The 144,179-nt window shown below is 40.4% G+C and overlaps 9 protein-coding genes and 1 long non-coding RNA gene across 16 annotated transcripts in view; 3 read left to right on the top strand and 7 right to left on the bottom strand.

The window, feature by feature from the left end:
• Window positions 1-3,434: 3,434 nt before the first annotated feature.
• On the top strand, window positions 3,435-43,904 carry LOC124112186 (pyridoxal kinase-like). Of its 3 annotated transcripts, none has more exons than XM_046472191.2 (10): window positions 3,435-3,563; window positions 20,154-20,208; window positions 25,506-25,610; window positions 27,891-27,974; window positions 29,212-29,246; window positions 30,242-30,327; window positions 33,503-33,651; window positions 35,177-35,295; window positions 37,295-37,361; window positions 38,869-43,904. In XM_046472191.2, the coding sequence occupies exons 1-10, from the start codon at window positions 3,462-3,464 to the stop codon at window positions 38,982-38,984; spliced, it is 918 nt and encodes a 305-aa protein (XP_046328147.2). In that variant the 5' UTR covers window positions 3,435-3,461; the 3' UTR covers window positions 38,985-43,904. The 3 variants fall into 3 exon arrangements, with proteins under 3 accessions (XP_046328147.2, XP_046328156.1, XP_046328139.1); XM_046472200.2 differs by lacking the exon at window positions 3,435-3,563 and adding an exon at window positions 14,231-14,359; XM_046472183.2 differs by lacking the exon at window positions 3,435-3,563 and adding an exon at window positions 14,335-14,464.
• Window positions 6,457-14,397, bottom strand: LOC125372961. The gene is made up of 3 exons (XR_007218294.1): window positions 14,264-14,397; window positions 9,882-9,948; window positions 6,457-6,744 (listed from the first exon to the last, which is right to left on the bottom strand). It is a non-coding gene; the product is annotated as an uncharacterized LOC125372961 (long non-coding RNA).
• On the bottom strand, window positions 43,436-53,613 carry LOC124112177 (the record flags this gene model as incomplete). Its single annotated transcript, XM_048384230.1, has 5 exons — window positions 43,436-44,702; window positions 45,904-46,088; window positions 48,427-48,669; window positions 52,404-52,464; window positions 53,491-53,613. Coding segments are annotated over 5 exons (660 nt in total), but the record flags the coding sequence as incomplete, so codon positions are not given.
• A 1,695-nt stretch (window positions 53,614-55,308) lies between these two features.
• LOC124112168 (translation elongation factor 2-like) lies at window positions 55,309-68,865 on the top strand. Its single transcript, XM_046472161.2, has 13 exons — window positions 55,309-55,461; window positions 57,729-57,943; window positions 58,461-58,648; window positions 59,474-59,682; window positions 60,507-60,740; window positions 61,029-61,281; window positions 62,148-62,349; window positions 62,998-63,136; window positions 63,895-64,119; window positions 64,928-65,071; window positions 65,880-66,272; window positions 66,841-66,973; window positions 67,824-68,865. Exons 1-13 carry the CDS (start codon window positions 55,459-55,461, stop codon window positions 68,015-68,017), a joined length of 2,532 nt encoding a protein of 843 aa, XP_046328117.1. The 5' UTR covers window positions 55,309-55,458; the 3' UTR covers window positions 68,018-68,865.
• Window positions 68,866-73,849: 4,984 nt separating this feature from the next.
• On the top strand, window positions 73,850-83,959 carry LOC124112142 (dynein light chain Tctex-type 1). Its single transcript, XM_046472124.2, has 5 exons — window positions 73,850-74,006; window positions 74,275-74,316; window positions 76,169-76,292; window positions 81,161-81,238; window positions 83,402-83,959. The coding sequence occupies exons 1-5, from the start codon at window positions 73,980-73,982 to the stop codon at window positions 83,470-83,472; spliced, it is 342 nt and encodes a 113-aa protein (XP_046328080.1). The 5' UTR covers window positions 73,850-73,979; the 3' UTR covers window positions 83,473-83,959.
• A 7,661-nt stretch (window positions 83,960-91,620) lies between these two features.
• Window positions 91,621-121,861, bottom strand: LOC124112131. Of its 3 annotated transcripts, none has more exons than XM_046472113.2 (6): window positions 121,746-121,861; window positions 110,739-110,936; window positions 106,273-106,362; window positions 105,111-105,143; window positions 95,116-99,624; window positions 91,621-94,911 (listed from the first exon to the last, which is right to left on the bottom strand). In XM_046472113.2, the coding sequence occupies exons 2-6, from the start codon at window positions 110,893-110,895 to the stop codon at window positions 92,849-92,851; spliced, it is 6,852 nt and encodes a 2,283-aa protein (XP_046328069.2). In that variant the 5' UTR covers window positions 110,896-110,936; window positions 121,746-121,861; the 3' UTR covers window positions 91,621-92,848. The 3 variants fall into 3 exon arrangements, with proteins under 3 accessions (XP_046328069.2, XP_048239895.1, XP_048239896.1); XM_048383938.1 differs by having other exon boundaries at window positions 91,621-94,894; window positions 95,099-99,624; XM_048383939.1 differs by lacking the exon at window positions 106,273-106,362.
• A 2,153-nt stretch (window positions 121,862-124,014) lies between these two features.
• Window positions 124,015-126,287, bottom strand: LOC124112617 (putative nuclease HARBI1). The gene is made up of 4 exons (XM_046472759.2): window positions 125,545-126,287; window positions 124,988-125,110; window positions 124,636-124,770; window positions 124,015-124,376 (listed from the first exon to the last, which is right to left on the bottom strand). The coding sequence occupies exons 1-4, from the start codon at window positions 125,970-125,972 to the stop codon at window positions 124,175-124,177; spliced, it is 888 nt and encodes a 295-aa protein (XP_046328715.2). The 5' UTR covers window positions 125,973-126,287; the 3' UTR covers window positions 124,015-124,174.
• A 14,036-nt stretch (window positions 126,288-140,323) lies between these two features.
• LOC125373233 (histidine-rich glycoprotein-like) lies at window positions 140,324-141,975 on the bottom strand. Its single transcript, XM_048384231.1, has 3 exons — window positions 141,644-141,975; window positions 141,184-141,516; window positions 140,324-141,056 (listed from the first exon to the last, which is right to left on the bottom strand). The coding sequence occupies exons 1-3, from the start codon at window positions 141,973-141,975 to the stop codon at window positions 140,324-140,326; spliced, it is 1,398 nt and encodes a 465-aa protein (XP_048240188.1).
• A 101-nt stretch (window positions 141,976-142,076) lies between these two features.
• LOC125373234 lies at window positions 142,077-142,397 on the bottom strand. The gene has a single exon (XM_048384232.1). The coding sequence runs from the start codon at window positions 142,395-142,397 to the stop codon at window positions 142,077-142,079; it is 321 nt and encodes a 106-aa protein (XP_048240189.1).
• Window positions 142,398-142,821: 424 nt separating this feature from the next.
• The window catches only part of LOC124112111, a 15,753-nt gene continuing 14,395 nt past the window's right edge, over window positions 142,822-144,179 (bottom strand). For all 3 annotated transcript variants that reach the window (XM_048383621.1, XM_048383622.1, XM_048383620.1), the window contains one exon: window positions 142,822-144,179. This exon is cut by the window's right edge and continues 7,839 nt beyond it. In XM_048383621.1, the coding sequence (XP_048239578.1) occupies window positions 142,825-144,179 (1,355 nt within the window). In that variant the 3' untranslated portion in view covers window positions 142,822-142,824.

Below are 144,179 nucleotides of genomic sequence, written 5' to 3' on the forward strand. Positions count from 1 at the left end.
ATTGATAACACCATCACGCTGTAAAGGATATGATTCGTGTTCGTGGCAATCATCAGATCCTGTAATTAAACTATAAATATTATTACCAGTGAAAAAACATTAGGGTATTAACATATATATGAAAGTTTCTATTTCTATATGCTTGATGCTAATTCTAATTGATTTTTATGTATGCTTAGTTAAGTGTATGTTACATCTGGACCAATACAACCTCAAACTTCCATAACGAACCAGTGTCTCTTATTCGTTCAAATAATGAAAACACCAAACGCTGTGCTTAAGAGGTGAGGTGAAATGGGGTTTAACGTTGTGTTTAAGACTTTTGCGCTTATAGTGCAATATGCACGCAGGTGTGTGTGTGTCTGTCTGTCTGTGTGTGGCTTATTGGACTAGTTCAGACTAACAATTTTATGGTGTTAGCCCACTGAGAGACACGTATATCCCACTCAGACACATTATGCCGACGCCGAGCCCCTTAATGCCGAGCACTAGGCAGGGTAAGAACAAGTACCATCTTTTATGGCAAAATAATGTAAGTTAAACAACTTAGAGGCAAAATAGTGTAAGTTAAACAACTTAGAGGCAAAATAGTGTAAGTTAAACAACTTAGAGGCAAAATAATGTAAGTTAAACAACTTAGAGGCAAAATAGTGTAAGTTAAACAACTTAGAGGCAAAATAATGTAAGTTAAACAACTTAGAGGCAAAATAGTGTAAGTTAAACAACTTAGAGGCAAAATAATGTAAGTTAAACAACTTAGAGGCAAAATAATGTAAGTTAAACAACTTAGAGGCAAAATAATGTAAGTTAAACAACTTAGAGGCAAAATAGTGTAAGTTAAACAACTTAGAGGCAAAATAATGTAAGTTAAACAACTTAGAGGCAAAATAGTGTAAGTTAAACAACTTAGAGGCAAAATAATGTAAGTTAAACAACTTAGAGGCAAAATAATGTAAGTTAAACAACTTAGAGGCAAAATAATGTAAGTTAAACAACTTAGAGGCAAAATAATAACAGATGGTTATTTATGGAGTAAATATCACTTCTTGTCGCTTGTCTCATGAAAATGTTTCGTTATAAACTGTAAATTTCTCATTAACTCGTCAATCGAGACTGTTCGTTTCGCAAAGTGCCATTTTTGTTATTTGACCAGCATGTATTCTTTCGCTTCCAACAGCAGTCTCCTAGTTTTCAGATTATGTTTTGGTTATAGTTGATTTTGTATATTATCATATCTTAATGTATGATAAAGAATGTTTGTGTCCCTAAATATTTGTTGATACTTCTGCTTATATTGTTTAAGATTTTGCAAACATGAAACTAGTTTTTAAGTCGCAAACACAGGGTGTGGTGAACCGTCTCTGCGTGTTAGGTAGGGAGAATTAACGTTTCAAGGTTTTACATTTTTAACCTACACAAAAAGTATATAATAAATAGGATATCCGATATGTCTCGTGAAATATCATGTTTCTCTCATCTCCTGAAAATATATCCTTTCCCCCTGTCACTCGATGAGAGACACATGATATTTCACTTGACACATGAAATATCCTCTATTTATTTATTTTTTCGAGAGAAAAAATCCGTAAACCATGCAACATTTAAATAAAAGGCCTAACCGACTTCAAGACGAACCTGGTATTTCACACGACAGTTCACACGATTGAGCCCGTACACATGGTGACTTACATATTTGATATATTTTGATTTATCATCCAAAACTGGCTCCCACCATCTTCCCGAGGCAAGAGAGTTAACTGACTTTAAAAGTCCAGTTTCGGCAAGAGAGTTAACTGACTTTAAAAGTCCAGTTTCGGCAAGAGAGTTAACTGATTTTAAAAGTCCAGTTCCACCCTTGCCGAACTAGGCTGGAATTCCTGGGCTCGATCGTAGCGCCACCAGTGGCTATTACCGGGTAGGTCCCTTCTAAGCCTCTCCTATGGACCAATCCGATTCCATCACTTGCATTTGTTTCAAACAAAATGGCGGCGCCCAGTCAAGACGACCTGATCGATCATCAAGATCTATATTGTGATGAAACGGGTCTTACATCGTGAAGTGCATCAAATCACGTGAGCATCTTGATTCAAAACATGAAAGGTTTGGAAAATATCTAGCTGTACACAAAGAGTTGGCGGTGCAATTGCTTTGCAAATCCTGCAATCGACCGAAATCTGCACGCCAGTTTACGAACCGGATTTCGATTTCGTTGCGCGAATTTGATTGGACTAGGCATAGACTCGTTAGTCCAGCTAAAATGTAACTCCAGAATATCAGCCTAGTTCGGCAAGGGTGGAAACTGGACTTTTATAGTCAGTTAACTCCCTTGCCTCGGGAAGATGGGCTCCCACAGGAGTGAGATCAAGCGATATCTCAGTGGAAGAACCAGTGGACATAATGAAAATAGTTGTCACGTGTGCTTTCTCAGCTGAGAGAGTGAGTGAGAGTGAGTTTGGTTTTACGCCGCTTTTAGCAATATTCCAGCAATATCACTGCGGGGAACACCAGAAATGGGCTTCACACATTGAACCCATGTCGGGATTCGAACCCGGGTCTTCAGCGTGACGAGCGAACGCTTTAACCACTAGGCTACCCGACCGCCCCCTTTCTCAGCTGACCTTTGATACTTCACACCTATATTATAACTGAAACAAACCAAGTGGTCAGTTGAGAAACGAGCACGGGTTATAATATCCCGAAACGCTATATATATTTTAAAATATTGAAACACATGACATCGAAAAAATTTCTTTGTACAGCTGCAGATATATGGGATATCGTTCCTTTATGTGGATATTCACGGATACATTCCTTGAACAAGGTGGCTGCCTAAAATTGTAACTTTGGTAGGTTGTTATTATGAAATTTGCATTTTGTTTTCATTCTTTTTCTGTAGCATTTAACATTCATACGCAATGGCGCCCGTGCGGAGTGCGACAACATTTCCAACGAACAAACCAGCCGTTTTCGTGTCTTGGGACATCTTGCAAAACTATTTCACAAATTAGTATTGTGACCTGTTTGCAAACTTTATGGTACTGTATTTAAAACGTAGGTCATAACTGATCAAAACAAAATCACCACTGAACGTATATATTATATCTGAGGCAATATACCGACTCAACATTGAAAATAAGCGAGGTGAGAATACCTTGAAAATCTCCTCGGTACTCAAAGGGCTTTGAGTAGCCCTAAAAGCCCCGCCGAGGTTGCCTCACCTTTTCGGAAATGCCCTTTTCGACCAAACACTAAATGGCCTGGCGGGCCCGTGCGCCAAATACGCATATGTCGGAAAGCGCACGTTAAATTCCCAATTAAACTAATATAAGTAAGTGAGCAGAGGGCTTTGCGCCTACCACTGCGCACCACAAACATGAACGCAGTCTAAGCAGGAGCCTCGTTGAACCGGAAGTAAACACTACCATGTGTTCAGAGGTCAGTAACATAAGCACGAAAGCAACATGTCGAGTAGGACGGATACAGACGATCGCCGAGTTCTATCAATTCAAAGTACGGTGGTTTACGGTTATGTCGGCAACAAGAGTGCGACCTTTCCTCTCCAGGTAACATAAATGAATCGGAAAAGCTTTCCTGATAGATTTAAAAACGACGGGAGCACGTGATGCTCTAGCAGTCGCGACTGACATGAAGCTATGTGCTGTGCAGGGCCTCATGGTTAAGAGGGGCGTGGCCGAAGTGTGTGTTCTGAGCAACGTTGATCTGAAAATTGATAATTCAATATTACACATGCTGTATTTATTTTATGACTAAATTGTGTTTCATGTTCAACTATTACACACCTTTTGGATAAAAATTCCAAGTTATGCTCGTTATATATACCCATTGTGGACAAAAGGATTAACGTAGGTTATGTCTAAAAGTGCGAGTACATGTATTAATTTGCTATGACATCTTGTTTATTATGATGATGATTTGATAAATTATCAAGCAGTTTTTACAACCTAGATCTCCGATTAATGTGCTAACTACAAATCTACCTGAATGTGTCCCCCAGAAGACGTCAGTATAACACCTGAAGAAATGTGATATTGTCAGCCGCATGCGTGTCTGAATTTAATACATTATTTTCCATGTGGACCTGTAGTCTGTATTGACAGCTATACAGTTAACATTACATCCAAAGAATATAATGGTAACTCATCAAGACGAGTTCTTCGATAAATTTACATTATCAAAATTATGCAGTATAATTTCCCAATTATTGTGAAGCCCGGTACTTGGTGTTTGTACCTACATGGATTCCAGGTTAGAAAGGTTCCCACAGCTTCCCGAGGCAAGTCCAGTTTCCACCCTTGCCGAACTAGCCTGGAATTATTGAGTTATGTTTGGCTGGAGTAATGAGTCTATGCATAGATCCATCAAAATCGGTTTGTAAACTGCCATGCAGATTTCAGTCGATTGCAGGATTTGCAAACGATGTGTACCACCAGCTCGGCTTCAACAAATAATTTTCCAAATATTTTGTTGTTTTTAACCAAGGTGCTCACATGATTTGACAAACTAATGAATTACAAAATAGATTTTGATTATAAATCAGGTCATCTTGACTGGGCTCTGCTATTTATTTGAAGCAAATGCAAGTGATATGAGAGATGGAATCTGAATGGTCAACATGAGGGACATAGAGTGGACATAACTTGTAATAGCCACTGGTAGCACTACAATTGAGCCCAGAAATTCCGGCCTAGTTCAGAAAGGGCGGAAACTGGACCTTTGTAGGTATAGTTGACTCCTTTGCCATGGGAAGAAAAGGTCCCCAGTACCCCATTCTGCGGTGAACCATAACTAATTTCCCCTCAGACCTTAATACAAATCCATTTATCTTCTTTAATATGTTTAATCACTTGCATTCAGAAATATCAAGGCATTAAGTAATGCAAATACATGTGCATCAAGTCTAATATTTGTAATGGTTATATGTGAACGCCATTCAACTGTCGTAGCGACTGATTTACGACACCCATTGTCTGAAGAACATTTAATTGCAAAGGCTCATTACCCTGGAGCCATGACATCTATATGCCTTGAAACACTTAATTGCTGTTATTTATAAGATGCTAATCCTAATTGTTAATCTCCATTTTTGTGTACATCGACTGTCTGTCACCCTGCTGATGAATTACTGTTTACATTTATATTTATTACTTACTAAATGTCAGGTGACCCTGGCTATATATAAGCCTTGGTCCAGAGAGAAGGAGAAAAGAAAGGTCTTACCCTTAGCCTAGCTGGGGTAAGGCTGGGTGCTCCGGGGCACCTAGACAACAACCACTACCACTATGTGCTGACCTGGCACATAGTGTTTTTTGTATGTATATATCAACATGTATAAAGTAAAACAGTATATACCGCAAGCCATCGTCTCCAAGTTGTCACTTCCTACCGAGAACCATACGTCGGCCCCTTGCATATATGAGTATGCAAATTATTCATTAATCAACGTCCGACCGACACACGTTGTTACAACACTGAGTAAAACAGCATGTCTAATTAGTCACAGGTCTAAAGATCGGAGATTGACAGCATCTTTGATATAATTTGCTAAGTTCTTAAGGAGGGGAAAATCAGATGGAGACATCCTAACCTGTTGTTAACTTTTTATGTCCCTACTATGTATACTTAACAGTGGCTTACTAATGGAATTGGTCAGTTGTTCAAATCTGTTCAAAAAAAATCTTTATTCAGTTCCCAGATCTGTGAAAGTAGCCAAGTGATATTCATAATGTCAGTGTCATTATAATCTGGGCCCGGTTGTTCAGAACCCGGTTAACTCTTAACCAGCCGTTAAGTCAGTGTTAAATCTCCGTTAAATTTAACCAAATGGTTATGTTGTTTCCCAAAGCATGGTTATCTTTAACGACTGGTTAAACACCCGTTAAAGTTAACACACCTCCCGACCCCCGTTAAATACTTAACACCTTGGTTATCTTTGAAACAAAATGGCTTTCATGGTTAGGCCTAGCGCAGCTTTCATGGTTCCAGAGGTTAATGCGAGGCAACAGAAGCGATTCCGAGCTGTAAATTTTGCATTAATGAACTACACAGACAGTGAACTTCGTGATAGGTACAGATTTGGGCGGGAATCTATCAACTACATCGCCAATATACTGAGGGAAGATTTGGAGTGCCCTACACAACGTAGCCATGCTCTAAACGTCGATCAACAACTGATGATAGCTTTCCATTTTTATGCAAGTGGTAGTTTCCTTCAAGTGATTGGTGATACGATGGGGGTGGACAAAAGTAGAGATCATATTGCCAATACCTTCTTCTCCAGCTAATAAACTACAAACAGAGGACACAAGAATTAAATATAGTGATAATGAAACTGCAGGTTTATTACATCATAGAAAGTAACAGTTGAGATGGACTGAAATTGTCAATATCATCACGTTGCAGTATTTGCTCAAGGAGTTGAATTTGTAGCTAGCTTAAGTTTCTTTTTTTCCATTTCCTGTTTTTCTAGCTCTCCTGATAGAACTCTTTCCTGTAATTGATAGACTCTTTCTGAAGAACTGAGTTTTGTACTTTCTTTTCTGTACTTGAGTTGCCTGGCTGGATGTCCGTCATCAAGTCTTGGTGCTGCTTCACTGTGCTCAGTTTCTTGAGATTCTCTGACTTCAGGACTTTGTGATGTTGGGGTTGAGGTAGTAGCTGCTGGAGTAGGATCTGTGGCACCAGTTGGCAGCCCAGGATCAGCCACTGATGAACGTTCAGCACAACCTGGAGGAATAAACAATTATCAATATAAATATTTATGGTTTTGTCTGTGTTTCTATTGGGGATTACGGCTTAAGAATACATGTACTTACATACGGATCTACTCTTGTTTTAATCATTTATGATTCAGAGAAAGACAATATACTATGAATGTTATTGGCTTTTAATGTATTGACTAACATCAACCGAATATTCACTTCATTGCAAATTCAGGAGACCGAAATTATCTTGACTGTGTCTTTATGGCTCTGACTATTCATTTCGTCTTAATGTGTGTAACTGAATTATTCATTTTATTATATTTTCATTAAATTCATTTTACTACCACTTCAGATTAATCTACCTTACTGACCTTGACCTCTACATATGGAGGAGCGGAAACGTGCTCATAAATGATGATCTTTGCTCACAGATGAATTTGTGAAATATAAACGTGACCAAGTCAGGTTTGTCATAAGTTCTTGGAATAGCATTACTTTACGTATCCACTGTAACAGCAGATATCCCGCTCTTGCTAAAACAACAGGCTTTGGACTCGATGTTGACACTACAGAAGAGAAATTGCGTCACATTCCGTCGCCTGATGGAGGTTCACGAAATAGTGTTCAACAATCTTATATTCGTTTCTACGGTTTACAGCATCGTGGACTGGGTTGATATAATAATAATACTCGTGAATCTCATGTGAATAGTAAAAGTTCATACAATGTTGGCTGCATTGTTCAGATATTGTAGAGATGGGAGGCAAACACATTCTTTCGAAAAAGTTCAAGGTCATGTCTAAATATAGAAAAGGGATATTCCGTGTCAACATAAACAGACGACTTTCGAACGTATGAAAATGAGTAGGCGGCTTAGTAAAATTCCATAGATATACACTTATTTCAGCACAGATTGACAGCTTTTATAAAATATGTTACTATGAAAGCATCATAGCCATCCAAATAGCAGACTTCTTCTTATTGGTAACTTCACTGCTCAGTTTTTCATGAAGTACTTGTGAATTACTCTCCACCATTGACTGGATGAGATTTTCTTCATCTACAGAAAAATTCCTGTTTCTTTTCTTTCTTATTTACCTTGGAGTTTCCTCAGTCATAGACGCTGTTTCGGCCATTATTCGATACGACACAGTGACGGAAGTATTAACTCTTGGAATTCTGGGATAATATTTAACCTAATCGGTGCTTTAACCAAGATGTTAAAATTTAACCGAGTGGTTAGCTAACCTAATGGTTATCTATTGATCCTGCAACAGTATTTTAACTGCTTGTTAACTAACGTGTGGTTAAATATTTAACGGTTGGTTAGGAGTTAACCTGACATTAAAATAACCGGGTTCTGAACAACCGGGCCCAGATCTTTTACTCAAATACAATACCTCTCTGCTTGAAGAACTGTGACACCTCCACCATTTGTGTCCACAGGTAAACATGTCGGGTGAACTTTCGTATCAGCCAATCAGCATCGTGGGTTATAATTTCTGGGTATGAGTGGGAATGAACATCCAGACCAACATATGTGACTTCTGTATCTTGTGAGTTCCAGGGTAGAATAGGTCCCCAGTACCCCATGTTTGTATCTATGTGGGTTCCAGGGTAGAATAGATCCCCAGTTCTCCATGTTTGTACCCATGTGGGTTCCAGGGTAGAATAGGTCCCCACAACTCCATGTTTGTACCTATGTGGGTTCCAGGGTAGAATAGATCCCCAGTACTCATGTTTGTACCAATGAGGATTCAGAGGAAGAATAGGTCCCAAGTCCTCCATGTTTGTACCTATGTGGTTTCCAGGGTAGAAAGATCCCCAGTTCTCCATGTTTGTACCTATGTGGGTTCCAGGGTAGAATAGATCCCCAGTTCTCCATGTTTGTACCTATGTGGGTACCAGGGTAGAATAGATCCCCAGTACCCCATGTTTGTACCTATGTGGATTCCAGGGTAAAATAGGTCCCCACTACTCCATGTTTGTACCTATGTGGGTTCCAGGGTAGAATAGATCCCCAGTTCTCCATGTTTGTACCTATGTGGATTCAGAGGTAGAATAGGTCCCCAGTACCCTATGTTTGTACCTATGTGGATTCAATGGTAGAATAGATCCCCAGTCCTCCATGTTTGTACCTATGTGGGTTCCAGGGTAGAATAGATCCTCAGTACCCCATGTTTGTACCTATGTGGGTTCCAGGGTAGAATAGATCCCCAGTACCCTATGTTTGTACCTATGTGGGTTCCAGGGTAGAATAGATCCCCAGTCCTCCATGTTTGTACCTATGTGGGTTCCAGGGTAGAATAGATCCCCAGTTCTCCATGTTTGTACCTATGTGGATTCAGAGGTAGAATAGGTCCCCAGTACCCTATGTTTGTACCTATGTGGATTCAATGGTAGAATAGATCCCCAGTCCTCCATGTTTGTACCTATGTGGGTTCCAGGGTAGAATAGATCCTCAGTACCCCATGTTTGTACCTATGTGGGTTCCAGGGTAGAATAGATCCCCAGTACCCTATGTTTGTACCTATGTGGGTTCCAGGGTAGAATAGATCCCCAGTCCTCCATGTTTGTACCTATGTGGGTTCCAGGGCAGAATAGGTCCCCAGTACTCCATGTTTGTACCTATGTGGGTTCCAGGGTAGAATAGATCCCCAGTACTCATGTTTGTACCTATGTGGGTTCCAGGGTAGAATAGATCCCCAGTACCCTATGTTTGTACCTATGTGGGTTCCAGGGCAGAATAGGTCCCCAGTACTCCATGTTTGTACCTATGTGGGTTCCAGGGTAGAATAGATCCCCAGTACTCATGTTTGTACCTATGTGGGTTCCAGGGCAGAATATGTCCCCAGTACTCCATGTTTGTACCTATGTGGGTTCAGTGGTGAAAGTGTAGATCTTTAGTTTATTTTTGTGATGCAAATGACAGCCATTTGCATTCAGAAAGCATTTTAACTATTTGCATAGAGTTCATTATTACCTGCCTGTCCTAATGGCTGAACCACCATATTTTCTCTAGTTCTCACCCAGTATTTTGAAGTGCAGTATTTTGGAAAACTTGTTTTTGGTATTATATGCAGTCAAAAACTACATCGCATCACCTCAGGTGAACACACGGGAGATAACAAAATCGATCAATGAAAAGTGTATAGTTACTCGAATGGCAGCATGGATGTGGGTCCACAGATAGTAGCATTCATCACCACTCACCCCTTTCTGTTACCTGCAAGAAGAATCATCCCCCTATCGATGAATGTCATGTGCGAAATTACGACAAACCAATCAGCACATGCGTGTACTTCGGTCCAAAAATCCCTCAGGAATATTTTTTTATTTTACATATGACTTGCATTTGAAAATACAATGTATACCCTAGATACAGTTGAATGTGTTCAATCATACTGTATAAGACTGTAAGTTCCGATGTGTTTTCAATAGCATCTGGAATACATTCAACATATGGAGGAAATATATACATGAATCATCAGACAATCACTGACAATTCTTTCAGCTTTGCCCATTTGCGAGTAGACGGAACCCATTTGCTAATATGGCAACGAGAGGGGCACGAGTCGCTATTTGGGCTTGTCCCGGCATATGTTTCAGATATGCTACTTTCTTAACATCCATGATTATATCTGAACATGTCTACAATGATACGCAATAGTTAATGGCAGAAAGAATATGTATGTGCTTCCTTAAATTCATACAGCAATTGTCATGATAGTAGTATGCTAAAATGAAAATAGTTGAACAATAACTACGAAAATTGAATTCTATGTCAAGCTACATGAATTAATTGACAGTTAGCATGACAATTTGGTTGTGAATTAACAATTAAACCAGGTATTAAAAACAAATATTGTTTCAATGGTTTCAAATATTTGTACAATATCAGTGATTTATCTAGATTTCAATCTAACAAAGTTAAAAAAATATGATTATATTTACACTATAACCGTAGTTATAACCGTAGTTCCTTATAAGCTTATATACAGCATATGGCCAGGACTAAAAATTGATTTCATTGTATCCATCAGTTCGTTATTAGCGTGGTCGTTATAAACATAGTTTTAATACTGTATCTACATGATCAACGGAATGTCATAAAAATAGATAAAAACCTTATACCATTACTGGTCCTGTTATGACTTAAATATTTGTCACCTCTTCAAAGCAATAACATTAAGGGAATATTATGAGAAATATTATTTCATGGGAAATTTTGTTTCCAATTTGGGAATGAATACTGACATCTGTTGCAGTTTTAGTGCCGAATATTATCCTATAAGAAACTCTAGATACATCCCTGCTGTCGACAGAGGATTCTAGCACAGCATGCATTGAACATGTTGAATTGTGGAGAAGTTTGGATAATGAAATCCACAATTTACAGGTCCTGTCAGGTATTGTTATAAAACAAGGCTTCAAATCAATCAGCTTGGACCACAACAGTGTTCATCTATGTATTCATGGGCAGTGGGGTGGCCTAGTGGTTAATGCGTTCACTCATCATGCTGAAGTCCCTGGTTCGATTCCTCATATAGGTACAATGTGTGAAGCCCATTTGTGGTGTCCTCTGCTGTGATATTTATGGAACATTGCATATTCCTTATTTTGATAGGGCAATCAAGTTCACCCCAATGAAAATCCAGGTTAGAATTGGTCTACATGCTTATTGTAAGAGGGGCGGTCGGGTAGCCTAGTGGTTAAAGTGTTCGCTCGTCATGCTGAAGACCCGGGTTCGATTCCCGACATGGGTACAATGTGTGAAGCCCATTTCTGGTGTCCCCCCGCCGTGATATTGCTGGAATATTGCTAAAAGCGGCGTAAAACCATACTCACTCACTCACTTATTTTAAGAGGTGACTAACAGGATTGGGTGGTCAGGCTCGCTGACTTGTAGGGCTGGGACGAGTCCAAAGTTACTACCCGGGTACCCACACCCCTATTACCCGACCCTACCCGGGTACCCGCTGTTGGTGTCAAGAGATAGGTACAAAATGTCCGATTGGGAATACTTTGACAGTAGCCCTGGCAGAATGTATTTAGAGACACGTTTTCAACGATGTGGTCATGCACACACTGAAGTTGACTGAAGTTTTAGCTTTGTTCAAACATACATAAGTCATGAAGAAATGTGAACATTAGAGACTTAAACTTGTCGTGTAACCATGTAGTTATATAGTGAATTTTTGTCATGAATCAATATTTCACGTGACTAACCACGGGTCCTACTCAGTACCCACCCGAGTTACCCGCCCCAGACCTACTGACTTGGTTGGAATTATGCTCATGATGTCATGCACTTTATTGTCGATGTTTACAGATCACCACAGTGATTGACTAAAGCTGAGATTCCGCAATATTCTGCCATCGTTGTTATAGAGCTTTGCATCATGTGACTGGAGTGTGCAACATTGTTGATCCCTGATTCTTATTCCATTTAAAACAATTATCTAACATGTTTAAAGCTTTTGAATTATTATTTTGTCCCTTAAATTGTGAGAAAAAACATCAACAAAACAATCACAGGTAAAGTTTCAAATGCAGGCAAATTTCGCGTTTGAAATGACAACAAAAACTAAAACTAAATGGATAAAAACCTACCACTCTTTCTCCATCCTAATATAAAAATTTCATTAACAATGCAGTTTGGCATGATTACCAGCGCAGCTTACTTACTATGGTGCTTGAGCACCTTGAGTAGAAAACTGAAAACATTTGAAAAATATTAGTCAACGCCCAGTCAATGGAACCCATGCTTTGCAAATCCTGCAGTCACCGAAATCTGCATTTTGAAATCATGAAAACGCTCAAATGATGCCCGAATATTTAACATGCTATTCAGACATGCAAAATATGAATCCTACAATAAAACAAGATGTGAAATAAATAATTCTCACTTTTAAACAATCTTGTATTTTGATGACATGAAGTTGACACTTGATATGTCTGAATGCAAGGGATTAACATTTGTAAGGAAAAGACAGGAGTTTGTGTTAAGTTTTGAGGGGAAAATGGTTGTGTTTTTACTGCAGACTTTTGGTCATCTTACAGAGCTCCAGATAAGCTTTTGGTGTTGTGGGTATTTTACCCATGCATTTTAAAATCATTGGGTATCAGTTATTCTATCTGGGTATTCAAATTTCTGTTACCCACTAGTTTTTACACATGTGGGTATTTAAAGTTAAATATTTAAAGACACTATTCATCTAGTCCCTCCAAACTGGTGTCATGTTGGTTCGAGAGCTTTATAGGACTCACAAATACCATGATACTTCCACAAGAAAGTGCAAATGATCATGATGTAACTGTCATCGTGGAGTTTGGCAAGGTTGACGGAATGCCCATTTATAATTTCAAAATAAGTTGCTGATTTGCTAATCGAATACGCAGGGTTACTTCACAATATGTTGACGATACGCACAAGTTTTATTTTTGTAGCGAATCTGTAATGTTTGTTGCGTATTTGATACGCTTGGATTTTATTTTACTGCATATTTCTGCATTTTTTATCATGTTTATGTGTATTTTACACAGATACGCAGCTTATCTTGAGCTCTGATCTTATCAAAGAAGTTGTCTGTTGATGTTTGTTGACTGGCAGAGAAGCAAAACTAAAGATGTGGCACTAGAAATTTGAACATATTCTCTGACATTACTGACAAATATCATGTTTATTCTGCTGTTTACATTAAATTTCTCCATAAACAGTGATTGGACATTTCGGTACAACAGCTCACTCTGCCTGCAATGTTCTGCCACTCATGTTGAAAACAGCTTGTTCTCTATCAACATTTGAATGACGACTCAAAACTTGTCTTGATGAGCAGCAAGACATTTGCCTAATGTGGCCTAATTTGAATAAAAATGATTAAGACAGGTTGTGTAAAATCTCTCCTCAGTGTGTAGACCTACACCATTAGTTGATCCAATGTAGAAACATTGTCCCATGTAAATGTTCCGTGACTTCTACGTGACCATGCAATAGTAATTACCCAGCTCCTATGTTCATGAATAACTTGCCTTGCATAAGCCCATCATGTTAGCAACTAACATATACAGTATTTGACGTAATAAGCGCCCCGCTCTAATAAGCGCCCACGGCGATATTTGCTAATATATTGGCAAGTGAACAATCCCAATTAGCATCCCTTCCGATTGATCAAAGTACACAAGACTTATTTATTCGTGTATAATACACACTCGTGTGTTATATGCACCCTTAATTATGGGCAATTAAATTCTGGAAAAATATATCTGTCGTACATGAACATTTCAGGCTGTCAGCACAAACCACGAAACTTATCTTTCAACTCTTGTTTTTTCCACCAAAATAATATTCTAATAATAGCCCCCAATTTCTAATTTTGAGAGCGCCCTGGCCGCTTATTACGTCAAATACGGTATAAATCATGAACTATTGTTCTACATAGAGTAATATTTCTAGTATCAAAACCTATCGTTACGAACATTATAAATTTGTTTGGTTGTGACGAGCAATAACGAGGAAACAGATGGAACTACGTTAGTACAGGTTGAGGTATAACGTGCAGTTTGAGGCAGGCAGGTTTGTGAGATGGGGACGATGACAGATGTCGCTGTACTGTTGAGGAGGTCGAGGTATGCAGGTTGGTGAGATGGGGACGATGAAGGCAGGTAGCTTGGTACTGTCCTTGCAGCCATCGTTTGTATGGGGTTCTTCAGGAAGCAGTGTCACTACATTCCTGTTGCAGGTGTGTAGGCAGTGAGTTGTGTCCCCGGTATGTGGGGTGTTGTGAAGCGTGCATGCAGCACCCCGGCCATTGTGTGTTGGGTTCACCTGAGTGTATCAGCTTGCTCCATTTGTGCTGAGGCGGATCTGGCGACCATACTGTTCCTGACTCAATTCATGTACTTAATCAGTTCAACAAGTGTTTTAATTTTCCTTCTGGTGTATTATGTTTCTTTTATCCCATTTCACATTTCTCCTCCACTTGTGTCACATTACTTCTCCAGGTGTGTCACATTACTCTTCATATTGTGTCACATTACTCTTCCATTTGTGTTACATTTCTCCTCCACTTGTGTCACATTTCTCCTCCACTTGTGTCACATTACTTCAGTTGTCACATTACTCTTCCACTTGTGTTACATTTCTCCTCCAGTTGTGTCACATTTCTCCTCCACTTGTGTCACATTTCTCCTCCACTTGTGTCACATTACTTCTCCACTTGTGTCACATTTCTCCTCCACTTGTGTCACATTACTTCTCCACTTGTGTCACATTACTTCTCCACTTGTGTCACATTTCTCCTCCACTTGTATCACATTTCTTCTCGACTTGTGTCACATTTCTCCTCCACTTGTGTCACATTACTTCTCCACTTGTGTCACATTTCTCCTCCATTTGTGTCACATTTCTCCTCCACTTGTGTCACATTTCTCCTCCACTTGTGTCACATTACTTTTCCACTTGTGTCACATATCTCCTCCACTTGTCTCACATTACTTCAGTTGTGTCACATTACTTCTCCACTTGTGTCACATTTCTCCTCCACTTGTGTCACATTACTTTTCCACTTGTGTCACATTTCACCTCCCTTTGTGTCACATTACTTCTCCACTTGTGTCACATTTCTCCTCCACTTGTGTCACATTACTTCTCTGCTTGTGTCACATTTCTCCTCCACTTGTGTCACATTACTTCTCCACTTGTGTCAAATTTCTCCTCCACTTGTGTCACATTACTTCTCTACTTGTGTCACATTTCTCCTCCACTTGTGTCACATTACTTCTCCACTTGTGTCACATTTCTCCTCCACTTGTGTCACATTACTTCTCCACTTGTGTCACATTTCTCCTCCACATGTGTCACATATCTCCTCCACTTGTATCACATTACTTCAGTTGTGTCACATTACTTCTCCACTTGTGTCACATATCTCCTCCACTTGTATCACATTACTTCAGTTGTGTCACATTACTCTTCCTATTGTGTCACATTACTCTTCCTATGGTGTTACATTACTCACATTACATTATGACCGCCGTCATATAGCTGGAATATTGCTGAGTGTGGCGTTGAACAACAAACCAACCAACCTTGCTTTTAACCATTTGTTATTCTCTTGAATAAATTGTAAATATTAATTGTAAATTTCTCATTTTACTCGTCAATCGTGACTGTTTGGTTTGCAAGGCACCATTTTTGTTGCTTGACCAGCATGTATTCTTTCCCTTCCAACAGCTGTCTCGTAGATTTCAAGAATTTATTGTTTGATTTTGTATATAATTATATGCAAATGTATGATAAAGAATTTCTGTGACCCTAAATATTCTTTGTTGCTTTTGTTTATATTTGTTAAGATTTTGCAAACACGGAATTGTGGCTATGCCACTCGTGAAAATACCTCTTTTCCCCCGTCACTCGATTAGAGAAACATGATATTTGACTTGACACATGAAATATCCTCTACTTATACCTTCCTGGTCTTTCTGGATCATAAATATCATAGATTAGGAATACAAATTGTATTCTGCAAGCCTTTGGTGAGCATAGTACATATTTTTTATTCCTAATACATTGAATATTATATTCTAACCGCCAAAAGAAATGACGTGAACCATAGAAACATATAGAGAAGTATGTAAATTAAGAAGAGATGTTTCCAATTTATACCAATTATTGACAAAAATAACAATCAGTCAAAAGTGTTACCACGGAGTGTCTTTATTCATATCACGGTATGCTGCACGTGATTTCTAAACTGTACACGCTAATCCTGCACGAGACAAATGGTGCATCTTGAGTCATGGATCTATGACATCACTTGTGATGAGTTAATGTGTGTCAGTTTACACAACATACCAGTATGTTCATTTGTAATATATATAATATCTTTTGAATATGATTAGTTAATATGTATGGAATTCACGTTTCTTTTGGCAATGAGTCTATTTATGATAGAACCCTGCATGAATACAATGTTTATGTTAACCTGAGTGTATCGGCTTGCTCCGTTTGTGCTGAGGCAGATCTGGCGACCATACTGTTCCTGACTCAATTTTTGCTTCATGTACTTAATCGCTACAACAAGTGTTTTAATTTTCCTTCTGGTGTATAATGTTTCTTTTATCCCATTACACATTTCTCCTCCACTTGTGTCACATATCTCCTCCACTTGTGTCACATTACTTCTCCAGGTGTGTCACATTACTCTTCCTATTGTGTCACATTACTCTTCCATTTGTGTTACATTTCTCCTCCAGTTGTGTCACATTACTCCTCCTATTGTGTCACATTACTCCTCCACTTGTGTCACATATCTCCTCCACTTGTATAACATTACTTCAGTTGTCACATTACTCTTCCACTTGTGTTACATTTCTCCTCCACTTGTGTCACATTTCTCCTCCACTTGTGTCACATTTCTCCTCCACTTGTGTCACATTTCTCCCCACTTGTGTCACATTTCTCCTCCACTTGTGTCACATTACTTTTCCACTTGTGTCACATATCTCCTCCACTTGTCTCACATTACTTCAGTTGTGTCACATTACTTCTCCACTTGTGTCACATTTCTCCTCCACTTGTGTCACATTACTTTTCCACTTGTGTCACATTTCACCTCCCTTTGTGTCACATTACTTCTCCACTTGTGTCACATTTCTCCTCCACTTGTGTCACATTACTTCTCTGCTTGTGTCACATTTCTCCTCCACTTGTGTCACATTACTTCTCCACTTGTGTCAAATTTCTCCTCCACTTGTGTCACATTACTTCTCTACTTGTGTCACATTTCTCCTCCACTTGTGTCACATTACTTCTCCACTTGTGTCACATTTCTCCTCCACTTGTGTCACATTACTTCTCCACTTGTGTCACATTTCTCCTCCACTTGTGTCACATTACTTCTCTGCTTGTGTCACATTTCTCCTCCACTTGTGTCACATTACTTCTCCACTTGTGTCAAATTTCTCCTCCACTTGTGTCACATTACTTCTCTACTTGTGTCACATTTCTCCTCCACTTGTGTCACATTACTTCTCCACTTGTGTCACATTTCTCCTCCACTTGTGTCACATTACTTCTCCACTTGTGTCACATTTCTCCTCCACATGTGTCACATATCTCCTCCACTTGTATCACATTACTTCAGTTGTGTCACATTACTTCTCCACTTGTGTCACATATCTCCTCCACTTGTATCACATTACTTCAGTTGTGTCACATTACTCTTCCTATTGTGTCACATTACTCTTCCTATGGTGTTACATTACTCACATTACATTATGACCGCCGTCATATAGCTGGAATATTGCTGAGTGTGGCGTTGAACAACAAACCAACCAACCTTGCTTTTAACCATTTGTTATTCTCTTGAATAAATTGTAAATATTAATTGTAAATTTCTCATTTTACTCGTCAATCGTGACTGTTTGGTTTGCAAGGCACCATTTTTGTTGCTTGACCAGCATGTATTCTTTCCCTTCCAACAGCTGTCTCGTAGATTTCAAGAATTTATTGTTTGATTTTGTATATAATTATATGCAAATGTATGATAAAGAATTTCTGTGACCCTAAATATTCTTTGTTGCTTTTGTTTATATTTGTTAAGATTTTGCAAACACGGAATTGTGGCTATGCCACTCGTGAAAATACCTCTTTTCCCCCGTCACTCGATTAGAGAAACATGATATTTGACTTGACACATGAAATATCCTCTACTTATACCTTCCTGGTCTTTCTGGATCATAAATATCATAGATTAGGAATACAAATTGTATTTTGCAAGCCTTTGGTGAGCATAGTACATATTTTTTATTCCTAATACATTGAATATTATATTCTAACCGCCAAAAGAAATGACGTGAACCATAGAAACATATAGAGAAGTATGTAAATTAAGAAGAGATGTTTCCAATTTATACCAATTATTGACAAAAATAACAATCAGTCAAAAGTGTTACCACGGAGTGTCTTTATTCATATCACGGTATGCTGCACGTGATTTCTAAACTGTACACGCTAATCCTGCACGAGACAAATGGTGCATCTTGAGTCATGGATCTATGACATCACTTGTGATGAGTTAATGTGTGTCAGTTTACACAACATACCAGTATGTTCATTTGTAATATATATAATATCTTTTGAATATGATTAGTTAATATGTATGGAATTCACGTTTCTTTTGGCAATGAGTCTATTTATGATAGAACCCTGCATGAATACAATGTTTATGTTAACCTGAGTGTATCGGCTTGCTCCGTTTGTGCTGAGGCAGATCTGGCGACCATACTGTTCCTGACTCAATTTTTGCTTCATGTACTTAATCGCTACAACAAGTGTTTTAATTTTCCTTCTGGTGTATAATGTTTCTTTTATCCCATTACACATTTCTCCTCCACTTGTGTCACATATCTCCTCCACTTGTGTCACATTACTTCTCCAGGTGTGTCACATTACTCTTCCTATTGTGTCACATTACTCTTCCATTTGTGTTACATTTCTCCTCCAGTTGTGTCACATTACTCCTCCTATTGTGTCACATTACTCCTCCACTTGTGTCACATATCTCCTCCACTTGTATAACATTACTTCAGTTGTCACATTACTCTTCCACTTGTGTCACATTTCTCCTCCACTTGTGTCACATTTCTCCTCCACTTGTGTCACATTTCTCCTCCACTTGTGTCACATTTCTCCCCACTTGTGTCACATTTCTCCTCCACTTGTGTCACATTACTTCTCCAGATGTGTCACATTACTCTTCCTATTGTGTCACATTACTCCTCCACTTGTGTCACATTACTTCTCCAGATGTGTCACATTACTCTTCCTATTGTGTCACATTACTCCTCCACTTGTGTGTCACATTACTCCTCAAATTGTGTCACATTACTCCTCCACTTGTGTCACATCTCTCCTTCATTTGTGTCACATTGCTCCTTCACTTGTGTCACACTACTCCTCCACTTTTGTCACATTTCTCCTCCTATTTTGCCATACAAAAAGAAGTTTAAAGACGTTACATGTTGTTACCCTGTCTGGTGCTCGGCCTTAAGGGGCTAAAACAAGGACAGGTTGGTTCGGCATCAGTATACTGTGTCTTAAACGAGTATTCATGTTAAGACTAGTACAAGCAGACACACACACACACACACACAGAGATACACACACACATAAACATGCACACACCACCAACACACAGAGACAGACACACACACACACAGAGAGATACACACACACATAAACATGCACACACCACCAACACACAGAGACAGACACACACACACACACACAGATACACACACACATAAACATGCACACACCACCAACACACAGAGACAGACAGACTCACACACAGACAACAGATGCACACACAGGTTGTGTTTACTTCAGTGTCATTTTCATCAAGTCTGTCTTTGTTTCTGTTACAGGTACATGGATTTGACGTCAGCACAATCAACTCGGTTCAGTTTTCTAATCACACAGGTAACAAGAAGGTATGCTCTGTCTGTGTCAAACCGGGTGTTGGTTGGTAGCCACCATGTTCTTGATGCACAGAGATAAAGGGGATGGCACCCAAGCACATGAAGCATGATTTAGGCCAGTTTTTATCTCTTTTAAGTAATATTTTGAACTAAGTCAAAGTTTTATCATGCACCAAAGGACTTCTGGGTTTTAATCATTACGGTACTTATATCCAACAGTTCGAAGAACAGTACCAATATTTTGTCTTTACTCTTAATGTCAACTGGCAGAATAGCAACAGGTGGAAAACTAGGTGCTTTGCAGCATGAAAAAGACATTATCAATTCATACTAGCTAACTTTTGTGTCAATTGTAGCTTTATTAGGCTTGATAGCATTCTTAGACTAACGACCCAGACTGTATTATTTCAATAACAGTACATTTGTTCATGCAGCTAACTACCATCAACTTTTCAGTTGTTTTGTTAAATATCTCAGAATATATTCATCACACCAATGATATACATTGATAGAAATCCTAAACGAGCCCAATGATCTGCTACCTTCCAACTTTCGGTTTGGCATGGACAGTGCTTAGCCCTGTGGAAAGACACGGGGACAGATAACCTATTTCCTACCAAAGTTTCAGATCATCTGCAAAGTTTTTATTGTGCAAGATCGATCTGCAAATCGAAAGGTCTAATTTTGAAAGATTTTGTATTATGACAGAATGACGATTCCATGGTAACTCTTATCCGCTGACACATGTTGTTGAACAAGTGCTTCATTTAAGGATTAATTGTGGATATTTTTTGGTTCATTCCGCGTAGGAGATTCTTACAATAGTTTGCACCTCCGTTTTTCGATTCATACCTCAATGAACAGAAGAAATTCCACAGTCAATCCTTATATAATTAAATTCAACAACGAAAACATGTGTTATCTACAATAGTTTACCCAAAATAGCCATATATATCAAAGTAGACAAAAATGTCGAGATTGATAAACATTCCAGGTGTGGGAATACATACTGTGCATGATATGAATCAGGTGGTTGTTTAATTTATGCACATAACTTGACACACCTACAAAGTCGGTAGCCAATCAACAGAGAGTAGCATCAAAACAAAGTTCATAGGACCTGTCAATCAAGGCAAGCGGCGAGAAGACCTGCAACAGTCAGACGGTAACAAACAGGAACAATATGTCCGGGAGAAGGCGGCTGTTTCAAATGACATGATCAGTTACCACCAGATTCAAACATTAAATCCCTGAGAACGGGAAGACACAGTTGGAGAAATGAAACCCGAAGACATGAAATTTGTGGAACCGAGGCGAGCAGGAAAAAACAGGCAAGGGACCCTTCACAGTTGCTGTTTCATTTCTTCTCGGCCTTCAGTCTCAAAGAGTGGTTTGGACAATGAATATGCATGAATTTCGTTAAATGCCCTGTGCATGACGATATACGTTAGCTGGAAGGGAATTCCCTCAACTGTAGTATTGGGATTCCCTGATTTTCCTTAGTAATAAAAGAAGTCCGCTTTGGTGGGCGTTGCCTAATTGTTTACATTCTTTGGGAAATTAATCCAATAACACATGACCAATTCAGCTAATCGGAATACAGGAGTTAAAATGAACGCAATTTAACAATTTAATTATTTTGATGTGAAAAGTACCAATTTAGAATGTTCAGCCCTTTTTATGCAATATTATATCCAAACTCATATTTGCAACTTACGAATGGGGCACGCCAGAAACCTATGATTGTGGTTTCGAATCCCGGTTCGCCCCGATTATGTTTCTAGGTTTGTCAGCACCATACCCGTGCTCGTGGGTTTCACCGAAGTGGTAAACATCTGAGACCTGCATCACTTCGGGCTTTCCTCCCACATTAAGCTGACACGCCGCGATATAACTGGAATACTGTTAAAGGCGGCGTTAAACCCAACTCACTCACTCACTCAACTTACGAATGTGTCTAAAACTGCACAATCTCATTAAAATCAGATCTTAGTTCTCGCTACCAAGATCCGAGGACATCCCATTACGGGTCACGTCAGACCCACCTTGTGTGAACTTTGACCGACCAATGGAATGACCAATCAGAAGGCAGCTTTCTCATGCTTTATGGCACTAATTTCAAATTGGCGACTTCGCTTCGAAACATATTTTGACAAATTCTCGATTACAAAATTGAAACCTGAACAAAAAAACATTCTGGAATGGCTATTAGATGGCCTTGATTGTAAGGATTCAGTTGTTAAACCCGTAACTATCGTTAGGTTTACCCCATGTTAAAGTTTTCAAGGTTGCATGATTAGAAATCACATTCCGACTGTCATTTTAATAATCTGGTAAGCAACGCTGTGATTAGTCGAATGAAAGGTCCTTCTGACGTGACCCCTAATGGGATGTCTTCAGATTTTTGTTTAGCGGTAGCGAAAACTAAGGTCTGATTTTAATAAGATTGAAAACTGCAAAGTTTATGAAAGTAATAAATTATATTAAGATCCTGGTCATTTATTACAGAGGTTTTTGATTTGTGCCGAAAATTATAACCTTCCCTTATGCTTGTCATACCACAGATGATCCTCCCGATGTCCTTGTACATGTTTTCATGACCCTCCCTGAAAAGACCAAATGCAAGCGCTTATATTTTATTAAACTGTCCCATTTTCTCGTGACTCTCCCCAAATATTAGTAATATTTTATTTGACACTCCCTTGGAGACTGTCATAGTTTGGGGGTGACACTCCCCTGAAGCCCTCTGACTCATCCCACCCTATGCTAAATCGCCGATCCCTGAGTCAAGCAGAACAGCATGATAAATAGATATTACTGTATTCGACGTAATAAGCGCCCATGGCGATATTTGCTAATATATTGGCAAGTGAACAATCCCAATTGGCACCCCTTCCGATTGATCAATGTACACAAGACTTATTTTTTCGCCTATAATACCCACTCGTGTGCTATATGCACCCTTAATTTTGGGCAATTAAATCCTGGAAAAATATATCTGTCATACATAAACATTTCAGGCTGTCAGCATAAACCACGAAATTTATCTTTTAACTCTGTTTTTTTTTCACCTAAGTAATATTCTAATAAGAGCCCCCTATTTCTAATTTTGAGAGAGCCCTGGGCGCTTATTACTTCGAATATGGTATCGTATATTTCAGTGTGAAAGAGTTTTCCAAGTTGAGAAAAGTGACATTTTCATTGCAGTGAACATAACACTTGATATTTCAATGCAGTGAACATAACACTTTGACGGAACTTTTGTCGTTACAAGGCTTACCTTGCTTTTAACCATTTGTTATTCTCTTGAATAAATTGTAAATATTAATTGTAAATTTCTCATTTTACTTTTCAATTGTGACTGTTTTGTTTGCAAAGCACCATTTTTGTTGCTTGACCAGCATGTATTCTTTCACTTCCATGAGCTGTCTCGTAGATTTCAAGAGATTTTTTTTACTTTGTATATAATCATTTGCAAACGTCTGATAAAGAATTTCTGTGACCCTAAATATTTTTTGTTACTTTTGATATATTTTTTAAGATTTTGCAAACACAGAACTGTGGCTATGCCACTCGTGAAAATACCTCTATTCCCCCGAATCATTCTCGATGAGAGAAACATGATATTGGACTTGACACATGAAACATCCTCTACTTGATACATTCCTGGTCTTTCTGTATCATATATATCATAGATTAGGAATACAAATTGTATTCTGCAAGCCTTTAGTTAGCATAGTACATATTTTTTATTCCTAATACATTGAATATTATATTCTTACCACCAAAAGAAACAACGTGAACCATAGAAACATATAGAGAAGTATGTACATTAAGAAGAGATGTTTCCAATGTGTACCAATTATTGACAAAAATAACAATCAGTCAAGTGTTACCACGGAGTGTCTTTATTCATATCACGGTATGCTGCACGTGATTTCTAAACTGTACACGCTAATCCTGCACGAGACAAATGGTGCATCTTGAGTCATGGATCTATACTATAAGGGTAACGCTATTTTTCAGGGCATTATCATTTGCAGAAGCCCAAGGTCTTCCATTAACTGCCCGACGAAGGAGGGCAGTTGAAAAGACTGAGGGCTTCTGCAAATGATAATGCCCTGAAAAATAGCGTTACTGTTATTATAGCTAAAATGGATGGAATTTGTTATCAAATTAATAGAAACAACAATGTCGATTTTGAGACATTTACTACAAGCAACACCAATGTCACTGACCCACTTTTACAAATATGGAAACGTCATAGAACAAACCAGATGACGTGACTATTGAATGTTACATCACCTATCCCTATCCTATGACGTCACCTAACAACAGGCGTGATAATGGCCCGTCGTCAAGTAATATGAGGGCATTATCAAGTTACAGTGGCCCCCTCATTTCTGATAACATGCGGGCGTTTTTATGATAATTCTATCCATTTTAGCTATGAATACCAGTATGTTCATTTGTAATATATATAATATCTTTTGAATATGATTAGTTAATATTTATGGAATTCACGTTTCTCTTGGCAATGAGTATATTTATGATAGAACCCAGCATGAATACAATGTTTATGTTAACCACACAATATATCATAGTTCAAAATGACTTCCTGTCAGCTATTTTAGTCTATGTCAACACATTGAGTAACGCCTTTCTTAGCATGTTGGGAATGTTAGTCAATAGTTTTTAGTGATAAAGAAGACATTGCAGCGATGTGTGGAGCTTGAAAGTTATCCCTTCTGGGCCACCTAATTATCGGATCATGGGGCACGGGTGGCCCAGTAGTCTAAGGCGCCCCGATTCGCTGTGCAGTGTTGCGTCCCTTGGGCAAGCCAGAAATCTATGATTGTGGGTTCGAATCCCGGTTCGCCCCAGTTATGTTTCTAGGTTTGTCAGCACCATACCCGTGCTCGTGTGTTTCACCGAAGTGGTTAATGTCTGCATCACTTCAGGCTTTCCTCCCACATTAAGCTGACACGCCATGATATAACTGGAATACTGTTAAAAGCAGGGTTTAACCCCACTCACTCACTCACTGATTATTGGATCATGATCGTAAGTTTATCGGATTTGTTTATCCTACCGATAACACTAGCGATTTTATGATCATCATATGATGTTTCAGTAGTGTTTGAACCTATGTTAAAATTTCTAGTGTCATACTTCAGGTGCTGTTTCTGTGCAAATCAACAAGATGAGTATATATAGATATTATATAACTTGTATAGGTTTGCCTACAAGGATAGACATGTCCGCCATGTTAATTTCTCCACATCACTTTCTTTTCAGGGTATGGAAAGTTCAAAGGTCAAGTGTTAGATGATCAAGACGTCACCGATCTCTATGAGGGTCTAAAGCTCAACAATTTAGTACAATTTTCACATATTTTAACAGGTAACCACAAGTCATATTTCTGTCACTTCAGTTGTTGTGTATGGTATTTAAAATGAGATTGCTGAAAAGAAATGGAAAACATGAGTGTTGGTCACTAACTTCGTGACCCGCCATCCCTGTTATCATGATTATGAATATGATTATGACACGCGACATTGTTTCTTTGATGTGAAACCATAAATAACTCCAGATTTGCTTCCAAGGCATGGCGACCCGTGAAGATCTGGGAGAGAATAGGTATTCAGCAACCCATGATTGCCGTATGCTTGTCGTTAGAGGCGACAAAAGGGATTGGGTGGTCAGGCCTGCTGACTTGGTTGATGCATGTCATTGCATCCTAATTGCTTCTATTGATGCTCATGATGTCATTCACTGGATTGTCTGGTCCAGACTCAATTATTTACAGACCGCCATCATATAGCTGGACTATTGCTGCGTTAAACAACAAACAAACAATAATTTGTTTTGGTCACAACGTCTCACCTATTCTGGCGGATTCAACTGAGCATGCGCCAGTAAGTAGCAGAACTACGGAGAGAGCGAAGATTTGCATCTGAAAACAATGTATGACGTCATTGAGTTAAAGGGAGACTACTCTACACTGCATGCGCTGTAGACTAGTCCTCTGCCTCTGTTGCGCACGCTACACAAACTGTCATTCGTCACCACTCGCCCCTTTCCGTAACCTGCAAGAAGACTCGTCCCCCTATCGATGAATGTTATGTGCGAAAGTACGACAAACCAATAAGAATGCGCGCATGATTTCAAGTTCTTTGTCAAAGAATCCCTCAGAGTCATATAGCTGGAATATTGCAGAGTGCAGCGTTAAACATCAATCCAAGGGGTGGAGCTTTTGTTTCCTTATGTAAGAGGCGGAGTTACCCCAAACAGATCAGGTTATGGCATTAACAGTCTCTTGATACGGCAACTCATTAGGCCAGCTAGGCATCTGGTTATGTAGTTTCATTCACTCACAAAACCATTCTTGATTGCATTTCAAGATCCATTACACACAAACCACAACTGCAGCATCTTTGTTTAAAAAAAATGAATTTGAAGGCTGAACATTTGGTCAGAAACGTTGACATTTGTATCTTGTCTAATGGATTGATGGTAACAGGAAATGGACAGAATAAAGAAAAGTGTTAATTGAATTGCAATTGTATCACAAGATATTTCAAGGGGCAGTTTAATAGGTGTTGACGAGACTATTGTTTGCGCTTTGATCATGCTTATGGATGGGTTTGGCTCACTACAAATTCACATTATTATTAATATTATTATTAAGAATTTCTTATTTTGTTTTAAGCAAAAAGATCATGAACAGGAAGTTGAGGTTTGAAATAAGTATAGTCGCAGTCAATCTCATTAAAATCAGATCTTAGTTCTCACTATTGCTAAACAAAGATCTGAGGACATCTCAGTTTGGGGCACGTCAAAACGACCTTTCATCCGACCAATCAGAGCGTCACTTACCAGATCATGAAAGTGACAGAGGGAATGTGTTTTCTAATCATGCAACCTCGAAAACATTAACACAGGGTATTCCAAACAACAGTTACGGCCCGTACGACTGATTCTATCAAAATTATCGTCTATCTCTCGCTTCCGTGGGATAAACATTTGAACGGAGGGGGCGATGCACCGAACGTGGGAACCACTGCCATACAATCTTAACCATATATTAGACATTCCGGAATGTTCGTTTGTTCAGTTTACAAAATTTTAATCGAGAACTGTGTTAACATATTTATCAAGAGTAGTCAGAAATGGAAGTCACCAGGTTAAAACGTGGGCCATAATGCTAGAGAAAGCTGCTTTCTAATTGGCTGATGTCATCTTCTTGTTAATCATTTCAGTGGTCGGTCAAAGTTCGCGAAAGGTCGTTCTGACATGACCCATAATGGTATGTCCTCAGATCTTTGTTTCGCGGCAACGAGAACCTAGATCTGATTTTAATGAGATTGAGTTGCAGTTGGTTGGTTGGTTTGTTGTTTAACGCCGCACTCAGCAATATTCCAGCTATATGACGGCGGTCTGTAAATACTTGACAGACAATCCAGTGATTGACATCGTGAGCATCGATCCACGCAATTGGGATCGATGACATGCTTCAACGAAGTCAGCAAGCCTGACCACCGGATCTCGTTAGTCGCCTCTTACTACAAGCATAGTTACCTTTTAGCATGGGTTGATCTTTTCTACCCCGGATCTGAGTTGCAGTTGAATACATTTCATTTGACACATACTAACAGATCTCCCTCCAATCTTTCATTTCAGGGTACATAGGTTCAAAGTCATTCCTAGAAAAAGTTAAAGAAATAATTCAAGAACTGAGAAGTCATAATCCTAGCCTGATATATGGTGAGTTTATTCGAGCTGTAACAAGCCTATTGTCAAATACGCAAAATGAACATGTGTTACGACACATACCGTAAATCATGAAATTAATACGAGCATGAAATATGTGTGAAAAATGTGAGTGCCCGTGTCCTGCATAAATTAAGTGACCCTTTTTAACTGGACATATTAGAGTTATATGTCATGTGAGGTTCATTGCAAATAGGCGGAAACAGTGACATGCATACAAGACCCATAGTAAACAGTGTAACTGAGTGCTATATTTAGACAATGCTTCTCACCAAGTTCTGTATCAAGTGTGGTAAACTGGCTCCATCGGTGACCCATTCATATGTGCGTTATTTGTAAGGCTAAAAAAAATAACAGTCTTGGTTCTCAGGCACTGCCCACATCATCATAAAGTTCATTGCACGTTTCTTTTTTGTTTCCATTTTCATTTGGTCTTTTTTGCATTGTGTTTAAGTATTAGGATTTTTCTATATTTTTTGAAAATGGAAATAAAAACAAACCATGCGGCAGACTTTATGATGTTGTAGGTGGTGCCTGAGAACCAAGACTTTATTTTTTTAGCCTAATTTCCAGCTTTTGATTTCATGAAAATGGGATCACATGTCAAGCAGTTGAAATTTGTGAGGACAGCAAATAATATTATTCAATTGAATTTCTCTCACCCCATACTATGTCATGTAATTTTTAAGGAAGATCAGTTTGCGGTCATAGGGAAGGCTACTCAAATTAATTTCATGACATATTTTAGGCCAGGTGACGATGCTGGCATTAATTGGGTGATGCATTAATTTCATAATTTAAAGTATTGACCCTGTCCCTATGGCTGTTGTTTTTAAGCACTGTATAAGAATGACTTGTGCAACTCATATTTCATTTTTGCTCTGCATTCTGACTTTTGAACAAACCCTACCATTCCTGGGGTGTCAGATTCCAGGAGAATTTGGTCATGGTCTTCATACAGACTCGGCCCTTTCTTCCCTGACTTTGGGACACAGGGTGTGTGGTGAAAAGAGGTCATGTGGTACATTAGAATCACATGTTACATTTGTAACCTAATGAAAAAATAACATGATTTTAATGAGATTGAGTTGCCAGTGTTTTCATTTAGAACACAGCCGTTGTCCTTCAGAGGCACCCAGGAGGAAAACTAAACTGTATACAAATATAGACAATGACTGCTACATGGAAATGTGTGCTTGTGACTGAAAGCCAAGCCTGTTGTTTGTTTCAGTGTGCGATCCTGTTATGGGGGACAATGGAAAAATGGTAAGACTGTTAACTGTTAAGATACTCTACTAACTGAGGTGGAAGAATCATTTTGGATGATGAGTAGAATCTCACCATTTTGTCTTTGATAGAAAATATATCAACACTTGTCAATAAAAGTTTAAAACTCCATGGTATATCTCAGGGTTTTAAACTTTTATCGACTTGTGTTGATATATTTGCCATCAAAAGACACCGTGATGACATTTTCTAGTCAGGTGTCTTGACTCTTTGATTCTCACCTGTTATGATCCTTTCTTTATCAGCACTGTCATTCGCATAAAATGTGACCCACCAGGAGAAAGGGACCTTATTGGTTCAAGGATACATTTGTGCTGTTACGTTTGACGTCAGCTTACTTCAGTAAAAATCGAGCAAACCATGCGTGCCGTAAAAGGCGACTATGCTTGTCATAAAAGGCGTCTAATGGGATCGGGGTGGTCAGGCTCGCTGACTTGGTTGATGCACGGTCATCGATCCCAATTGCGTTGATCGATGCTCATGATGTCAATCACTGGATTGTCTTGTCCAGACTCCATTATTTATACTCCGCCGTCATATAGCTGGAATATTGCTGAGTGCAAGAAACCAACCAATCAGTAAAAATCGCCATGTGTGCATAAAAATAAAAACATTATTTCAAAACGTTTCAGCATACATGTCTACTTTCAATAAATCAGACATTATGTCTTCAAACTGCAGTTATTACATAAACAGTTATAAGTCGGAAAATGAATCAAAATATTTGAAGCCGTGTATTTCTGTAATAAATATGAATTGAAGTTTGTGAATTGTATTCTTGTGTTCCTAAGATACTGTAGTTATAAATTATGATGAAAAGTGACATTTATGATGTATGACCGTATTTAGACATACATATATGGCTGTGTGGTAATGTGACATTTCAGATACAATGTTTCACTGGACAATGGTTGTCAAGAATTGGTTACTATGGTTACGTCAATGCGTAACTCACTCGTTCTCTCTGCTTGCAGTATGTTCCAGAAAACCTTCTGGAGGTCTACAGGGAGTCCATCGTTCCTTTAGCAGACATTGTAACACCCAACCAGTTTGAACTAGAGTGAGTACACATACACTGTATAACAGTATTGATAAACTACCATATTCAACGTAATAAGCACCCATGGTGCTCTCAAAATTAGAAATAGGGGGCTCTTATTAGAATATAATTTTTGTGAGAGAAAAACCAGAGTTAAAGACCGTAAATGTCTTGGTTTATGCTGACAGTCTGAAATGATAAAAAAAAATCGTATTTTACACGACAGATACATTTTCCAGAATTTAATTGCCCATAATTAAGGGTGCATATAACACATCAGTGCATATTATACATGAATAAATAAGTCATTTACACATCAATCGGAAGGGGTGCTAATTGGGATTGTTCACTAGCCAATATATCATCTAATATCGCCATGGGCGCTTGTTACATCGAATACAGTATTTGACATATCCTTGTTTAGACAGCTTATTGTTTTATCTCCTTCATCTCATGAAATACATAGCCTGGATCCATACACTTTGTCTGTCTCCCAGACCCGAGAGAATAAATTAAAAATGGAGTCCAACTCAAGTCTTGAATGATTTGGCAAGTCTATTTTGCCTCAGCTCTAAATTAAGGATTGTTCTGGGCTCCATTTGGATTTATTTTGTTTATTTTGTAGATATATTTTTAAATAAGATAACTTTATTTCTTGGACTAAATGTCTCAATGTCTACCATACACCACCAAAGCTGCGCTGCGGAAGTGTCCACATGATATCCATCTCCGATATCACTGACCTAGCACAGGATTTCAGTTGCTGCTCTATCTCATTAAAATCATATCTAAGTTCTTGCTATGGCTAAACAAAGATCTGAGGACATCCCATTATGGGTCACGTCAGAATGACCTTTCATCCAACCAATCAGAGCGTCGCTTACCAGATCATGAAAGTGACAGTTGGAATGTGTTTTCTAATCATGCAGCCTCGAAACATTTTACAGAGGGTATTCAGAACGTTAGTTACGGGTTTTATGATTATCTCCATACAATCTAGACCATCTGTAAGCCATTCCGGAATGTACTTTTTATCAGTTTTAATTTTTTTAACCAAGATTATGTCAAAATATGTTTTGAAGTGTAGTCGCCAGTGTCATAAAGCTCGAGAAAGCTGCCTTCTGATTGGCTAATGTCGATTTTTTTGTCAGACATTTCACTGATCAGTCAAAGTGCACGAGAGGTCGTTCTGACGTGACCCGTAATGGGATGTCCTCAGATCTTTGATTAGCGGTAGCGAGAACTAAGATCTGATTTTAATGAGATTGGTTGCTGCTGAGCTTGAACTCATCATCCAATCAAAATGACTCTTCTTAATGAGGGTTCGGCATAGGCCTATGTAAAAAATAGTGGCCTCATTCAAGCAAACTTTTCATATATTCCAAATAAAAGATTTTACTTCGAATCAAAATGAGCTTCTAGCTGGAAAAGATGTTTGTTGTCTTTTGTATTAAGACAGCGTGAAGGAAGCCCTTATGCTACTGGGTTCCCAGTTCCCAGTTGTATTTGAGATGGTACATTACACAAGTCGAATACTTGTGATAGCGCTACTTCCCCTGTACCCCATAGGGATTCAGGATTAGAATAGGTCCCAGAATCTTTGCTGGGCATTACAATCGACCAAGTGGATAGGGTGGTCAGGCTCGGTGACTTGGTTGACAACGTGTCATCAAACCCTGATGGCCTGGATTGTTGCTCACAATATCGATCACTGGATTGTCTGTTCCAGACTTGATTATTTACAGTCATATAGCATGAATATTGTTGAGTGCAGCATCTAACAACGAACACAACTTCCCCTTCACAGAGTTCATGGAGCCAGTACAGTGAAATTTGATTGTATGACTATTTTCGTGTTGTGTCATTCTAACAGGACTAAAACCAAAACTTTGATGGAAAATGGGTCCAGGGTATTTATCATATTTGGATTGATGATTATCATGATTAAACGTCATTCTTCGACTATTTTACCTGAAGAAAACGTACAAATTTAGTGATAACTTCTTTTTGGTTTTGCATAGAGCGAAGCTTCGGTGCAGATTCTTACACTGTTATCAAGCTAGAGTGAGGGTGCAACAATCGACATCGAAACATCGCTTATATACAATAAACCAGAATTTGTTATCCATAAAGATGTATGTTTTCTTACTTAGTCCCCGACTTATCATGCTTATAGAATGCCAATCAAACAGCTAATTTACCCTAATGGTAGTAATCAGTATCCATCGTACGACAGTATTGCTACATTTTTAGACTACTTAGCTGTGACATGTAAACACTCTGATTATCAAGAGTGAGCATTCCTGAAAATGTTTAGATTTTCAACCTTCACCGAATACTGTAAATCGTGAAATTAATGCGTCTCCCAAAGAATGCAACCGCTGGCCCCCAGCCAAAAATGTGACTCAATATGAATGCAACACCCCTCCTGCTCTCTTACTTACTTAAATTAGGAATTTAATGCGCGCAATTTCGTGTATTTCGCGCACGGGCCCGCCAGGCCATTTGGTGTTTGGTTGAAAAGGGCATGTCCGAAAAGGTGAGGCAACCTAGGTGGGGCTTTTAGGGTTGCTTACTTAATTTGGAGAACAAATTTGGAATTTTGAAATCTGCCATGCATGTCTCTCAAGCATCAGTGGATTTATTTCTAAAGAAAATGTCCTCTGTCAGGGATACAGGAGAATCCTCACCTTATCCAACCTTACATTAATCCAATCACACTCCAAATAGCAGCGCTTATTACATGATTAGCGCTGAGTAGAGTACTTCAGCTAAAACAATACATGTGCGCTGGCTCGTGTCGGCCTTTGATGCAGTCGCTAAGAACAAAGACACCGTGTTGCGTGGGTAACGTCTATCTGGACTTGCAGGTGTGATCAGTGATGACGTAAGTGAGTAGAACTCTTGTCTTGACCCCAGCAGTGACAATTCACAGGATGTAATTAGTGTTTGAATGACATTGTTTATATACTTGTTACAGGTGCTGCTCGATAAACAGTGATGTGGAATACATAGTTGTTTGTTTTCAGCGTATGTCTAAGTTGGTATTTCTGCTATCAAAAATGTCCTTTTGTTGATATAAATGCGATGTTTAATAATGCGAGCAAAGACCACTCGCATTTTTTGCATTTAATTCACACTCACATTTATTTCAAGATTTACTGTATCATAAACACACTTTTTCCCACTATTTCAGACTTTTAACAAGGTCTAAAGTAACCAATGAGACGGAGGCTCTAGCAGCGATGGAGATGCTGCACAACAAGGGGGTGAAGACCGTCGTCCTGAGCAGCAGCAGCCTCGGCCGCGACGGGGTGCTCATCTGTCTTGCCAGTTCAAACAGAGGTGAATTTGTCCATGATCCGCTATTCTTGTTTCAAATAGTCAAGTGAAATGTCACTTTTTGCCACCAAACACCACATCGCACATTCAGCCATTTTAAGTAGATGAAGCAAGTTGTTAAGACAGTAGCACTTGCATTTACACGAGGAAACGTGTGTCGTTGATCATGTGATAAATTCAGTGAGTAATGTCACTATTGTTATGTATAAATGGGAAAATTATTATTATATTTGCACAGTCATTAATTATAAATTAAGGAATGAATGAATAAACAACATAACAATATTAATATTTCGTTTTTAATGATTTTATTACAAGGTACACACGGTTATTATCTATCGTGAAGACGTCCGATTTTCGATCACAAATCACTTAATTTCGTTAATCCGACATACTCGTTAATCCGACACAATCATGTGCAACCAACGATGTCGGATTAACGAGACTTGACTGTATATGATATAATCATGTTTGACACACTGTCCAATATAAATATGGAAATACATAATTCAATATGGCCACATCTTCACGTTCAACAAGGAGGTTAATTTTTTTTATTGTAAGACTTGTTTGATCATCTTGGCAGATTATTCGCAACTGAATATTAAGTGGAATTCATCTTCTTCCAAAACATTGCACTATACACAATATTCTTGTATATCAATCAGCAAAGCTTTTTTTTTCTGTGCTACTCTTTATATTTTTACCTACCAGGTATATATTAAGGCTGACACAGCAACAAGTTGATTTCCTATCTAAAACCTGAGCCAAAATTATTCTTTAAAGTTACTTAGTATTTAGGTTTGGGTTTCATGTTGTCTGATCAACTCCGCGGCCTTGTGGTAGAGCATCTGCCGAGAGAAAGGAAGGTTGGGGTTTGATAACCATATGCGTCATTCCAAAAGACGCTAAAAGATAGTACTTCTTGTTACCTTGCCTGGTGCTTGGCATTAAGGGGACAAGGACTGGTCAGCTCTAAGTCAGTATATTGTGTCTGAATGGTTGTTCATGTTAAACTGCATCATTGTATCTCAGTGGGCTAACACTTTGAAAACAGCATTAGTCCAGACTTGTTCACAGGTGTACAAACAGCCAGACACGCACACAGACACGTGCACCAACACACACACATACACGTGCCTGGACATCGCTATATAAGTGCAGTAATCTTGGCATGCGACGTTAAAACCCATTTCACCTCACCAACCTGAGGGGTAGTATAGGTCTTCAGCAACCCATGCTTGCCATAAAAGGCGAATATGCTTGTCGTAGGAGGCGACTAACGGGATCAGGTGGCCCCGCTCGCTGACATGGTTGATGCATGTCATCGCATCCCAATTGCGTTGATCGATGCCCATGATGGTCCAGACTCAATTGTTTACAGACCGCCGTCATATAGCTGGAATATTGCTGAGTGCGGCGTAAAACAACTAACAAACAAACAAATCTTATGGCCTGAAGTAAGAATATATGGTACGTGTTTCCATCAAGCAGTCCTTTACGTAATGCTGTGGTGTTCCCCCAACAGATGGAGTTAAGGAATGCTACCGTATAGAAATCCCACTGTTACCAGCCATCTTTGTTGGGACCGGTGACCTGTTTGCTGCATCACTCATGGTTTGGATGCAGAAGGACAACAGTCTCAAGGTAGGCGATGACAAGTAGGGATGACTAACTTGTGTAGATCGAACACTAGTATCAAGTATTAGAGAAGAGTGACACATGTCACCAGCCAAGGTCTCAAGGTCTCAGTGATCAACCTGAACCCCCTTTCGTTTCCTAGGGGCCACCTCTGTGGTCTAGTGGTAGAGTGTCCGCCTGGAGACAGAAGGTCCGGTGTTCGATCCCCGGCGGGCATCATACCAAAAGACATTAAAAGATGGTACTTGTTGTTACCCTGTTTGTCACTCGGCATAAAGAGGCTAAAACAAGGACTGGTCGGCTCGGAGTCAGTATACGTTTGACAATAGTTACTCATTTAAAATTACTGCCCTTCACAAAATCTGTTTTTCCAGCAAAGTCGTAACATTCATGCTTTTGTTAAATTGAAGCAAATCAAAATCTTCAGCGAGCCTTCATGAAATACACGTTGCATTGGCCTAGGTGACTGTTTTGCTGATTTTTTTTTGTCCCCACGCCCATTACCGTTAGCAGACAAAGCTTCGGCAGTGACCGATGTTTTAGCATTGATAGTCCAATATAAGTCGGATATAAGCTGGATTCAATACATTGCTAGTAGACCTACTTTGTGTACCTCATGTCACAATGATATGGTGAAATAGCAAAGCCTATTCAACCATATAGAGTAGTGTTACACTCATGGTTTGTGCTTTGCCATTGGTCATATTTTTAGCCAATCAGCAAATTCTATACAGAATACAAAAAACTGTGTTCTATGTCAGGTTATGATCACACATGTACAATGTTAATATTGAGAGATTTCAAAAAAGAATTCTAGTTGATATTGTATGCGAAAAGAATCATGTTTTGATTCCACACGGAAAGTTTTGAGAAGCATAGTCAAAATGTATTTCAGATTTTAATGACATAGAAGAACTGAATGGAATAATTGGCTTTCCATTGAATAATAAAGGATCCACAGTGTGACTTAAATATGTATACTAACTCGCCATCACAAAATTTCAATCGCATATGCCACAAATTCAGTCACTGATATGAGGGCTGTTGTCATTCACTTTAATGTAGAGTTATCTCCCTTCTTATTTACAAAATGTGGAATGCAATATGGAATGTGATTTAGGTCAATTTCCCAGACATGACATCAGGACCCCCCATGAATTATTACTTAAGAGTTCCCAGGACTCACAAGTAGATAGACCCAGGAAACTCCTTTAGACCTGGCACAGGTGTGCGTGTACAGGCAACAATCTAATGACAGCCATGCAGCAGGTGGTGGTGGTTCAGACTTGTTATACAGCATTTAGCATTCCATGTACCTGGACATGTTTTGTAATGAGGTACCTTCCAAGGTTAATTTTTCAAGGGTACCAAATAAGACTTTGTAAATCACTGATGGACCATACACAGTGGTTACTGAATTAGGCAGAGCTCCAGATAAGCTGCGTAGCTGCGTAAAATACGCATCAGAATGCAGAAATACGCAGTAAAATAAAATCCAAGCATATCAAATATGCAACGAACATTACAAATACGCTACAAAAATAAAACTGGTGCGTATCATCAAAATATTGTGAAGTAACCCTGCGTATTCGATTAGCAAATCAGCAACTTATTTTGAAATTATAAATGGGCTTTCCGTCAACCTTGCCAAACTCCACGATGACATTTACATCATGATCATTTGCCATCACACTTTCTTGTGGAAGTATCGTGGTATTTTTGAGTCCTATAAAGCTCTCGAACCCACACGACACCAGTTTGCAGGGACAAGATGAATAGTGTTTTTAAATATTTAACTTAAATACCCACATGTGTAAAAACTAGTGGGTAACAGAAATTTGAATACCCAGATAGAATTACTGATACCCAATGATTTTAAAATGCATGGGTAAAATACCCACATCACCAAAAGCTTATCTGGAGCTCTGTAAGGAATACCACTTGTTCTACATTAAAATGCCTACCTGATTGTTTGAGGAGTGTATGTGAATTGGATTTATTCCAGGTTGCTTTCGAGAAGACGATATCTACCGTCCAGGCTGTGATAAGGAGGACGCTAGACTATGCCAGAAGTAGGTACCACAGGCTACCCTAGACAGTGCCCAAAGTAGGTTCTATAGATCAGTGACACTAGGCTTTGCCTAAAGTAGGTTCTATAGATCAGTGACACTAGGTTTTGCCTAAAGTAGGTTCTGTAGATCAGTGACACTAGGCTTTGCCTAAAGTAGGTTCTATAGATCAGTGACACTAGACTTTGCCTAAAGTAGGTTCTATAGATCAGTGACACTAGACTTTGCCTAAAGTAGGTTCTATAGATCAGTGACACTAGGCTTTGCCTAAAGTAGGTTCTATAGATCAGTGACACTAGGCTTTGCCTAAAGTAGGTTCTATAGATCAGTGACACTAGACTTTGCCTAAAGTAGGTTCTATAGATCAGTGACACTAGGCTTTGCCTAAAGTAGGTTCTATAGATCAGTGACACTAGACTTTGCCTAAAGTAGGTTCTATAGATCAGTGACACTAGACTTTGCCTAAAGTAGGTTCTATAGATCAGTGACACTAGGCTTTGCCTAAAGTAGGTTCTATAGATCAGTGACACTAGGCTTTGCCTAAAGTAGGTTCTATAGATCAGTGACACTAGACTTTGCCTAAAGTAGGTTCTATAGATCAGTGACACTAGGCTTTGCTTAAAGTAGGTTCTATAGATCAGTGACACTAGGCTTTGCCTAAAGTAGGTTCTATAGATCAGTGACACTAGGCTTTGCCTAAAGTAGGTTCTATAGATCAGTGACACTAGGCTTTGCCTAAAGTAGGTTCTATAGATCAGTGACACTAGGCTTTGCCTAAAGTAGGTTCTATAGATCAGTGACACTAGGCTTTGCCTAAAGTAGGTTCTATAGATCAGTGACACTAGGCTTTGCCTAAAGTAGGTTCTGTAGATCAGTGACACTAGGCTTTGCCTAAAGTAGGTTCTGTAGATCAGTGACACTAGGCTTTGCCCAAAGTAGGTTCTGTAGATCAGTGACACTAGGCTTTGCCTAAAGTAGGTTCTGTAGATCAGTGACACTAGACTTTGCCTAAAGTAGGTTCTGTAGATCAGTGACACTAGGCTTTGCCTAAAGTAGGTTCTATAGATCAGTGACACTAGGCTTTGCCTAAAGTAGGTTCTGTAGATCAGTGACACTAGGCTTTGCCTAAAGTAGGTTCTATAGATCAGTGACACTAGGCTTTGCCCTAAGTAGGTTCTGTAGATCAGTGACACTAGGCTTTGTACGTACCTTTGGTCATACTGATACTAGCCCTATCCCAGATGTACAAGATGCTTTGCCCATTGTAACTTATGGTTAAAGTAGATGTGTTACTCTCATATTGGAAACAAAACTTTGTACAGAATTGGAACATATCAACTTGTAATTACTCTTTTCATCTCTTCCAAAATAAAGGAAGACTCGGCTGTTATAGAGAAGATAACACTGGCTGTATGCCTTCAAAAATACTTCAGTGGTTCCCTCAGTAGTGATGTGTAAAACATCAGTAAATATGATTGCAAAATCTAAGTTTGACCTTTTTTTCTTCCAGAGGTAGCTGGCGAGCATGTGAAGCCAACGCCTGCCCAGATGGAGCTGAGGCTAGTGCAGAGCAAAGATGATCTGGAAAATCCAAAGATACTGTACACCGCAGAACTGTTCTCTTGATGATGACCACCTGATAGGAGGGCCAAACGCCCAACAGTGGCACGTCCTACTGTGCTATCACTGTTGTGTATATTCTTCACATAGAAAAAGAAACGTTTGCAAGCTGTTATTTATGTGAGAATGTGAATAATGTTTTTTAGATAAGCAGACTATTTAAACAAGTACAGTCGAACGTCGTTTTCTCGAACCCAGTTATCTTGAACGTCCGGATATCTTTTAACTATTCTCTGGTACCGAACGCCTTGCTATATGATATTCATGCCTCATTATCTCGAATTTGCAGATATCTCGAAGTTACAACACAGTCCCCCTAGGTTGAAGATAACAGGCTTCGAGATAACGGGGTTCGACTGTATTTCAAATTTAGCAAAATTAGTTTTCCACATAAGAATGAAATGTTCAAATTTGTGTGTATTTCAAGTGATAGATATATATATATATATAGACCAGAGTATTATAGATATATATGGCCAGACCAATGTTCTTTTGTCTTATAGGTTTTCTTGGCAATTTTGCCACGCTTCAAATGGATATAGTGTGTTGGCCTTGATTGACTTGATCTTAGAAAATACTAACAATTTAGAGTAGACAAAATTAGTTACTTGTTTTATGGGAAATGTTTTTTGAAATGTCTAGAATGACAGCTGTAAGGAAATACCTCATTCAGCACCAGATCTCATTATAAACAGATCAGCTATAACAGCCCAGTATGGATAGTAAAGTTGTATATGCTTCAACATGCTTCAACATGCTTCAACATACTGTTCACATCCACAATTATCCAGTTTATGAATACCCTAGGCCCATTAGCTACCATAGACTTGTTTCAAGTCTGAATGGAACAAAGCTAATTATATCCAGCCAGTCACATTACTCTAATGAGCAGGTGAAATTCTGGATTAAGCATGTTATGTGGAGACGCCACTTCCCAAACAAAGATGTTGCAAATGGGTGTCTGGTATTTACCATAATAGAAGTGGTATTTATCATGATAGAATGAAAAACTATACACTGGATAATGAAGCATGACTGTCCAAGAGACTGTGAAGTATTGCCGATGTGTTCAACAAAGACATTAATCCTGAGTACATAGTATAAGCAGGAAGGGGTTGATTAGTGTGTAAAATGTGCAACTTCATGCATTCAGATTGTTAGCAGCTTGAGTCAATGCATAAGATGTTTAACAAAATACATTCCATCTGAAATTCATTGAAGCTTCAGACTTTTCTCATACATATACAAGAGAAGGCACATGTCATGTTACTGAACATTTGGGGACCCTCACCTCCGGAGGATATACTCCACAAAGCAATTGTGGCGCGATGATTGCCCCAAGCCATATTGAGGCATGTGATCACCTTAGCGCTAAGATCGCTTTGTACAACAGCATTCTGTTCCATAAGAGCAATCTTAGTACTACAAAGGTTGTAAGTCAGTGTTAGATTATGAGAGTTATGATCTTCATAGCAATATTGTAACTTTCATGGCCCTGTTCCATAAGAGCAATCTTAGTACTACAAATGTTGTAAATCTGTGTTAGATTATGAGAGTTATGATCTTCGTAGCACTTTGGTAACTTTCATGGCCCAGTTCCATAAGAGCAATCTTAGTACGACAAAGGTTGTAAGTCAGTGTTAGATTTTGAGAGTTGTGATCTTCATAGCACTATTGTAACTTTCATGGCCCTGTTCCATAAGAGCAATCTTAGTACGACATTTGTAAGTGTATTTCCCTGTGGAACAAGACCCAGTTGACACAAATTAAGTGTGATACTGCTGTGGGATTCCAGGTCAGAAAAGATCAAACTAGGAGACATATTTGACAGCATGTCCCAGGACCCCGACTTGTGACATTGTTCATAATATCAATCACTTGCTTGTTTCGACCAGACTCAAATTTTTACAGGTCACTGTTGTAAAGCTGGAAGATTGGAGTGTGTGATGTGAACCGACATACAAATAAGAGATGTATGATAGCCGGAGTATGCCTGAAAACTTGCTTTTAAATACAGCGAATATAGTCAGATTTATGGTGATTGTGTTTTTTATAGACATACTGTGAAATTGTTGACTCAAAGCCCTAGGATCTATTAGAGCAGGTTAAGGAACCAGCTTTAATCATTTCAGGGAGAGGCCTGGGATATTTGTGAGAGACAGGACATTTTTTGTATCACTGCTTCAAAATAAGCATAACAATTTTGTGGAAGGAGAAGCTGCAGTATTTTGTTCTTTTCACGACACAATAGCTTCAGCATATCCAGGATGTCCAGTGGTCAGTGTTGTTTGTTCTTGTAAAATACGAGAACAAATGTCTTTTCCAGTTTTTCCTTGATTAAATATATTCTTAAAAACAGACAGGCCACCCACCCCAAGAATATCAAGTGGTTGGTCCCTCATCCCTAGTAGGAGATGAGGGGTGTACCAATATATGACCCTAGTGTTTACGAGGGACCATTGTATCCTGGATCATCCAGGGGCACATCACTATTTCCATCTATTTTATCACTAACAGCAATTCTCTCGCTTGCTGTAAGAGGCGGCTATCCTTGTCATAAAAGGCAACTAATGGGATCGGGTGGTCAGGTTCACTGACTTGGTTGATACAGGTCAATGTGTCCCAATTGCGTGGATTGATGCTCAGGATCAATCACTGGATTGTATGGTCAAGACTCAATTATTTACAGACCGCTGTAATAAAGCTGTAATATTGTTGAGTGCAGCGTGAAACAACAAACAAACACAAGGAGTAATGTGCAACTCACTTTGATAAATTTGTTAAACAATGTTGGATATTTTACAGGCACTGTTAAACAATGTTGGATATTTACAGGCACTGTTAAACAATGTTGGATATTTACAGGCACTGTTAAACAATGTTGGATGTTTACAGGCACTGTTAAACAATGTTGTATATTTACAGGTACTGTTAAACAATGTTGGATATTTACAGGGAAATCTTTGCTTGCAAATGTTATATAATCTAGATATTATTATTGTGATATTATTTCCAGTTACAAGCTATGCAGAGCTCATTATTCCTTAGCAATAACTGTGTGACCTGGTGTTGGTGTTAGAGTGGGAGACTTCCATTGAAGTAGAATGTGTGTATTCTCTTTCATTGACTTATTATCAAATAGTAAGCTATACATTGTAATTGTTTGTTAGCCCGTGGCAAGTAAAATGCCTAATGGGCAGTCCAATTTAGAAGACTTCAAACCCAAAATTATTTTTTAAAATCCTCCTTGTGTAACAAAGGTTTGTTTTCTTTCAATCGTGAAATGCTCGCATATTATTTGGGATTCATATTACACTTAATATGTGGAGTACTTGTAACAACAAAAAACAAACAGAAGTGAATCAGCTATAAAAGGGTTAAAACATTTCTTGCATCTAATTACTAATGTTGATGCAGTGAGTTAGGACTATAGGTGTTATGCCAAATAAATTATGACATTTTCATCCAAATTTTCAGAAATGCTAGAAGGGAAGCATTTACTATAATGGTTTGTAATTTCTTTAAAAAACTGTTTACTGTCAATGGATGCGATTCATGAATGCCTGAATGTTTAGTGCACAACACATACATTGTATGAACTATAATAAAGGCAGGCACAAGTGTAGCAATTGTCTTAAGCTGAGTGAGTGAGTGAGTTGGGTTTATCGCCACTTTTAACAGTATTCCAGTCATATCACGGCGTGTCAGCTTAAAGTGATGCAGGTCTTAGACTTTTACCACTTCAGTGAAACCCACGAGCACGGGTATGGTGCTGACAAACCTAGAAACATAATCAGGGCGACCAGGTATTTGAACCCACAATCATAGGTTTCTGGCGTGTCCAAGGGACACAACTCTGCGTCCCGAATGGCGGCGCCTAAGACGACTGGGCCACTGTGCCCCCATCTTCAGCTGAAGGTACTTGGATAACCGATTGTGAGGCAGGGTGTTTGGTTGGTTGGGATGAACATCCAATAATTTGTTACCGTCTCATGTTTAGTTATTTTCATGTGGTCTGTACAAGCATAATGTTGAACTTATTGGTGCTCCTTGTAATCCCACCATATGCTTACGTGTGATGTTATTTATACAGAGTTTAATATACAGAGTTTCAAAGAGTGTTTGACATTTTGTATACTGGTCCTTGTGAAACAAAACAGCCTAGAGAGTATGTGAGTTGGGTGTATGGCCTTTTGGAACAGAATTTCAGTTGTATAATGGCATAACTGGGGACGAAAGTCATAATTAACACAGGTCAAGTTTGTCACTTTGAGGAAACCCACAGCTGTGGTGCTGAAAGACCAAACTGACATTTAACCCATGACCACAGATTGAAATACAAGCAGATCCTGATTGGCTAAGGGACACAACTCTGCACAGTAAGATGAGCACCTGGGACCACTGGGCCATCAGTGGATCACCAAATAAAATGAGTGAAAATAATTTTTGTACCACAATTTTCAAATCCTAATGAATGTATGAAACAGGGTAGCACTGGTGGCCCAAGACACAGTTTGTATAGAGTTACCCCCCTTAGCTGCCAGGATCTGCTGCATTGTTGACATTGACAAGGGAAACATCAAGGACATACTTTTCATTAAGACAATTGTGATAGGACTGAAATATTTTTCAAGCTGCATTATACACAGATGTTTACAGTACAAATCTAGTCGTTGAAACATGTTGCCAACAAAATACTGTCATCACATACTAGTGGTGGTCATTTTGTCGTGTCAGGGTTTTCATCTACCACAATACACAATCATCAAGTACTTTCACTGACTGTGTCCTGACAGTCTTTAGCAATGTTCAAAATATGTGTAGTTAGGTACTATGGTTTTTTGTGTGTTTTTGTTGAATAACAACTTGATTCTGAATTATACATCAGTTATACTAGAGACATATTGAATAAAAACATAAAACATCTGGTTATTTTCATGTTTAATATTGATGAAAAAAATAGTTTGTGTGTACTCGTTTTAATCACTCAACCAAATTGGGCAGTGGGGTAGCCCAGTGGTTTAAGCGTTCGCTCGTCACACCAAAGGCCCGGATTCAATTCCCCACATAAGTACAATGTGTGAAGCCCACTTCTGGTATCTCCCGCCATGATAGTACTTGAATATTGCTAAAAGCGGCGTAAAACCAAACTCACTCACTCACTCACTAACTCTGTGGAATAATGTGTGAGCAGACATCTACACTCTGTCCAACTTTGAGCTGTTCTACCCTCGCTTCTTCACTCACTCACTCACTCGGTGACCGGTGACTCTGTCACTTTGAGCTGTTCTCCAATATGAATCCAGTGCCATGATATAACTCAAATACTGCTCAAAGCAGTGTTGAAAACAACTTATCCATTCACTCCTATCTGGCAAGTCTCAGACTTGAGCCCCATCTTCTGACACAGTGAGGGGCGGTCGGGTAGCCCAGTGGTTAAAGCGTTTGCTCGTCACGCCAAAGACCCGGGTTCGATTCCCGACATGGGTACAATGTGTGAAGCCCATTTCTGGTGTTCCCCGCCGTGATATTGCTGGAATATTGCTAATGGCGGCTTAAAACCATACTCACTCACTCACTCACTCTGGCACAGTGACTGGGTGGATCAGGCTCAACATCACACCGTATCCTGATGGGGACTTTGGTTCAAGGTAGCAAGGATATTTCTCATGGACTCTAGAGGTCCACTGTCATCCGCTGCATGATTTCATTGTCAGGAATCAACTGAAAAAACATCCTTAGCATTGAATTAAAGACATTTGAAAAAAGGATAATGTATAATCATAATAGTCAAGATCAAGCTTTTATATTACGGTGAACAAGACAACATAAGGGACTGGTCATTTATTAGGGGGAGGGGATTGGTCATTTATTAGGGGGAGGGCATTGGTCAATTCGTTACTGATAAGTAACTGATTAGGGACATTAGGTTTGCATGGCTACAGGGAAACTTAACCTTTTAAAATAAGTGTTACATTGGACAAGGGTCACTGTGACTTGCAAACCATGATATTTCCACAAATGTACCACAATAGTTGTGCAGCCTTTAAAAAATAAAAGCACTGGTTCTCAGGCAATGTTTTTTTTAAATATAGTGCGGGCGGGCAGTGTCTTTTTTTGTCTTTTTTTTCAAACTAGTATGTAACCAATAAACAGTTGCGTAATCAATAAACAATTGTGTACAATTGACCTGGAGAGGGCCTCCCTACATAAATGTATTCCTTGATAAGTAAACTACTGGAACACAGTATTTGACTACCGTTGGACTTGGAATATTTAAAGATTGGTGGGTTGTTTTTTTTTAAATAAATAAAATAAAAACGAAACATGCGGCCAACTTTATGATGATGCTTGCGGTGCCTGAGAACCAAGGCTATTATTCTTTTTAGCCTAATACTAACTATTCATAATAAGGAGAGTTCTCAACTCAGTCGACAATTTACACATCATGGCACAAGGGACACAACTCTGCTCAGCCTGTGTTGCACCTTAGACCTCTGGGCTACTTGTGTCAATATGGATCACTGAAATCTACGTCCTTGATCAAGTCTCAATTACACATACGTTGCATAACTTCTTCCCATCAGTATACATGCCATTCACTTGCTGAAAGGTACAGAACTGGTCACAAGGAGAAACCCGTGAAGATTCCGGGGTAGAATAGGTCTTCAGCAACCCATGCTTGCCGTAAAAGGCGACTATGCTTGTCGTAAGAGGTGACTAACGGGATCGGGTGGTCAGGCTCGCTGACTTGTTGATGCATGTCATCGTATCCCAATTGCGTGGATCGATGCTCATGATGTCAATCACTGGATTGTTTGGTCAAGAATCAATTCTTTACAAACCGCTGTCATATTGCTGCATTTTGTTGAGTGTAATGTTCAACAAACAAACAAACAAACACAAGGAGTAATGTGCAACTCACTTTGACAAATTCTTCCTTTGTTATCTCTCCTTCATTCACAAGGTCAGGGTGCCTTAGTGCCCGGAATGTGAGGTCAAGGATGACGTCGTCAGTGACAGTAGATCCCAGCAGTGTCTTGTAGATGCGGAACATTTCGTCATGAGTGAACACATTCGTCTTGTAAACATCGAACATGTCGAACAGATCTGAAGTCACACAAACACATGTGTTTCATTCTAGGGAACTGAACCCCAGAAAACTGACACCTAGGACCCTGTGGACTCAAAGCGATAGCAGCTCTAAGGTGATCGAAACTTCCATACTTTAACATAGACTTACGACAGTGGTAGCGCTTCAAACGCTTTGTGGAACAGGCAGCCTGTGATTTTTGCCACTGGAAAACTGTTGCCCTACAAACATTTCCAACACACCCCTTATATTACAACATAGTGCATACACCTGATACCCATCAGTACATTGTTTCTGCTTTACCGTATTCACCATATTAAGCCCCCCCACCCCTCCCCAATGAGCACCCCCTGATCAACATCTGGATGAATCTTTAAGTATTCTTTAAAAATGCCCCATACATAGTAGCCATTGCTTGTGTCAACTGGGACATTGTTTGTTTGATTACCTCACACCTAAATACCCAGCACAAGTTAATTTGATTTTGTGGCCATTTTGTCAAGTTCAAATTTCGAAAATGCGTTTTCAAAGTGTTTCAGTATATTTGAGGATACTCTGTTCCTGGAAACATGGATACCAGCTTCTACCACATCCACCTTATTCACTAAATTTGTCCCCAACTGGCCACCTACCGTTATTTGATGTTGAAAACCATTGTGTGGTCAGAGTATTAATAGGACTTAGAACTGGTTGTTGCTGTGGAAGGCCATCTTCCCAAGGCAAGGGAGGTAACTGACTATAAAAGTCCAGTTTCCACCCTTGCCGAACTAGGCTGGTATTATGGAGTTACATTTTGGCTGGACTAATGAGCCTATACATAGTCCAATCAAAATCGTGCAATGAAATCGAAATCCAGTTAGTTAACTGTCATGCAGATTTCGGTCGATTGCAGTATTTGCAAAGCATGTGCACCGCCAACTCGTTGTCAAGAGATATTTTCCAAGTCTTTTCATGTTTTTAATCAAGGTGCTCGCATGATATGATGCACTTTGCGGTGTAAGACCAGTTTTATCACAATATAGATCTTGATCATTGATCAGATGGTCTTGTCTGGGCACCGCCATTTTGTTTTAAACAAATGCAAGTGATATGAGAGGTGGAATCTGATGGGTCCATAGAAGAGGCTAAAGGGACATAACTCGTAATAGCCACTGGTGGCGCTACAATCGAGCCCAGGAATTCCAGCCAAGTTCAGCAAGGGTGGAAACTGAACTTTTAAAGTCAGTTAACTCCCTTACCTTGGGAAGATGGTGTAAGGCTGGTTGATAGACCATGATTTGACCTTCTACGAACAAGGGATAACTGAACTGGGCCCCGTTTCACAAAGCAATCGTAGCGCTAAGACGACCATACCTTCCATACTTTAGCAAAAGACTTACGACATTCGACATTCGTAGCACTTTGTGGAATGGGGCTCTGGAGAACAGATGAATTGTGTATTGAACTGCAAGGTTGGTTGGTATGTTTGTTGTTTAACTCCGCACTCAGCAATATTCCAGCTATATGACGGTGGTCTGTAAATAATCAAGTCTGGACCAGACAATCCAGTGATTGACATCACGAACATCGATTTACGCAATTGTGATCGATGACATGCATCAACCAAGTCAGCGAGCCTGACCACCCAATCCCGTTAGTCGCCTCTTACGACAAGCATAATCGCCTTTAACGGCAAGCATGGGTTGCTGAAGACCTATTCTACCCCGGTTCTTCACGGGTTTTGAACTGCAAGGGGATTATGTTAAAAAATAACTACGGCCCACAATATTTAGTTCAGTGTCTCCCAGACACAAAACGTTTCGATACGTCCTCGTACTTACAACACAAAGATATATCACATTACTTAATACCGTATTCGATGTAATAAGCGCCTCGCTCTAATAAGCGTCAAGATTTGCTAATATATTGGCTAGTGAACAATCCCAATTAGCACCCCTTCCTACCCCTATTCGCATATAATACGCACAGCTTCCTAGCCCTATTCGCGTATAATACGCACTCGTGTGTTATATGCACCCTTCATCATTGGCAATTAAATTCTGGAAAAATAGATCTGTCGTACATAAACATTTCAGGCTGTCAGTATAAACCACGATATTTATCTTTCAACTCTGGTTTTTTCACCAAAATAATATTCTAATAAGAGCCCCCATTTCTAATTTTGAGAGCGCCCTGGGTGCTTATTACGTCGAATACGTTATATGCTTATGAAAAACGAAAATCAGTTGTAATGAACTAACATAGTTCTTATGTGTTTGTATTTATTTATTTTATCCATGTGTTGTATCATCTGCTTGCTGTGAGTGTATGGCTTTGTATATGGATATTCTCATACAACAACAATTGTAATCTTACACTCTTTCTTTTTCTGTGGAGGTGTCTTTGAGCTGAGGACGGCACAAATCAGCAGGAACTGTTTGGGGAAGATTTTCTTTGAGCTGGAGTCCTGGTAGCTTGCGATCACCTTAGGGACAAACTTGTTCCCACAAAACTCAGGAATAGTGACACATACATCGAATGTGATCCCACGAACACCTCTCTCCGATGGGTCATAGTCGGCGTAACGCTTCAACAGACGCTCGAGATCTCGCTGTTTGACTGAAACAGTTGTATTTTCTCTAAATGGCTCTGTCGAAGTTGTGATATTAAAGGGCAAGTTCACACGGAAATGAACCTAATTTACTTGTACTTTTTCCACAATAAAAGTGTTAACCTAGAAGTGTCATAGACAAAAATATAAAAATATCACAATTAATTAACATATGTTTTGCATTAAAACGATTTATATTTTTCACATTTACCAAGTGTTCTATTTCCATAACAAAAACACCATGGCTTATGCCCCTTGCAATATGACGTCATTGGTGCCAATTGATAAACATTATGACGTCATCATGCTTTGTTAGAGCCGCTTCACGTGGTGTAGGTACAGGTGTGTGATTCTAGCGTCTCAGATGCCAGCCAGCATAGTGTTATGCTGAGTCACCACTGCGCCGGAGTGTGTCGTAGGCCATGTTGTTTTACCGAAAACTTGTACTTGATATCTTTTGCGTTCAGAATAGACAGGGACCAAGTTGAATTGGCACCAATTACGTCATAATCTAAGGGGGATAACTCAGGCCTGTTTAGCTCGAAAAACGAAGGCCTCATAACGGCATATCATTTTCACACTATTGTGAGCTTCCTACTTTCACTGTGAAAAAAATGAGTGTATATTTTCAAACACAGATACTAACTAATTCTAAAATTGCGTTTTGTTTAGAAAAAGAAAGAAAGTGATTTTTGCGTGTACACTTCCCCTTTAACTAAGGCAGTGGTGACATGGATTTCAACTTCTGTGCTTGATTTGATTTCATAAAAGCACGTACCAAAATGTCCCATTGAAATAATAAAAAGTTGAAATCCTCAAGTCAATCTGAATTCATGACATCTCTTGCAGTTGGGCCTCTAAGCAGTAAGATGACAAGCTGTAGGGTCATTTTACCTTTTAAAATAAGAATTACATAAGTTGGTTGGTTGGTTGGTTTGTTGCTTAACGCCGCACTCAGCAATATTCCAGCTATATGACGGCGGTCTGTTAAATAATCGAGACCAGACAATCCAGTGATTGATATCATGAGCATAGATCAACGCAATTGGGATCGATGGCATGCATCAACCAAGTCAGCGAGCCTGACCACCCGATCCTGTTAGTCGCCTTTTACGACAAGCATAGTCACCTTTTATGGCAAGCATGGGTTGCTAAAGACCTATTCTACCCAAAAATTTTCACGGGGTGGAGTTACATAGGTAAGACAATGGTTGTCATGAATACCAAGATACAACATCTACTTGGTATAAAGCTTAGCTTGTTTTCTCTTTATCTATTCAAAAAATAGAGCTGAAAGTGTTTAAGTTCATGGGGTTCAAAATTTGACATTTATAGATAAAGAGTTTGGCCAGGAGCAATAATAAATAAAAACATATCATCAGTACGTTTTTGTTCAGACGGGACAAGTTAAGCTGAATATCAAATTCATATTGACAGGATCCTAAAAATAGTTATGAGGTTCTGATCATGGCTGTAAGGCCTTGATTCTCCCACAATTATGTCCCTTGGTTTGCAGGGTTTTACCTTGACTTACAAAACAAATAATTTTAAGAGCCCTTGCAGACAATATGAGGGTCCTGTAAAGAAGGAAAATGGTGTCTGTACTGTGCATTAGATAATTACTTTAGAGCCTGGAATGAATCAGTCATCATGGGGACAGTGATCATGTGGTCATGTGGACAGTGATCATGGGGACAGTGATCATGGGGACAGTGATCATGGGGACAGTGGTCATGGGGACAGTGGTCATGGGGACAGTGATCATGTGGTCATGGGGACAGTGGTCATGGGGACAGTGATCATGTGGTCAGGTGGACAGTGATCATGTGGTCATGGGGACAGTGATCATGGGGACAGTGATCATGTGGTCATGTGGACAGTGATCATGTGGACAGTGATCATGGGGACAGTGATCATGGGGACAGTGGTCATGGGGACAGTGGTCATGGGGACAGTGGTCATGGGGACAGTGATCATGTGGTCAGGTGGACAGTGGTCATGTGGTCAGGTGGACAGTGGTCATGTGGACAGTGGTCATGTGGACAGTGATCATGTGGACAGTGATCATGTGGTCATGTGGACAGTGGTCATGGGGACAGTGATCATGGGGACAGTGATCATGTGGTCATGTGGACAGTGATCATGTGGACAGTGAACATGTGGACAGTGGTCATGTGGACAGTGATCATGTGGACAGTGATCATGTGGACAGTGATCATGTGGTCATGTGGACAGTGGTCATGTGGACAGTGATCATGTGGTCATGTGGACAGTGATCATGTGGACAGTGATCATGTGGTCATGTGGACAGTGATCATGTGGACAGTGAACATGTGGACAGTGGTCATGTGGACAGTGATCATGGGGACAGTGATCATGGGGACAGTGATCATGGGGACAGTGATCATGTGGTCATGTGGACAGTGGTCATGTGGACAGTGATCATGTGGTCATGTGGACAGTGATCATGTGGACAGTGATCATGGGGACAGTGATCATGGGGACAGTGATCATGTGGTCATGTGGACAGTGATCATGTGGACAGTGGTCATGGGGACAGTGATCATGGGGACAGTGATCATGTGGTCATGTGGACAGTGATCATGTGGACAGTGAACATGTGGACAGTGGTCATGTGGACAGTGATCATGTGGACAGTGATCATGTGGTCATGTGGACAGTGGTCATGTGGACAGTGGTCATGTGGACAGTGAACATGTGGACAGTGATCATGGGGACAGTGATCATGTGGTCATGTGGACAGTGATCATGTGGACAGTGAACATGTGGACAGTGATCATGGGGACAGTGATCATGGGGACAGTGGTCATGTGGACAGTGATCATGTGGTCATGTGGACAGTGATCATGGGGACAGTGGTCATGTGGACAGTGATCATGTGGACAGTGATCATGGGGACAGTGATCATGTGGTCATGTGGACAGTGATCATGTGGACAGTGATCATGTGGACAGTGATCATGTGGTCATGTGGACAGTGGTCATGTGGACAGTGGTCATGTGGACAGTGGTCATGTGGACAGTGATCATGTGGTCATGTGGACAGTGATCATGTGGACAGTGATCATGTGGTCATGTGGACAGTGGTCATGTGGACAGTGATCATGTGGTCATGTGGACAGTGGTCATGTGGACAGTGATCATGTGATCATGTGGACAGTGGTCATGTGGACAGTGATCATGTGGTCATGTGGACAGTGGTCATGTGGACAGTGGTCATGTGGACAGTGATCATGTGGTCATGTGGACAGTGGTCATGTGGACAGTGATCATGTGGACAGTGATCATGTGGACAGTGGTCATGTGGACAGTGGTCATGTGGACAGTGGTCATATGGACAGTGGTCATGTGGGGAATGACATGATCAGGGACTGAACCACCCACCATCCACTCTCAGGCGAGATGGTAATGTGGCTGTAACCTTCTAGCGCCTTACAGGCAGCTTTGGGTTGTATACTCTCCAGGGAGCTGAGAATGAAAATCGAGTGCTCACTATTCCATTGACCGGGGTAATAATGTAGCGCTTTCAGCATGAACTGCTACATGGAGGCTAGCTCATTATGAGAGGACATAATTATCATTACACTACCACTAAAGTAGTGAATGATTTACGAACTGCATCGTTTTTGGCTTTCAAGCTGACATGCCAAAATATGAATGAAATACTGCCCAAAGTGGCATAAAAACTATCTCACTCACTCACACACTCACCAAAAACTTACATGGAGTTATCTGTGCCAGTTCTCGTTGTTGGGCCTCTGTCAATGCCGAACTGGCGTTCCCCTGCAACAGATAAACACTAGATCAGTCTTTCAACGCATGTTGATGAAACTATCTTAGTGCTAACATAGATGTAACCATTTTTGTTGTTGTTGCTAACCCACTCAGCAATATTCCAGCCATATGTAAAGAATCTAGTTTGGACCTGACAATCCAGTGATTGATATTCTAAGCAACGATCCACTTCTTCAGCGTAACGAAGGCACGCAATCAACCAAGTCACTGATCCTGAGTCATACGTGACCATCTAATCCATATGGCCAGCATAGGTTGCCAGGTACCAATTCTAAGAAGATCCAGGGTAGGTCTTCAGCAGCCCATGCTTGCTGTAAATGGCGACTATTCTTGTCATAAGAGGCAACTAACGGGATCAGGTGGTCAGGCACGCTGACTTGGTTGATACATGTCATCGTATCTCAAGTGCGTGGAACGATGCTCATGATGTCAATCACTGGATTGTCTGGTCCAGACTCGATTATTTACAGACAATGGTCATATAGCTGGAATATTGCTGAGTGCGGAGTAAAACAACAAACAAACAAACAAAAAACAATTCTAAGGCAGAGTGCCAATTTGGGGCTGTCTTAACCTTTATTCGCATGGGTTGAAATGTATCGATATACATAGTGATTATATACTTTCTGTAAGCTGTTGACCCACGACAAGTGTTAGGGATAATTCAAACAGTTTGTATACAGGTCACGTGGTGCCACGTGGTCCTGTGCACAGTGCAGAGGTCACAAATCAGGCGAAGTTAAGCAACTAGATGAGAATTAAACAGTCACTAAACCTGGCAGTGTCATTAATAAAACATGACGTCACTATCTCTAAGATTAGAGACGATAGGTCCAAGCAGTGGGACTAAAAACTGATAAGTCATTATTATCCTGCATATTTCTTTCAGCTTGTAAGATTTAAAAAAATAAAATTATGAATCATTCATTGAATGTTGTCAAACAAATGAAAAGGGTCCATGAACCAACGATTCGGCAAGTGTCAGTTATATTAAATATAATCATACATAATTACATAGAAATATGTGTAAAGCTCCAACCATAATTTCAACCGAAGTCCCTTTATTCCAACTTTCGTAGGTTGTTTACTTGTTGTCAAGTCTCCATTTTTACGCCAGGGGGTGTAACTCCAACTTCGTCATTCTGTAAACTAGGTTCGTGTCTACTAAATCTTAAAATGCGCAAAGAAGCGGGCGCATTTCAGTAACGATACCAGTTAACCTGCCCGTTCGATTTCATCTGGTTATGTTGGTGATACGCGCATTTAGATATACGCTACACTCATCAAAATCTCCATAGCATTGCGTGAAAGCCCCACCATCCTCTCAATAAAGTAGGCGCGGGCAACGAAATATCGCTGCGTGGAGCTTAAAGCCATAGACAGACAGTAGACCAGTCAAACCGCGATTTCGCAACACCATGCAATCTATAGTCTGTTTCAGAGTTTATTTTTCTCAACAGATTCTCTTTGTGCTGTTTATTTATCTATTATCCCATCTGTCACGATTTTGAATATTAACGATACTGCGCAAACCTAAAGGCAAATGCACTACAACATTGTACACTAGTTTTAAACATAGTCTGCATTAATGAATTATTGTCACTGCAATTTGAAGTTTGGTAATCATATTGTTTGTCTATTATTAAACATTTTCAAGAAATAAATGGCTTGCTACAATAAAAAAAAATAGGTGTTATGTGTGTCAAGGTGAAACAGTGGCAATAATGAGAATATGACAAATATGTAAACATAGTCTTTTCACTGATATGTACCAACAATGACAGCTTGTGGTGTTGGATTGTCAGGAGAAAGTTCACCATCATCAAATTTAAATTCTCAAATATAAATATGTCCTCTCTAACCAGTGTGCACTATTCTTTCCAATTGTTGACTTCTCGAAATAGGTTGTATACGTTGTTTGATATATAAGGCAAGCCATATCTTTAAATGGTATTTAAAGGCTGCACTATCAGGAAGACATGATTGACCTATAGATTTAACATTTCTTAAAAATGCGACGATTCACATGTGCTTGTGTACCTTCACCAAAAGCGTTTTAATGGGTAGCAAAACAAGATCCCACGTGCATGGTAGTTGATTGTAACTATGCACCATCCACTCGTTAAGCAATAAATATAGAAGTTGAAATCCACCAAACAGTCCTGCTGCAACTAATTACTAGTATTAATTCATCTGGGTTAATTGACATATAATTAGTTACATTGAACTGCGTCCACTCAAGTTTTCTAAGTACCATGATGAAAATAATGATAATGATAATGATAATGATGATGATGATGATGATGTGGACGACGATGATGATAACATCAAACTTGGCCTTCGGTCTCGTCTGCGAGTTTGTTATTATTATAGATGCATTGTCCTGTGATTTATGTCATCGTGTCCGAAATGCGTGGATCGATGCTCATGACATCAATCACTGGATTGTCTGGTCCAGACTCGATTATTTACAGACCTTCGTAATGTAACTGGAATATTTCTCAGTGCGGCGTTAAACAACAAACAAACAAACTGTCAGTTATATTTCAACGCAGCTTGAAACTGTCCAGTGGCTTCTACAACAAACGACCTCCGTTGCTAATTAATAGCAGCTACGCTTGAATTGTTTGATAGGCATTACTTAAAAGCTGACGGATGACAAGGCAGACTGGTGATGCCGAGATACACTCGCCTCAGCACGGCTTGCCTATACTGCGTTTCAGAAAATGTTCCAGTTGCTTCCACAACAAACTACATACGTTGCTATTTATAGCCACTACGCTTGTCGGCAGACGGGTGATTGTGAAATACACTCGCCTGGAAAAGCAAATTTCGCAATCCGCTTGCCAGGCGGTATATAAGGCTTGAGCCTTCCCCGGGCCGTCATTAGAGATGTGATCTTTAACAGACAGGCGCACCGCGCTCGAGATTAATTCTTACAGATTTCCGCAGGCACTCCGGGACGAGAAAAAGACCATCAACATGGTAAGTTATATTTTTGTACAGCTATTTAGAATATTTTGTATTAATGTGCAGCTAATGATTTATGTTTTTTTTCTATTTATTGATTTTCTCTCGAAAAAAATTATATGTGTGTTTTCGCTTCGATATGAAGTATACTGTATATGGGTCCAGGAATCTTTCATAATGGACCTATCTCTGAGAAAAAACAACTAAATACTGTTACTTGCTTTACTTTTTTTCTCACCTTTTTGGAGGTGAAGTATTACATTTTAATGGAGAACTTATGTAGAGGTATCACATAGCTGGAATACTAATACCCCGTTCAGGGGCGGTCGGGTAGCCTAGTGGTTAAAGCGTTCGCTCGTCACGCCGAAGACCCGGGTTCGATTCCCGACATGGGCACAATGTGTGGAGCCCATTTCTGGTGTCCCCCGCCGTGATATTGCTGGAATATTGCTAAAAGCGGCGTAAAACAATACTCAATCACTCAGTCACTAAAACCCCGTTCACATGCGCCTCTATACATATGTGTGTATATGTGCATACGTGTGTAGAAATACATACGTGAGTATACTTGTCATGTGAACGCGTTTACACATGTGTGTATATTTACACCAGGAGCAAATCTGCATCATGTCTGGAGCAGGTGTAAATGTAAAAATGCACTGTGCGTATATGTTGCAATGTGAACGTTTATGTCAACGTAAGAGGATGATCTAATTAATATCTGTTCTTTCGCCAACACCAAACAAATTGTCAACAGTTGCCAACTTTTATGCATATATACAGAGTTGAGCGGACGGTGTTTTCATCTGGTTTCACGGAGTCAAAACTTTGTGTACAAATAAAATCAAACACATGTTGCTTCACGCGAAAATTGTTGGTGAAGTAACTCTCTTCTCATTCAACTTTGATTGGAAAACAACCTGTTTTGTGTTGAAAGTCGTGAACAGACTGACGAATATGTGTGCCTTACACAATTTACATACTTTATTTACACACCTAAGATGCTTTTCATGTGAACGCTTAGTAAATTTACATATACACACGTATGTATAGTTACACGTGTGTAAAATTACTTATGTTATAATGTTGTGCATGTGAAAGATGTATAATTCACGAGATTGATATCTTATCTCATTTTTATTACCATAATATTGACAAATCGCATTTGCCAAGACAATAGATATTTGAAATGTGTGTAACTTTAGCATTAGCAAAGAGAAACGAGTCATACTCGAAACCATTTTTTGTCAAATCTGTTAATGAACAACGATCCTGACCTTCCATGATGATCATTACTTACTTATACTGGAGATTTAACGTGCGCTTTCCGACTGCAAGCGTATGTCGCACACGGAATGATGATCAGTGTCCGTATGCATTAATATACGCGCCATGCTTCAGTGTGTTTGTTGTTTAACGCCGCACTCAACAATGTTCCAGCTATCTGACGGCGGTGCCATGCTTCACTAGGCAAAGGGAGAATATCGATAGCACACTTAACACATTGTTCTTTGACCTACATTCTTAAACCATTATAAAAGGATTTGTTAAAGGATATTTGTGACGCACTAGGCAATATTTTATGGGTCACCTCAAAACATTGTTGTTATGTTCCCCCGTATCCCCATCCCCACCTATTATAACGAGTAGTATGTAGTGCTGTTATGTTAATAATAGGGTGTGCCTATGTTATAGAATCAGGAATTTCAATTTATTCAGGGGATGCATATTGTCTCCGAGCTACCGATAAGCTGCGTATTTGCGTGAAATAATCCCCCCCCCCCAAAAAAAAAAAAAAAAAATCTTTTTTTTTAAATATTCAAAACCCAATTACTTTCAATTAACTGGCGTACAGAAACGCGTGCATTAAATGAAAAACTCAAATGTATAAAAACAGCCCGCGTAAATACCCAATGAAGCTTTTTCAGCATGCGTACAAAGGAGTTCATTTCCGAAACACAATTACGAGATAATTTACTCTCGGTGTCAGTTATATCCACCTAAAAAATTATTATTATTTTTTAAACCTGAAAATGTTCACTCCTTTTTTGGGAAAAAATAGATGAATAGATGAGTGAAAAAATATTGGTTACCCAATGAAAAATGTCATAACCCAATTAAAATAGAAAATCTTGAGTAAAAAATCAGTTGCTCAAAAAGTTATGTGGAGCTCTGTTGTCTTCATTCATTGAGGCTGGAAAATTTTCTCCATATGGTTCTAAGGTACAAAGTTGTTTGAATAGCGACATGATTCGAAAAAAAATCCTTTCTTGCTTTTTCAGGTGATCCTTACAACCGAGCAGAAGATGCAAGTGATGGAGCGGAGAGACAACATCCGCAACATCTCCGTCATCGCCCACGTCGACCACGGCAAGACGACCTTGACCGACTCCCTGCTAGCACGTGCAGGGGTGATCTCAGGAACACAGGCGGGGGAAAAACACGCGACAGATACACGGGCTGATGAACAGGAAAAGGGCATCACCATCAAGTCAACGTGAGTATATTATTCATAGATTGATGAGAGCATAGCATTAAAACCTCAGAATGCTTAGGGGGACGGGTGGCATAGTCGTCTAAGGCGCTGAGATTCGCTGTGCAGAGTTGCGTCCCTTGGGCACGCCAGACATCTATGATTCTGGGTTCGAATCCCGGTTCGCCCCGATTATGTTTCTAGGTTTGTCAGCACCATACCCGTGCTCGTTGGTTTCACCGAAGTTGTAAACGTCTGAGACCTGCATCACTTCGGGCTTTCCTCTCACATTAAGCTGACACGCCGCGATATAATTGGAATACTGTTAAATCCGGCGTTAAACCCAACTCACTCAGATTTTTTATGCATAGTTTATTGTGTCGGTGATTTAAAGGCATTAATCACAGATTGTTATAATAAATGAAAAGGAGACTGGTGAAGTCTATAGAAATAGATCGAGTTTGGGGAAGGGGAGTCTTTCTAAAAAGAAATATCACTATAATGGTGACATAATTGTAATTTTATGTATTTTATTTCTTAGCGCCATTTCCCTGTTTTATGATGTCGACGTGGACACGATGTCGCATGTGCCGGGTGTGAACGCTGATGCTGACAACTTGTTTGTAGTCAACCTCATCGACTCCCCTGGTCACGTGGACTTCTCATCTGAAGTGACGGCAGCGCTCCGCATCACCGACGGCGCAATGGTCGTGGTCGACTGCATCAGTGGTAAGTGGTCTCCCTTCAGATACTTTAGATTCCACATTTCTACTCCCCTTCCAAACACCTGACACGGAATTAATGTTCCATAGTGTATCAATCATGGTGCCAGTCTTCTCCGTCGCACCTCAGATGGTTCCGGAATAGTGTTGGTCCCCAGTTACCTATGCTTGTCGTAAGATAAAATGCATTGGGTCGCCCAGATTAGACGAACACGTGTCATCGTTCCACCACAGCGTTGAATTTGTGCTCATAATATGAACCACTGGTTTGTCCGGTCAAGACGAGATTATTACAGGCGACGTGATATGGTTGAACTATTGCAAAGCGTGTCTCTAAACAACATAAACGAACAATATTGACGCGAAAAGTACGTCCTAATATCTCAGTTTCCCTATGAAACTGACCGCCTCCGTGGTCTAGTGGTAGAGCGTCCGCCCGGAGAGCGGATGGTCCGGGGTTCGATCCCCAGCCGCGTCATACCAAAAGACGTTAAAAGATGGTACTTGTTGTTACCCTGTCTGGCGCTCGGCATTAAGGACCTAAAACAAGGACTGGTCGGCTCGGAGTCAGTATCCTGTGTCTGAGTGGGGTATTCATGTTAAACTGCGGCATGGTATCTCAGTGAGCTAGCACTATAAATCGGCATCAGTCCGGACTAGTACAAGCAGCCACACACACACACACACGTGCATGCACTTCGCTATATAAGTGCATTATCTTGGACGCGACGTTAAACCCAATTCACCTCACCCCTATGACACTTTAGTATATTATTGATACATAGCCAATGGTCGTGACTTGGTAAGATAGCCTGTGTCCCCTCGTCCTCAGGTGTGTGTGTCCAGACTGAGACTGTCCTGAGGCAGGCGTTGGTGGAGCGGATCAAGCCGGTGTTGATGATGAACAAGCTGGACCGCGCGTTCTTCGAGACGCAGCTGGCACCGGAAGAACTGTACCAGACGCTCAGGAAGATTGTTGAGGATGTCAACGTCATCCTTGCAACCTATGAAGACTCCATGTCCACCATGGGCGATATAATGGTGAGGGATCAGTTAGGAATGCATATATTGCAATATGTTACAGACACAAACAAATCGATGTCATCAATACTTCTATTAAGTCTACGATCGTACACTGCATTTCTTTGTGTCAAACAAAGATTCGTTTATCCGGACATTTAACGGGGTTTCACTGTAGCTGATATGAATGAGTATGGTTTTACGCCACCTTCAGCAATACCACGCTTCATACATACTTGTAACCTGATCTGAAGCACAACTCGAAACCAAACACTTTCTAGAGTAACTTCTTTGATAGGCATTTAGAAGTTGGAGTACTAAGTAAGGATACGAATTTATGGATGAACAACTTCTTTATTACAATTTAAGAGCGACGTTTCGGTGTAGGTTCTAACACCGTTATTACTTGCTTGATAACGGTGTTAGAACCTACACCGAAACGTCGCTCTTAAATTGTAATAAAGAAGTTGTTCATCCATAAATTCGTATCCTTACTTTCCACAGTAATATATTGCAGTTGGAACATCCATCGTTTTAATATTTTTTCCATCTCGACCTACATATGATAATTATTTAGGCTGTTTTTATGTCCCTCAAAATAAGAAATTTCTTGAAACAGGCGCGTTGGCATGACCCTTGACCTGTCTTTTATCTTGATATCACGCAAATGTGGATGTATTCAACCAGTTTGTGAATCTCCAGAAAGGACTCCAAATCGTCCTGGTGTCCTTTCTGACATGTTACTTGCGTTGATCAAAATCTGCATGTCTCCTTGGAGTGTTTAAGTAAGCCAAAGGAACTCTAATCCTGACTCAAGCGTTGACACCCTATTCCTTGTCCTGCAGTTGAGTCCTGCCAAGGGCAACGTCTCCATGGGCTCCGGTCTGCAGGGCTGGGGCTTCAACCTGCGGCAGTTCGCCCGGATGTACGCCAAGAAGTTCGGTGTTAAGGAGGAGAAGATGATGTCCCGCCTGTGGGGAGCAAACTTCTACGACCCCACGACGAAGAGGTGGCGCGCCGCAAAGGGAGAGAATGGAGAGAGGGGTTTTAACAAGTTCGTGGTGGAGCCCTTGTTCAAGGTTTGTAAACTATTCTACCACAGCTTTGAATCAAAATAAGAAAAGGGGTATATATCAGTTTATTTGATTTTATCTTAACCAGATAACCACGATTTCTGGTATCAAAGGAACTCGATATATCATTAAAGACGATGTTCGTTAATAGTCCTGCGGAATCTTAATGTAAGTGTTTTATGGTTTAATAGCGATGCAACGCTTATGCCGAACTACGGATAAGTCGGTGCATTTCGATTGACTCAAGAACATCGAGGTTTCACTGTATTAATACATCTGTCAATTTGTCACCAGGTTCTGTCCTTGGCAAAGGCTGGAGACAAGGAGCAGACGAGAAGTCTTCTGGAGAAGCTTGGCGTGAATGTCAAGGCCGAAGACATGGATCGGGAGGGCAAGGAGTTCATGCGTGGCATGATGAAGAAGTGGCTGCCGGCCGCTGACGCAATGCTGGACATGATCCTCACCCACCTGCCGTCCCCCGTGACCGCTCAGAGATACAGGACGGCAGTGCTCTATGAAGGGCCCCAGGATGATGTTGTGGCGCTGGGTAAGTTCTTTCTGGAGATTCATATTTTTGTTTGTTTGTTTGTTTGTGTCTTTGTTTGTTTGTTTCTTGTTTAACGCTGCACTCAGCAATATTCCAGCTATGTGACAGCGGTCCGTAAATAATCGAGTCTGACCAGACAATCCAGTGATTAACAACATGAGCATCGATCCACGCAATTGGGATCGATGACATGCATCAACCAAGTCAGAGAGCCTGACCACCCGATCCCGTTAGTCGCCTCTTACGACAAGCATAGTCGCCTTTACGTCAAGCATGGGTTGCTGAAGACCTATTCTACCCCGGATCTTCACGGGCCTCTAGCGATTCATAACCATCTCTATTCATGGTATTTGGAATTGTTCGCTGGCTGACGTTGCAGAGTGCAATGCGAGTGTAGGACACCAACATATATGTTTTATGTTTGAAATAGAATCTTTGTCTCCTACAAGCGTACATTGATGCTCATGATGTCAATCACTGGATTGTCTTTGTCTTCTACAAACAGATCGATGCTCATGATGTCATTCACTGGATTGTCTGATTATTTACAGACCACCGTCATATAGCTAAAATATTCCTGATTGCGACGTTAACCAGACAACAAAACATGTGGAGGGAACGCACTATCCATTTGAACATTTAAAACATTGGTTTTAATCTGGCCCTATATCGACGACTTAAATACCTATTATAAGGGCTGATTGTATGGTCGAGACCATCGTTATAACATTCATTGAGTATAGTTGGACTGATTTTTTTATTGTTTGCTTTTCCCATTTCTGGTGTCCCCCGCCGTGATATTGCTGGGATATTGCTAAAAGCGGCGTAAAACCAGACTCACTCACTATTGTTTGCTTTTAATTCAGGAATGAAAAACTGCGACCCCGAGGCACCCCTGATGCTGTATGTCTCCAAGATGGTCCCGTCAACGGACAAGGGCCGCTTCTACGCCATCGGCAGGGTGTTCTCCGGCCGGGCCTTCACAGGACAAAAGGTCCGCATAATGGGCCCCAACTATAGCCCTAACGTTGAGAAGAAGACAGATTTCTACGACAAGAACATTGCCAGGTAGGAATAATACGAATACAAGTAAAGCATAACAATTGTGACAAACCAATTTTCTAGGATTATATAGATTTTTAATCATATGCTTGTTTGAAGTGAAAGGTCCCACGAGCTTAACGCATCTCAAACAAAGAAGCTGCAATAAGGAAACGCGAAGGTTATCACAATCATAAACAGTAGGTTAGGTGAAATTGGCTTTAACGTCGCGTCCAAGATTATTGCACTTATATAGCGACGTGCATGTACGTGTGTGGCTGCTTGTACTAGTCCGGACTAGTCCGATTTATAGTGCTAGCTCACTGAGATACCATGCCGCAGTTTAACATGAATACCCCACTCAGACACCGTATACTGACTTCGAGCCGACCAGTCCTTGTTTTAGCCCCTAAATGCCGAGCGGCAGACAGGGTAACAACAAGTACCATATTTTAATGTTTTTGGGTATGACGCGGCCGGGGATCGAACCCCGGACTTTCCGCTCTCCGGGCGGACGCTCTACCACTAGACCACGGAGGCGGTCCAGTAACTACAATAATTGAATATGTTTTGGGAATCTTGAAATGGTGCTTTATGAAAGTTTTCCTGATACTTTTGGCTTGTTATTTTAAAACTTCAATGTATGTATATATCTATCTGTCAATATGTTTGCAGCACGGCCATAATGATGGGTGGGACTGTCCTCCGCGTGGACAGTGTTCAGTGCGGCAATCTGGTGGGATTGGTCGGCATTGACAAGTACCTACTGAAGACAGGCACCGTAACTACCTACATGCAGGCCCACCAACTCAAGGTAAAACTGCTGTCTTCTCTCAGTCAACCCACTGTTCCACTTAGGGCGTCGGGTAGCCTAGTGATTAAAGCGTTCGCTCGTCACGCCGAAGACCCGGGTTCGATTCCCGACATGGGTACAATGTGTAAGGCCCAGTTCTGGTGTCCCCCGCCGTGATATTGCTGGAATAGTGCTAAAAGCGGCGTAGAACCGTACCTATTCACTCACTGTTCCACATACCCTTGACGATTCAACTGGCATCTGTTGAATAGCAACAAAAATATCTTACAAATTCGGCATTAAACTGTATCTTCCATAAATTCGTGCTTGTCAAAACTCCTTTATCCACACAAGATCTTTCGCCGTTCAACGGCTCTTCGGGTGTAATGAAAACTTTAACTTACATTGTAGTCCCAGGCGATGCATAACAGTGGTATTTGTGTGTGTGTATTATATATATAATTAGAACATGAAGGACGTTTACCACTTTGGTGCCTACAGATCGACCATTGTCGGGTGGAATCTGGGATTCTGAGACAAACGTTTAAGGGAAGCTTGAGCAATTCTGCTCAGTGAGAAGCGATCACTAGCTAGGCCACGCCACACCACCCCGTCCCCCACCCCACCCCACCCCACCCCACCCGACACGCCTGTGGCCATGCACACTACTATTCTATATGACCCTTGAAATGACCATATACCTGTAGTCACAGCGTTTGTGTATTTCATACGATAGTCTTTAGTTTCGAAAACGTGCTGAGTGTGACTATTTGTTTCAGGTTCTGAAGTTTTCCGTGAGCCCGGTGGTGCGCGTGGCGGTGGACGTGGTGAACCCGGCCGACCTGCCCCGCCTGGTGGAGGGGCTGAAGCGGCTGTCCAAGGCCGACCCTATGGTGCAGTGCATCTCGGAGGAGGGGCAACACATCGTGGCAGGGGCCGGGGAGCTCCACCTGGAGATCTGCCTCCAGGACCTGGAGAAGGACCACGCGTGTGTCCCTATCACGGTGAGTTGTATTATCATGTACTGAACCAAAAATGTTAGGGATCATGAATAATTTTGGGGATATTTCTTTTTGTAGTGAAGACTACAATTTCATAAAATTGTTCCCTAACATATTCATCTCTAACGTTTGTTCGTTCAGTATACCAAAGACGTACATATCTATATACGTCTTTGAGTATACGGACCGTGAAGATCCGGGGTTGAATAGGTTTTCAGCAACCCAAGCTTGCCGTAAAAGGTGACTATGCTTGTCGTAAGAGGCGACTAACGGGATCGGGTGGTCAGGCTCGCTGACTTGGTTGATGCATGTCATCCTATCCCAATTGCGTGGATCGATGCTCATCATTTCAATCACTGGATTGTCTGGTCCAGACTCGATTATTTACAGATCGCCGTCATATTGCTGAATGCGGCGTTAAACAACAAATAAACAAATAAACAAACAAACAAACTTTGAGTAGAGGTATACCAGGCGTCCTATCAACAACACCCATGGCCCCCATCATGGCGAGTCGGTCGTCCCACAATTTATGTCCGGACTCCAGAGTGAAGAAAGTCCGGATTAGTCAGATTTTTTTTGGTCTTAAATCAATGAAGCAAGTTTGGGATTAAATATGAGGTCTGTTATCTAATCCGGATTAGTCAAAGTCCGGTTTTGACTGATTCATCATAAAAAAGAAGCCTTGAAAAAAACCGTTTCATTAGTCTCTCTTTAATAATGTCCCCCTTATACGACCGCTGGTCACGCCCAAACAAGAGATTTCACACATTGTGCCCTTATTCCTGATACCTTGATTATTCCGTTGCAGAAATCCGACCCTGTTGTAAGCTACCGCGAGACGGTGACCGCCGAGTCCGACAGAGTGTGCCTGGCCAAATCCTCCAACAAGCTGTGCCGGCTGTACATGACTGCAGGGCCGATGCCGGGAGGACTTGCTGAAGAGATTGACGAGGTAGGGGAAATATTGGATTGACATTGACTGCTTTAATTTCTCTCGAAATTCTTTAATTTCTTAATTACATTTATAACCAATTACAGACATCCATTATTCTGGTTTACCCCCTATCATCAACCCGTATACGACACCCGCTGCGCACTGGTCAGGGGTGAGTTAGTTTGGCAAAGATCCCAGTTAGAAATGGTCTGCAGCAATCCATGCTTGTCTCGTCCAAACTTGATTCTTTATATACTGCCGTCGTATAGCTTGAATATTGCTGAGTGCGGCGTTAAACAACACAAAATCTATAGTTTGGGTAAGAGCGCTTTCAACAATATATATTAGTTTTGATCTGCTGTATGTGGGAAGAGAGCCCGAAGTGAAACAGGTCCTTTGTGTAATTACCAACTTGCTGAACCCCAAGATTCTACTTGTGAGTGAGTGAGAGAGTTTGGTTTTACGCCGCTTTTAGCAATATTCCAGCAATATCACGTCGGGGGACACCAGAAATGGGCTTCACACGTTGTACCCATATCGGGAATCTAACCCGGGTCTTCGGCGCGAGGAGCGAAAGGTTTAACCACTGGGCTACCCGACCGCCTCAGATTCTACTTGTGACACCAGTAGCACATTCTCCAGGGTTCGATTCCCATCATGGGTACAATGTGTGATGCACGGCCACGACATTGCTCCTCTATTCCTAAAGGAGGCTGAAACCCCACCCCAGTCCAATGAAAGCAACAAAGGTAATCTACATTTGTCGAATGAGCATTATTTCATCTACCCGTGGAGCGTGTCAATATGTTCTATCATATTGTTCCAGAACACAGTGACAGCAGTCCAGGACAGCAAGGAACGTGCGCGTTATCTTGCCGACCATTTCGACTTTGATTTGAACCAGGGAAGGAAAATCTGGAGTTTCGGCCCCGCCGGAAGTGGTCCCAACATGCTGGTGGACAAGTCTCGAGCAGTGCAGTACTTGCAAGACATCCGGGATAGCGTGGTAGCTGGCTTCCAGTGGGGGTCCTCAGAGGGTGTTCTCTGTGAAGAGACGGTACGTGGCGTCCAGTACAACATCGTGGACGCCAACATCCATCGTGACCCAAGTCACAGACGTGGAGGTCAGATCATCCCTGCCACCAGACGATGCATGATGGCCGCCATGTTGACAGCCAAACCGAGGCTGTTGGAGCCCGTGTTTCTCGTCAGTATCGAGGTGAGTTTTAGTTCCTCAGTCATACCAAAGGAAACCAGTCGAGAGCTATCACACTATGGAATATGTACACACTACAAATACAAAGAACAAACAAAGACACAATCCCCATAAAGTTTGCATCGTAATGTTAATAATTAACTCGAGACATATGGTCAATGGAACAAAACAGCAAATCACGAAGATTTAACCATAGTCTGCTGCTTTTCTTTGGTAGCCCTGAATACTCACGGGCATAATAACACCAGTTTGGAAAACACATATATTTGTTTCGAAGTCAATAAAACAAAATTCACACTGGAATGTAATATACAGTAAACTACGGTTATAACGAACACGCATATAACGAATTGACCGATATAACGAACATATTTTTCAGTCCCGACCATTTGTTGTATAAATGCTGTATATATGCTTATAACGAACTACGGTTATTACGAACTAAAATAAGTGGTCCCTTCGTGTTCGTTATAACCGTCGTTTACATTACATGAAAGAGAAGTGCGTGGTGGTGTAATTGAAAACTGGAAATTGATTTCGTTAATTATTGATTTTAATATTGTTTTTGCAGTGTAACGAGACAGTAGCTGGGTCTGTTTTCAATGTGCTAGCCAAGAGACGAGGTCTGATTATTGAAGAGACCCATCATCCGGGCAATCCTATGTGCACCATCAAAGCACACTTGCCGGTCAACGAGTCTTTTGGTGAGTTGTTGAAGACCGAATACATATTTCACAAATCTTAAAAACTGTGCATGGTTCGTGTTCAGTACGGAGGTCCTTGTGATCAAACTTCACACATCACACTGAAAACCAGGCTTCGTTTTCACACACTGTTATACGTAAAGTGTGTTTTGGGGTCGGATGCTTACATGTCTGTAAGAGAGAGATTATTCGTTCGGTCACTGCTTCAATGCATATAGTTCTTGTCTCTTTACATGGAGACCGCCTTCGTGGTCTAATGGTAGAGCGTCCGCCCGGAGAGCGGAAGGTCCGGGTTCGATCCCCAGCCGCGTCATACCAAAAGACGTTAAAAGATGGTACTTGTTGTTATCCTGTCTGGCGCTCGGCATTAAGGGGCTAAAACAGGGACTGGTCGGCTCGGAGTCAGTATACTGTGTCTGAGTGGGGTATTTATGTTAAACTGCGGCATGGTATCTCAGTGTGCTAGCACTATAAATCGGCATCAGTCCGGACTAGTACAAGCAGCCACACACACTCACATACACGTGCATGCACGTCGCTATATAAGTGCAATAATCTTGGACGCGACGTTAAACCCCATTTCACCTCACCTCACCTCTTTAGGTGGAACCTGATATTTCATCTTTTCACACACAGACACTCACACTCACACTCACACTCACACACACACACACACACACACACACACACCACCTGTCTCTGAAGGCAGCGTTATGATTCACAGTCCAATCCAGTGTCAGTTAAGAAAAACTGATTCTCAATACCATGTTTTAATTATCAATATCAGATCAGATAGAATATTAAATATATTATGCCCAATAACCTAATTTTCTCCATTCCATTCTCTCAGGTTTCACCAGTGCGTTGAGGGCCCAGACAGGTGGTCAAGCATTCCCACAATGCCTGTTTGACCACTGGCAACTACTACCGGGTGACCCCACTGATCCAATGTCACGGGCTGGACAGGAAGTGGTGGACATTCGCTCGAGGAAACAGATGACCACCTCGATACCACCTCTTGAGAACTATTTCGACAAACTTTAAACACCTAAATAATTTGGTCACATTTAAAGCAGTTGGGGAACAGTTTGAGAGATTTTCACCTTCGTTTTCATGATTTATTTCCAAAAGGTTTTAGGGACCGGGCGTTTAATATTTTTTGGGAATCCGGAGAGGGTAAAAATAAACACCATAGTCTCTTTGGGAGGGTCATAAAAAATATACATATTAAGGGTGGGTCATGAAAAAAATGTACAAGGGCAAGGGGAAGGTCATCCATAAATATCACAAGCATTAGGGGAGGGTCATTATTTTCAGTACATTAGTGCACCAAAAGCCTCTTGCTCAACATCCCCCCCGAATAATAAATGATCGGTCCCTTATCGTTGTATTCGTGACCAACTCGTGTCATTTGCAGGTTACGGAAAGGGGCTAGTGGTGACCAATGTTATCGTTGTACATGCACGTACGCGTGTATCATGAATAATTTGTGATCGATAAGTTTTCTTCTTTGACTTCTTTAAGATACATGTTTAAGCAGAATAGAAGAAGGAAAACTGGACGATCTATTGAGAAACATGCGGTTTAACGAGAATGTTTACATCGCTATATAAATTAAAACATGACATTTCAGTTTAATTCTCTTCCGATTTTTGCATTTTTCGTTGGAACTGATTCCTGTTATGAGTTGTGTTCTAGCATGAGTGTTCATGCACCAACTTCCTTGTATGAAGAGAAACTTTATGATGTTGTGTCTTATGTTATTTGTAACTGTTCCTCACTGTGAATGAGACCTGATTGTTCTACCAGAAAGTATACAGTCCACGTTGGGAATTTATTGGAATAGATACATTGACAAGTAAATCAAGAAAATAAAACCGATATTAACATTACTGATATCTATTGTTTGTTTAATTGTTACATTTAACATTTGATTGTTTACAATATACGACTCACTCTGCCGCCTGTTCAGTATTAATACACGGATGTCTCCCTGTCATGAGTGACATCTACAATAGCGTTCATGAAGACGTCGTCTTCTCGGGACAAGGGAGGTAACTGACTAGTTTCCACTTTTGAAGTCAGTTACCTCCCTTGCCTCGGGAAGATGGAAAACCTGTAAATCAGGGACGGCGACTCAATCATGTCATAGATTGCGAGACGGCCTCCGTGGTCTTGTGGTAGAGCGGATGGTCCGGGGTTCGATCCCCGCGGCCGCGTCATACCAAAAGACGTTAAAAGATGGTACTTGTTGTTACCCTGCATGGCTCTCGGCATTAAGGGGCTAAAACAAGGACTGGTCGGCTCGTAGTCAGAAAACTGCGTCTGTGTGGGATATTCATATTAAAGCTGTGGCACGGTATCTCAGTGGGCTAGTACTATATAATCGGCATTAGTCCGGACCTGTATAAGCAGACACCCACACGTGCATGTATTTCACCTCACCTAAGTCACCCATTGTGAACACCAGGTCCTCATTAGTTAATAGACATCCGGTACTGAAACCTATTCTGCTCGTCACGGGAGGATTAGTGACTTCATAATACCCAAATCTCATTAAAATCAGATCTTAGTTTTCGCTACCGCTAAACAAAGATCTGAAGATATCCTTTTACGGGTCATTTCAGAACGACCTTTCGCGAACTTTGACCGATCAATGAAATGACTGACAAGAAATCGACATTAGCCAATCAAAAGGCAGCTTTCTCGAGCTTTACTACACTAGTTTCAAACTTGCGACTAAGCTTCGAAACATATTTTGACGTATTCTTGATTAATTCTAAAGATCATTCTGGAATGGCTTATAGTTGGTCCAGATTATATGGATATAATCATAAAACCCGTAACTGTCGTTCAGAATACCCTCTGTTAAATATTTCGAGGTTGCATAATTAGAAAACACATTCAGACTGTCACTTTCATGATCTTGTAAGCGACGCTCTGATTGGTTGGATGAAAGGTCGTTCTGACGTGACCCGTAATGGGATGTCCTCAGATCTTTGTTTAGCGGAAGCGAGAACTAAGATCTGATTTTAATGAGATTTCATAATACCGGTCTATTGTATTACAATGATTAATGAGTCGGTGAGTGAGTTGGGTTTAACGCCGATTTGAACAGGATTCCAGTTATATCAGATCAATGTGGGAGGAAAGCCTGAAGTGATGCAGGTCTCAGACGTTACCACTTTGGTAAAACAAACGAGCACGAGGTTAGTGCTGAAAAAAATTAATAACAGAGAGCTACAGATAAGAAGCGTATTTGCGTGAAATACCCCCCAAAAATATTCAAAACCCAATTACTTTCAATGAACTTGCGTACAGAAACGCATGCATTAAATGAAAAAGTCAAATGTATAAAAGCAGCATGCGTAAATACCCAATGAAGCTTTTTCAGCATGCGTACAAAGGAGCTAATTTCCGAAACACAATTACGAGCTAATTTACTTTCCGAGTCAAGCCTTTATATTTACAACAGATATATGCATCTAAAACATTATTTCTAAATCTTAAAATGTTCACTAATTTTGCGAAAACCCCAATAGAGTGATGAATAGATGAGTGAATTTGTTTTATTTATCACCCAAGACAGAACTTATGGATGTGGACATCTGTCCGGTACAGACACAAGTATCTTCATCAAGACAATGGATCTTCATAGAGGAATTACTTGTGTCTGTACTGAAACATCGTATAAAACCTATATAACGAAAAAAGAAGTTCAATTCATATTGTCTTCAATGCAGCTCTAAATTCCATAGCTATATATTCATCATTGCACATACTTTTTTTACGAATCTCATTAAAATATTATGTTTCGCTTGGATACTATACCTCTCTAACGCACAGAGGTATCGTATAGGAGTGAAAGATCTAGTTTTGATTAAACTGAGTTTCTTCACGATCCCTATTTGCAGAGACCATATACCGGTATATGATCTCCGCTATTTGTAACCTGATTCGGGAAATTTACTCTTTCTTCTACCAAACTTTATCAGCGTTTGAAAAAACACTTTCCCCAGACGATATGAAACAATTTGTCACCATGCCCGTCCATAACCAGCCTACAAGAAGACTAATCCTGAAATGACACGAGACGGTCACCAACGGGTGTCAAACCATTTGATAAAAATTATACATATACACAGGTTCTTTATATGCGTCAACATGTTGAAACGGACAAATTACCCAATGGGCAGTCAGGACTGAAACCGGACGGTTAATCCGATAATGAAGAGCCGAGAATGAACAAGGTTACATGTACTTGTAGGTAATTAATAATGGGTTTCTTATTATCACCATGGAAACGTATGATTTAGGACTATTTATATCTAATTAGTCTCCTTTCTTAACAAAGAGAGGATTATTTTATCTGATACACTAATGTCATTACACAATCAGGTATTTTAATCTTCTTAGAGTTAAGAGGGTATTATATGCACCACGGTCCGGTGGCAATCTTGCCTTTGTCGTGTTGATGTTGTAAGTGCCGTGTGTGAATCTGAGACATTGGAACTCTGTTTTGTTTGTTTGTTTGTTGTTTAACGCCGCAATATCCCAGCTATATGACAGTGGTATGTAAATAAATAATCGAGTCTGGACCCGACAATCCAATGGTTGACACCATGAGAATCGATCTACGTGACATGCATCAACAAAGTCAGCGAGCCTGACCACCCGATCCCGTTAGTCGCCAAGCATACCGCAGTCTCTTTTTACTGAAGACATATTCTTACCCGGATCTTCGCGGATTGGAACGCTGTTTTGAATGTGTATCAGTTAGGACTTCCAAATGTTCCTAGTTTCTTGCTAAAGTTACACTTCGTGAACCCCTGTCGCCCTAACTCTTAATTTCCAGGGAATATTTAGTGACCGAATAAGGAGAGGGGCAACAGTGAATGAGTGAATATTCCTTTACAGCTGAAGTCAGCAATATCCTGGCCATCACCATGACATGTATTTTTGTTTGTTGCGTTTAACGCCTCACTCGGTAAAACCATCGGTAAAACCCTACCTCGCCTCGCATCACATCACATCAAATCACATGACATCACCATACAGAGAAAAAAAAGTGTTTGGTAGTTTGTTTGTTTGTTGTTTTACGCCGCACTCGGCAATATTTAAGCTATATGACGGCAGTCCGTAAATAATCGAGTCTGGGCCAGACAATCCAGTGATTGACATCATGAGCATCGATCCACTCAATTGGGATTACGATAACAGGCATCAACCAAGTCAGCGAGCCTGACCACCCGATCCCGTTAGTCGCCTCTTACGACAAGCATAGTCGCCTTTTACGGCAAGCTTGGGTTGCCGAAGACCTATATTCTCCCCCGGATCTTCGACATGTAAACAACTGAGCCTGGACTATAAAAAAGTATAAACCAGTGGTTGACAGCATAAGCAAAGACCAACGAAATCGATGACATGTTCAACCAGGTCACACATATCGCGACCACGTAAGGCTGAAGTCCAGGGTTCTAAGGACATATTCATACCAGAAATCCTCACAGTTTTAAGGGAGGTAAACATGAATGTTAGGCCCCTTTAAAAGGCATTAATTATTTCTGGTCTTTTCGTTTGGCCTACAACGAAGCGACGACGCGAAACAAAACAAGACTCACTAGCCACGTGTACACCTATGCTGCATGGATCGACAAGCTCGTACTTATAATCGTACAAACACAGGCTAACTGCACGGGGCGAGGCATAATGCGTCTTCTGCAGTTTGTACTTTCGTTTTTTTCGCGGGACAACGCGCGCACGCACACACACACACACACACACACACACACACACACACACAATAATCTTGGACGCGACGTTAAGCCCAATTTCACCTCACACGTATGCATGCACAGACAGGGATGACAATAGACAGGGATGACAAAAGATAGGGATCACAACAGACAGACATTTTGCGAGTGGCGTGTGCTACGTTTAGGGCAGGACGTGCTTACCCTTTTCGTGAATACCTACTTTGTGCCATCTCTAAATCTTCAGTGATCAATTCATATATTATTCAGGGCTATTTTGCCTTTTACGCGCAATGGAAGCTGTTTCGTCGGATAATCGTGACTGGTTATCCACTGGCGTTGACTTTAAATAGTTATAGACAAACACGCGCGCGCGCACACACACACACTCTCTCTCAAACACATACTAGTATTCACACACACTCTCTCTCTCTCACAGACACTCACGCACACTCCCTCACTCACTCACACACACACACACACACACACAGATGAGGGGACTTGTCACAGGTATTTCTGGTGCAGATCCGTTTAGACAAATATCATGTTGATCTAATATGTTTATACGTTTATGTCGTCTCAGATATAATGGTCACCTTGAATGAAATATCCACACAAAAACATGTATTAACATACAGACTAGTGTAGCGACCAGAAGTTGGCTAAACAAAACAGAAAATTCTCAGTGCCGCATGCGACTGCATGTAATCCACAAACAGTCAATGAGAGCAAAATCACCCGCACTGCTTGTGCTACGTGAATTTATATCCAATATTGTGGTTTTAATGGTTTCACCGCGCTTCTTCAGAATTGGCAGTGTGGTACTAACGGCAATTATTCACATATAAACAGTTTCTGGGGAAATGAAAGTTTATGTGAAATGGATTGGGAGATTACGAAAAGAATAAATTCTTTGGCTATAATAAAGTAGCAGATTGTTGCTGCGAGGAATACGGGTTATTAATTCCGAAATGCGGAATGACATGGAATTGTTAAAACAAATAAGTCTTGCTTCTAAAGACTCAACATAAGCACAGATTATAAACTACTCATTCGTTTTGTTTTCAATCCCTGGGATACGAACCTACAATGTTAAGTTGCTATTCGGAGGTCGTATTAAATTGCAGAGTTACGCCCCTTGTAATCCACGAGATTTCGCGAGAGGTTGTCGTTGTCAGGAAACGAGCTAAAACGGGTACCTGTTTGCAAACAGACGCAGTTTTCATCAGGATCTCGACCAGGTAGCATCGAAAATGGACGATTTTCAATCAGCAGAAGAGGTAATATATTCACTCGTTCTGATATGTTACTTATGACACCCAGATTTGTGGCAAACGCCAACAGGTTGACTCATCATGCATTGCTATCTTGTGTCTGACAGACTAAACAAGTAAGCCTGGTCAGGTTCTCACTGATGTCAACCGTGCTACTTTTGTGGTTCTTCAGCAAATAGGATTTTTGTACAATATTGATAACTGAGTTCTCTTTATTCCTTGAAATACAGATATAGATTTAGATGAATTCTTTAATATGTAATTTTTGTTTCAGACCTCATTTGTTGTTGATGAAGTGACAAACATCATCAAAGAGGTAGGTACTCAGCAGTGGTCATTGTTCCTTTATTGTATATCATTGCTATCTCTACCGTCATACTGTTTGAATTTCTAACCTTTTGTAGTCAGTCAATACTTTGTGTGCTTAAAACTGATTAGGTAACAGTATCAATCGCTTATCTTGCATACAAACTATGCCCTCAGATCATAAACCATGACAACCGACTGTTAACCAATTTTGTTTATAAACTTACAAGTAAGCACATGGCATGATTCTGTGCATCTTCCCGAGGCAAAAGAGTTAACTGACTATAAAAGTCCAGTTTCCACCCTTGCCAAACTAGGCCGGTATTATGGAGTTACATTTTGGCTGGACTAACGAGTCTATGCATAGTCCAATCAAAATGGCGCACCGAATCGAAATCTGGTTCGTAAACTGTCGTGCAGATATCGATCGGCTGCAGTATTTGCAAAGCATGTGCAACGCCAACTCGTTTTCAACAGATATTATTCCAAATCTTTTCATATTTTTAATCAAGGTGCTCACGTGATTTGATGTATTTCGCGATGAAAGACCCGTTCTATCACAATATAGATCTTGATTATCGATCAGATCGTCGTGACTGGGCGCCACCATTTTGTGTGAAGCAAAAGCAAGTGATACGAGAGGTTGAATCTGATTGGTCCATAGGAGAGGCTTAGAAGGGACATAACTGGTAATAGCCACTGGTGGCGCTAAGATCGAGGCCAGTAATTCCAGCCCAGTTTGGCAAGGGTGGAAACTGGACTTTAAAAGTCAGTTAACTCTCTTGCCTCGGGAAGATGGATTGTGTGTGAAGATTGCAGTTTGTTTACAAGACACAGTTGCCTTCTAATAAGTGTTATCTTGCTAATTGACTCACTTGAAACATTCAGTGATTTTATAGGTCTATAATAATATCTACATTCTTGGTCCTTCAACCCCTTTGGATTGGATTGCTGGTGTCTTCTCAATTTGCCTACAGCATAAAGAACTGGTACACATAGTACACTGACTTGATAATTGGACTGTCCAAAGCATGTGTCAGAGCTGTATATTTAAACACATTTGGCAAATGCAGGGTTAGAAACTAACAGTTTTTGTCCACTAGTCCTTATAATGATAACATATAACAAAACCCTTAAAATGGGCCAATTTCTACTAGTCCTTATGATACCTTTACTATTGGGCAGTTTGGTAAGGACTACATGACTAGTGCCAATTTCTAACGCTGCAAATTTGATATATTACATAGTATACTGTAGTGGATTAATTATGTTTCATGTCTTGAAAATGTTGAGAATTCACACAAGGTACATACAGAGAAAGGATTGAAATGAATAAGTAGTTTATTATCTAACTCTTAAAGTAGCAACATTTGTGTAATTCAAACAGTGTACCTTGTTAATTACTCTGCTCCCACATTCTAAATTCTGTCACTGTGCCAAATACTTTTGTGTCTACTTGTTTGTGTAGTATTTAGTGTCATCAAATGGTTAGATATGGACTATAAGCTTATGTTAGCTTACTAGCCCTAACAATATTATATGAGATACAGACTTAGGACTAGTCTAAAGGGTTAGAAACTAACAGTTTTCGTCCACTAGTCCTTATAATGATTACATATAGCAAAACCCTTAAAAAGGGCACATTTCTACTAGTCCTTATGATACCTTGACCATTGGGCAGTTTGGCAAGGACTAGAGGACTCGTGCCAATTTCTAAAGCTGAGTCTATGCAGATAGAGTTGCAGATTGTGTATGGTATAATTCATGTTTTAGAATTCAGTCTTCTGATAAGTGTGTTGTTTTTATTATTCATCCAAACATTGCTTACTCAGTAAATGATACTTTCTTCCTGTCAATTTCAGGCAATTGAAGGAGCGATTGGAGGCAATGCCTATCAACACAACAAAGTGAACCAATGGACCTCCAATGTTGTGGAGCAATGTCTAAATCAGCTTACAAAACTGGGAAAACCCTTTAAGTACATAGGTATGTCATTTCCATCATGAATATGATATTTTCGATCAAACATGTCTAACAAACTATAGAATTGGTCTTGAGAATTAGGAACAGATATACAATGTAATAAGAGACATGTCAAGGGTCAGACATTCATATCATTTTATTGACTAAGATACATTCAATAACTCATCATTCAATGATGAATTCTATGATCACTTTTTAACTATCATGTCATTATTATTGTAATTCTGTATACAAGAAGTTTAATTAATGAAGCCTAACATGACAATGTCCATTTTGCTTCAGTCTCAAACTAAGAGAGATATGAAACACAAGTTACTTAGTTTATCTTCTTCATTGATGGATAATTAGTTATTATCAATATAAACCAGTATTGGCCATGCTGTAAACTCTTCTGTAGGAAGGGCTGTGACCGTTATGTTTGATATGGTTAATATTGCTATGGTGATACGTCAACAAGAAATATCTCTGTCTACTTATTACACAGTGACGTGTACTATAAAACAAAAGACGGGTGGAGGGCTTCACGTGGCCTCCTCATGTTTCTGGGACAAATCATCTGATGGTCAGTCCAGTTAACAGTAAATTAGCAGTATGGTGTTACGTGTTGTTTCAGGGCATTATTGTTTGTCAAACACGTTGTTATTACTGTTGTAACCATGGTAACACAGAAACTGGACTTGTTGGTTGCTATCATCATGGTATTCAGCCTTGAATCTAAGATTAATCGTTAAATCAGATCACAGGCAAATTCAGGTACATTTGACTTGTTAGTATTACAGGGACTGTAAGCGTGAGATGGCCACATCATTCTTGAGACTGACATCACTGCATTGTGCCCTTGTGTGTGATGTTATTGCATTTTAGGATATCAATGAAATATTGCTGCATGTTACTCATACGTCAAGAGAAATCCAGTTTTTAATTAAGAAACTTTTTCCAATTTGCTTAAAAGTTAGCATATGATTTGTTTTCTTTAACATGTTTATGATTGATGTGATTATTGTGTCATAAACAATAAATACTGTAAGTGATATTTCTTTGCTAAAATGTTGACAATGTGATCATGGTGACAACTCAAGTTTTATATAATTGAATAATGTACACAAAAGCTGGTGCCCTAATTATCCAAAAACATGGTGTCAGTTTAACACATAGCATTTTCCATGTTTAGTTTCAAATTGAGGCGGGTGGGTAGCCTAGTAGTACATCGTTCACTCGTCACGCTGAAGACCCGCGTTCAATTCCCGACATGGGTACAATGTGAGAAGCCCATTTCTGGTGTCCCCACACAGTGATATTGCTGGAATGTTGCTAAAAGCTGCGTAAAACCAGACGCACTCACTAGTGCTTACATAAAAACTTCACTGATAGTGTTGCATGCAGTTTGTCTTGGCCTAAAGAATTAGGACTATGTCTGCCTAATACTTGAAGGTGAACTTAAAGGAAAGATTGAAACAATATGGTGTTAGCAAACATGTTCGTCTGTTTTAACAGTCATTGTTGTCACAGTTCAAATTCAAATAGCTGGAAAACAAGTCAGCCTTGGGCTAGTTGTTATCATTGCAGACTAATTGTGGTAAGCATGGTAAAGGGCAAGGGTCAGTAGTTAATTGAGTTAATCTGGGGTCGGGTGGCCTAGTGGTTAAAGTGTTCGTTCGTCACGCCGAAGACCCAGGTTTGATTCCCAACATGGGTACAATGTGTGAAGCCCATTTCTGGTGCCCCCCACCGTGATACTGCTGGAATATTGCTAAAAGTGACGTAAAAACCATACTCACTCACTCCCTAAAACATCCACAGACTAAAACAGCATAGTACATTGTCCAGTGCTCAGCTGACCCTCTCTCTGCTGTCTGTCACCTTGATACTGGTTTAGTCTAATTGTGTCCCTAAACTTCTACAAAAGAGATGACAATATTGTTTCTGGTGTATTGACTTTCCGTATATTTGCCATGTTGATTTATTTTTTTCGAGTTGGAGATATCACTTATAACCATAGCTGTTTTTAATATATTTTTAAGCATGTAAAATTTAATCACTTTAATCAAATTGGTTAATGCAATTTACATGGTTTTTGTGCAAGTATGTTTTTGACAGAAAATAACTCCTCTTCATTTTTGCAACTTGACTTATAGCATGTATAGATAAGCTTTTACAAAGATGGTTCTATGACAGAGTTTGTCTTGTAAGGTTATCATGTATCAGAGCCTTAAGTTTATATATCACAGGCAATATTTCAAAACCAGTGATTAGATTTCGGACACTTAATCACTCTCAACCTGTTCAAGGAGGTGGGTGGATAGATTTACCCTTATACTAGTAGAATGTGACTGTTGTGTAAAGTTTCAGTTTGTAATGAGTTTTTATATGCATTTAAAATATCATTGATGCGAACATCCTCCTCAACAGGGGCACGGGTGGCCCAGTTGTCTAAGGCGCTGCGATTCTCTGTGCAGAGTTGCGTCCCTTGGGCACGCCAGAAACCTATGATTGTGGGTTCAAATCCTGGTTCTCTCCCATTATATTTCTAGGTTTGTCAGCACCATACTCGTGCTCGTGGGTTTCACCGAAGTGGTAAACGTCTGAGACCTGCATCACTTCGGGCTTTCCTCCCACATCCCATCTTTCATATCAGAATACAGTTGAATGTAATTAGTGCGTTTTCAATCATCTTTTCAAAATGTTAAACTTCTATCTTAACAAGTAGGTGAGGGGCTGTAACCTTATTCCTTGGCTTTAGATTTCAACCTAACAATACTTAACAGAGACCTGTAATCATGGTGCAGGGATAACTAGAAAGTGTTTTTACTCGTAAAAACATATGTCTCCCCCCACTCCCCTAACCCCCATTCATTCGTTTACTTCACGTTAAACCCCATCTCTTCATTCCCACCCTCCATTACTAAATAACAGAGACAAAAATAGAACTCCTAGAAATTTCAAACAACTAATGGGCGCCACTTCAGCGTCTAATCAACACCACTAATCCCTCAATCATTTACCCACCTGACAGTGTAGTCATCTAAGTAGCACAGTTTTCTTGTTACTGAAGTATTTGTAGAAAATCCACTAAAAGTACTAATAGAGTTTGGACACAAATATATCAATATCCCCAACATATCAGAAATGATGTAGCAATGTTAATGGCACAAAGGAAAGTCTCTGTGATGTAATTGCCCGTGTATCTGACTCTGCAGGTCTTCTACACAATGACATGACATGTGATGTCATGGAAACTGTAATAGCAAGGCACCACACCAGCTCTCTGATGTGAAAGATCCTTGACATAAATATGGTCAATAACAGTTTCTTTCCTGGTAGTGGACACTTCAATCAGCTGCGTGAAGGGTTCTTGCAGAAGAGGTTGCGCTTTGTTTGTATTGAGGTCAATGTTGAAATATTAAACGGTTTCTGAGTTATGGTCAGGAAACAAAGCTTACTCCCATTCAGAGCCTATGTTCAACTTATCTCCATGGAAACGAGAAAAAATAAAAATGTCAAAAATCTCTAAATAGCAAAAGGTACCACTTCAGTGCTGGGTTAATGTGTATACAAAGTTTCGCGAAAAAATATTAAACGGTTTCCGAGTTATGGTCAGGAAACAAAGCTTACCCCCATTCAGAGCCTATGTTCAACTTATCTCCATGGAAACGAGAAAAAATAAAAATGTCAAAAATCTCTAAATAGCAAAAGGCACCACTTCAGTGCTGGGTTAATGTGTATACAAAGTTTCGCGAAAAAATATTAGGGGTTTCCGAGTTATGGACCGGAAACCAAGCTTACCCCCATTCAGAGTCTATGTTCAAGTTATCTCCATGGAAACGAGAAAAAATAAAAATGTCAAAAATCTCTAAATAGCAAAAGGCACCACTTCAGTGCTGGGTTAATGCGTATACAAAGTTTCGCGAAAAATATTAAACGGTTTCCGAGTTATGGTCCGGAAACCAAGCTTACCCCCATTCAGAGTCTATGTTCAAGTTATCTCCATGAAAACGAGAAAAAATAAAAATGTCAAAAATCTCTAAATAGCAAAAGGCACCACTTCAGTGCTGGGTTAATGTGTATACAAAGTTTCGCGAAAAAATATTAAACGGTTTCCGAGTTATGGTCCGGAAACCAAGCTTACCCCCATTCAGAGTCTATGTTCAAGTTATCTCCATGGAAACGAGAAAAAATAAAAATGTCAAAAATCTCTAAATAGCAAAAGGCACCACTTCAGTGCTGGGTTAATATGTATACAAACTTTCGCGAAAAAATATTAAACGGTTTCCGAGTTATGGTCCGGAAACGGTGGGAACGCCGACGCCGACGGGAACCGTGCCAAAAACAATATGTCTCCCTCCATTCTGGGGGAGACATAATTCAGGTGGGGCCTTGTGCTTTCAGCCCCTACATTTGAAGTAAAGGCCCACATTTTCAAATACAATGGGGCATTTTAACATTGTGCTGTATAGGCTAACCTCTGGAATATTTGAAATTTTCACATAAAGGACCCGTGTCAAAAAATTTCTAGAGTGAACCCTGATGGTGACCCATGAAGATCTGGGGTAGGAAAGGTCTTCACCAACCATGCTTGCCGTAAAAGTGATTATGCTCGTCGTAAGAAGCGGGTGTTCAGGCTTGCTGACTTGGTTGATGCATGTCATCGTATCCCAATTACGTGGATCGATGTTCATGATGTCAATCACTGGATTGTCTGGTCCTGACTCGATTATTTACAGACCACAGTCATATAGGTGGAATATTGGTGAGTGCGGCGTTGAACCACAAACAATGTAATCATGGTAATACCAATAGGGATGCTCCATGTTGTGGAGAATGTACTGTTGGATGTTGTTATGTATGTCTGTAGTGCTGTTGTCTGCTTACAGTGACTTGTGTGATCATGCAGAAGAATGGCGCCGGTCTCCACACTGCTAGTTCCTGCTTCTGGGACAACTCCACTGATGGTCAGTATCTCTCACTGTTGCCCCAGGGGGATTAGCAACCCATACTCAAGAAGGGCAGAATAGGTCCCCAGTGTCCCATGCTTTTCTCCCTGTGTTATTTCCAGGACTGAAGTTGTGCCCTGTACACAATGCCTGTCTCCCACCTTACAGGGCATTCAGATAAGAATACATCAGTAAACTGCTGGTTTCACTTTGGGGAATCTGAAGGGAATTAGGTCCCCAGTATCCCATGCTTGATAGGGTTAGAAGTTAACACTATCCTGCTAGCCAAGGGCAAGTACTAATTACCCAATTTCCCATTGTTTTAACATTACAAGAGCATTTTATCTGTACCCATACCAGTTAAGTGTTTGAATTTAGCTCCAACCCTGCTTGACTCCCAGTGCAGATTCCGCAACCAGATAGGTGCCCTCTACACATCTGGGTACTTGAAGGAAGAATAGTCCTCAAGTGTCATTGCTTGTCTCCTTGTGCAGATTCCGCAGCCAGATAGGTGCCCTTATACAATGCTTGTCTCCCGGATTCAGGGTCACAGAAGAATAGGTCCCCCAGTATCCCATGCTTGCTCCTTGTGCATTATGCTTATCTCCCATCAACCACGCTTTTGATGAGATCACAGGTCACTTTGATATATATATTAAATACCTGGAATATAGCTGACTTCAGTCACTGCTTGCTTGTTATCCATTGCACCATGCAGGAATAAAGTTTTAAATGCTTGTGTATTTTTTATCATATATGTGATGATATATAACATGAGTAAAAGATTGAATGAAGGTATCAATTTTTACAAAGAAACTAACAGTATCAGTCCACTAGTCCTTATGGTGATAAGATATTGCAAAACCCTTAAAAGGGCAAATGTCTACTAGACCTTATCATACCGAAACTATTAGGCAGTTTGGCAAGGAATATAGGACTATTTCTAACACTGCCATGAGGTATGTGTCTAATCATGAGCAGTGGTTGAAATTCACTGGGGTCATGAAGGCTAATGACAGCGTTAGAAATTGGCACTAGTCCTATAGTCCTTGTCAATCTGTCCGATAGTTAAGGCATCATAAGGACTAGTAGAAATTTGCCAATTTTAAGGGTTTTGCTATATGTTATCATTATAAGGACTAGTGGACTGTAAGTGTTAGTTTCTACCCCTGCTAATGACAGTGGTGTTTTAATATGGGGATCCTATTGCTTCCATGGTTACATTACACATTTGATAAGGAGACCCTTGGTGTCACAGTGTAAGCCAGTTGGATAGATTATGTACTAGTCAAGGCTGGTAGCCCTAGACACAGTTTGTGATATTTGGGAATGTAGGGATTCACTGAAAGTTCAGTGCATCTAAATTCTCTTTGCCACGATATGTATCACATCAATTGGTCATATCTATAGAAACATTACAAATATATATCACGATATACATATATGTACATATGGAGAATTATTTGTATTGCAAGTACTGTGGGACACAAAAGACTGTGTCTGTTCAAATAATTACATTTATAAAAATTGTAGATTGCATGTTACATATTAATTGCCTTTCTATTCTGGTAAGGAAGACACTACAACTTCAGGGTGTCATTGCCTGATTTTCTTCAACATACCATTGAAACACCCATCTGTACCATGAACAGGCTGAAGGCATCTGAGCAAATAATGACATCAGTAACATTCTTGGAAATCTAGTGAAGTGTGCCATGTGTCGCTAGGCTCGGAGTGGGCACGGGTGGCCCAGTCGTCGCGATTCGCTGTGCAGAGTTGCGTCCCTTGGGCACGCCAGAAACCTATATGATTGTGGGTTCGAATCCTGGTTCGCCCCGATTATGTTTCTAGGTCTGTCACCACCATTCCCTTGCACGTGGGTTTCACCGAAGTGGTAAACGTCTGAGACCTGCATCACTTCAGGCTTTCCTCCCACATTAAGCTGACACGCCGTGATATAACTGGAATACTGTTAAATGCGGCGTAAAACCCAACTCACTCACTCACTCACACGCTAGGCTGGGACACCAGTGTTCATGTCTTGGACCCCTCAAACTAATTAACGAGAGTCCCCTAGATAGACCCAGTAAATCCCTTAACTTTCACTTGCCTTTTTGAGTAAAACTTATCACATTGTGTTTTATGGCTTGTGATGTGATTGTTTGGTTGAATTGTTCACAGGTAGCTGCACAGTGAGGTGGGAGAACAAGATGATGTACTGCATCGTCAGTGTCTTCGGCCTCGCCATCTGAACAAACAACATCGGCGACTTGTACAGATACACACAACATGCATCATTCATTCACAGCTTGTGATACTCCTTAACCTTATTTATGTTGACTGTTGGATTGTGATGTTTGTGGAGGTGCCATTGTCCCATTTTCCCATTGGAATAACTCTAGATGAGTTAGCATATGGTGTAGATCTTGTTCCCGAGAATGTTGGACAATGGGACATTGCATTACCTGTGTCATTAAGACAGTGTTTTAATATATGTTATAGCTTATTGACTTAACCTCTACTTCTGTTTGTATAACTCTGTAGCTACAGGACTTCTATGCTTGGACATTAGGAGGTTGGTGAATTGCGTTGCCAAATTTATGTACAAAATGTGGTTATTTGGGGTTTTAAGTGTAGGATTCATAATTGTCAAGTAAGAACACTTCCTCTGTTTAGTTCTTTCACTTTTTCTGCGATTTTATTGGATCATTGAAAAATAAAATAAATCATCATATTCAATATTGGTTGTGTTGTGTCTGTTTGGATGGTTTAGAAGTCAAAGGTACCACCCTACGTTTGACCATCTTCCCGAGACAAGAGAGTTAACTATAAAAGTCCAGTTTCTACCCTTGCCAATTAATGCCGATATTCTGGAGTAACATTTTGGATGGACTAACGAGTCTATGCATAGTCCAATCGAAATCCGGTTCGTAAACTGTCGAATCTTTTCATGTTTTTAATCAAGGTGCTCACATGATTTGATGCACTTCACGATGTAAGACCCTTTTTATTACAATATGGATTATTGATCAGATCGTCCTGACTGAGTGCTGCCATTATGTTTGAAGCAAATGCATGTGATACGAGAGGTGGCATCTGATTGGTCCATAGAAGGGACATAACTCGTAATAACCACAGGTTGTGCTACGATCAAGACCAGAAATTCCAGCATAGTTCGGCAAGGGACTGGAAAATTAAAGTCAGTTAACTCTCTTTGCCTCGGGAAGATGACGTTGTGACAGAGTTATGTCTTGAGCTACAGAAGGAGAATATGACAGTTGGCTATGCGGTTTTAACCAAAATTTGAATAGCATTTGCAAAAGTAAAATTATAAAATAAAGAATTTACTATTGGAATGCAGGTAATTCATAAAATAAACCTGGTGATTCAGAAATTGAATAGGATGTGTTACCAATCTCAATATGAAGGAAAGGGCAAACTTTCTAAATTACACTTATTTATGAGAGAGGCAATGGCATATTCAACATAGTAATGGCACTGAGTTGAAGTTGTGTGCCAACAAATAGAATACTGTTAATACATCTATTCCATAGGGCACTCCTTCACAGCTTGGTCCGCTGTGACACACTTGTAAAACATATAGACAACAGAGATAAAAAAAATTTAATTCTCACATAGTTACATAGTAACATACAGCACATGCAAAGTAAAATACATTTAACAATACAGCACTTGCAGTAATGACAGTAGTTATGACAGATTGACACAAATGTACATAAACAATACAATCTCCATGCATATTACATAGAATACTAACAAAGTGTGAAAGTGTGAAAATCCTACAAAACCCCATGACAAACATCAGATCATTGTTTTGAAATATATCACATTTCTATCCCTTAAGGTAACTGGACAGTTTAAGTTTTGAACTCTGCCTAGGTTTCTACTTTCTAAATTTATGGTTTATGTTTGCTAACCTATTTAGCTTGGGTCTGTACAAATAATCATAGAAATAATTATGTGTAGATGACCATCGATAGATACTTTCTCATTCAAACAAATAACTTGAGACGTTTAATTCGTATTGACTGTGGATCTGTGGATCCATCTAGACCTAGCTCAATTTCTTTTTCTGCTTCTTTTTCATCTTTTTCTTAAACGATCATTTTGCTTCTAAGTTCTAATAAATGTAAACACGGCTGATGAACAAAGAAACTGAACAAAATGATCAACTGAACAGCTGAGATATTTCTTTTCTGATAATGTTTAGAAAATAATTGTCATACATTCCTGCATTCGCCCCATACCTATGCAAAGATGTCTTCACTGTACTTCAAGTCGACTCTGTTTTATTTGTACAAGCCACAGTCTGTGAATTTACTAGTTATGAGCGAAGTTGCTTTCTTAGTAACGAGTCCATATAAGGAAAGTCACATGATCATACACGTGACGTCTTATGTCATTTATGTCCCGCCCATAAACAACACAAAGTCGACACCAGTCCATGATAATTGGGCTTCACTTTCTATTGTAAAACTCTCGGGCCCCCACGGGCGGAGTTTTAGACCATACTTTTCACGTCCAGCTCATTTTTGGGGTCCTTTTTGCTAAAAAATGCCCCCAACGGATTTCGGCACGCTAGCGAGTGGGCGCTTATATATAAAAGCAAGCATTAACAAAAAAATTGATGATTGTTGTATTTATGTTATTTTATTTTATTATAATATTTCACTATTGTAGCTTTTGGCTGTGATGGGTGGACATTTTTTTTGGACACCTTTTGTTGTCATAATCATGATAATGATTTAGTGACTAAGTGAGTATGGTTTTACGCCGCTTTTAGCAATATTCCAGCAATATCACAGCGGAGCACACCAGAAATGTGCTTCACACATTGTACCCATGTCGGGAATCGAACCCGTTTCTTTGGTGTGACGAGCAAACGCTTTAACCACTAGGCTACCCGACCGCCATCGGCATGATTGATAACTACAATGTGTGTTATCACTTGTCAAGGATAACATGTCTACAGTGACATCACTATGGGGTGCAATGAAACATTGGACATCATCAGTTGCTTGCAAGGTAACCGACCTGTGAAGATCCAGATAGAGAATAGGACATAAGAGGTGACTATGCTTGTTGTAAGATGCGACTATGCTTGTTGTAAGAGGCGATTAACGGGAATGGGTGGTCAGGCTTGTTGACTTGGTTGATAATGATGCATGTCATTGTATCACAATTGCGTAGATCGATGTTCGTGAAGCCAATCACTGGACTGTCTGGTTCAGACACGATTATTTACAGACCGCTGTCATATAGCTTGATTATCCCGCAATATGCCAAGGAGAGGCACAGGCCACCGAGCCGTGGTTGCCCGTGCCTATAATAATAACAGAAGATGAGATTGGGTTAAATGGCCGAGGGTGTGCAGGGACTAGTGGGCTACTTAGCTGCTAATTGTGTATACCAAAATGCTACCGTGGCCAACGGTGATTGCAGCTAGCGCTGCTGGCCTGAGACTGCTACCGCTGTCCGGCCCCCACGGTAGCATATTTAAACGCTACCATTGCTTGGCAACTACCACGCTGCCAAAAGCAGCTCCACGCTGCTGGCCTAAGTCAGACTACCGCTGCCCGGCCCCAGGTAGCCGGCCAAAGCAGATCCCACTGCCTGGCCCCATTAGCAAAACCATTGTGCGGCTCCCGCCGCGGACCCAACTGTCAGCTACCGCTTGACAAGACGACTTCCGCCGCCAGGCCCATATACGTGGCAATTGTTTGCCCCAACGTATGTTATTTTACGATTCCCCGGCTGAAGTCGGGAAAGACAAGGTTCCCACTGAGAAGCAGGTAACCCCGGAAAGGTTCCCGCTGAAAAGCAGGTAGCCTTAAGCACGAGTATTAATTTGGAAGCAAGTTAATTTGTTACTAGCAGTGTAGCACAAAACCCCGCCACAAAGCACCAGAGTGCTACCCCATACCCAAGGCCTCGCGATACGCGGAGATAGCATTGTTGCCCGGCTTGCCTATGTACTGAAAGTAAACACTAACCTGTGGAGATAATATCCTTACTGGTGCAAAACAAGCGCCAGGGCATGCAATAAATTGTCCGTAAACACACACAGTCCTTTGTCACTGAGGTGGACGCCCTCCCAGGTGTACCATGTCTTGTCTGATGCCAGGATCTGGGGATGTGGCACCATTGTACCGCCAAGCTCTTTGACTCGGTTGGCCAGTCGGCGGTTGATATTCTTCCGCATCCCCTCGATCTTTAGTGGATCCCTGGCATCGTGCCAGTAGCGCCTGGGCATTGCTGAGTGTGGCATTAAACAACTAACAAACAAATCAAAGAAACCCATGGTAACCAAACCATTCTGTTTGGAGTTCTGAAGCTCAACATCATCAGGCCTTTAGCATGAGACAATATAAGTTGTAGAAGGATCACGAGGGGTTTAATGCATCCGGTATTAGGTTTTATACAAGTTGGAGGCAGAGACTCTTGCTATACACAGAAAAAAGTTAAGCACACCCTAATATATTTCATTATTGTTTGGTCTTAATATTTGTAACAGTCATGAAAGATATAATTACGGGAAGAATTACATTTTCTCGAGATGATGTAATCAGTCATGCGTGACAAAATTTCACATGCCATGGATGGTATGCCCTCGAGTATCTCTAAACACAGTATATCTAAACGTTAATATTGCTTAATCCACGCAATTAGGATCGATGACATGCATCAACCAAGTCAGCGAGCCTGACAACCCGATCCCATTAGTTGCCTTTTATGACAAGCAAAGTCACCTTTTACGGCAAGCATGGGTTGCTGAAGATCTATTCTACCCCGGATCTTCGCGGGTCCGTGTGACCATGGCACGACGGCGGTTATCAAGCGCCACAAGATGGCAAATAAACGGCATGCATAACGCAGGAATGTCTTGTAATGCCATTGTTCGGAATGAAGGGTATTATCACACTGTCGTAAGCCGTTTAGTCGAGAAAGATGCTCAGACCGGTGATGTACAGGACCGTCCCAGATCAGGAAGACCTGTGACGAGACATAGTGAAGACAGGAACCTTCTTCGTCTCATACGCCGAGAACCCTTTTTAACAAGTACTCATCAGAAACCGCTGTGGTTGCCCAATCGTCGTTTCAGCACCAGAGCCGTCAGGAACCGTCTGAAAGCAGCAGGACTGAGGGCTAGACAAGTCATAAAGCATCCCTTGTTGAGAGATCACCACAAAGCTGCTCGTTTAGCATGGTTTATTGCGCGACAGAAGTTGAATCTGAGAACTTGGAGACGGATCTACTGGTCAGATGAAAGTCGCTTTCTGCTCCACATCACTGATGGAAGAACGAGAGTTTGGAGGCACTGGAACACGGCCTACACCCCAGGAACATTAAACCGATTGTTGCATACAGCGGGGGATCGGTAATGGTTTGGGGGTGTATCTCCCATGATTGCAGGTTGGATTTGGTCATCATAAGGGGCAACTTAACAGGGGCTCAGTACATCCGGGACGTTTTGAGGCCAGGTTGTTCCTCATTTTGACAACCACCCTCTTGGTACTCGACCTCAGTACATAGATGAAAATGCCAGGCCTCATCGTTCAATGCAGTTGTGGATTACATGAGGGCCAGCAATGAGCCCAGATTTGAACCCCCTTGAACATGTTTGGGATATTCTAGGGCAGCGCATACAGGCCCAAGATCCTCAGGTACAAGATTTACGCCAATTGGAAGCAGCATTGCATCAGGAGTGGTTGTCATTGACCCATGAACAGATCCAACATCTGACTAGCGGCATGAGATGTAGGGTGGAATGCGTCATCCAGGCACATGGCGGGTATACCCGCTACTGATCTGTTTCACGCGTCATGTCAAGTAAAGACTTTAAGGAACATTTTCTTATGAAACATCAAACGTAACTCGTTAACTTAATCCTGCAGCTCCATATTTTTTTTAGCTATTGTCTAAGGTCAAAAACAGTACCTGTGTCACCATGATGTTTTTGTCAGTAAATTTCAATCACAACTCACCAATATCTTCTTTATTTGTTGTCAAATGTTTGTTCTATTCGATGACATTGGTATCGCCCAGCTCCTGTGGTCAGTCATCCCATGCCATGATTTTTGCCATTTGTCATGGTTCAGAAATAGGGGTGTTCTCAACTTTTTTCTTTGTCTATATTAAAATTATTAAACGTGGGACACATAAAACATAATGCTCCCCTCGTAATCCTGCTACAACTCTCATGTCTCATGTCTCTTGTAAAAGAATTTAAAAAATCAAAATTGATATAAAACAGTTGTTCGATTGAGCTGATGTTAGCTTGCACTATGGCATATAAGTTCCAATGACTCAGAAAAAGTTTGTGGCTTTTTGCTTTGAAGCGGGGTATAACAGATTTATTCTGCCTCTCAGAAATCCACATGCAGCCTGACTTGTTCGTGGCGGGGTATAGGAGATTCATTTCCCTGCCGAGCAATTTATTCTCCTCCAAGGGGATACATAGTACTTTATCATGATCACGTAGACCAATCAGATCTCATCATTCTAAAATGGAGGTATGATAAAACATTTTATTCGGAACTTTCATTGCTGTCAGCACTGATATTCAAATGTTTTCAACATAACTGCTGACGACTAAAAACTAACATTGACACCCAACGACTTCAATGAAATATGATGTCATCAACAGGAGAAAAGTGCTTCTAAGTTAAGCTCCCTCAGTTTGTCAATTTCACAGGAGAAGAAGTTTACGTCAATATGCGTTTGAGAGATTTAAGAGACTGGTCAAAACAAGGTCAAATTTTAACATACAATCAAAAACCAAACATATACGTGTGTTGAGCTACACTACTAACTACATATATACAATGATTCATTACATTTTTGACAGAAATGGCTGAGTAATGGCATATGTTTGGTACACCTAAACATCTATGTGAGTGTCAAAAGTCAAACTTGAAAAAACAAATACACAGACTCACGTTGTAACACAGTGACATACAATACATACAAAGTAAACTAGATAAGACGAGCTTACGCAAAAGAACATACATTTGCAAATTTTACTTGCATATAAAGTATAAATTCAATATGAAAAGTGAAAAACTCTGAAAATCCTATATACCCGGGGTAGCCATAATATAAAACTTGGGGTATGGGTGGTCCAGACAGGGTGTTGGTGGTCCTGACAGGGGATATGGGTGGTCCAGACAGTGGGTTTGAGTGGTCCAGACAGGGGAATATTAGTCGTCCAGTCTAGGAACGTAGGTGGTCCAGAAAGGGGGATATGGGTGGTCAAGACAGGGGGATATGGGTGGTCAAGACTGGGATATGGGTGGTTTCCAGACAGTGGGGATATGGTGATCCAGACAGGGGGATATGGGTGGTCTAGACAGAGGGATATGGGGGAGCACCTTTAGAATACAGTACCACAACTTCTCGTGAGGACGATCTCTGCCGTAGGTCACACGTCTAAAGACAAGCAACCAGTTTTAGTGAGAATCCGTCGGACGCGAATCCGCGACCTTCAGATTGTTAGCCTGACAGCTAACCAACTGAGCTACGTCCACACTGTTATACTTAGTGTAAATTTACCTAGTCATGCCTATGACGTCACGGAACTGAACGAAAAGGGTCAAATAGGTGATGGACACTTACGAAGGTTACAGGTAGGCATGGTGTCTCGTGACTTTAGTCTACGGACACTTACGAATGATCCCCGATGCCATTTGGCACACTCGTCCCATTCCGTAATCTACAACGAATGATCCCGATGCCATTTGGCACACTCGTCCGATTTCGTAATCTACAAGATACCGAGTGGTGAGGAATGAGCCGATATGCCGCGAACTGAAAACGGCTTCAGGCGTCAGACGTCAAACTTGCGAGCACGCATGAATGATATGGTGATATTTGTGACAGAAAAGTGTGGTAGGGAACTCTGTAAGGATGATGTGGATAATAATAAGGAACGAGGGAGGCATAAGCATGACTAGTGACGACACAACGGTGAGTTCGCTTTTGAATCAGTACTGAAAAAATGTACCCGGTGAAAGTGGCTTGTGTGAATGTTCCAGGACAGTTTCCAGTAGCCAAAGTATTCGACACAAAACCATTTCATCCTTTTTACTCGACGTTTTTGTGTGAAGAATATTAGGAGCCGCTATAGAATCTATAATAGTCACTAAACGGGTAGATTTACCTAACCCTAATGATCGTAAAGGGATGATTGACCGTAAAGGGGATCCAAGGGCTAAGGACAGAGTTCGGGGTAACCGACCCTAACACTAGCGATATTTGGATGTGTTCAGCGCCAATATAATATCCCTAATAAACTACGTTCTTGTGCATAATAATGAAAATTAATGAACCGAAAAAATAATTTATGTATATTAGTTCCCATTTATAACCATTTAAGCCACTTGAATTACGAGAAAAACGAAATAAAAAATAAATAAAAAATGAAAGTGCTTTCGTAAACTAGCGCTTGCTATAAAATGCGCCGCCGCAGGCTATATTTAGTAAACAAATATTCAAAACTCTCCACACTGCTTGGCGTATTCAATGGCATTTCATGTGGAGATGATAGATCACTGGGGGGAGCTTATGCACACCCGATGACCCCTGACGTCACAGGGCATTGTTTCGCTGGTGTGACTGGCAACAAAATACTACAAATTACGTCATAGGGTATGATCATGTGTTTGAAAAGTTTGTGGTACTGTATTCCAAAGGTAGGCCGATATGGGTGGTCCAGGCTAGGAATGTAGGTGGTCAAGACTGGGATATGGGTGGTTTCCAGACAGGGGGATATGGTGATCCAGACAGGAGGATATGGGTGGTCTAGACAGGGGGATATGGGTGGTCCAGGCTTGGAATGTAGGTGGTCCAGAAAGGGGGATATGGGTGGTCAAGACTGGGATATGGGTGGTTTCCAGACAGGGGGATATGGTGATCCAGACAGGGGGATATGGGTGGTCTAGACAGGGGGATATGAGTGGCAAAAAGACAGGGGGTATGATGGTCCATACAGCGGGTGTGGTGGTCCAGACAGGCTACATGGTGGTCAAGATGCAATTTTGAGTCCCTTTATTATGACAGGATATCCTGGACTTTTACTTGTATCACAGATTTGGATTTTCATCGTCGGTCATACCCATCAATGAAACATTTTGTTCCAATGTCAAGATGAAACAGTAAACACAGCATGTTTATACCTTGCATGAAAGATGGACTCACTATACATTGTTTGTGCAACATACACGTATTTGTAATGGGTAAAAACAAATGTCCATTCAACATCAGTATTTAAAGCATCATTCCCACTAAGTTTTCAGGTAGTATTAGCCTTGATTATGGGACTGCAGGCACAAGGGGTCTTAAATGGAGGCAAGTCGGTTGATTTCAGGACAAGAAAGTTTGACTCAAGTTTCTCAAGGCCAACTTTGCTTCTCTGCTACATCAAAGTCTATCTTGTATGTACATCTAGCAGAAAGTGAAATAATGTAATCATATTATTACACTCCATACAATGTTTCCTTGCTGCACAGTGGAGAAGTGTTTGATCTTGATTCCTACATCAGCTCCCTTCTCAACCAGTGCTTGTACTACTTCATGACAGTGGTCTTCATCAGACAACAAACTACAGTGTTAAGCTGTATCACCATCACTATCCTGGGCATTTACATCAAACACTGAAAGAAACAGTTCAACACACTCTATACACTGTTTCCTTGCTGCACAGTGGAGAAGTGTTTGATGCTTCTTGTTCTTGATTCTAACAACAGCTCCCTCCTCAATCAGTGCTTGTACTACTTCATGACAGTGGTCTTCATCAGACAACAAACTACAGTGTAAAGCTGTATTACCATCACACTCCTGGGCATTTACATCTGACACTGGAAGAAAACGTTCAACACACTCTATACACTGATTCCTTGCTGCACAGTGGAGAAGTGTTTGATGCTTCTTGTTCTTGATTCTAACACCAGCTCCCTCCTCAATCAGTGCTTGTACTACTTCATGACAGTGGTCTTCATCAGACAACAAACTACAGTGTAAAGCTGTATTACCATCACTATCCTGGGCATTTACATCTGACACTGAAAGAAAATGTTCAACACACTCTATACACTGTTTCCTTGCTGCACAGTGGAGAGGTGTTTGATGCTTCTTGTTCTTGATTCCTACATCAGCTCCCTCCTCAACCATGTCAACCAGTGCTTGTACTACTTCATGACAGTGGTCTTCATCAGACAACAAACAAAAGAGTAAAGCTGTATCATCATCACTATCCTGGGCGTTTACATCTGACACGGGAAGAAAACGTTCAACACACTCTTGACACTGTTGCCATGCTGCCCAGTGAAGAAGTGTTTGATCCATCTTGTTCCTGAGTGTTACATCAGCTCCCTTCTCAATCAGTGCTTGTATTACTTCATGACAGTGGTCTTCATCAGACAACAAACTCCAGTGTAAAGCTGTATTACCACCACTATCCTGGGCATTTACATCAAACACTGGAAGAAAACGTTCAACACACTCTAGACACTGTTTCCTTGCTGCACAGTGGAGAAGTGTTTGATGCTTCTTGTTCTTGATTCCTACATCAGCTCCCTCCTCAACCAGTGCTTGTATTACTTCATGAGAGTGGGGTTTATCAGACAACAAACTACAGTGTAAAGCTGTGTTACCATCACTATCCTGGGCTTTTACATCTGACACTGGAAGAAACCGTTCAACACACTCTAGACACTGATTCCTTGCTGCACAGTGGAGAAGTGTTTGATGCTTCATGTTCTTCATTCTTACATCAGCTCCCTTCTCCACCAGTGCTTGTAATACTCCATGACAGTGGTCTTCATCAGAAAACAAACAATAGAGTAAAGCTGTATTATCTTCACTATCCTGAGCTTTTACATCGAACACTGGAAGAAAACGTTCAACACACTCTAGACACTGTTGCCTTGCTGCACCGTAGAGAGGTTTTTGATCCATCTTGTTCCTGAGTGTTACATCAGCTCCCTTCTCAACCAGTGCTTGTACTATTTCGTGAGAGTGGGGCTTATCTGACAACAAACTACAGTGTAAAGCTGTATTACCATCACTATCCTTGGCATTTACATCAAACACTGGAAGAAACAGTTCAACACACTCTAAACACTGTTTCCTTGCTGCACAGTGGAGAAGTGTTTGATGCTTCTTGTTCTTGATTCTAACAACAGCTCCCTCCTCAACCAGTGCTTGTACTACTTCATGACAGTGGTCTTTATCAGACAACAAACTACAGTGTAAAGCTGTATTACCATCACTATCCTGGGCATTTGCATCAAACACGGGAAGAAAGCGTTCAACACACTCCAGACACTGTTTCCGTGCTGCACAGTGGAGAAGTGTTTGATGCTTCTTGTTCTTGATTCCTACATCAGCTCCCTCCTCAATCAGTGCTTGTACTACTTCATGACAGTGGTCTTCATCAGACAACAAACAAAAGAGTAAAGCTGTATTACCATCACTATCCTGGGCATTTACATCAAACACTGGAAGAAACAGTTCAACACACTCTAGACACTGTTTCACTGCTGTGCAGTGGAGAGGTTTTTGATCCATCTTGTTCCTGAGTGTTACATCAGCTCCCTTCTCAATCAGTGCTTGTACTATTTCGTGAGAGTGGGGCTTATCAGACAACAAACTACAGTGTAAAGCTGTATTACCATCACTATCCTGGGCATTTACATCTGACACTGGAAGAAACAGCTTAACACACTCCATGCACTGTTTCCTTGCTGCACAGTGGAGAGGTGTTTGATCCTTCTTGTTCTTGATTCCTACATCAGCTCCCTTCTCAACCAGTGTTTGTATTAATTCATGAGTGTTGGGTTCATCAGACAAGACAAGAATGTGTAAAGCTGTATCACCATCACTATCCTGGGCATTTACATCCGACACTGGAAGAAACAGCTTAACACACTCTATACACTGTTTCAATGCTGCACAGTGGAGAGGTGTTTGATCCTTCTTGTTCTTGATTCCTACATCAGCTCCCTTCTCAACCAGTGTTTGTATTAATTCATGAGTGTGGTCTTCATCAGACAAGACAAGAATGTGTAAAGCTGTATCACCATCACTATCCTGGGCATTTACATCCGACACTGGAAGAAACAGCTTAACACACTCTATACACTGTTTCAATGCTGCACAGTGGAGAGGTGTTTGATCCTTCTTGTTCTTGATTCCTACATCAGCTCCCTTCTCAACCAGTGTTTGTATTATTTCATGAGTGTGGGGTTTATCAGACAACAAGCTACAGTGTAAAGCTGTATTACCATCACTATCCTGGGCATTTACATCTGACACTGGAAGAAACAGCTTAACACACTCTATACACTGTTGCCATGCTGCACAGTGGAGAGGTGTTTCACCCTCCTTGTTCTTTAGCCTTATATCAGCTCCCTTCTCAACCAGTGTTTGTATTACTTCATGACTGTGGTCTATATGAGACAACAAGCTCCAGTGTAAAGCTGTATTACCATTACTACATTGGGCATTCACATCTGACATTGGAAACAACAGCTTAACACACACTATACAATGTTGCCTTGCTGCACAGTGGAGAGGTGTTTTATCTTGTTTGTTTTTTATACATGCGTCTGCTCCCTTCTCAATCAGTGCCTGTAATACTACATGACCGTGGTCTCCATGTTGTCCATAACTAGTACCTTCCACCAAAGGAGTATAGGAGTGTAGTGTATCATCTCGGAGAGCAACATGTAGAGCTGTATCACCCACTCTGTCTTGATGGTTCATATGACTCATTAAACCATTTTCAAGAAGGAATGTCACACAATTAAAGCACTGCTGAGAGACTGCCAGGTGTAGGGATGTTTCATTCCTCTCAGTTTTATCTTGAATATCTGTTTGTGCACACATGATTTTAGCCACTTGGTGGTTATGCGCAACACCTGGATAGTTCAGTGAAATGTGTAAAGCTGAGTAGCCATCCTTATTTACAACTTTAGGATCCGCATTATTATCACACAGCATGTTGACACAAGTCTTACATCCATGCATCACTGCAAGCGACAATGCTGTGTTACCATTGTAATCTTGCATATTTACACTGACTCCATGACGGATTAACCTTTGTGTAGTTGAACATCTGTGTGATGTTCCCTGAGCAAGATGAAGAGAGGCTTGTTCAGAACCATGCTTCAAAGCAGCCTTTGCTTCTGGTCCTTTCTTTCCAGATATACACTTAATACAGTTAAGTGCTATCGCTAAATGCAATAAACTCTGATTCTTTTTATTTGATATTCTCACAATGCTTTTGTCAGAATTAATCATGTCTTCTACCAGCTGATCATCATGGAAATCATTCATTAAATACAAATGCAGTGGTGTGTCCCCATTGTCATCTTGGCTTATAACACTCGCTCCCCTTTTCATGAGTCGAGAAACCAAGTGCTGATGTCCCTGCCTTGCTGCATCATGTAGTAAAGTGGCCCCATCATGTCTTCTTTGATCAATAGTGATGCCATTGTCAACTAAAACTTCAAATGCTTCCTCATCTTCCTTCAAAACAGCACTGTATAGAGCATTCTGTTTCTCATCATCAATATTTCTAAAACAATTGCTACCCATGAGATACTGAATCTTTTCAGCACTGTCAAATTTTGACACGGCAGACTCTGTAATGATCGACCTGTCAGATTTGTCTTTCCAGTTGATATCTGCTCCATTTTCACATAACAATCTGACAACATCAAGTCCCTGCCATACTGTAGAATCGAGGACACAGGATCTACCATTTTTGTCAACAATGTTAACATTCAGACCAGTCGCAATAAGTTCGCGTATGCACTGAAACATGTTGTTGCTATTCACAGATCGCCTTTTCACCAATCTGCTCTCAATACCAGTTTGCCCTTGGAGGAGATTTGTTACTGTATAGTGTAATAGTGTCCTCCCTTTGTGGTCCAAAACTGATGTGTTACAATCATTTTGAATGAATATTTCCAAAACATCAAGGTCACAGCCATAAGCAGCATAATGTACTGGTTCTAAACCATGTATGTCTTTGCTTATTATGGCATTGCTCTTACAAAGAATGTCTACTGAGTCTGGAATACCTGCTTTTGAAGCATAAAACAGAGAAGACTGTTTGCTGACATCCAGAACATTGATGTCAGCATGGGCCTCTACCAACATTTTCACACAACCTGAATCTGAAAGTTGAGCAGCATAATGGAGAGCTGTGCACTTCATGTTATCAGTCAAGTTGATAAAATTGTCATCATTAGTTGAATTCTTATCTAGCAATAGCTTCAGCTTTTCCTTCTGGTCAATAGATGATTTCAATGCAGAATGAAATGGAGTTGCCCCTTCTTGGTCCAAAGTCAACTCAGCCCCATGTTTCAACAGTAATTTAACACCATCAGCACCACCATACATGCAAGCCAAATGTAACGGTGTCCGACCAAATTCATCAGTCACATGTATATCATCACATGATCTGAGCAACAGTTTCCCTAACACAGACGAGTCTTTCTGACTAGATGCAAGGCTAATTTGTTTGGAATCCAGCTTTCCACCTCCTTCTTCAAGAAGCATCATCACTTCAAGTATATCACTTCCAGCATTTGTCATCATTGCAGTAATGTATCCATTACCATTGATTTTTAGCAACATCTCTAAGCAATGGCTGTAAAACTGTTTGTGGTCTTCACTTTGAGCAGTGAGTCTTTTAACTAAAACCTGGATCACTGTTTTATTACAGCAACTAATTGCAAGAACTAACAGCAGTTTCAGGTCAGTTGCATTGCATTCTATCTGATGAGTAATAGTGGATGAGGTATTTGGATCTATTCTTGGTGAGTTACAAAGTGCTCGAAAACACAACTTGTTTGGTTTAGCTCCATTTGAAAGGAGGGTATTCACCAAGTCATTCTGACAAGTAAACACTGCACAAAGCAAGGCTTCTTTGAAAATAGGCTGGCTTGCATATGATTCATGTCCACAGAGTGACTGGATCATCATTAAAGCAAAATCCTTCCTGTGATTCATGATAACATGGGAAAGAAACAAGCCATACTCAAGAATATTTACAATTTTGGGCATACAAAGTTTTTCATTCAGAGGTATAGCAATGTTTTTGACGACTTTCTCTCCCTTGTGCCTGGACAGTTGGTATATGTCATCTGCGTTCCATTCCCGAAATATCACATGTAAAAACTCTGTGTCTTGTAAAGCTGGGTGAAACAGTACAATGTAACGATCCTTCTCATTTGACAGATATTTCCTTAGTTTATCAGCCAAAATTGGATAATCTTGTTCCTCCAGAAAAACAATATTTCCTTTCTTGCATTTCTCCTGTTTCTGTGCACTTGTTCGGACAAATTCAAGCAGCATGACTGGTGTGCTCATTCTGATTGCTACATCAGGACTATCTTCACACAGGGCTACAAACAAGACATCATATATTGATCGGTGTGAGAATTGGAAACATCTGGCAGATTCTAAAAGATACACCCCACAAAGAGATTTTGCCACACATTTAATGTCAGCCTTCGAAGGACAAGTTTTCTTCAATCTACAAAAGGACGTTATAATTTTAAACTGCCTTTCGAATTTGCCCTCATGCTCAGATGACATGAGCTCTTTCATAGAAAGAAGTCCTTCATTCATGAAAACCAACAGCAATACAAAATATACTTCAGGCCAGTCCTCATTATCCTTAACACAGTCAATCAGATATTTGATAAATTCAAAAGGTTTCTTGAAAAATTCCACTCCTTTAGATCTTGCCTCCTCATTTGTTGCAAAAAATGTACAGCATTGTGGGAATCCTAAAGCAGTGTCCATATTGGCTATTTCTTTCATGTCTTCCTTTCTAACATATGTTCCACACAACTTGTCAAGGAACTTAAGTTTTTCTACCTCCCGGAGACGATACACTCCTTCATCAAGAATGATCTCTTTTGACCTATTTATTACTTCATATCCAAATATTTCTGGTTCACCTTGAGTAATGATTTCTGGCCGTGACGTAATCACTAACCATATCTGTCCAGACTCCACAAGTGGCCACACAACATCAAACTTTTTCCTCCACTCTTCAAGACTTGATTGGATCAAATTAGTTCTCCCAAAAATGTCATCAACCAGAACAACAAACTTTTTAGCATCAGAAGTACTTGATTTGTGTATGTAATTCCACTCATTTGGTAACGATACCTTCACCGGTATCCTTGAACATGATTTTGCAATCCTTTCTAACAAGGTATACCCCAGATGTGACTTCCCTGACCCTGACCTCCCCCTGATGATGACACTGCCACACGCCTTCAGATGTCTGTAGGCAGCCCTCTCCGTGTAGGTTGGAACATGTTTTGTGGAATCTCTTGATCTGATCTTCAGGCTGGTCTCCACTGAAAGAACAAACTCAAGTCAGGTATCCATGAATTATAATTCAAAATGTGTAATGTTTCTAGATTGCTAGATATCAAATATTGTATACTTAGCCTGCATTACTCCTAAATGCATTTACTACTTTCTGTTGACAGAAAAGCTGTGTGAGGTCCAGCTGAAGAAGAAGTTGTTCCAACCAGTTGTGAGGCAGACCCCATCACAAAGGACCTACTGCTTGAACGTAACATCTGAAGACAACATGGGGAGGCAGCTCTGCAACTGGTGGCCCCCTTAGACGTCGTAATGCAGGATAAATATATACTAGCCACATAAAGAAACTGTGCACAGAGAAAATATAGATATAAGGGCACACCGTCCACATATGAAATATAGGTTTGAACACAGCAATTATTGGAGACATTCAAACGCTCATGCACGTGCCATGCGATATGACGTCATTGATGGGGGCCTATGGACGTGCAATGTGTTACTGCACGTGCATCCTGTGCAGCTGTACACAGCATGTGCAACTCAAAATTCCCTGTCACTTTGGAAAGCATGATCTGTGGTCATTCAAAAATTGAAAACTTCTCAGGCGCAGACACAAGCATATCACAAGCAAATCATGCCAAGATTGACAGCTGCACAGCGTCATGAAGTCATTGGAATGATCCGAGCGGGAATGAGGCAACAACAGGTGGCAACACATTTCCAATGCCATCGTAACACGATATCGGCATTGGTGAGGCGTTATCAGAACACAAATGACGTTGCCGACCACCCACGTTCAGGACGTCCCCAAGTAACGACGCCAAGACAGGACAGATGGTTTCGAGTTACACATCTCCGACACAGGTTCCAAACGGCAGTAACGATGTCCCAGACAATTCCTGGATGGCACCGTATCCATCTCAACACTGTCAGGAATCGTTTACGACGCCCTGCCATACGTCCCATCCTGACACACCGTCATCGAGTCAACCGTCTAGGATGGTGTCGAAATCATGTTCGCCAAACTCGAATATGGTGGAGAAATGTTGTCTTTACAGATGAATCAAGGTCCAAAATTTCCCACAGTGACGGGCGCCAACGTGTCTACCGGCGTTTGGGAGAACGTTATGCACGCAACTGTATTGTGGAGAGGAATCGTTTTGGAGGTGGCTCTGTGATGATTTGGGGTGGGATAACAGCACGGCACCGAACCCCTTTGGTGGTTATTCAGGGCAATCTCACCGGTGTTGGCTACAGAGATCAGATTCTGAGGCCTGTGGTCATTCCTTTCCTGCAACGTCATGGCCCGGGATTGACATTTCAACAGGACAACGCTCGTCCTCACACGGCTAGGGTCGCAATGGATTTCTTTCACCATAACAATGTCATGTTACTGCCATGGCCTGCAAATTCTCCAGATCTCTCCCCAATAGAGCATGTGTGGGATGAAATGGAGCGCCGTCTGCGTCCTCTTCCACATCCTCCAGATAACGTCCGTGACTTGGCACAGGATTTGAGGAGGATATGGCAGGCCATTCCCCAGGCCTTCCATGCCCATTTGGTGGGCTCCATGCGTCGCCGATACACTGCTGTGATTCACGCACAGGGTGGTCATACCCGTTTTTGACTTTGTGACTTTGTTGTTTGACCCCCTACTCCATTTTGATCTTCTGACGTCATCGTAACAGATGTTGTTCAGGTCCCGTTGACATTTTCTAATGGTCCGATCATTCAGCTGCTACAGCGTCTGCATCATTTTGTTCTTGCTGTGTTGTATTTCAATCCAGAATATATTTTCTCCGTGCACAGTTTCTTTATGTGGCTAGTATACAATTATACATATTTAGATTTTACTAAATGTTTTAACATATCCTGCATTACTCCTTAATGCATCTGAATTGGAGAGTACGGGGGTGGGCACACCTTCAGATGTGGTCCTCAGTACATCACTTGGAAAATGTCCATGGAAAGAATTAGAGCATGAGGATGTCCAGGTTAAATGCAGTAATCGGAAATAGTGTGCGCCAGAGTCTAAAAACTGACTTACCAGGCCAATGCTGGCCGTATAAAGACCCTCCTATTGAGCGTGTGAACATTGCGCAAGTCCGCTCAGACAGCTGGAAAATTTGCATCTGGGATTGGTGACCTGCTGGGTGACAACCAGAGGGCCAAAACTGTGTACACCTTCGACGTCTTCAAAGGCCCAGGTAGTGGCTTGCAAAGTCCATGTTGGATCTCAAAAAGCATCCTTCCAGGATAGATCTGATGCACCAATTACTGTAGCGAGCCATCGACTAGGTGACTGCCCGGATCTCATGAGGATTGTGGTGTCTGGGAGGATGGTGTGGAAGGAGTGCAGGAGGGATTGCAGTTCCGAAATCTTGGTCATTTTTCAAAGCCCTGGAACTGCCAACACCGAGTTATTGGCTACCAGGTAGGTAGTGATGGTGCTGCCCTTAAGGTATAGTACGGATAACAAAATATTGGGCCTAGAATTGTGGGGACGTTGCAGTGGGGTCTTGATGTTTTTCCTTGCAAAAGGATTCAACAGAGCACTATTTATTATCATAAAGACCCGAGGCGGATGGTGTGTGTGATATGCCGGCCACTAAGGCGTGATCAAAATCAGAGCGAGGCTCTTGGTTGTCCTGATCTTCTACATCGACTTGGAAAGAAGTACAGGTGGTGGAAAAGCGAACACACTTAGTCCTTCCCTAAGGATGCTGAACATGACTGTGGAACCAGAACCGGAGAAACATATGTCCGGATCTGGAAGTTCTGGCTGGTGGCAAAATGGTTGATGTTTGGATGACCGAGCCGCTGACATATGAGACTGTAGGAGAGAGTGATCTGTCCCCTGGTTGCCCAGACACCAAACCACTGTGATATTGTCAGTTGAGGTAGCGAGCTGGGTGTTGTGGTGGCGATCCTTCCAGTGTGACATCACTAAGATGAGCCCCTCCAACTCCAGGTTGTTTATGTGCCATGCGTGCTGCACATCAGACAACAGCCATCAGGGAATCGCTGGCTTTGATACTGGTCCTGAGCAGTTTCAAGGTTGTTATTCAGAAGTATGGAGGACGCTCTAGGTATAGCTCGTTGAAGATGGAGATTTTGTGTATCATCCTCATTTTGTCCAAGTCCTTGGGGACAAGGAAGATTGGCGAGTAAAAGCCTAGTGTTATGGCTGGGGCGCTCACAATCTCTATAGCTTTCTCGGTCAACAGAATGTAGATTTTAGCCACCAGATGTTGCTTTCTGGGGTAAACTGGGGAGCGGTAGTCAGAGGGGGTTCTGATGACAGGGAGAGGAGATATCCGTAGGGCAAGATGTCTGTGACGTATGGGTCTTCCAAGACCAAGGAATGCGTGTCCAATATGGCCATTGAAGAGGGAAGTCACAGACCAGGGCTGGGAAAGGAGTCTGCAATTGAATTCAAAATCCGCGTTGATGGAGGCAAGGGTAATACAGTGCACAGAGGAGGTGGAGTAGACGGCTGGGACATACCATCAGGGGTCTCCGGAGTCTCCAGTAGAATGGATTCCTGAGAGTCTGAGATCCTCATCGTGTGTCGTAAGGTCTGCTTTGCAATGTATAATTGAAGATACTTTGAAAAGCTTGGCGGGGAAAGGGAGAACAAAAGTGACACTTATGTCCCTTAGAGCAGAGGCCAGCATAACCAAGACACTATGCGTGAGGGTCCTTAAGTGACTTCATACCACGACAAAGGATGCAGTAGGCAAGCATAAATCTGCAATTAAGCAGAAGTTGCAATACCCAAATGAACCCAAATATAGGAGATAATAATCCAATGTTTTGAACCAAGTTTTATGGAGGTTAACCAACCAGGAGAAATTTCACATATGTTTCATAAATAATGAACAAGTAAACAGGATAAACAGATTAGCTGGACAAATTTACTGGACACAACTTGTCGGTCTGGTGACAAGCAGTAATGTGAAGATGTGTGACGTCATCACTTCCTTGGTCACATAGGCGTTGCGATGGGGTCTGCCTCACAACCGGTTACAACAACTTCTTCAGCTGGACCTACCGAGGGCACGTTTTTCTGTCAAAAGGAAGCAGAAAATGCATTAAAGAGTAATTAAGGATAAGTTGAAAATGTTAATGTTTGCCATGTGAGTTGTGTCGGTAGCAGGCTGTAAAGGACAGTTTTTGCTTGGTCATGAAATTTCACAGTCACAGACACTAATGTTCATCAGCTCAGTCAATCCAACTGTGACATCATAACCGTGGATGACATCCCCTTCACATATTTGTGACAATGCATTGACATAGCATCGTATTACTACAGGCCACTTCCATGCAAACAATGAAACATGGAACAGCTTCAGTTGGCGTAAAATAACTAAAGCAGCAACTATAATGCTCAATGCAATTCTCTTTACCCAATCCATGACCCTATGGTGTATATTTTCTAAGCCATATCATTGCCATATATGGAGATGATGAAATAATGTTCCTGATAACAATGACAACAGGGTATGAAATTAACATCTACTAGTCTAAGACTAGCAAGATTCAGGAAGGTCCAGTGACATTTCCTGGTGGACAAACACTTTTAGCATTAGCTAGAGTGCAACTCTGTAGCTGATCATTGTTGCATGCATGTGAAAATATTAATAAATTAATTTGTAACCCTGTAATATGGTTTCCATACATTCAAAAGTATATATACAGAATCTCACTACATTCAGATTTCCTTCTCCACCAGACCTCTTCACCACCTAGGAGATCACTTCAGGTAAGCCCTAGCAAATTTCGACCACCCAATCTCAATGACCTATGTCAGCTTTCTATATTAATCTGCCTTTTAGGGCTGGGACAAGTAAAAAATTTACTACCCAGGTACCCACCCCGCTATTACCCGACCGTACCCGGGTACCCGTTACAGGTCTCAAGAGTTTGGTAACAAATGTCTGATTGGAAATAGTTCAAGCGTAGTCCTTGTAAAATGTATTTAAATATATGTATAATATGATCTGGTCATGCATACACTGAAGTTGACTGAAGTGTTATTTTTAATCAAACCTATAATGGTCAGAAGCAATGGTGCTTAGTCAGAAAGAAATGCGAACATCAGTGAGTTGTACTGTAATCATAGAGTTCTTTATATTTTTAATCATTAAACAATATATTACATGACTAACCATGTGTCCAGGTAGTCCTGTGGATACCCGGGTCCTACTCAGTACCCACCCGACCCGAGTACCCGAGTTACCCGTCCAACCCTATTGCCATTATTTCTTCACCACCTCAATTTCGATTTGTACAAACGAGATGAGACACACACAAAAAAATCATTCCTTCCATGGCACTCCCTTTTGGGTTAAGATGCTGTAGCACACGGAAACAAAAATATAATGGTGCAGCTTTAATTATCTTCATTTGGAACTGGCTATTTTAGTTCGTTCTCGAGATACAGAAATCCGATATGAATAGGAGCAAACGATTTTATTATTTTGAGATTGGTAGATACACTAATAGCACTTACCAATAAGATGTTGAAGAAGTGAACATTCAGCTGCTGAAAAACAAATATTTATTCACTAATCATTATTCGTATTGCAAAATGAATGGGAGTGTGTTCTGCAATCTTATTCATCTGAAATAGCGTTAAAAGGGATTGGACACCAGGTAGTTTGAGGTCTTTTCACTGTCTATGAAGCTTCCTTGATGTGTATCTTTTCTTTAACAACCCAAATTTGAAAAAATAGAGTCAGGGCTCGATTTAAGGAACTTGTTTTAACTTGCACCAGGTGCATGTTGACATGAAACGCAAGTTGCACAAGACGAAACCATGATGCACCCTGGTCCCATGAATTAATCGATGTTGAAAACTATGTATTATATGTATACAACATACCACACACTTGCTGCATATAAAATGTCTTAATGAAACCTGCAGAAATGTCCGAGCATGATGAATAATGGCCATAAATGATAATTTCAATATGATTGACATGTTTAAAGACAATCTCATTAAAATCAGATCTTGGTGCTCACTACCCCTAAACAAAGATCTGAGGGCATCCCATTACGGGTCATTTCAGAACAACCCTTATGACAGATACTGGCTGTACGCCTGATTTCGTCAGAATAATAATTTATTTATTGCTTAATGGGATAAACATTTGAAACAAACTTTCCATAGCCCATGGGAAGTACTGCAATACTATCTAATAGACATCCAGAATTTTCCTTCGTTCAGTTTTCAAATTTTGAATCAAGAACTTTGTCAAAATATTTTTCAAAGCGTAGTCTGGAATGGAAATCGCCAGTTTGAAACTAGTGTTGTGAAGCTCAAGAAAGTGCTTTCTGATTGGCTAATGTCAACTCCTTGTTAGTTATTTCAGTGGTCGGTAAAAGTTTGCAAAATGTTGCTTTGACATGACCTGTTATGGGACATCCACAGATCTATGTGTAGCGAGCATTGAGATCTGATATAAATAGTTTAAAGTCAGCTTGGAATTCTGTGACCCGTGTATAGCTTGGATCATTCATGGAGAGATTCATCTTCACATGCTTTGTAGTTTCAGAAGAGATGTTCTAAGGTATCATTGGGGAAATGATAAAGAGATCATTGTGGTTTACATCTTTTCTAAAATGTAATTTCAAAAACAGTGACCTTGACCTACAAAAGAAGATCAATTTACCTGCATAATTCACCTTCATGAAACTTGCAATGTTACAGTTGGTGGCTGTTCCTCCTTCCATACCTTTGAAATTCAGAGAAATCGTTGGCACTGTCAAACACATGGACAAAAAACTTATTTCCAAGGATCAATGTTGAGTTTTTCAACAAACTGCCTGTGACATGCAAAATTTGGAGAAAAATGTTAAAGATCATTTAAGCATTGCATTCAGAGCAAACATAAATAACTCAGAAATTAAGTCTTTATTGATTCTAGGAGGCTTGGCTCTGTAGTCTAAGGCGCTGCATTTTGATGTGCAGAGTTGCATCCCTTAGACAGACCAGAAAGCTATGATCATTGGTTCGAATCCAGGTTCGCCCCGATGATGTTGCTTGGCTCAGCACTATACTAGTGCGCATGGGTTTTCACCGTTTGTTTCCAGTTTGGTAATTTTAGCATAGGTATGTAGTATCAGACCTTGAGTCTGTAGATCCTGCGCTTGTATATATATATGTAAATGACTACCTTTTAAACGATTCTGATATATGTAAAGAAACATGCCTTCTACATAGCTGTACATATGTATATTTGTGAATATGTAAATATATGTCTTCTAAATAGCTGTATATGTATATATGCGAATACCAGTCTCAACAATAAACTATGTCGAGGTGTGCGGGGTTCTTGTGGGCTACACAGCTAGTAACAAATTAACTTGCTTCCAAATTAATACTCGTGCTTAAGGCTACCTGCTTTTCAGCGGGAACCTTGTCTTTCCCGACTTTTCAGCCGGGAAATCGTAAAATAACTTACCTGGGCAACCAATTGCCACGTATATGGGCCCTGCGACTGAAGTCGTCTTGTCAAGCGGTAGCTGACAGTTGGGTCCGTGGCGGTAGTCGCGACAATGGTTTTACTAATAGGGCCAGGCAGTGGTATCTGCTTTGGCCGGCTACCGGCCGGGCAGCAGTAGTCTGACTTAGGCCAGTAGTGGTAGTTACTTTTGGCAGCGTGGCAGTTGCCAAGCAATGAAAGCGTTTAAATATGCTACCGTTGGGGCCGGACAGCGGTAGCGGTCTCAGGCCAGCAGCGCTAGCTGCAAATCGCTGTTGGCCACGGTAGCATTTTGGCATACCCAACTAGCAGCTCAGAAGCCCACTAGTACCTGCACACCCTCGGCCATTTAATCCAATCTCATCTTGTGTTTTATTATAGGCACGGGCATCCACAGCTCGGTGGCCAATGCCTCTCCTTGGCATATCGCGGGATAAGCCCAGATATATCCCTACTGAGGGTAATAACACCCTTGTAGAGAATTATTAAGATGTCCCGGTAGTTTATTAGTTTAATTTTGTTATAAGACATAAATACCTAATTATTATATTACTATTTTATTTTATTTTTGACAAAATAAAACATTAAGATGATTAAAAAGATGTCATGTTTTGTAAACTTATCAATCACAACATCTCCCCTAATCCAAATAAATATTGTTTTCATAATTTGTTGCAGTGTCAGTTGCTGGAACATCATGTTTTGATACAATCTTTAACGGGAAACAAGTTATACATTATGAAATTGAATTGTTAAATATCATTTCAGGGTTCCAAATAATATTTTAAGCCATTGATATATAGTAACAAGATATAACATTTTGTACGGATAGTTTTCATTAGGTATTCTATATCAGAGATTTATCTATTTATGAATACTAAACAAAGTGCTCATGGCAGGTTAATTGAGAAAAATTCATTATTTTATTCAAAATTTGGATTCTCTTTAAGTTTTTATTTACCGGTACCTAATTTTGGAGGTAATCAGTACATTCAGTGCGATAATGTAAAACTAAGCATTAACGTCTCTTCAGCTTTATTGACCCTGTTGTCAGTGATACACATGTTACCTCCACAAAGCCATAACATTAGTTAAAACTATGTGAAGATGAATTGGGTAATATCTCTCAATATAAATGATAAATCCCTCAATATATTTTTACACATTTGGGTCCAGTCTGTTGGGTACTTTTACACCAGTGAGTAGACAGTTGTTTTAAATAGTTCTGCTTAAGATGCTGTTTCAGAGGAGCTCTAGATTGTATCTGTTCGAAAGGGTACAACAAGTCTCATAAACTCATGACAGCAATATACACGTCTAAGCTCTTTTTTATGCATTATTCACTGCAGTAGGGTTCATGTACAACCTAATGTATGTGTGATGCCTACATTCTATGCGTAAATACAGATCTGTTAAGAAATACAGGTACACAAGTTGAAAAGGATACTTTGGGTAAATACATGGATTGTGTTTTATTTATTTTCCATAAGTAACTCAAAATAACTCAAATTAATTTGGTAATTATAATTAAATGGTGTCGTCAATTTTGTATTAGTTTTATTTAAATTATGTTTTTGTACTAAAGCTGTATCAACATGACCCTTGAAGCTACTTCCCTTAAAGATTGCTTTAAATGGCAAGTACAGTAAAGTGAAAAATTTTTTTTGATTTTGTTGCGGGTATCAGTTGTCAGAGATATATTGAGTCAATTCTCCAGAGAAAAAATATCATGATATCCATAGAGAGTATTTAAATGTCCAAGCGAAAGTGCTGAAATCACACGCTCCATAATCAGATTCCAAAACAAAGTTAATTTTGGTTGTGCCCTAAACCTACAGTGCAGTGTGCGTAACAAATGTTTTCATTGACTGATGTGTTGGCTGACTTAGTGCTGAGTTTCAGGATGCTTTCTGTATACATGTTCACTCGTAAAACACATGTTTAAGAAAGTTAAAATCACAAAAGCTAAATCAAAATGTTGGGTAAATGTTTGTGATTATCTTGCGGTTCTTAGACGCCGACATTCTCCCTTAAGCTACAGTCACACAGACAATGCGAGCGCAATGCAACCTCTTGGCGACTGATTTCCTTTGCGACAGACTGGCAATCACTGAAACCGGTGCAACTACTTCTGCCCATATTTGGACCTTGGGTATGATCGCCGATCAATCAGCGATGGGTTTTGCAACTTGTCAGTGATAGATCGGCAACTGTTCACCGCAGATACAGCGAAATGTGTGCAACTGGTTGAGACCGATCGGTGACTAGTCAGTGAATCTCCGGTGACTTGTTGCAACTGAGCGGGGAGTGGTCGATGACTAATTGTCGATCGATCACCGATCAAAACATAATTCATATAAAAAAGGGTGATTTTCTTAATCGAATCATTTCTTTGCAAGTTGTCAAGATGTTAATAGCAGAACAGTTGCAGTTTATCCGCCTGCAAAGAATAAATCAAAATGCTGCAGTTGCTGCCATGATGATGTACAGAAGAATGAGGAGGACAAGGCGAAGGCAGTATTGGCTGAGACCTTGGATCGCAAGAAGGCCACAGCTAGGAGACTGTGAGAATCCGATGGCAGAGTTGGAGAGAAAGTCGTGGTGATTTTGTGGGCTATCTCAGAATGGAGCCTGTCAACATTGGGCCTCTCTGGCTCTTCCTTCTCATCAGGTATCCGCCTCTTCTTTTGTTGAGATGTTGTTGGCTGTGGCTCAATTGTAGCAGACCTGTGCACCACAGCAGTTGTCTCTATTGTATCTTCTACAATTTCTGGTTCTTTTGTGTTCCTGCCTTACGGACCATAGTGATGAATGGAAATAATTGATGTGAACTCTCTGAGTACATATGACAAAATGATGCTGTAATGCACAGACAGGTCTTTTTATAGACGGTTACATGCTGCAAACCCAACGGCGAATGATCGACGCACGCTTGGAAACCGATTTGCAACCGATTTGCAACCGATCGACAACCAGTCACCGATGAAGTGCTGGTCGTCACCGCCTCATCACTGATCAATCACCGATAGGTCGCCACTAGATTGCAAAAGAGTCAACACCCTTGTGTAGACGAAACCGATCTGCGCACAGTGGAAACCAATCTAAGATTAAAATAACACAACTTGGGGACCTCTAGGAGACCAATGAAACCTCAGAGCGACCAAATCAGTCGCAGTCAGTCTTTTGTGTAGTTCAAAAGACTGGTTGCGACCGAATGGGTTTTGCAACCGCTCTGAAACCTTGTAGCGACCTCAGTGAAACCTTTTAGAGACCCACAAAACCTCTAAGATTGTCAAATAGTTTGGTCGCCAGGAGGTTGCATCGCGGTCGCATTGTCTGTGTGACTGAAGCTTAAGTCTATTGCAAATGACTGTAAACTGTAAAAATTCCCAAATTGGAATTATATACATTATCATGGTTTTTTTCACCAAGTTCATTTGCATTTCACCAGAAAGGGATATAATACAGAGAAAAATGGCTTTATCCCAAATCTTACATTGCATTGAAATAAGGCTGAAATTAAGTAAAAGAAGGCTGAAATTAAGTAAAAGAAGGCTTTTAAAATTAAGAAACTTTACCAATTCTCCTGCAACAAGTACCCAGTTTATCAGTAATCCATGCATCAAACAATACAAACAGGTAAGGAAACTTACAGTTCATAGCATCGTGTGAGGTGGATTGGCTGGATCCCTGTGGTGTTGGTAACACTTCATCAACTGATGACAAACATTCTTCAGTGACATCGCCTGAGTTTGCCTTTTTTGGCACTGTGACATCACACGGATCATCAGCTTTCCGTTTCCGATCCATCTTGTCTCTGTTTCCGTTTCCAATCCAATGGACAGTTAAACCTAAAACAAAACACCACAGTTGTAGCTGTCTGTTAGGATGCATGCAGGATTACGTTATGTATAAACTATGCCTGTTCATGCAGATATTTTATTCACAATTGATCAAATTCTTGATGTGCAACCAAGCTACTTGGTTCATATATCCTCTGACTGAAAAGTAATTTCAGTACTGAAGGAACTTCAAAGTTGGTCAGCAGAAGGGACGTAATCCCGTAAAAAATTATCTGTACTTACAGGGTTTTTTTACTTCACCCAACTGGCAACACTTATAACCAACAACACAAAAATGAAATCATTAAAAAAATTAAAAAAACACATTCTCATTGCAACCATTGTTAGCGCTTGTGGTTTCAACAAAATATAATATAATCCTAGTTTATGATAAATGAAGACCTTATTTAGACCAGATCAAAATATGCCCCTGTATTAGATCTAGATTATTAACATTTGATTAATTAACTTGGCACTTGTATAGATATCTTTTATCTAATCATATCTCAGTAATGGCTACCAATAATGCATTCACACAGGGCGACTCACACAGACTTAATGATAATCTTGATACATATTTTGACTGTTTTGATCACTTTTCACATCTTCTTTAGACCATGTTTATGTATTCCTTGTATTAGATATGCAACTATACTAGCCACATAAAGAAACTGTGCGAGGGGAAAATATAGATATAAGGGCACACCATCCATATATGAAATACAGGTTTGAACCAGGGGTCCGGAAACCATCATATGCGCCGGACATGTCCGATTGGGAATCTCAAATGTCCGGTTTAAAATATTGCTTACCGGACATTTTAAAAAGTATTGTCCGGACATTCTTAAATTTTGACCGGACATGATCAACAGTTAGGACTGAGCAGTTTCTGTCTGCACTTTGAACACAGCAATTATTGGAGACATTCAAACGCTCATGCACGTGCCATGCGATATGACATCATTGATGGGGGCCTATGGACGTGCAATGTGTTACTGCACGTGCATCCTGTGCAGCTGTACACAGCATGTGCAACTCAAAATTCCCTGTCACTTTGGAAAGCATGATCTGTGGTCATTCAAAAATTGAAAACTTCTCAGGCGCAGACACAAGCATATCACAAGCAAATCATGCCAAGATTGACAGGTCCACAGCGTCATGAAGCCATGGGAATGATCCGAGCGGGAATGAGGCAACAACAGGTGGCAACACATTTCCAATGCCATCGTAACACGATATCGGCATTGGTGAGGCGTTATCAGAACACAAATGACGTTGCCAACCACCCACGTTCAGGACGTCCCCGAGTAAAGACGTGCAGACAGGACAGATGGGTTCGAGTGACACATCTCCGACACAGGTTCCAAACGGCAGTAACAACGTCCCAGACAATTCCTGGACTGCGCCGTATCCATCCCAACACTGTCAAGAATCGTCTACGTCAGTACGGGATTCGACCACGACGCCCTGCCATACGTCCCATCCCAACACACCGTCATCGAGTCTACCGTCTAGGATGGTGTCGAAATCATGTTCGCCAACCTCGAATATGGTGGAGAAATGTTGTCTTTACAGATGAATCAAGGTTCAACATTTCCCACAGTGACGGGCGCCAACGTGTCTATCAGCGTTTGGGAGAATGTTATGCACGCAACTGTTTTGTGGAGAGGAATCGTTTTGGAGGTGGCTCTGTGATGATTTGGCGTGGGATAACAGCGCAGCACCAAACCCCTTTGGTGGTTGTTCAGGGCAATCTCACCGGTGTTGGCTACAGAGATCAGATTCTGAGGCCTGTGGTCATTCCTTTCCTGCAACGTCATGGCCCGGGATTGACATTTCAACAGGACAACGCTCGTCCTCACACGGCTAGGGTCGCAATGGATTTCCTTCACCATAACAATGTCATGTTACTGCCATGGCCAGCAATTTCTCCAGATCTCTCCCCAATAGAGCATGTGTGGGATGAAATGGAGCGCCGTCTGCGTCGTCTTCCACATCCTCCAGATAACGTCCGTGACTTGGCACAGGATTTGAGGAGGATATGGCAGGCCATTCCCCAGGCCTTCCATGCCCATTTGGTGGACTCCATGCGTCGCTGATGCACTGCTGTGATTCACGCACAGGGTGGTCATACCCGTTATTGACTTTGTGACTTTGTCGTTTGACCCCCTACTCCATTTTGATCTTCTGACGTCATCGTAACAGATGTTGTTCAGGTCCCGTTGACATTTTCTTATGGTCCGATCATTCAGCTGCTACAGCGTCTACATCATTTTGTTCTTGCTGTGTTGTATTTCAATCCAGAATATATTTTCTCCGTGCACAGTTTCTTTATGTGGCTAGTATATATAATGCAACAAAGTCAAAGTGTGTGAAAAGTCATCAAAATATATTCAAAATATACTAGTATATCAAGGTTATCACTAAATCTGTTAACTACAGGATAATATGAATATCTGTGTCACATTTTCACCTGACCTTCACCTCTCTAACTCAAGAAAACACTGAATTCACACCTGTTGAAGCAAGGAGTAAGAGGGAGCACTGTTTGGGCTCCCCAAATTATATTATATTAATGAACTTCAGATAAGCTGCATATTTGCTATAAAATAAGCAAAATAAATTCCCATTATCCAATTAATTTTGCGTTGCTTGCACACAAATATGCATATATATATATATTTTTAATAATAACAATACTGCTTGATTACCCAAGCCTATTTAAGTTGTACGTACTTGTGATTTGGTAGCTTTTTTGTTCAACGAAACGAACAGATAGGAAAGAAATTACTATTTTCTTGATCAGGGCTATGTTTGTTCATAATAAGACTACCTACATGGGCAAGTAATATTTGGGTGATTGATAAATAGGCTAGAGTTAGACCAAAATGAATGGCATGCTTGCCCCGGGACATGCATTTCATAACCCAAATCGGCAAAGTGCGAGGTGCACGTGCAAAAGATTCAGAGTACATATTTTATGTGCTTCACACAGGGGGGACTGACACAGTGTTCTCACAGATGATCATACGGTTCCCTATATATATTAGGGCTGCAACGAATACACTATGAGGTGAATATGATATGTATCACGAATATAGGGTATCAAATACGAGTATTTATTCACGAACACAAGTCAGCAGTTGATGTGTTGATTATCATATTCAGTGGAAAATACAGTTATTGCTTGCTACAACACTGCCTTTGGGGAACAAATAATTGATGAGCGTTATGGACAATAAGTCGTTTCACTGGGACGCAGTTGTAGATGACCTACACGACAGACGACTGCATGGCACGTATATATTCCAATTTGCATATCTTGCTTTGATAAAAAACACTCATTTAATTTTGTTGTTGTAAATATTCGATTCTAGCGACCACGAATAACAAATTCACGAGGGGATACGGTTTGATTCACCAAATAGGTGAGTGAATCAGAACAGCCCTAATATATATATATATATATATATATATATATATATATATATAGTCTTTGAATAAACCATTTCATCCATTTCATCAAAGTTGTACTATATATATATATATAGTCTTTGAATAAACCATTTCAACCACTTCATCAAAGTTGTACTTTTGGAATGCTGCTTTTGTCGGTTTACACTGGTTGCGATTTCTGCAATATTTTCTTCCATCATTGGTTTATACCATATAGGATCTTGGCGCTGAATGTTTCTCAGTAATTGTTGCTGGTACCCATTTACCTTTGTTCATCAGAACAATTTTCTCACCCTTATCAAGGGGAGATAATTCACTTTTACCCTTGTCATGGTAAAACTTCTGTTTAACTTGTCTATTCTTCAGCATGTGTTTGATGTTTGTGGGAAAGTCTGGTTTCAGCAATGGCGCTGCGGTTGGGAGTGTTGTTTTCAGCCTCCTTCCCATGAATAACTGTGCTGGCGATAGACCAATGCTGTCTCTCGGAGCGTTCAGATAATCAAGTAAGGCAAGATATGAATCGCTAGCCTTCTTGATCAGGTTTTTAACAGTTTGTACACATCTTTCCGCCTGTCCGTTTGATTGGGGATAGTTGTGTGCTTGAATCCATACTGTTTAGCAAATTTTGTCAAATTCACTGCTTGAATACTGCGAACCATTGTCGCTTATAACTTCATCAGGTATTCCATACCTTGACATTTGACTTTTCAGATAGCTGATCACATTTGAACTTGTCTCATTGTCCAATTTAGCAATTTCTGGCCATTTTGAGAAATAATCCACTGTCAACAAGTAATGATAACCTTTGTGTTCAAACAGATCTGTAGCAATCTTGGACCATGGTCCATCAGGTAACTCAGCTGGTATCATAGGTTCCCTGGTGTTTGATTTCTGATGGATTGCACAGGTTTCACATTTTGATGCCAATATAACACATCTCTCGCTCTGCTTTTACTTTTCACAATACCCAGGTGTGGTTCCTGGAAACTATGAAGCATTTCTCTCCTCATACACTTCGGAACAACAGACCATTTATACTGGAGATTTCACCTCGGTAGGTCCAGTATGTATTCAGTTCAGGTGAAAGTTCTGCTCTACTTTCTGGCCATCCACTTTGAATTACTCGCTTTATAACTCTTGGAGAACTGGATCTGAAATTATTCTTGTTTTTCAGGTGAGACAGGTTAGTATGACAACAATGACATTCACGTCAACTTCTGGAACTAGATTCTCCATTGTCTCATGTAGATATAACCAGCTCAACATATCTGAAATCTTCATTTCTTTACCCGGCTTGTATTTGACCTTTATGTTGTACTTCTGTAGTGCCATTAGAAGTCGTTGTAGTCGTGCTGGTGCGTCAAGGAGTGGTTTCTTGAATATTGACTCCAGCGGCCTGTGATCAGTCTCGACTTCTAGTGATCTTCCGAACACATAGTGATAGAACTTGGTACACCCAAATACAATCGCTATGCTCTTTTTCAATCTGGGCATACAACTGTTGTGCTGCTGTCAACTCTCGTGAAGCGTAGGCTATTGGCTTGGACTTCTGTAGCAACACTGCACCAAGGCCTCATCATAGTATGACAATACTGGAGCATTTATTGCCATTTCTTTTAGCTGCTGAACACTTGTTTCTTGTGGTTCATCCCAGTGCCATTCTACAGTCTTTTCCAGCAGTTTACGCAGGGGTGAGCTTACTTCGGACATGTTCTTCAGGAACTTGCTCAAATACTGGATGCATCCAAGGAAAGTTTTTAGCTGTGACTTGTTCTGGGGACTATTCATCTGTTCAACAGCTCTGACTTTTTCAGGGTAAGACTTGACGGCATCACTTGTGAGATGGTGTCCTACATAGGTGATTGAATTCTTCTTGAATTCACACTTAGTTTTACTCAGCTTCAGGTTGTGAGCTTCTATTCTGTCCAGAACATTTCTGAGTCTCTCATCGTGCTGTTCTAGTGTTGTTCCCCACACTAAGATATCAATTATCACCTCAGCTCCGTCAATGTCAGCTACCATCTCCGTCATTATCTTCTGAAACACTTCAGGTGCGGATTTAATTCCAAACAGCAGTCTGGTAAATCTGTAACGTCAAAATGGTGTATTGAACATACACAACTTGGAACTCTCTTCTGACAGTCTTATCAGCCAGAACCCTGGCGTGGCGTCGATCTTCCTGAACTATCGGCTCCTGGCATTTTAGCAATCACCTCTTCAATTATTTTCAATCGAAAGTGTTCTCTCTGTATGGCGTTGTTTAAGTCTTTTGGATCGATGTAGATTCTTACTTTGTTAGGCTTAATAACTGTCACCATACTGTTCACCCATGGAGTAGGAAGTTCATTCTGCTTCACGATGATACCTAGATCTTCCATCCTCTAGATTTCTTGTTTGATCTTGACCTTGAGAGCGACAGGAACTTTCCGTGGTGGATGAATTACAGGTTTGAAGCTTTCATCCAGTTTGATTGTGTGTTCTCCGGGTAGAAATCAGATACTGTGGAACAAATCTGGGTGAGCTGCTAGAATGTCTTCTCGTATCACTGTATCTTTGTCTTGAATGTGATATACTCGCTTGACCAGTCCCATTTCTTGACAAGACTTGGCTTCGATAATGAAAGGGTAATCTCCATCCACAATGTGAAACTTTTCATTATGGGTTTCACCTTTATAGTCAACTGGTAAAGTCCTGGACCCTACTGACGCTATCATGTGACCTGAATATGACTTGAGACGGACTGTTGGCTTCTCTATTTTGTTGATTGTTCTGTTCGAAATCAAGTTGCACCTTGCTCCTGTGTCTAACTGCAATGTCACTTTTCTGCCATTTATGTTTAAGTTCTCATACCAATCATTATTTTCTGCATGTTCATTTGTTTTGTTTACCATTCCTATGTAGACTGTTTCATCTTCAGTTTCAGATTCATCACTTGACAGCTCTTCAACATGATGAACTTTCTTACTTGATCATCTGTGGAGCTTGATACTGCTTACTTTACTGTATTTGCACACAGATGCAAAATGTCCAATTTTTCTGCAAACTTTACATTGTTGACCTTCAGCTGGACAAAAATTACAGTGTTAGAAATTGGCACTAGTCCTGTTGTCCTTGCCAAACTGCCCAATGGTAAAGGTATCATAAGGACTACCGCGCGTAATAACCGAAGTAGCGCTTTATCGATGAGCGCAATAGCGAGCGATCACTGTAGTAGAAATGTGCCCTTTTTAAGGGTTTTGCCATATGTTATCATCATAAGGACTAGTGGACGAAAACTGTTAGTTTCTAACCCTGAATTATCTCTGAAATGTTCATAACCACTTTTATTGGATTCTCTATCAACTTTTCTGTGTGTTGATTTACTATTGTAACCAGTTTTTCTTCTTTCTTCATATTCTGACTTTTGTGTCTACTGTTGTTTATGAACTGCATGCACCTTGCTATCTTCTTCAGGTCACATGGCCTTTAACTGCTCTTGTGACATTTCGTGTGTCTACACAATGTCTGTGGCTTTATTTAACGATAAATTAGATCCCTCATTTATCAGCTTTTCACGCAGTTTAGAGGAATTAACACCAAAAACAATTCTGTCTCTGATCATTTCATCCATATGATCTCCATAGCCACAGTCAGTTGCAAGCATTTTCAGTTCTGTTATAAACTGTGAGAAACTTGTATCTTGAAAATACTCTGTTGGATTTAGGCTTCACAAAACTCTCAAACCGATCATAGTAGTTTTTAAGCACCTTACGGTCATCTTCATTCATATTCCAAGTTTCGAATACGCTTCTGCCCTTATCTCCAACCCATAATATCAAGAAATTACATCTTTCTGCTTCTTATATGCCTTTTAGAGGGTCTCCAAACATGAAATCACAATGCGTTTTTAACTGTTTCCATGTTGTCAGCAAATCTCCACTGTCTCAGTTCATAACTGGGTTTGATCCAGCCATACTAGACATTTTGATCAAATTTTCCCACTTCTGACACCATGTAATGTCTTGTCATGAGGACACATGGCTGGCACTTGTAAAACTCTTTATTCAGAGTGGTCTCCCCTTACATGTATTATGCTTGTAGGGAGGGATATGGGGCTAACATGGATATTTTAGGAGTGCTTCACAACATATATTACAGCTATATTTAGTAAACAAATATTTAAAACTCTCAACATCGCGGTGCATATTTAATGACATTGCGTATAGAGATGATAGATGACTGGGGGGGGGGGGGGGGGGGGGGGGGGGAGCTTATGCACACTCGATGACCCCTGACGTCACAGCTAGGGCATTGTTTCGCCTGTGTTAAACGGCAACAAAATACTACAAATTACGTCATAAAGTATTGTCACCTGTTTGAAACATTTGTGGTTCTGTATTCTTAAGGCACGCCCGAAAGTTGTTATGTACTTGCATTTAAATATATATTTCCGCTCGGTCAGATATCATACCATAGAAAGTACACTCGTCAAAAATGGTATCTAACGAGAATGAGTGTGGTCAGAGACCATATACCGATCATATTTTATCATATTACATGCACAAACCTGTGTCCAATGCAAAAATGTAAGTGAAATCTTCTTGCAGCAATTAATTACTGAAATAAGTGTACCATAAGATGTAGCACAATGAAGAGTTATCAACATGATGAAATAACGGAATTGCAATTACTGATGTATTTTAATTGCCTTTTTTGACACAGTACCAAAACATACTACTACCATATCTCCTGAACCATACAACTTAGCTTCTCAAAAGTTTTAAGACCTATCAAGCAGGTTATGTAGTGGTGCCTTTGCTTTTAAAGGATTTTTTTTTTCAATTTAAATTGAAAATTGATGGAGCATATCTTCTAAACCATGCGACAGAGATGCACCAAACTTTATGCACATATCAATCATGTTCAATAGTAGTGTAGTTTGTTATTTATAGATTTTAATCTTTTGAATTTGTAGCCCGACATATAATTCTAAGGTGTACTATTTACTGATATCATATACTATATATATGATGTGAGCTACATAACCTAGTACATTCTCTTTATGCCTTTGTGACATGAAGCTACTACAGAGCTATTCATATGCGAATCTGCGAAGTGATTGTTATTACAATTTCATGAGATCATCAGAAAGTGAGCTACATGAACCAATATTTAATAACCTTCATTATATTTCTGGTTTTGGCATCAATGAAAAGTGTACCAAGTTTTGTGAAGCTAGGTTGTACGGTGTAGGAATAATGCTCCGGACAAGAGCAGTACCCTCAAATTTCCTAAGTTCATCATATTTCCATGGAAACGACAAAAATATAAAATTCTAAAAATCTCTAAATAGCAAAAGGCACTACTACTGAGCCTGATCGGTAAGTGTACCAAGTTTTGTGAAGCTAGGTTGTACGGTTTAGGAAATATGCTCCGGACAAACAATGACTACAGACGAACAGACGGACGGACGGACATACAGACATACTGATGGCTATACCCTCGTCATTATATGTCGGGGGGGTAATAACGGAATTGCAATTACTGATGTATTTTGATTGTCGTTTTTGACACAGTACCAAAACATACTACGAAACAAATTACACAGCTACTGAGAAAAATCACAGATCGTTTAATACTGCCCAGTAAGTAAGGACTTTAATTACATTTCACTTGACTAATATGCACTCGGAAAATGACCATTTTCCAGATTTCGAGGGAGCCGCCATTTCTATGTGTACAATGAAGAGCATCGGGACAGTGCGTGATTCAATTTCCCTTAGAAGATATTATCAGCAACATAAAGTTTGACAGATCACTCATATATAATATTGCACGTGAGCCTTCAAATCTCGCAGATCTTGTCTCGCGCGGCGGTGATCAGTTACTAATTTAGCCCTGGGGCCTGTCCCTCGGTATAATGGTCTCTTACTGACCGACTGACTGATATGGGAGATTTAACGTGCGCTTTCCGACTGTAGCGTATTTCGCACACGGATGTTTTCTGAGTGTGGTATTCTCTGTATTTATTACTTGCCCTAGAAGAGATCACCCGTTTAATAAACATACAGCTTTATTACACATTGTGTAAGACCAAAACGCGTGCTTATGTACTCTCGGAACACGTTTCACGAACAAATATTGAAAGCTCTCAACATCCCTTGGCTTATTCAACGATATTGTGTGTGGAGATGATAGATCACTTGGAGGAGCTTATGCACACTCGATGACCCCAGCAACCTAAGCTGGGCCCCGTCTCCAATATCAACAAGGTTGCTGGGTAAGCTGGTTCCCGGCTCCCTATGCAACAAAATTCAACAAATTACGTCATCGGGTATTGTGACGTGATTGTAAACTTTGAGGTGCAAGGCCCCGTTCCACAAGGCGTGGAAGGCCACAAGGCGTACTCTAGCGCAACGACAGTCGTTAGTCTAAGTAAAATTATGTGAGTTGTGATAGCCTTAGCACTACGATAATTTTGTGGGACGAACGCCTGAATTCTAAAGGTGGACCATTGTATAATATTAAATTAATACGTTTCAACTTTTGACGTGTTTGAAGTATTATTCTGTTAAACTCAATTGGATTATGCCATGGATCGTGTAGTTGTCAGCCTATTTACACTCAGCAGTATAATTCTAAAAACATTATATAAATGACAAGTAATAAATAAAATACTAAACTCGCTCTCGTGTAAAACCAATTTTATGAAACTCGTGAGTAGTTGTGGTATCTGACTCGCTTTCGCTCGTCAGATACCAGAACTATTCACTCGTTTCATAAAATTGGTATTACACGGGAGCTCGTTTAGTATTCTATATATATCACACCAAAATGGCTGCAAATAGAGGGGTTTCAGAATTACCCCGTCGTGCCGTGCGCGCCGCCATTTTGGTTGTATTCGCGTCCCTAGCAACGTCATTAGCAGCACACTCAACACACAGCCTCAAACTCCATTGTGTAGCGGAGCTTCTATGACAGCCAAATTGCTAAATCACACCAACCGTCCGGGACATCCTCCCTTCTCTTAAATATAGTACAGTAAACTACGGTTATAACGAACACGTTTATAACGAACTAACGGATATAACGAACTAACTTTTTAGTCCCGACTATATGCTGTAGTTATGCTGTATATATGCTTATAACGAATTTCGGTTATAACGAACTAAAATTAGTAGTCCCTTTGAGTTCGTTATAACCGTAGTTTACTGTATCGTGCTATTAATTTGCATCTAAGAAGGTTTTCCTAATGATTAAAACCCTCACAGACACTGAATGTGAATGCGGAACTAGAAGTGGAACACAAATGGTCAACTTTTCATTTTCGAATTGAAGTGACGGAACAAACAATGAATAAACATGTTTCTACTTATTATATACCTGCGAACCGAATCCGTCACTAACCAGGAGAGGTCATGGCATTTGACTAAGGAGTCTATTTAGACAAATATACTCCCTCATTTGGCACTGACATCTATCGTTGACTTCCTTTCGTCTCACTGTGGTTGACAAACAGGGAAATTCCCTTTTCTCCGTCAATACTCGCACAGTTCCGTCAAAAACTGCGACTCACATTCGTGACCCATTCGTCATCACTCGCATGTTTCCGTAACCTACAAAATGCACGATCGGCCAGTTCCGCTGAGAGAAGATTTCCGCCGATTGGACGATAGACTGGCCGCTTCCTGACCAATCTTAAGTAGCTAAGATCGTTGTTGTCCCTGAATAAACTTGACAAAATGGCGTGCAAGTCTTAGTCTGTTTCACATAAATAATCTGCTTTACGTTCAAACATTGCCTCTTTTTTTTGCTAAACTTTATCATTCGAATCGACACTTTCACAACATGAAGAACGCACCACAGATTTAACGTCAGAAATATCGTTAATTACCATAGTTAAAAACGTAACTATCGAGTCGATAGCTAAATGGAATATTCCCATCCGACTCAATACTGAAAGAAATGTGAAACATACCTTTTCTCTAAACAAGGGAAGGATAAAAACCTAAGTCGTCCAATCTCATTAAAATCAGATCTTAGTTCTCGCTACCGCTAAACAAAGTCCGTGACCTTTTCGATAAATCAAGGGCAGCTAATCTTAAACAAATACAAGCTAAAGAGCAAATCATAAATGTTTAAATCTAAAATCAAATGGGACGGGGACGAGCGGTTAAATATCAGAGTTTAATAGAGAAAAAAACAAGTATTCATCAAACAAGCAAACAACATGATGAAACATTTGATTTTTTTTGCAAAATATCCCATAAATAGCAAAAATAAAATTATAAAAAATGAATACCTAGGGAATATATATAAACAATTGCTTTCTCGAAACATTATTCATTATTCTTATTTCCCGTCTATGCGTTTTTGAAAATTCCCGTCTTTCTGTGTTTTGAAATGGTAGTCATAACATCCTTTGTTGTAGCAACGAAACGAAAACATGAAGGATATATTTAGGATTTTACGAAAAGCTCCCCCACATAGATGACGATCATGCATTCACGCGTTATGGTTTTAGGAATTATTATTATAATGTATTTATTCGTATTTCAATACTTTGAATAAAAACATGAGTAGGTATTTCTCTTGTTGAAATAGAAAACAATTCCTAAATCACGACAGTATTAATGCCGACAGGGATTTTCCATAAAAATATTGGGACCTTTCTTGAAACTGTGCAAAGTGACATGGAGGGAGGTGCGTACGTGTTTGCGTGTCGTTACCGGTTCCACTTATTTTATGCGCAGCAAACTATGCGCGCTTGCAGACAACTGTAGACAGGAGTCGAGTTTAAGATATTCGTACCTCCACCGTTGAAGATCTGGAGACCAACAAGTTATCGGCAATAAAGGAGCTTGTTTCAATCCAGCAACACAGGTGTGAGATGGAGAGAGAGAGGTTGGCATTGGAGAGAGAAAGGTACAGATTGAAAAACGTAGATCAGCTCTGGAGGAGAGAAGATTTGGAAGTTTATCTTTTGATTTTTTTCCTGACACTACTCAATCCCCCTCCAATTGTGTTTCACCAACTATCAAACTTAATTGAAAACTTTCTTTTATCCACATCTTAAATGTGTGTCTAAAAATGTTCAGATGCTTTTTTGTTTCGATGAAACTAACAAAATATGGAATATTACTTAAAATATAAGTTTTAATATCATTCACATTATCCCAAGGGAGATAATCTGAAAAACAAAAGGTATAGCAGTGCAGCATGCAGTTTTGTTATTGTTAATTAGTATTTAGCAGATGTGTAAGTCTGATGTTATTTAAATGAAAACCTATACTATTGTTTGTGGCAACAATTCATGATGTTTAAATAAAATTGGAAAGTAATATGCAACTAGACAATGATGTCATGAAACCAACAATAAAATGTTAACTGAAATAGTGTGAGGAGGGAGAGGGGAGATGACATGATATGATATTTGGAAGGTAGGTACTTACTTTTCTGATAACATACACTTGCATTATACTTGTACTTCTTTCGTTCAAACAAACAACAACTTGTATGTCTTGGAAACAAATTGAATAATGTCATGTTTGTTTTGATTTATTATGATGTCAATGGCTCACATACATAGATGTCATATCAGTTGTATTGTAAGAGTGTTAGACATTACATTAAAACAATAATGCATGGACAGTATTCATATATTAAAATAAAACATCTGTTTAATTATGAAACAAAATTGTATTTGCACAAGTACACACAGTTTGAAATTCAAATGTTTTTATCAGTTGTATTAAACATCCAGAATATACACTTGTTCCTGTCATTATTGTAATGTTCTCAAGAATTGTGAATCAGAGACAGTTCATGAGAAATAATGAGCAATGAGCAACCATCTTGAACATTGCCCTGGTAGAGGACTTGGGCTTCCTGGTCTTCTTCCAGCAGTTGTGGTAATGGCACTTTCTGATCCATGATAACTTGAACGCAGCCATGATCACTTTACAGTTCTTGCTGGTTGAAAATGGGAGGCACCCCATAGATTTGTGAAGACATCTGTTATACATGAAAGAAATATTTTTAACAAAGTTGAAGAAAGGCATGTGAAAATTTAGTTGTGTTTCTGAATTACTTGAAATTAATGTATTTTTGATGAACTGAGCAGAAATTTATACTGAAAATACTACATATGAATCTTCAACTTCATCATCAATAAATTTCAAATTATTGAAACATTTAAATAGCCAAAAGTATACATGAACTTATTCGAATTCACAACTGCTTATTAAATTCAATTTATGAATATTTTTGCAACCTGAACCTTGACTTTAGAACTCCAAATGCTCTCTCAATGGTGTTTCTTGTTCTGCAGTGTGAAGAGTTGTAACGCTCTTCATGTCTTGTTTTTGGGTACAGTACAGGTGTTAGGAGCCATGGTCTGCATCCATAACTGTAACATTATCCAAACATATTACTCACATTGTGGATAAGGTGACCTAGGCCAAAACTACTTTTCACAATCACTGCTTCAATCAACTTAAGATATTGTGATGTATGTTAAAGGTTTTTTTAAGTTCAGTAAAACTCATTTGAATAACACATTTAAAAAAAATATATTTAAAAATTCAATTGTATAATATACCAAAAATATTATTGCAAATATTTACCCAGAGTCTCCAAGAAGAAATCCATCAGGGCAATTCCTATTAAACTGGTCTCCAATGGAGCTGTTTGTTAGAATTGATGCATCATGGGCTGAGCCTGGCCATTTTGTAACAACATTAGTAAATCTTAAAATAGTAAGAACAAAGCCCAGATGACAATTTTTCAACATACAGACATTATGAAGGGTTTATACTATAGACAAGAAGTTACATCCTTTTTATATTAATGTGATGTGTAACATTGCCACACTGATTTGAATCATATGACTAGTGGTTATTATAAATAACTGTTTTACACAACAAAGTAAGACTTTTACATGTGTGATATCCTTAAGTAACCCCAAACGTACCCCACTAAATAATTGCTTATTGCCTATTGGCTTATAGATATCATGGGCGTGTCTACTGAGAGGTACAATGCCAAGGTCGTATCTAATGTAAACAGGAAGTAAATTAGTAGAAATAGGCTCAGACTTGATCGCCACATTTGTCTTTATTCTGATACATTTGCGTGTTCTTTTTATTCTCTGGCATGGGGGAGGGGGCACTGCATAAATTACCTCAAGTTTGCATCGCAAATGGCTTGCACATTAATGGCATGGAAGCTCTTTCGGCACACGTATGCTGCTTCCTCATCGGCAGGGGGCCTCCTGATCGGCACAAGTGTCCCGTCTATGGCTCCGAAGACACGGGGGAATCCGGCAAGTCGATAAAAATCGTGCTTCACATTACGTAAATTGTCAAGATCAAAACAGATATTATTGATAGAGTTGCAAATGGCGTCTACAGTCGGGTGAAACACCCGGGACACACTTGACTTCACAGTCCCGTGAAGGTCGCCCAACTCAACGAAAAAACCACCCTTGCTTAAATATCTCAAAGTCAGGAGTAACTTCGTTTCTGGGGAGAGGGAATGTGAACGCTGGGTTGCTGGTGTAATGGACGGAGAGACTGCTTCGAGCAGTTTCAAGAGGGCGTGGCGTGGCATACGATATCGCGCTTACAGTTCATCGTCAGATAACGTATCCAGCTGGCGGGTGCGGTCTCTAAAAACCCTTTCTTTGTGTAAGACACGGTCCATTTCCTTGCACATCATAATAAAAGTCGCCATTTTTGTTGTTATGGTACAATATTAAGATCGATTTTAGCGATCCTAAGTTGGTCCGGAGCAACTTAGCATTTTGATCTTAACTTACAACTCTCTTAGTTAAGATTGCTTTGTGGAACGGGCGGCCGATCGTAACAAAAATTTAAGATCGCGTACTTAGTGAGTTACAATCAACTTAGCCCTAAGATCGCTTTGTGGAACGGGCCCCTGAACTGGGATAAACACTATAGAGAATTATATCTGTCACATGCAACTATGTGTTTAATTGACAAACATTTAATAAGAGCTAAATCATCTGCATTTCTTGTGTGTTTTTTTATTTTTACTCATTTCTGCAAAGTGCGCCAATGGCAGTGCTACTGACTCGATTTGCAGCTAAATATAGCAGTGTATAAAAGTGGTAATGTGGAACTAAAGCGGAATACAATTTCTTCTTTTTATACAGTTCGCTAATAAAAAAATGCGATTCCTATAAAATGGTCGTGTTGCTTATTATCTGTAATTACTACCCATTGCCATGTTTAATTTCTAAACATGACATCACTCCCAAATGTATTATTTGATTGTCTATCATATCATAACCTTCGTGAGGTGGTGACATGTTTAATAATAGAGTAAAGTTTCTGTTAGATAGCTAGCTATCTTGGCCACTTCTGAACACAGTGTTTTCCTATGAAATAGCAAAAGCCAAATGGAAATAATTTGTTTCTCTAATTTATATATTTTAAAGATGTTATGCCACTCATTGGTGGAGATGTAAGTGTAATAATATAAGTTTCCTAAGATGTTTGTGTTATGCTATTTTTCAAGATTATTTTAATTATTCTTCTCATACACAGAAACACAGGGGGGAAATATCTTGGAGTATACACTCATGACATTGTACAATAGGCGATGATGTTCACACTATATATGTAGGAGGGTATGTACAGTAATATAATTATACTATTATTTTGAATATTACTGAGTGTCATTTAAACATCAAACAGAGAATATGATACACAACAGAGTTAAAGGGGGTACAATTACATTTGTACTATTCAAGGGATTTCTAAGCCCCAATACCTCACAGCCCTCTGGCAACTGATGCGTGTATTTTTGTCCCAAAGTATTTTTTTGTAAATATTATCATCACTATGATGCAAGAATTTTGTGGTAACAGTTATTCAAAATCACTCCATTTGATTATTGTGTACATGATGATAAAAGCAACTATGTTTTTATTAATGTTTGAGGTGCATGTAACTGTTTCAAGGCATAGCAGATGCGGAATGTGTGAGAGTTAACTGTGAAACTCATTGAACCATTCTTGGTAGCTTTTTGACATGTATACATTGCCAGCAAAATGTCCTCATATATATGGAGAGACCATTAAATATTTGGAATCTAAATAATATCATTTAATATGCTTGAAATAACTAGAAAGGCTTCAAAATTACCAACTTAAGACAAATAACATATATTTCATAAACCCATTACTAATAGAGAATTGAACTTGTTATCTCAAGCTCTGTCATCATTGACATTAAAATTTGCAAGACAAAGCAACAGTAAGAGTTATCCTCCCTTCACAACTTGATCAAAATGGTCGTCTGGTCCTTGCAGTTGAAGGCCAAGTGGCTGAAGCTTTTAAAGCGAGAACGTCAAGGTAAGTGATTATACCTTTACTTTTTACTTTTATTCTGTGGTTTCTATCAAGGCAGGTACAGACCTAGCACAATGTCATACATTATGCAGTCAGTCCATCCATGATGATCAGTTAGCTTATTACAGCTGTGAAGGGGACGAAGCATTTGTTAAAGCTATGTAGTTTCATATGCAAAGCTTATTGTCAAAGTACATGTTTCTCAAAGGTTGGAAATGTGAATGACAATCATCAGAAAACAAAACTCTCAAGATTCCTTTCATTCTTGAAAGTACTACATTTATGCCACTTCTGGTCGAGGTGATGTGAGTAATAATATAGTCAACAATGTCTTAAAATTAGAAATATTGACTCATTGCATTCAGATTCTGCTCACAAGTTTGAAATGAGATTTACTATCAGCAGCCAAAAGAAAATCTTAAGATTCCATAAACTGTAGATTTTACAGGCGTTATCCCACTTTTGGCCGAGGCGATTGAGTAATAATATAGTAAAAAATCTTGTAAAATTAGAAATATTGACCCATAGCATTTAGATCTCTGCTCACAGGTTTGAAATGTTATTTATTATCATCAGCCAAGAAGAAATCTTAAGATTCCATAAAGTGTAGATTTTATGGGTGATATCCCATTTCTGGTCAAGGTGATATGAATAGTAATATAGTCAAAATTCTCTTGAAATTAGAAATATTGACCCATAGTATTCAGATTCTGCTCACAAGTTTGAAATGTTATTTATTATCAGCAGCCAAAAGAAAATCTTAAGATTCCATTAATTGTAGAATTTAAAGGCATTATCCCACTTCTGGTCAAGGCGATATGAGTGGTAATATCGTAAAAAATCTCTTAAAATTATAAATATTGACCCATAGCATTCAGATTCTGCTCACAGGTTTGAAATGTTATTTACTATCATCATCCTTTTAAGAGATTTTTTACGATATTATCACTCGTCACCTTGAACATAAGTGGGATAATGCCTTTAAAATCTACAATTAATGGAATCTTAAGATTTTCTTTTGGCTGCTGATAATAAATAACATTTCAAACTTGTGATTTTTTTTACGATATTATCACTAATATCACCTAGACCGAGAAGTCGGATAATGCCTTTAAAATCTACAATTAATGGAATCTTAAGATTTCTTCTTTGCTACTGATAGTAAATAACAATACAAACTTGTAAGCAGAATCTGAATGCAATGGGTCAATACTGTTAATTTTAAGAGATTTTTTACTATATTATTACAAATATCACCTAGACCGAGAAGTGGGATAATGCCTTTAAAATCTACAATTAATGGAATCTTAAGATTTCTTCTTTGCTACTGATAGTAAATAACAATACAAACTTGTAAGCAGAATCTGAATGCAATGGGTCAATACTGTTAATTTTAAGAGATTTTTTACTATATTATTACTAATATCACCTAGACCGAGGAGTGGGATAATGCCTTTAAAATCTACAATTAATGGAATCTTAAGATTTCTTCTTTGCTACTGATAGTAAATAACAATACAAACTTACGAGCAGAATCTGAATGCTATGGGTCAATTTTAAGAGATTTTCTTACTTTAATATCACCCATGTTCTTTGACCAGAAATGGGATAAGGCCTATAAAATCTACAATTAATAGAATCTTAAAATTTCTTCTTGGCTGATGATAATAAATAACATTTACTATATTATCACTCATGTCCCCTTGACCAGAAATGGGAAAGCCCTTTCACATGTTCAGTTAATGGAATTCTTTTAGCTGTTGACAACACAACTTATGAGCATATATTGAGGGGTCATAGTCCAAGATTGGTATTGATTTGTATTAATTATTGATTATATATTTACCTTTGTATTACCGTAATCAAACTGTGCAGAAGCGGCATAACACCTTGAAGATCTATCAACTGTTGAATATTTATTATTAATTTTAGCTTTTGATAGTGATTAGGACTACAGACTTAGCAAATATTGAGACAGGTCATGATTGGTACACTTATAGCGATTTTTATACCAGTTTGTGTGTCACACAAGGAGTGTCAGAATTCAGAAATTCTCGTATTTACCGAGGGAGTGTGAGGGTAATACATGGATTCTTACATGTGTTTTCTAAAACAGAATATGTACCGTGTACAGTTCTTTTATCAACTTCATGCCAATCGCCAAGCATGGGTACTATCTTTTCCCGTTTATTTTAACTTCCGCTCTCAGGGGTGCGATGGGTTAGTGTAGTGGTCAAAGAGTTCTCTCGTCACATTGAAGGCCCGGGCTCGATTCCCATCATGTGTTCAGTGTGTAACTTCTATTTCTGATGTTCCGCGCCATGATATTCCTGGAATGCTGCTAAAAGCAGTGTAAATACATGTTCAACTACTTACTCCTTGACCCGTGAAGATCCGGGGTAGAATAGATCTTCACCAACCCATGCTTGCCGTAAAAGGCGACTATGCTTGCCGTAAAAGGCGACTTACGGGATCGGGTGGTCAGACTCGCTGACTTGGTTGATACATGTCATCGTATCTCAGTTGCGTGGATCGATGCTCATGATGTCAATCACTGGATTATCTGGTCAAGACTCGATTATTTACAGACCGCCGTCATATAGCTTGAATATTGCTGAGTGCGGCGTTAAACAACAAACAAACAAACTTACTCCTTCTGCAGATGTCTATCCACTATAGGCCACTGAGGCAGTTGATCCGTGTAGAAGGGGTCCCCCAGCAACACATGCTTAGTTGTCTTACTAGGTGACTTAATGGATCGGAGGTTCAACGTCCTCCGACATGCTGAATGTTTGCTTATAATATCAATGACTATTTTGCTCTCTGCCCATGTGGACCAACATTTTACTGCAAGTACCAGTAACATCAAAGATGAGCATGCAGGTAATATTCCCTTGATCTTATGGGAAATCCAGCTTAGAATCGTGTCAGAGAGGCAGCTAAAGAGCCTCGGGGGGTCAGTTTCGTTTTTCGGTTGATTGCGAGTCATTGTACATGTCAGCGTGGGACGTTGTTCATACTTAAACCACTAGTTTGTCTGGCCCAGTCTCGATTACATGTATTTATATCGGGTCACATGACACACAATCAACGAAGTCACTATAAAAGCATGACCACCCAGTCCATCGATTGTCGCCTCCCACGACAAGCGTAGTTGTGGGTATATTTTAAGCCATGTCCAACATAGACATACACACTGCACTGTCCATGGATCATCGTGATTTTAGGCTAAATATATTATTTCGACTTGCTTCAATATATCTTTCCTGTCATTTGGAGATCTTCCAAACTAGACGACCTGCAATTTCACATTGAAGCTGTCTGGTTCCTAAAACACTGAAGTAACTGAACTCACTTCTGGTTTACTGGTGCATGCATGTATGAGCAGTCATATCCTTCTTACCGCTTATATCTGTTCGTTTTATTTTTGCACACCAAACTTCTGAGCTTGCATTACCCGTATCATGTATATGTGATAGGGTTAAGTTTAGGAGGTATTTGAGGATACCAGTTACTCGTATATGTGGATAGATTGCCACTCTGAAACAATCGTCAACATCCAGCTTGGATATGTTACTTCTTCTAATGTTTCAAAGCTTGCATTAGTCTGCATCTACAGCATTCTGAAGTATGTTTAATATAATACATCCGATACAAACCCTCTATCGTTATCAATCGTTCTGAGTGGTGTATATTTTATATCCCATATACATACTCCCCCGCGCCTTTCATTTTTAATGATAATTTAGACACAACTTCTTTAATACTGTAAAGGCGACGTTTCTTTATAGATCCTTATACCGTTGTCAAGCAAGACTTGATTCACAACAGCATAAGGACTTGCTTGACAACGGCATAAGGGTCTATACCCAAACGTCGCCTTTACAGTATTAAAGAAGTTATCCATCAAGTTTGTCTACGTTGTCATCCGTCAGCTTCTAAGTAATGCCTAACAAACAATTAATTTTTAAGGATGTATATATAACATGACTGATATAAAACACCCCGCGTTTAATTATGAGTGATGTTTATTTCATGTCCGATGTATGCGTGCACTTCTCCTTATTTCTTTCTCAATAATATATGTATATAACATATTCGATATGCACCATCCCCCATAGATCGGGGTCAAAGTGCTGTATATGATATATTTGGTACTTGTATATACCGTCTACAATCCATAGCTATCGTTTTGCACGAAAAGAATTTAATTCCGAACAGTCTATCGTATAAAGTGATATTAATTTTCTCCAGGCGAGCTGTATTAACTTTGTAAAAAGAATTATAAAACACTTTCATCTAATGTAATTTTTGTCTTAACCTTGTGGCATACCATTTACAATTAATTAATACAACTAATTTAAATAAGTGGAAAGAACATGTCTAAATGTAGAGACAAGTGAAATAATTGTTTTGAAAAATTATATAAATAGGAATTATCACATCTACTCATATGTGAATTACAAAGATTCCCTTCAGCACAGTTACATTAGATAAATTAGTGAGGATAAATGTTGTGCATTTCTATTCACATCGTGGGATTGGAGGAGACTGCACGTTAAATTGGGCCACGAAGAACTGAATACGGAAAATTGTTTACAGTAATAAAAACAAAAACTAAAAATGGATTGAATATTTAGTCAAGGCTCATTTATTCCACAGCCACAATCAGACATATTTCAGAAACCTCTCAAGTTACTGCTTTTACTATTGTAATATGGACGATTCTTTTACATATACTATTGTGACCACAATGTGATGTAGAAACACATCCCTGATTTCAATTATTGAACTAATTATAACAAGGTCACAGTGAAATCAAGCAGGTCCAAGGACTAGCATGCAGTTATACAACGCTGTTTAGGTGGACATATGTTACACTTGCATCTTCGCTAAAGTCACATATAACCACGGACCTGTTATTATAGGTCCTTTAATTTAAATTATATGATTACTGAAACCATTTTACAAATTATTCGTTTAATGTAATCCCTTGATCATAAAACAGCGCAGGGATGTCACAGAGGACAAGAGATTAAGAGATTAGATATCAGGATGTGACTACTGTCACCAAAAACAAAGCGGCTCAGCTACAGCAGCAATTTAATATCGTCACAATGTGGACTTCCGTTCAGGTTTAAGTTACTGGAAACACTAATTTCACATAAATATATGATTTGGAAGTTTGATTCTACAATGATGGGTTCTGATACTGTAACACATGATCTGATGTTATTGCTAGAGAATATAATATCTTACTTTGGTTTGTTTGTTGGTAAAGGCATAGTTTGAGCAGACATACAGTCAATTTCTAAAATCTCAAAGGGCACAACATATTTACATCAACTATACAGGCCCACTGGCCAGTCATTGTTTTATAAATCCTCGTGAAGCTTATAGCTGGTGCTTGTTGTGGTGAAGTTACGGTATAAAAGTAATTAATTTAATACTCTTTATCGACAGAGTGTACTTGTTATGGAAATTCAGCCAGAGAGAAAAAAATTCCAAGCCAATGAATGTTTTTTAATGAATGACATCAGTATGCATGGTATGAGATATCAATATTTATTTGCGTCTAAATTAGCAATTAGCATGTAGTTCAGGTTCATTTAGCAAAATTTGTGCTATAATTTGTTGATTTCTTTCCTTTTCATTTTGTGATATTTCGATTTAATACTTTTACTTTTAACATCGGTTAAAGTGTTTCCCAAGACAGTTTTCCATTTAAGTTAAATATGTTTATGCTATCACTGCCCATGTATTTGGTATATTGCAATTCAGCTTCCTTACTTTTTCAGCAGTTTGGTGTATTCAGTATCAGTCAATTGTAGTGTAATTCGATATCGTGAATGATCTAATCTATAGCTTGGGTTGGACTTTCGACAAGACAATTTCCGGAGGCCTTGAATATAAAGGAGAAAACAGGAAAACGGCAGATTCATAGTTTGGACCGTACTATATGTGTTAGGTGGTGTGTAAGCGTAGGTGTTTTGTAAGAAATTTGAGTCTGGCGTGCGTGATAATTTTCCTTACCAACATACTTTTTTCTCTGACAAGATCGAAGTCAAATTATTCTTTGAATATAAACTAATTCTGCAGTCATTTTAGTGTCATTAATATATTTGTGTCTCCATATCACCTGTAAAGTGTGCATCCTGTAAACAATAGATGTGTGGTTTTCTGGTCTTAAGATGTCTTAACACAATCTACTTTTAAAGCTCTTGTTCTATTCCTGGCTATTTTAAATGTTTCCATGATTAACGACATTCTTTTCCTTTCCGGGGCGGTCGGGTAGCCTAGTGGTTAAAGCATTCGCTCATCACGCCGAAGACCCGGGTTCGATTCCCGACATGGGTACAATGTGTGAAGCCCATTTCTGGTGTCCCCCGCCGTGATTTTGCTGGAATATTGCTAAAAGCGGCATAAAACCATACTCACTCACTCACTTTTCCCTTCCAAGAAATCCTGGTTCGCCCCGATTATGTTTCTAGGTTTGTCAGCACCATTCCCATGCTCGTGGGTTTCACCGAAGTGGTCAACGTCCGAGACCTGCTTCACTTCGGGCTTTCCTCCCACATTAAGCTGACACGCGGTGATATAACTGGAATACTGTTAAAAGCGGCGTAAAACCCAACTCACTCACTCACACGCTAGGCTGGGACACCAGTGTTCATGTCTTGGACCCTTCAAACTAATTAACCAGAGTCCCCTAGATAGACCCAATAAATCCCTTAACTTTCACTTGCCCTTTTGAGTAAAACTTAACACATTGTGTTTTATGGCTTGTGATGTGATTGTTTGAATTGTTCACAGGTAGCTGCACAGTGAGGTGGGAGAACAAGATGATGTACTGCATCGTCAGTGTCTTCGGCCTCGCCATCTGAACAAACAACATCGGCGACTTGTACAGATACACACAACATGCATCATTCATTCACAGCTTGTGATACTCCTTAACCTTATTTATGTTGACTGTTGGATTGTGATGTTTGTGGAGGTGCCATTGTCCCATTTTCCGATTGGAATAACTCTAGATGAGTTAGCATATGGTGTAGATCTTGTTCCCCAGAATGTTGGACAATGGGACATTGCATTACCTGTGTCATTAAGACAGTGTTATAATATATGTTATAGCTTATTGACTTAACCTCTTCTTCTGTTTGTATAACTCTGTAGCTACAGGACTTCTATGCTTGGACATTAGGAGGTTGGTGAATTGCGTTGCCAAATTTATGTACAAAATGTGGTTATTTGGGGTTTTAAGTGTAGGACTCATAATTGTTAAGTAAGAACACTTCCTCTGTTTAGTTCTTTCACTTTTTCTGCGATTTTATTGGATCATTGAAAAATAAAATAAATCATCATATTCAATATTAGTTGTGTTGTGTCTGTTTGGATGGTTTAGAAGTCAAAGGTACCACCCTACGTTTGACCATCTTCCTGAGGCAAGAGAGTTAACTGACTATAATAGTCCAGTTTCCACCCTTACCGAACTAGGCTGGTATTCTGGAGTTACATTTTGACTGGACTGACAAGTCTGTGCGCATTCCAATCAAAATCCGGTTCATAAACTTTCTAGCAAATTTCGGTCAAATGCAGTATTTGCAAAGCATGTGCACCGTTTTATTACAATATATATATTGATTATTGATCAGATCGTCTTGACTGGACGCTGCCATTTTGTTTGAAGCAAATGCAAGTGATACATGAGGTGGGAGCTGATTGGTCCATAGGAGAGGCATAGAAGGGACATAACTCATGCGCTATGATCGAGACCAGAAATTCCAGCCAAGTTTGGCAAGGGTGGAAACTGGACTTTTAAAGTCAGTTAACTCTCTTGCCAAATCTGACAGCATGAGCGTGTATTTCTCTAGCTACAAATGTAGCATAAAGATCTGAACCGTTTCCATGTTATGATCCAGGATAAATCATATTAAAGGTATTATTCTCTTCATAACAAACAAATGTATACAATATATCTGTTTATTATAGGGTGGGGATATCTGTTTGCATGTTATGGTCAAAGTTCTAACTCCTTTGGGAGTGTCGGACAGGTGAACAGAAGGGCCAGTCCTGGTAGCATATGTGCATTCCTCTCATTATACTCTCAATTGTAGATATGGTTATATGGTGGGGATCTTAACTGTGTCCAAGTTATAAACTCTTTATAGCCCTGCCCTTAGTCCCCGGGAGTGGGGGAAAGGTTCAGCCCCTCAGCTTCCAACAAAATATGGTTGATATCTATCTTTAGTTCCAGAGAAGAATGCATTTAGAGCAATATAGCCAAATTACCCCTCTTTGGCCCCACCCCTCAGTGCCTTGGAGGGTCAGGCCCTCCATTTGTACAAATTCATAAAATAAACCTAGTGATTCAGACATTGAATAGGATGTTACCAATCTCAATATGAAGGAAAGGGCAAACTTTCTAAATTACACTCATTTATGAGAGTGACAATGGCATATTCAAAATAGTAATGGCACAGATAGTTGCTGGTACCTTAGAATTTAAAAAAAAAGAAAAGTACCTTGTGATGATGCAAATCATACTAAGCCAGTGATCAGTAGTGATAAATGTTCTTTCACTTAAGTGATGTAAAACATGTAAAATGAACATACAAATCTAATGTACAGTATGATTCATAAAATTAACCTGGGGATTCAGACATTGAATAGGAAGTTACCAATCTCAATATAAAGGAAAGGTTCAAACTTTCTAAATAACACTCATTTATTGTAGCTCATGGTGAAATGATATTCATTGAGTTGAAGTTGGATTAACAGTATTCTATTTGTTGACACACCTACACCTATATTCCCAAGGGCACTCCTAAGCCAGCTTGGCAAGTGCCCTGGACACACTTGTAAAACATACAGACAATAGACAGATATATTTTATTTATGTCTCACATAGTTAGGCTAAAGAAAAACAATTGTCTTGGTTCTCAGGCACTGCCCGCATCACCATAAAGTTTGCCACATTTTTTTTGTCCTTAAACATCCTTAAATATTCCAAGACCAACGGTAGTCAAATACTGTATTCCAGTATTTACTCATCAAGGAATACATTTATGTAGGAGACTCTTTCCGAGGTTGATTGTACACAATTGTTTATTGATTACACAACTGTTTATTGGTTACATACTAGTTTGAACACCGCCCCGCCTGCATTATATTTTCAAAAAAAGTTGCCTGAGAACCAATTCTTTTATTTTTTAAGCCTTACATACAAACAGCACATGCAAAGTAAAACACATTTAACATTACAGCACTTGCAGTAATGAGTCTCTCAGTTAGGACAGATTGACACAAATGTACATAAACAATACAATCTGCATGCATATTACACAGAATACTAACAAAGTGTGAAAACATACAAAACCCCATGACATAAAACATCAGATCATTGTTTTAAAATATGGCATACATTTCTATCCCTCAAGTTAACTTGACAGTTTAAGTGTTGCACCCTGCCTAGGTCCTTTCTACATTTTATGGTTTACTCATCAAGGAATACATTTAATGTCATTTATGTAGGGAAACCCTTTCCGAGGTTGATTGTACACAATTGTTTATTGATTACACAACTGTTTATTGGTTACATACTCGTTTGAACACCACCGCTCCCACCCACCCCCCAAAAAAGACACCGCCCACCTGTACTTTATTTTTTTTTAAAGTTGCCGGAGAACCAATTCTTTTCTTTTTTTAAGCCTTACATACAAACAGCACATGCAAAGTAAAATACATTTAACATTACAGCACTTGCAGTAATGAGTCTCTCAGTTGTTAGGACAGATTGACACAAATGTACATAAACAATACAATCTGCATGCTCATACACAGAATACTAACAAAGTGTGAAAATACTACAAAACCCCATAACATAACTTTAGGGTTTATCTTTGCTAACCTATTTAGCTTGGGTCTGTACAAATAAACATAAAATTATTGTGTAGGTCGCTATTTCGCCATTGTATTTGACATGAAGTAGTTTGGGTCGGTCAGTTGAATGAGATAATATTAATGGAATAACTGTGCAGAATGTTTCATATTTTTTAAACCCAACTCAGTCAGTCAGTCTTCATAAGGATAACATGCCTACAGCGATGTCACTATGGAGTGCAGTGAAGCCAGCAAACTATGGACATCATCAGTTGCCTGCAAGGTAACCGACCTGCGAAGATCCAGGTAGAGAATGGGCCTTCAGCAACACATGCTTATCGTAACAGGCGACTATGCTTGTCGTTAGAGGCGACTTACAGGATTGGGGGGTCAGGCTTAGCTGCATATCCTTATCGCGTAGAAGGATGCTCATAATGTCAATCACTGGGTTGTCTGGTCCAGACAGGATTATTTACAGACCACTGTCATATGGCTTGAATATTGCTGAGTGCAGCGTTAAACAACAAACAAGCAAATCAAATAAAACCCAAGTTAACCGAATCATTACGTTGGGAGGACTGAGGCTCAGCATCATCAGTGCTTTAGCATGGAACATAAAAATATGTACTCTTCAAAACTACTGAGACACGAGACAATATAAGTTGTAGCAGCATCCCGCGTTACGTTTTATTCCACAAACCGGAGGTGGAGGCTCTTGCTATAAAACCTAAAGCGGGACACATAAAACCCCATGTACCCCTCATGATCCTGCTACAAACTTATATTGTCTCATGTCTCTTGTAAAAGAATTAAAAGAAATTCAAAATTGATAGAAAACAGCTGTTTGATTGAGCTGAGGCTATGACACATGCTTTCCATTGCCTGGGAAAATGGATGCAGCTTTTTGCTTTGAAGCGAGGTATAAGGGATTTATTCTGCCTCTCAGAAATCCAAAATGCTGCCTAATTTGCCCACGGTGGGGTATAAGAGATTTATGCCCCCGCTGAGAAATTTATTGCCCTCCAAGGCGGGATACATAGTATTTTATCAAGATCATGTGGACCAATCAGATCTCATCATTCTGACATGGAGGTTTGATAAAACATTTTATTCGGTACTTGTCCAGTTGCCTGTGATACACTTGGCATAATGCAGGCGTAGTGAGAAGAACATAACTATGATCACTGAATGAATTCCAAAATTGCCAAGAAAAGCTTTCAAATTACACAAAAATAGTATGGTAAATTTATGTCAGCATTGATATTCAAACGTTTTCTACAGAACTACTGACGTCTAAAAACTAACACTTCAACAACTTCAATGAAATGTGATGTCATCATCAGGAGAAATGTGCTTATAATTGAGCTCCCCAGTCTGTCAATTTCATAGGAGAAGAGGTGAGGTGAAATGGGGTTTAACGTCGTGTCCAAGATTATTGCACTTATATAGCGACGTGCATGCAAGTTTGTGTGTGTGGCTGCTTGTACTTTTCGGACTGATGCCGATTTATAGTGCTAGCCCACTGAGATGCCATGCCGCTGTTTAAGATGAATATCCCACTCAGACACAGTATACTGACTCCGAGCCGACCAGTCCTTGTTTTAGCCCCTGAATGCCGAGTGCCAGACAGGGTAACAACAAGTACCATCTTTTAATGTCTTTTGGTATGACAAAGCCTTGGATCAAACCCTGGACCTTCAGCTCTCCGGGCAGACGGTCTACCTCTCACTGAAGAAGAAGTTTACAGAGTCAACATGCCTTTGAAAGATTTAAGAGCATGGACAAAACAAGGTCAAGAGTTTAACATATCAGCAAAAACCAAACATAAAAGTGTGTTTAGCTACACTTCTAACTACACATATACCAAGTTTCATTACATTTTGTAACAGATATGGCTGACTTATGGCATAAGATGGGCACACCTAAACATTTGTGTGAGTGCCCTGAGTCACACTTGAGAAACAAATACACAAACCCACATTGTAATACAGTGACATACAACACATACAAAGTAAACTAGATTAGACGAGCCATTCCATGCGGAGTTACAAGAGACTAACACAAAGGTACATATACATTTACAATTTTTACTTGCATAAAAAGTCTAAATTCATATTGAAAAAAACGATAATATAAAACTAGGGGTATGGGTGGTCTAGACAGGAATATGGGAGGTCCAGAGAGGGGATGTGGGTGGTCCAGACTGGGGATATGGGTGGTCCAGACAGGAATATGGGTGGTCCAGACTGGGGATATGGTGGTCCAGACAAGGGTATGGGTGGTCCAGACAGGGGATGTGGGTGGTCCAGACTGGGGATATGGGTGGTCCAGACAGGAATATGGGTGGTCCAGACTGGGGATATGGTGGTCCAGACAGGGTATGGGTGGTCCAGACAGGGGATGTGGGTGGTCCAGACAGGAATATGGGTGGTCCAGATAGGGGGTGTGGGTGGTCCAGACAGGGGTATGGGTGGTCCAGACAGGAATATGGGTGGTCCAGATAGGGGATGTGGGTGGTCCAGACTGGGGATGTGGGTGGTCCAGACAGGAATATGGGTGGTCCAGATAGGGGATGTGGGTGGTCTAGACTGGGGATATGGGTGGTCCAGATGGGGGAGATGGTGGTCCATAAAGGGGTATGGTGATTCAGGATGGGGGGATAATGGTGATCCAGCCTAGGAATGTGGGTGGTCCGGATGAGGGGCTATGGGTGGTCCAGACTGGTGATGTGATGGTCGAGACAGGGGTATGGATGGTCCAGACTGGGGGTATGGATGGTCCAGACTGGAGGCATGGATGGTCCAGACTGGGGGCATGGTTGTCCAGACTGGGGGTATGGATGGTCCAGACTGGGGGCATGGTGGTCCATACAGAGGGCATGGTTGTCAAGACTGGGGGCATGGTGGTCCATACAGAGGGTATGGTGGTCCATACAGAGGGCATGGTTGTCCAGACTGGGGGCATGGTGGTCCATACGGAGGGTATGGTGGTTCATACAGAGGGCATGGTTGTCCAGACAGGGGGCATAGTGGTCCATACAGAGGGCATGGTTGTCCAGACTGGGGGCATGGTGGTCCATACAGAGGGCATGGTTGTCCAGACTGGGGGCATGGTGGTCCATACAGAGGGCATGGTTGTCCAGGCTGGGGTATGGTGGTCCATACAGAGGGTATGGTTGTCCAGACTGGGGGCATGGTTGTCCAGACTGGGGGTATGGATGGTCCAGACTGGGGGCATGGTGGTCCATACAGAGGGCATGGTTGTCCAGACTGGGGGCATGGTGGTCCAGACAAGGGTATGGGTGGTCCAGACAGGGGGCATGGTGGTCCATACAGAGAGCATGGTTGTCCAGACTGGGGGGATGGTGGTCCATACAGAGGGCATGGTTGTCCAGACTGGGGGCATGGTGGTCCATACAGAGGGTATGGTTGTCCAAGCTGGGGGTATGGTGGTCCATACAGAGGGTATGGTTGTCCAAGCTGGGGGTATGGTGGTCCATACAGAGGGCATGGTTGTCCATGCAGAGGGCATGGTGGTCCATACAGAGGGTATGGTGGTCCATACAGAGAGTGGTGGTCCAGACTGGGGGCATGGTTGTCCAGACTGGGGGCATGGTTGTCCAGACAGAGGGCATGGTTGTCCATACAGGGGGCATGGTGGTCCAGACTGGGGGCATGGTTGTCCAGGCTGGGGGTATGGTGGTCCATACAGAGGGCATGGTGGTCCAGACTGGGGGCATGGTTGTCCAGACTGGGGGCATGGTTGTCCAGACAGAGGGCATGGTTGTCCATACAGGGGGCATGGTGGTCCAGACTGGGGGCATGGTTGTCCAGACTGGGGGCATGGTTGTCCAGGCTGGGGGTATGGTGGTCCATACAGAGGGCATGGTTGTCCAGACTGGGGGCATGGTGGTCCATACAGAGGGTATGGTTGTCCAAGCTGGGGGTATGGTGGTCCATACAGAGGGCATGGTTGTCCATGCAGAGGGCATGGTGGTCCATACAGAGGGTATGGTGGTCCATACAGAGAGTGGTGGTCCAGACTGGGGGCATGGTTGTCCAGACTGGGGGCATGGTTGTCCAGACAGAGGGCATGGTTGTCCATACAGGGGGCATGGTGGTCCAGACTGGGGGCATGGTTGTCCAGACTGGGGGCATGGTTGTCCAGGCTGGGGGTATGGTGGTCCATACAGAGGGCATGGTGGTCCAGACTGGGGGCATGGTTGTCCAGACTGGGGGCATGGTTGTCCAGACAGAGGGCATGGTTGTCCATACAGGGGGCATGGTGGTCCAGACTGGGGGCATGGTTGTCCAGACTGGGGGCATGGTTGTCCAGGCTGGGGGTATGGTTGTCCATACAGAGGGCATGGTGGTCCAGACTGGGGGCATGGTTGTCCAGACTGGGGGCATGGTTGTCCAGACTGGGGGCATGGTTGTCCAGGCTGGGGGTATGGATGGTCAAGACTTGGGGTATGGATGGTCCAGACTGGAGGCATGGTTGTCCAGACTGGGGACATGGTTGTCATGGCTGGGGGCATGGTTGTCCAGACTGGGGGCATGGTTGTCCAGGCTGGGGGCATGGTTGTCCAGACTGGGGGCATGGTTGTCCAGGCTGGGGGCATGGTTGTCCAGGCTAGGGGCATGGTTGTCCAGACTGGGGACATGGTTGTCCAGACTGGAGGCATGGTTGTCCAGACTGGGGACATGGCTGTCCAGACTGGAGGCATGGTTGTCCAGGCTGGGGGCATGGTTGTCCAGGCTGGGGGCATGGTGGTCCATATAGGGTATATGGTGGTCCAGTGGCAATTTTCAGTCCCTTTAATTTGACAGGATATGCAGGCCTTTGACTTGTATCACAGATTTGGATTGTCATAGATTTATGGATTATGATCCATGGCTTGTCATACCCATCAAGGAAACATTTTGTTCCAATGTCAAGTTGAAATAGTAAACACAGCATGTTTATAGCCTGCATGAGACAAGGGAATCACTATACATTGTTGACCCAACATATTTGTAACTGGTACTGAAAGATGTCCATTCAACATCAGTACTTAAAGCAATATCCCACCAAGTTTTCAGGTAGAATTAGCCTTGATAATGGGACTGCAGGCACCAATGGTCTTAAATGGAGGCAAGTTGGTCGATTTCAGGACAAGAAAGTTTGACTAAAGCTTCTCTGCTCAATCAAAGTTTATCTTGTATGTCAATCTACCAGAATCATATCATTACACTCTATACACTGTTGCCTTGCAGCACAGTGGAGAGGTGTTTCACCCTCCTTGTTCTTGATTCCTACATCAGCTCCCTTCTCAACCAGTGCTTGTACTACTTCATGAGAGTGGGGTTTATCAGACAACACACTACAGTGTAAAGCTGTATCACCATCACTATCCTGGGCATTTACATCTGACACTGGAAGCAACAGCTTAACACACTCTACACACTGTTCACTTGCAGCACAGTGGACATGGTGGAGAGGTGTTTTACCCTCCTTGTTCTTGATTCTTACATCAGCTCCCTTCTCAACCAGTGCTTGTATTACTTCATGAGAGTGGGGTTTATCAGACAACACACTACAGTGTAAAGCTGTATCACCATCACTATCCTGGGCATTTACATCTGACACTGGAAGCAACAGCTTAACACACTCTAGACACTGTTGCCTTGCTGCACAGTGGAGAGGTGTTTTATCCTTCTTGTTCTTGATTCCTACATCAGCTCCCTTCTCAACCAGTGCTTGTATTACTTCATGAGAGTGGGGTTTATCAGACAACAAACTACAGTGTAAAGCTGTATCACCATCACTATCCTGGGCATTTACATCTGACACTGGAAGAAACAGCTTAACACACTCCATGCACTGTCGCCTTGCTGCACAGTGGAGAGGTGTTTGATCTTTCTTGTTCTTGATTCCTACATCAGCTCCCTTCTCAACCAGTGTTTGTATTACTTCATGACAGTGGCCTTCATCAGACAACACACTACTGTGTAAAGCTGTATCACCATCACTATCCTGGGCATTTACATCTGACACTGGAAGCAACAGCTTAACACACTCTAGACACTGTTGCCTTGCTGCACAGTGGAGAGGTGTTTCACCCTCCTTGTTCTTGATTCCTACATCAGCTCCCTTCTCAACCAGTGCTTGTACTACTTCATGAGAGTGGGGTTTATCAGACAACACACTACAGTGTAAAGCTGTATCACCATCACTATCCTGGGCATTTACATCTGACACTGGAAGCAACAGCTTAACACACTCTACACACTGTTCACTTGCAGCACAGTGGACATGGTGGAGAGGTGTTTTACCCTCCTTGTTCTTGATTCTTACATCAGCTCCCTTCTCAACCAGTGCTTGTATTACTTCATGAGAGTGGGGTTTATCAGACAACACACTACAGTGTAAAGCTGTATCACCATCACTATCCTGGGCATTTACATCTGACACTGGAAGCAACAGCTTAACACACTCTAGACACTGTTGCCTTGCTGCACAGTGGAGAGGTGTTTTATCCTTCTTGTTCTTGATTCCTACATCAGCTCCCTTCTCAACCA

This window comes from Haliotis rufescens, unplaced genomic scaffold (assembly GCF_023055435.1).
Source record: "Haliotis rufescens isolate VD_foot unplaced genomic scaffold, xgHalRufe1.0.p SCAF_5, whole genome shotgun sequence".
NCBI lineage: Eukaryota > Metazoa > Mollusca > Gastropoda > Lepetellida > Haliotidae > Haliotis > Haliotis rufescens.

Bases quoted from the DNA above. Each gene is read 5' to 3' on its own strand.
- LOC124112186 (XM_046472183.2), top strand. From the start codon at position 14,354: ATGCAGGTTGGTGAGATGGGGACGATGAAGGCAGGTAGCTTGGTACTG. The intron at 14,465-20,153 runs GTGTGTAGGCAG...TTTCTGTTACAG, and splicing joins TCACTACATTCCTGTTGCAG to GTACATGGATTTGACGTCAG. The intron at 29,247-30,241 runs GTAAGACTGTTA...CTCTGCTTGCAG, and splicing joins TGGGGGACAATGGAAAAATG to TATGTTCCAGAAAACCTTCT.
- LOC124112168 (XM_046472161.2), top strand. The intron at 59,683-60,506 runs GTGAGGGATCAG...CTTGTCCTGCAG, and splicing joins CCACCATGGGCGATATAATG to TTGAGTCCTGCCAAGGGCAA. The intron at 61,282-62,147 runs GTAAGTTCTTTC...CTTTTAATTCAG, and splicing joins GGATGATGTTGTGGCGCTGG to GAATGAAAAACTGCGACCCC.
- LOC124112142 (XM_046472124.2), top strand. From the start codon at position 73,980: ATGGACGATTTTCAATCAGCAGAAGAG. The intron at 74,317-76,168 runs GTAGGTACTCAG...TGTCAATTTCAG, and splicing joins TGACAAACATCATCAAAGAG to GCAATTGAAGGAGCGATTGG. The intron at 76,293-81,160 runs GTATGTCATTTC...GTCTGCTTACAG, and splicing joins AAAACCCTTTAAGTACATAG to TGACTTGTGTGATCATGCAG.
- LOC124112131 (XM_046472113.2), bottom strand. From the start codon at position 110,895: ATGGATCGGAAACGGAAAGCTGATGATCCGTGTGATGTCACAGTGCCA. The intron at 105,144-106,272 runs GTAAATTGATCT...TTTGTTTTTCAG, and splicing joins CATGAAGGTGAATTATGCAG to CAGCTGAATGTTCACTTCTT. The intron at 94,912-95,115 runs GTGATACAGCTT...AGGATAGTGATG, and splicing joins AAATGCCCAGGATAGTGATG to GTAATACAGCTTTACACTGT.
- LOC124112617 (XM_046472759.2), bottom strand. From the start codon at position 125,972: ATGCCACGCCACGCCCTCTTGAAACTGCTCGAAGCAGTCTCTCCGTCC. The intron at 125,111-125,544 runs GTAATTTATGCA...TACTATTTTAAG, and splicing joins ATTTGCGATGCAAACTTGAG to ATTTACTAATGTTGTTACAA. The intron at 124,377-124,635 runs GTTGCAAAAATA...CATGTATAACAG, and splicing joins GTTCTAAAGTCAAGGTTCAG to ATGTCTTCACAAATCTATGG.
- LOC125373233 (XM_048384231.1), bottom strand. From the start codon at position 141,975: ATGGACAACCATACCCCCAGCCTGGACAACCATGCCCCCAGTCTGGAC. The intron at 141,517-141,643 runs GTATGGACCACC...CCATGCCCCCAG, and splicing joins AGTCTGGACCACCACTCTCT to TCTGGACAACCATGCCCTCT. The intron at 141,057-141,183 runs GTATGGACCACC...CCATACCCCCAG, and splicing joins AGTCTGGACCACCACTCTCT to CTTGGACAACCATACCCTCT.
- LOC125373234 (XM_048384232.1), bottom strand. From the start codon at position 142,397: ATGGACCACCATGCCCCCAGCCTGGACAACCATGCCCCCAGCCTGGAC.